This window comes from Podarcis pityusensis (genome assembly GCF_964106645.2).
Source record: "Podarcis pityusensis genome assembly, chromosome: 8".
NCBI lineage: Eukaryota > Metazoa > Chordata > Lepidosauria > Squamata > Lacertidae > Podarcis > Podarcis pityusensis.
Genome location: NC_138033.1, coordinates 14504043 through 14622171, shown reverse-complemented (window position 1 = coordinate 14622171; position 118129 = coordinate 14504043). Strand labels below are relative to the sequence as shown.

At 44.2% G+C, this 118129-nt stretch overlaps 10 protein-coding genes and 1 long non-coding RNA gene across 20 annotated transcripts in view; 2 read left to right on the top strand and 9 right to left on the bottom strand.

Moving 5' to 3' along the window:
* LOC308484444 (phospholipase A2 inhibitor gamma subunit B-like) overlaps positions 1 to 12302 on the bottom strand; it is a 14345-nt gene extending 2043 nt beyond the window's left edge. Inside the window, exons 1-5 of one of the 2 annotated variants that reach the window (XM_081019407.1) lie at positions 12212 to 12302; positions 10985 to 11083; positions 7424 to 7543; positions 6054 to 6209; positions 4718 to 4852 (exon numbers count right to left, since the gene is read on the bottom strand). In XM_081019407.1, coding sequence (XP_080875533.1) covers positions 4718 to 4852; positions 6054 to 6209; positions 7424 to 7543; positions 10985 to 11033 — 460 coding nt within the window. In that variant the 5' untranslated portion in view covers positions 11034 to 11083; positions 12212 to 12302. Of the gene's footprint in view, positions 1 to 4717; positions 4853 to 6053; positions 6210 to 7423; positions 7544 to 8562; positions 8664 to 10984; positions 11084 to 12211 lie in introns of those variants that run through there. The other variant, XM_081019408.1, reaches the window with a different exon arrangement.
* Positions 12303 to 15095: 2793 nt separating this feature from the next.
* Positions 15096 to 30372, top strand: LOC308484400 (phospholipase A2 inhibitor and Ly6/PLAUR domain-containing protein-like). The gene is made up of 6 exons (XM_081019327.1): positions 15096 to 15227; positions 18582 to 18741; positions 24200 to 24316; positions 25438 to 25581; positions 27529 to 27690; positions 29620 to 30372. Exons 2-6 carry the CDS (start codon positions 18681 to 18683, stop codon positions 29835 to 29837), a joined length of 702 nt encoding a protein of 233 aa, XP_080875453.1. The 5' UTR covers positions 15096 to 15227; positions 18582 to 18680; the 3' UTR covers positions 29838 to 30372.
* A 6272-nt stretch (positions 30373 to 36644) lies between these two features.
* On the bottom strand, positions 36645 to 38194 carry LOC308482958 (phospholipase A2 inhibitor gamma subunit B-like). 2 transcript variants are annotated; one of them, XR_013989517.1, is made up of 3 exons: positions 37693 to 37788; positions 37468 to 37599; positions 36645 to 36857 (listed from the first exon to the last, which is right to left on the bottom strand). XR_013989517.1 is itself a non-coding variant. In XM_081016480.1 (3 exons), exons 1-3 carry the CDS (start codon positions 38188 to 38190, stop codon positions 36667 to 36669), a joined length of 453 nt encoding a protein of 150 aa, XP_080872606.1. In that variant the 5' UTR covers positions 38191 to 38194; the 3' UTR covers positions 36645 to 36666. The 2 variants fall into 2 exon arrangements, 1 of the variants encoding a protein (XP_080872606.1); XM_081016480.1 differs by lacking the exon at positions 37693 to 37788 and adding an exon at positions 38061 to 38194.
* Positions 38195 to 39165: 971 nt separating this feature from the next.
* Positions 39166 to 44818, bottom strand: LOC308482874. The gene is made up of 3 exons (XR_013989475.1): positions 44743 to 44818; positions 43099 to 43151; positions 39166 to 39218 (listed from the first exon to the last, which is right to left on the bottom strand). It is a non-coding gene; the product is annotated as an uncharacterized lncRNA (long non-coding RNA).
* Positions 44819 to 48741: 3923 nt separating this feature from the next.
* On the bottom strand, positions 48742 to 55295 carry LOC308483913 (phospholipase A2 inhibitor gamma subunit B-like). 6 transcript variants are annotated; one of them, XM_081018243.1, is made up of 7 exons: positions 54495 to 54781; positions 53403 to 53526; positions 52783 to 52899; positions 51892 to 52044; positions 51224 to 51355; positions 49631 to 49753; positions 48742 to 48777 (listed from the first exon to the last, which is right to left on the bottom strand). In XM_081018243.1, exons 1-7 carry the CDS (start codon positions 54543 to 54545, stop codon positions 48758 to 48760), a joined length of 720 nt encoding a protein of 239 aa, XP_080874369.1. In that variant the 5' UTR covers positions 54546 to 54781; the 3' UTR covers positions 48742 to 48757. The 6 variants fall into 6 exon arrangements, with proteins under 6 accessions (XP_080874369.1, XP_080874366.1, XP_080874365.1 ...); XM_081018240.1 differs by lacking the exons at positions 48742 to 48777; positions 54495 to 54781 and adding exons at positions 48967 to 49393; positions 54935 to 55295; XM_081018239.1 differs by lacking the exons at positions 48742 to 48777; positions 54495 to 54781 and adding exons at positions 48967 to 49393; positions 54848 to 55039.
* A 1934-nt stretch (positions 55296 to 57229) lies between these two features.
* LOC308484423 (phospholipase A2 inhibitor gamma subunit B-like) lies at positions 57230 to 63340 on the bottom strand. Of its 2 annotated transcripts, XR_013989914.1 has the most exons (7): positions 63171 to 63340; positions 62293 to 62422; positions 61908 to 62024; positions 61246 to 61398; positions 60158 to 60292; positions 58050 to 58755; positions 57230 to 58018 (listed from the first exon to the last, which is right to left on the bottom strand). XR_013989914.1 is itself a non-coding variant. In XM_081019372.1 (6 exons), the coding sequence occupies exons 2-6, from the start codon at positions 62339 to 62341 to the stop codon at positions 58556 to 58558; spliced, it is 654 nt and encodes a 217-aa protein (XP_080875498.1). In that variant the 5' UTR covers positions 62342 to 62422; positions 63171 to 63340; the 3' UTR covers positions 57230 to 58555. The 2 variants fall into 2 exon arrangements, 1 of the variants encoding a protein (XP_080875498.1); XM_081019372.1 differs by having other exon boundaries at positions 57230 to 58755.
* A 5806-nt stretch (positions 63341 to 69146) lies between these two features.
* LOC308484455 (phospholipase A2 inhibitor gamma subunit B-like) lies at positions 69147 to 76401 on the bottom strand. The gene is made up of 6 exons (XM_081019427.1): positions 75625 to 76401; positions 74374 to 74426; positions 73336 to 73452; positions 72320 to 72472; positions 72065 to 72196; positions 69147 to 70183 (listed from the first exon to the last, which is right to left on the bottom strand). The coding sequence occupies exons 2-6, from the start codon at positions 74420 to 74422 to the stop codon at positions 70038 to 70040; spliced, it is 597 nt and encodes a 198-aa protein (XP_080875553.1). The 5' UTR covers positions 74423 to 74426; positions 75625 to 76401; the 3' UTR covers positions 69147 to 70037.
* A 2253-nt stretch (positions 76402 to 78654) lies between these two features.
* Positions 78655 to 88843, top strand: LOC308484409 (phospholipase A2 inhibitor and Ly6/PLAUR domain-containing protein-like). Of its 2 annotated transcripts, XM_081019345.1 has the most exons (6): positions 78655 to 78952; positions 80995 to 81108; positions 82466 to 82582; positions 83842 to 83988; positions 86952 to 87095; positions 88345 to 88843. In XM_081019345.1, the coding sequence occupies exons 2-6, from the start codon at positions 81048 to 81050 to the stop codon at positions 88554 to 88556; spliced, it is 681 nt and encodes a 226-aa protein (XP_080875471.1). In that variant the 5' UTR covers positions 78655 to 78952; positions 80995 to 81047; the 3' UTR covers positions 88557 to 88843. The 2 variants fall into 2 exon arrangements, with proteins under 2 accessions (XP_080875471.1, XP_080875472.1); XM_081019346.1 differs by lacking the exon at positions 82466 to 82582.
* Positions 88844 to 90990: 2147 nt separating this feature from the next.
* On the bottom strand, positions 90991 to 99094 carry LOC308482952 (phospholipase A2 inhibitor gamma subunit B-like). Its single transcript, XM_081016477.1, has 7 exons — positions 98703 to 99094; positions 98355 to 98624; positions 96634 to 96732; positions 95900 to 96016; positions 95546 to 95698; positions 93545 to 93685; positions 90991 to 92808 (listed from the first exon to the last, which is right to left on the bottom strand). The coding sequence occupies exons 2-7, from the start codon at positions 98428 to 98430 to the stop codon at positions 92660 to 92662; spliced, it is 735 nt and encodes a 244-aa protein (XP_080872603.1). The 5' UTR covers positions 98431 to 98624; positions 98703 to 99094; the 3' UTR covers positions 90991 to 92659.
* A 5428-nt stretch (positions 99095 to 104522) lies between these two features.
* Positions 104523 to 112143, bottom strand: LOC308484404 (phospholipase A2 inhibitor NAI-like). The gene is made up of 5 exons (XM_081019333.1): positions 111886 to 112143; positions 111056 to 111172; positions 108015 to 108164; positions 106795 to 106938; positions 104523 to 105088 (listed from the first exon to the last, which is right to left on the bottom strand). The coding sequence occupies exons 1-5, from the start codon at positions 111932 to 111934 to the stop codon at positions 104862 to 104864; spliced, it is 687 nt and encodes a 228-aa protein (XP_080875459.1). The 5' UTR covers positions 111935 to 112143; the 3' UTR covers positions 104523 to 104861.
* Positions 112144 to 115148: 3005 nt separating this feature from the next.
* LOC308484413 (phospholipase A2 inhibitor gamma subunit B-like) overlaps positions 115149 to 118129 on the bottom strand; it is a 6668-nt gene continuing 3687 nt past the window's right edge. The window contains exons 4-5 of the mRNA XM_081019352.1: positions 117090 to 117227; positions 115149 to 115632 (exon numbers count right to left, since the gene is read on the bottom strand). Of these exons, the coding sequence (XP_080875478.1) occupies positions 115412 to 115632; positions 117090 to 117227 (359 nt within the window). The 3' untranslated portion in view covers positions 115149 to 115411. The remainder of the gene's footprint in view (positions 115633 to 117089; positions 117228 to 118129) is intronic.

The window sequence follows — 118129 nt, the reverse complement described above, 5'->3', positions numbered from 1 at the left end:
ACGTTTTAAGTGCAATACAGTCATACCTCGTGTTGCGTCCACTTCATGTTGCATTTTTCAGGTTGCATCCTGTGGCAACCCAGAAGCACCGGAATGGGTTACTTCTGGGTTTCGCCACTCATGCATGCGCAGAAGTGCCAAATCGCGCCGTGCGCCTGCGCAGACATCGTACTTCAAGTTGCAGGCTTTTCATGTTACGAATGGGCCTCCAGAATGGATCCCGTCCGTCAACCCCATCGGTTGACAAATTGATCCAGGATGTCTTTGCAGCTTTTTAGTTGGAACATTAATGGCGCAAATTCCCCCGAGAAAAGGAAAAGAATTTTTCATATATTGAGGAAAGAACAATTAGACGTCATTTGCCTTCAAGAAACTCATGTAACTAGGCTCCACAGAAGAGTACTAACCAACAAGAGACTAGGCCAAGAATTTACATCATTAGATAAAGTCAAAAAAAGAGGAGTAGTGATATATGCAAAGGAGAGCCTAGCACCAAAATTTGTGTTTAAAGACGAACAAGGAAGAATTTTGGCGACTGAAATACAATCACAAGGAGAAAAATTTCTGATAGTAGGAATTTATGCACCAAACGAGGGGAAATCGGAATTTTATAAGAAGCTGCATGAGATAATGCTGGACTATATTGACTATACTAACATCATTCTGATGGGAGATATGAATGGGGTTGTCTCCACGCACATGGATAAGTCACAAAATCAAAACTTGACTAAAGATGGCAGACTACCAAAGACTTTTTTTGAACTTACAGACAATATGGACTTGATTGATATTTGGAGGACAAAGAACCCTCTAGGTAAAGAGGGAACATTCTTTTCTGAGGCCCACCTATCCTGGACAAGAATCAACCAAATCTGGATATCTAGAGGACTGGCACCTAAGACTAAAAAAATAGAGATCTGCCCCAAAACTTGCTCCGACCATAACGCTTTGAAAATAGACTTGAGACTTACACCAGCTGGATCCTTCAGATGGAGAATGAATGACTCCTTGTTTAGAGATCAGGAGATTGTGAAGAAGGCCCAAAAAACGATGAAAGATTACTTTGAAATAAATTTGAACACTTTGGTGGAAAAGAAAACAATCTGGGACGCGAGTAAAGCTGTTATGAGAGGGTTCCTGATACAACAGAATACTATTAAGAAAAAACTCTGGAATGGTAAAAAGGACAAGATTTTGGAGAAGATAAGAGACGGAGAGAAAAAGTTGAGACTTAATCCAAAATCAAAAGAGGTTTTGAGAGAAATAAAATTCCATCAAGCACAATATGTGAAACTGACAAATCAAGAAGTTGAATGGAAAATTAAACAGATGAAACAAAGATCATTCGAATCGGCTAATAAATGTGGGAAGCTGCTGGCATGGCAGCTGAAAAAGAGACAAAAATTGAACTTTGTTACCAATCTAGAGGTTGAAGGAGAATGTATTCAGAAACCAGAAGAAATTAGAAAGTGCTTCCAGAGATACTTTAAAAAATTGTTTACTCAAGGACCCCAAGTGGAGACTGAGATAAATAAATTCTTAAAAAGTCATGGCCTGCAAAAACTTACACAAGATAAACAAACAGCCCTGAATTACAAAATATCACAACAGGAAATTGAAAGTGCCATTCAGAACATGCAATTAGGCAAATCCCCAGGCCCAGATGGACTTACCTCCAAATATTATAAGACATTGAAGGAATATTTGGCTCAACCACTAATGGAGGTATGTAACCAAATTATGGAAGGGAAGGGGGCACCAGAATCGTGGAAAGAGGCATTCATCACTTTGATACCAAAATTGGAATCTGAAAAGACTCAACTTAAGAACTACCGTCCCATCTCACTCCTAAACGTGGATTACAAAATTTTTGCTGATATCTTGGCAAATAGACTGAAAAAAGTTTTAAACGAAGTAATTCATAAAGACCAAGCAGGCTTTCTCCCTGGCAGGCATCTGTCTGACAACACCAGGAATATTGTTGATGTCTTGGAGTTACTGCAGACAAATTTGAACACAAAAGCAGCTTTGATTTTTATAGACGCGGAGAAGGCCTTTGATAATATATCTTGGAAATTTATGAAGAAAAATTTGGAAGGGATGGGAGTGGGAAGGGCGTTCTAAAATGGTATTGAAGCAATCTATTCAGAGCAAAAAGCTAAATTGATAGTAAACAATGGGGTGACAGAGGAGTTCAAAATTGAAAAAGGAACACGACAGGGGTGCCCCTTATCACCCTTGCTATTTATTTCTGTCCTGGAGGTGTTGCTTAACTTGATTAGGAAGGACCAGCGGGTGGAAGGAATACAGGTCGGAGGAAAACAATATAAACTGAAGGCTTTCGCAGATGATTTGGTTTTGACATTACAGGAGCCAGAATCCAGCACAAAAAGAGCTTTAGAACTAATTTCTGAGTTTGGTCGGGTGGCGGGATTCAGGTTAAACAAACAAAAAACTAAGGTCTTGGCAAAAAACTTGACACCTTCAGAAATAGATGGGTTCCAAAAGGAAACAGAATTAAATGTGGTTAAAAAAGTGAAATACCTGGGGGTCAACTTGACCGGGAAAAATTTGAATCTATTTAAAGACAATTATGTAAAATGCTGGTCTGAAATCAAAAAGGACTTAGAAATTTGGTCAAGATTGAAACTTTCCTTGTTGGGAAGAATTGTTGCAGTTAAGATGAATGTATTGCCAAGAATGTTGTTTCTGTTTCAGGCCCTGCAGATCGTGGACAGAGTGGAGTGTTTTGGAAAGTGGCAGAGGGACATTATGAAGTTTGTCTGGCAGGGCAAAAAGCCCAGAATAAAATTTAAAATACTAACAGATGCAAAGGAAAGAGGGGGATTTGCCCTGCCGGACTTAAGGTTGTATTATGAAGCTGCATCCTTCTGCTGGATGAAAGATTGGTTTTTGTTAGAAAACACTGATGTCCTAGATCTGGAAGGGTTTAACAATGCTTTTGGGTGGCATGCATATTTGTGGTACGACAAGGTAAAGTCTCATAAGTTGTTTAAAAACCATATTGTCAGGAAATCTTTGTTTACCGTCTGGACTAAATACAAGGACTTACTTGAAAACAAGACTCCGAGGTGGTTATCACCGATGGAGGCTAAGGCCACAAAAATACTTAATATGGGGGGTGGCTGGGCAAAATATTGTGAAATAATAGAAAGAGAGGGTGACACTTGGAGGTTGCAGAGTTTTGAAAAATTGAAAGGAAAGGTGCGAGACTGGTTTCATTATGCCCAAATTTTAGAGATCTTTAAAAAGGACAAAAAAATTGGTTTCCAGGTGGAAAAATCGGAATTAGAGTTGGAATTACTTGAACCTAAGACGAAAGTGCTTTCAAGAATGTATAACTTGTTGCTAAAATGGAATACTCAAGATGAGATGGTTAAATCAGCCATGATAAAATGGGCACAAGATATTGGGTACAACATTATGTTTGAAGACTGGGAAAGGTTATGGACCACCGGTATGAAATTTACGGCATGTAGTGCCTTAAAAGAAAATATTATGAAAATGATGTACAGGTGGTACATGCCCCCAGTCAAACTTGCAAAGATATACCATTTGTCAGACAATAAATGTTGGAAATGTAAGGAGGCTGAAGGAACATTCTTTCACCTCTGGTGGACATGCCCGAGGGTGAAGGCCTTTTGGGAAATGATTTATAACGAGTTGAAAAAGGTATTTAGGTATACCTTTCATAAGAAACCAGAGGCCTTCCTCCTGGGCATTGTAGGCCAGAGAGTGTCAAAGAAAGACAGAACTTTCTTTTTATATGCAACTACAGCAGCAAGAATTCTTATAGCTAAATATTGGAAGGCACAGGAGCTACCCACACTGGAAGAGTGGCACACGCAACTGATGGACTACATGGAATTAGCTGAAATGACGGGCAGAATCCGAGACCTGGGAGAAGAGGCAGTGGAAGAGGATTGGAAAAAATTTAAGGACTATCTACAAAAACATTATAAGTTATATGAAAGTTGAGAATTTGCTAAGTTTTGGGAAAAACATGCTTCAGTATTGAGATTTGAAAATGATTGAAATTAAGTTATGACTGTGAAAAGTTTAAATTTAGAGTATATAATAGATGAAAGTACAAAAACATATGAAACAAGGTATTAATTTGCTGTATAATTTTCTTTTATTGTAAAGAATGCAGGGATGGAAGATGTGGGGAAGTCCAGTTGATTATGAAAAAAGATTTGGAAAAGTGAATTTTCTTTTTTTTAACTTTTTCTTTTTCTTTGTAAAATCGCTTTTGTTGTGTAATTGACGATGTATCCTGACCTTGGAAAAAAAGCAATAAAAAAAATATTATTAAAAAAAAAAAAAAAAAAAAAACAGAATGGATCCCGTCCGTAACACAAGTTACCACTGTATACAATGTGACACCAGATGGCGATGGCGATGGTGAGCCTTATGGCAAATTCAATGCATTTTTTAAAACGATTTTTTTTTTTTAAAAAAAAGCATTTTCAGAGTGGTTTTTTATATGTGTGTAGATTCCACCCTGGAAAGGGTGCTCATGGCAACTTTGCAGCAACCCTAGGGTGCTAGGCAGCGGTCGCTGGGAGAGAGGTGCAAATCTGCTGCCCTTCCCAATCTGGTGAGTGGGGTAATGGTCCCAGGATGGCCACCAGGTGGGTTCACAGTCCCAAAGAGGAGAGAACTCATAAGCAATGTTTCATATTAAATCAATTACCTGCCATGAGTTGTGTGACCACCTCAAAGCAGTAGTCCTCAGAGCCAGTACAATCTACCATTTCCAGGTTGCAGCTTGCCAAAGAAAAGCAGGCAGGGCATTGTTTTCCATTGGTTGTGGTGTTGACTGGTGGCACTGGAAAGCAAAGGGAGACCAACAGTTTAAGTGTAGCATGGATGGCAAGAGACTGCACTTGGATTCAGGAAGTCCTGGGTTCAGCTTTTGATGCTGCCATAAAATTCTTGGCCAGAGGACAAGGTATACTCAGCTTCAAGTCTCCAGGGGATGGGGAATTGGACCTGGCTGGTGGGACAGTGTCAGGCTTTGGGGAATCGGCTTCCTCCCCCGTGGCAGTAAATAAGAAGATCCAATGATAGAAACGTCTTACTAGATAGATGTTTTAATAATCACAGAAAAGAACAAGTCTCTCTAGAAATAACGGTGCTCCCAATTAAGGTTCACTCCCCCTCCATCCCTATTAATCTATGTCACTCCTACATCTTGTAATCTGAGCTTGTACCCCCTACGCTTTCTGTTCTGAGACTTTCTGAGCTCTTTTCGACCTTGGGGAGGGCTTCTTCTTCTAGCTGTTCCCTATCCAGTATTTCCCAGCTTCTGCCTTCTGAACTGTGCCCCTCTGCAAACCACTGTTCCAAATCTACACTGCACTCCTGCTCCTGGGAAGATTCAGGATCAGGGGGAGGGGGTGGCTCCCACCATTCCTCCTCAGCACAGTCCCTGACAGACAGGATGCTTACCTTCCTCCGCACACCCCTTGACCCCCCCTGTTGGCACCCCTGCTTGAGAGCCACTGACAATCAGTCTAATAATACTGAGCTAGATGGCATTCGAGATGGGCCATGCCCACTTTGGTTCTACTCATTCAATCAGGGGTGATTGTTAGACCAAGCATCCCTGGAGCATCTGCTTTGCATGCAGAAGGTCCCAGGTTGAATCTCTGGCATCTCCAGGTAGGGCTGGGAGATACTCCTTGTCTGAAACCATTGAGAGCCACAACCAGTCAGTATAGACAGTGCCAAGCTTGATGGACCAATGGTTTGATGTAAGGCAGTTTCCCATGTCAGATGTTTACAGCATGCCCAATTTCACCCATTGACCCACCTGTCATGCAGATATTTCAGATTCCTAAAGTTGGCAGTGGTTGACCAGCCTTCCTGAGTACTATTTGTTATTTGAGGTTTAGATGTTTAGTCATTGCTATTATAGCTCCCACCCCAGACTGCATCCTTCTATTTTATGTCACAAACACCATGATGTAGCCCTGCTAGCACTGAGTTAGAAGAAGTCAGGAGAAAAACAGCAGTCCTGTACTTACACTGAGGAGAAGCTGTGATACAGGCATCTCCTGTGCAACAGCTGCCATTTGCCTGGATGACCCTATCCTTGCCAAAATGCATATGAACTGGTGCCAAAAGATTGCAGATGTCGGAAGACTGACAGGTTTTCACTGAGCTCAGAATGCTTTGTCCATCTGAGGACGAGGAAGAAACACAAGCACTTTATTAGAGATATTCACCTGCCCAGCTCTTCCTAGCAGCTTGTAAGTCAAGAAGGCTATGCCAACACTGGCCATCTAGTTTTTAAGAGTCCTGATCGAGTCTCTAGCCTGGGATTCTCTGGTTCTTCTTATGGTCCTCTAGTTCATGTTGGGCTCTCTGCAAGCCATCCCCCTCTCTTACCAAAGTCACATTTAAAATTATTATTATTATTATTATTATTATTATTATTATTATTACTACTACTACCCCACCCATCTTACTGGATTGCCCCAGCCACTCTGGGCAGCTTCCAACGTATATAACAACATATTGAAACATTAAACATTAAAAATACTTCCCTATTCAGGACTGCCTTCAGATGTCTTCTAAAGGTTATATAATTACTTATCCCTTTAACTTGGGGCCCTCATAGCTCCATACCCCTAATATTTGTCTGATGAAAATAAGGATGTCCTACCATACCCTCCAACATTTCTCCGATGAAAAGAGGGGTGTCCTAATCTAAGGAAAAGTGGGACATTCTGGGATCAAATCAGAAACTGGGACTTCTGTAAATCCAGGACTATCCCTGGAAAACTGGAACACTTGGAGAATCTCTGGTGCTGCCTAGTAATTTTCTTCTGCTCTTCTTTTTATAAATATAAATATGTATATTGCATATCCATGTATTTGGACTTTTAAAATGCAAATCACCTGAAACTGTGTTCATTGTATATTTATGAACTTTTGCTTTTTTCTTTGAAAGGAATTCTTTATTTCTTCAAGATCTGCGGGCACTAAGTGATCTCTAGATGGACCAAATAAAAATAACAACAGTAACAACAACAAAAGAAAAGCTTTAAAATTAGTGGCAGTGGAGAAAACCATCATTAAGACAGTGTTCCAGCCAATTACCGGAATGTGGACTGAAACAAGAAAGCCCTCAAGGCCTTCCGAAAGACTGAAAAAAAGATGATCACATGTATTTCCTTGGGGAGGATATTCTAGAAATATAGGTCCTCCACAAAGAAAGGCCCTGTCCCTGGCACTCACCAACCTATCAGTTCCCACAGGTGTACCTTGGAGCAGGGGGATAAGGCACCTTCAGCTCACTATAAGGCATCTTCAGCTCTTAAGCCCATGTAGCTTGCATAGGACCTGTGGCCAATTCACTGTCAGAGCTTGGCTTATGATCTCTCTCACCCACCTACTGAGGTTTTGCTCACACCAACAACACAAGTATCTTGCCCAGCATCACAAGTCTTCTTCTGGCACGCAATATTGTCAGTGTTGAAGACCATGCAAGTTTCACAGTCCAGCGAGGCACCTGGATACGGGAAGCAAAAAAAAGCAAGCTAAAGTATATGGGACAGATAGAATTCTAAATTCAATAAAAGGGCAAAACCCACCCATTGGCAGCTAAAGTGATGTCCCTCTAAACCACCTGCGGCTGTTTCTAGACATCAGGAGCCTGTGCCTAGAAAGAAGACTGTAGAAAAATCTGCTACACACAGACAGACAGACAACTCCAATTCTGTGATCAATAGCAGTTATGCAAACTGAGCAAATGTGTACAATTTCTTTTCCATTCTGCAATACAGGCATGTCCAACAGGTAGATAGTGATCTACCGGTAGATCACTGGCCGCCTGTGGTAGATCACTGGCTCCCCCCAAAGAAGCTCAACAACTTTGGCTCCCCTAAGAAAAGCTCAACATTTTTGCCCTGCACCCCCCCCCAAAAAAGGGGCTTTCCTCCCTAAAAAAAGCTCAACAACAACTTCGGCCTGAACCCCCAAAAAGGGGGTAGATCACTGTCAGTTTCTAGCTGTGAGAAGATCACAGTTTCTTGGGAGTTGGCCACCCCTGCTGTAATCATTTCGCACAATTTATTCTGGTTTAGCTGGCCATGCAGAGGATCGATGAACAATGCAATGCACTGAATCCCAGTGGCGCCCACTGGAAATCTGACCGAAACCTTTTGGAAGCTTCTAAGGGATGCGGGTGGCGCTGTGGGTTAAACCACAGAGCCTAGGACTTGCCGATCAGAAGGCCGGCAGTTCGAATCCCCACGATGGGGTGAGCTCCCGTTGCTCGGTCCCTGCTCCTGCCAACCTAGCAGTTCAAAAGCACATCAAAGTGCAAGTAGATAAATAGGTACCGCTCCGGCGGGAAGGTAAACGACATTTCTGTGTGCTGCTCTGGTTTGCCAGAAGTGGCTTAGTTATGCTGGCCACATGACCTGGGAGCTGTACGCCGGCTCCCTCGGCCAATAAAGCGAGATGAGTGCCGCAACCCCAGAGTCGGTCACAATTGGACCTAATGGTCAGGGGTCCCTTTACCTTTACCTTAAGCTTCTGTAGACATTATCTAAACACCTTCAAGGGATTCCAGCTGATCCCTGCCCTCAGGGAACTTTTGCAAACCACAACTATCACCAGATGGTTCATACAGGCGAAAGCACATCACTTGATGCCATTGTGATATCAGGTGATAGGCAAGTGGGGAGCCCTGTCTGACTTGGCCCATGTGGTGGAGGTAAGGATCCAGCTAACCAGTCATATCCAGGGGCCCACCCATCTTGTGAAGCTATTCTGGATATTCACACCAATGAGGTGGCATCAAATGACATCTAGCTTGGAGACTTCCGGGGTGGCGCCATCGGCAATGGCGGACTCCCTCCGAACTGGAGGGACCAGCTCCACATGAAACGGGTCTTTTCCGCTGCGACGAAGCGGGGACCCTTCTGGAAATCACAGGCGGATGAAGCCTGTGACCGTGGGACTCGGCTGGCACCCTTAGCGCCCCCCCAATCCGCAAAGGAACCCACAAATGGGCTCCGAAGCGAAGAGGGGGAAGTGGCGCGGTGCTGTGAGTCAATCGCTTTTCCTGCGGAGCAAAGCCGCATAGCCGTTGCCGGAGAGCGCTGCCTTTTTCCTGGGACAATTTGGCATCTAAAATAACCAACCGTGAGTACTGGAACATTGAATATCTGGACTTTAAATAAGAACTGGTGAAATAGAAAGGAATTTGGACTTAAAAATTTACCTTAATTTGGTACTGAAACGGAAAGGTTTAAATAGGAAGTCAGCCTTCCGTTTCCCTGTAGCCAGAACAAAGCAAAGACAACGCAAACTAGAGCTTTAAAAATCACTCTTAAAGGATTGACTTTCATCATTTAAAATTGCTGAACCCCCCTTCGGTAGCAGGAGAAGAAGGGGGAGCTTTTTTCGAGCTGTTTAAACCTGCAGAAGTGAATCTAAAGCAAAGTAATTTTCCACCGTCCTGATCCTGGAGTGGGGTGTCAGAATTGACGTTTGAAGCTCACTGACCAGAAACAAATGTCTTTGACAGATAGTTAAAAGAAGAGAAACATAGTTACTCCATTGTTCCCTTTCGCATCTTAAAAGAACAAATATGGACAAAATATCTTTAAAAAGAAACTTTGTTGCTATTGTTTTTAAGAGAAAGAACAATCAGAAGTTTTTCCCCCTAGAGGGGAACTGTGAAATTGTAACTAATCCCTGGGAGCTTGCAGCTGTCACTGATTACAACCGTGGGAAAGGATTTGTGACCTTGCAGGACAATGTCTGCAGAAGCACTGTTGGGTGCTTTCTGCAAAATAAATGCCCTATTGGATCAGTTAAGCCAGAAGACGGATTTGATGACGAATGCGGCCAGAACCTTTGAACAGGTAGTGGGAAACTATATGGAGCCCACCCAGGAACTAAAACAGGAGCGTGCCATGACAGAACAGCTGAGAGATGAGGATTCTGCTGAATCTTGGGCGCCAGAGACGGAAGGAGCTGCGGCCCAGCAGGAATATAAATTTTTGGATTTGACAAATGAACTTGGAAAAGACCAGACTTGGAAAGAAAAAATTTGGTTTGGAAATGGGGGGGTGGATAGACCCCCCTATACAGGGAGATTTGGACTTTTCGAGTCTGGAAAGGGGTCGTCAGATGTCTGGAGCAGTGGGGGCTCTTAACTTTGAAGGGAATCTGGAACATGTTTTTAAATACTACATCGAGTCTAGTCTGGACTATGGAAAAGGGACTGTTTTGTTGAAAAGGGTCAAAAACATTACCAAGCTGGAATTCCCACAAATAAAAGGAAAATATGAAGAAGAGTTGTGGAAGGGACATGGAAGAGACTTGAGGGCCTCGGATATAAGATTGCCAGGTTAATGTGCTAGATTAATAGGACAAAAAGGACTGACAAAACCCGGGACCAGGAGGAAGGGACGCTGGATGAAGATTGGATTGCTTAAGTTTCTATTTCTATCATTAGGACTGTTTTGCAAAATTGATGAATGTTAGGAAAATGTTGAAATGAAATTATTTGGCTCTTATAAAAATGTCTAAAGAATTAGGTAAGAATGTTATGGTTAGGAGAAGTTGGTAAAAATTAAGATTTAAGTTCTAAACTTTTTTATATATAAGATAAGATGAAAATAGATTAAGGTAATGTGAGGACAGAATATTATGAATTATGGAAAGGATTTGCTGTGATTATTATAAATCAGGATACAGGAAAAGGGAGGAGGAGGAGGTCAAGGAAAGAAGGTATTGAAAGTGGAGAATTGGAGAATGATGGTTTTTCTTTTTCTTTTTCTTTCTTTTTGTCTTGTTTCTTTTTTTTGTGTAATTAAAAAAAAAATTCTCAATAAATATCATTTAAAAAAAACAAAAACAAATGACATCTAGCTTGGCCTCCATTGATCCTAATGGAACAATTCCCTTTCCTATGGGACATTGAAACATTCCTTACCTATAGTAAGAAGCAGAGTGAAGAAGAAGAGTTCCAGGAGAGCTTTCATGGTGACAGGACGGTGCAAGAGTGGTTGCACAAAATATTTATCAGTGTTGCCTGAGGTAGCCGCAAAACCATTCAGAGCAATAAACAAGAAGAGTAAGCTTGTCAGCAGGAGCACAATCCAAAACATGACCAAACAGTTATATTGCCCATCTGGGAAAGCAGTGACTGTAGTTGCCATATTAGAATCCCATATGGCTATTGTGAATTCATATTTGGGGCAAGATTTTAGCTCCGAGCTCAGTTAGAAAACCATTTCTAGTGACAAAACCAACACTAGATTAACAAAGGTGGCATGCCATAGCATTTCTCTCATCATTGTGAATTCAGAGTTTGGTTTTGTTCAAAAGGGTTCAAAATCACTACATCAACTTTTGCTTTATGTCAGATTACTGCAGCGTGAAAACCTCCAGTGGAGTATTATTTACTTATTTATTTACACTGGTACCTCGGGTTAAGAACTTAATTCGTTCCGGAGTTCCATTCTTAACCTGAAACTGTTCTTAACCTGAAACACTACTTTAGCTAATGGGGCCTCCTGCTGCCGCTGCGTCGCCGCTGCGCAATTTCTGTTCTCATCCTGAAGCAAAGTTCTTAACCTGAGGTAGTATTTCTGGGTTAGCAGAGTCTGTAATCTGAAGCATCTGTAACCTGAGGTACCACTGTATTAATTTTTTTAAAATATAATTTTAAAAAAAATTATATATTGCTGTATCATGAATATATATCACAGCAGTTTACAATGATATAAAAACATAAAATCATAAAAAGTTTATGATAACAACAATATATTAAAAAACCCTTGAACATTAGCCCAATTCCCAGATTAATTCAGGGATAGTTCCAGGGTGGGCCAAGTGTTCCTAAAGATTCCCCAAAGTATTTAATTTCTTTTTCTCCCCTACAGTAAGATTTCAAAAAGGCATCAGAAAGGGCTTTTAAAAGGCCCCAGTGACATCTGGAATCCCATACTAATCAGCCCTAGCATGACATACACTGAATGCTTTTCCATTGCTTTCTTCACCATTTTAAAAATCATTGGTTTTTCTCCATCATACTTCAAACATGTATCCCCATAGTCTAATAATCAAACAACTTTGTAAATATTAAGTAACATATCCCACCATATCACAAAACCTCACTAGACTGGTGGATCAAGCCAGTTAGTAGGCAACTTCTTACCAGAGCCCAAAGCTGTGTGTAGATGGTCTCTGATGGTAGGAGAGCCTGAGGATTAAAAAGATGAGGGAGCGAGAGAGAGAGTTCTTGCACAGACTAACATGGGACCTTTTATAGGACGTTTATCCTAGGATCCCTACCAGTCATGTGTTGACATTTTCCTATACCAGCTTGCACTGTTACAAAACCACCCTTACACTCCTTGACCTTAGCTTTTACTCTATAAACTTGTTGACTATTCTAAATCCTTGAACTATGAAAAACACATTTATTTAATTTTTGGAATACGTTTCATAATATGCCTGACACGCTAAAGTTTTCCTTTTCAATCAAACCTGTGGGCAGCTCTATCAAGAGGCTTTCCTTTACAGCATGTGTGAAGAACCATTGGCTCCCCAGTTGCTGCTGAACTACAACTTGCAGGGGCCGATGGGAGTTGCAGTTCAAGAATATCTGTAGGGTCAAAGGTTCCCCACAATTGATTTACAGAGCTTTTTTTTCCTTACAAAAATGCCAAAAACCACAACTTGCCAAAGATCCAGGACAAAGTACCACATTTCAGAAATTGTCCCCTGAAGTCAATCCTGATAATGTCCGGACGGATGGCAGCTCTCGCATAATTCTAGGGTTTTCTCAGCACTGTGAAACAACTAAGTAAAGAAATAGGGACTCCCAGAGGGTCTAGGGCTAGGGTGGGGAACCTCTGGTCTGTGGGGCCAAATGTGGCCCCATAAGGCCTTCCAGACTGGTCCTCACAAATCTCCCCAGGCCATAACATGGGTGGACTTTGGTAATATTTTGCATACTGCTCTCTCATCCTGATTTAAGTGGGACATCCCAGAATTACAGAAGCCACCTCAGCTTCTGACTGGATCGCAGAATTTCCATTTTTTGGTCTGGCGCTCTGGCGCGAGTCCATTGGCTTGCACCAGAGAACTGGACCAAAAGTCACTCATTTCTTGGTCACGCACTCTTGTGTGAATCAGCTGGCTCCCACGAGAGCTCAGGATCAAAAAAACCCAAGTGTCCTGATTTTGATCAGTGGGACGGTGGAGGGTATGCTTTTGCAATATGACGCTCTGTGTGAAGCCAACATTTGGCGCCCCCAAATGGATCTTCTCAGTTATGGATCTTCTCAATTTTGGGCCCACTCCACTCAGCACAGTGTGTAGGGGAACTGCCTACATCGCCCCAAATCGCATTGGCCATACCCTCATTGGCCCAACTTCACCTCTTCCCAGGCTGGAGGACAGAATGTAGGATAATATGTAGAAACTAGCCTACTGTAGGAAGATAAAATCCACATCCATTGCTTTGACCACTTTTGTCTCTGGCTACACCCACAAACTGGCATTTGCCAGAAGGTTGCCCAGAAGAAAATAAGACTCTAGGACTGGAAAAGGTTTTGCACGCCTGATCTAGGGTCTCATAGGGAGGGATTTTTGAGCGGAATGGTGATTCTGAGAAAGATTAGAACTAACAGTGGCCATTTCCCTATTCTGAGTCTTCTCAACTAATGCTTGTAATTGCCATGCCAATCTGGATACAGCCTGAAAGAGCACACAACGGATCTAGTACAAAACTGGTGTTGGTAGCAGTTTTTATTAGGGCAAGTAAAATCTATTCTCAGCAAGATCTATATCTGGTCTGAGTACCAACCCAGATTAAAGGTGGAAGCTCACATGAGCAACTTCATTTAGAATACTGTTACTTTGTTTTTCTAGTCAGCATTGGGTGCAGGCAGAGAGTTCAAGCTGCAGGGAACAAACACATTAAAATGTTCAAACATTTTTTTATTGGGGTGAAAGATCAAATCCATTTCCTGCCTAGAAAATTAGTGCAAACAGTACGACTGCATTTAAAATCCATTAGAAACAACTTGTTCCAATGGGAATGTATGTGGTGGGTACTTTTTAAGAGGTCCAGGAGTAATAGAATCATAGAACTGTATAGCTGGGAGGGTGCCCGGGGGTCATCTAGTCCAACCCCCTAAAATGCAGGAATCATAGCAAAAGAGTCCCTGACAGATGGTCATCCAGCCTCTGTTTATAAACCTCAACAAAGAAGACAACATAACAAGACTACAGGAAGGGTCTGGATTTCATTTAATAATAATAATAACAATAATAATAATAATAATGTTATGTATTGAAGTTCTCACCGTGGCCACCAGGGGGTATTGTGTATATAGTTTTCACTCAGGCTCACGTAAGTTAATTTAGGCAGGAAACCCGGGGCTGCTGTTGTTACAATGCTGACAGTCAGCTGCCTAGAAAAGCAGGCCTGCTGAGCTGTTTGCTGTTCAGTTCAGTTCCAGCTTACTTATAAAGAACTACTTGGAGAAATCTCTGTGTCGTCTGCTATATCCACCCACTACTTAATAAATAACAACAACAACAACAACAACGATAATACTTCTGCCCCACTCATCTGACTGGGTTGCCCCAGCCACTCTGAGCAGCTTCCAACACATATAAAAACATCATAAAGCACAAAATAGTAACATCTTCCTGATATAGGGTTGCCTGTAACAACAAATTGATTTTATTTCAAATAAATCCCCAAACCCGTGTTTGTATTAATTTTTCTGTCATGCTTGTTTTATTTGTTGAGAGCTGCCTTGAGTCCTGGTTCAGGGAAAAAGATAGGATATCAATAAATTTAGCAACAACATCATCATTTTTTGGCTCTGGTCATTGCTGGAGTGCCGCCCCTGATAGATTATTCCTGAGGGAATATGGCCCTCAATGGGGGCAGGGAAGGTTTCCAACCCTTATTTTGACAGTTGTGGAGGAAGAGGGAATTCCAGCAGTCGTGTGACTGCCTGACCATCTCTCCCACAAAACTGCCAAAGGCCTAAGAAGCCTGCTTAACCTTCACACTGTGTCGTCATAGCGATGATGTTGCTATGGTGCCAACAGGTCTTTTGCAGTCAAGATTCAGGTTCATATATTGATTGCTGCAGCCTTCTAGGGCACAGTAGATATGGACTGACTTACTGATAAGCAAGAAAAGGCAGGTAGGGCTTTCTAAGACTTTCTGATGTCATTTTATGAGAAATATGTTTGTTTGTTTGTTGCTTATGGAAGGGAAATAGAGGTTCTGGAGGTCCCTAAGGTACCTTTGACCTCCGTTGTTCTGGACTTTGTAAATGAATACAGGCAACAACCATTTTAGGCGTGTCTCATATGTGCTTGAATGTGCATGTATGCATCACGCCCACCCTGGAAGTGACCCAAAAACATCACAAAAACAGGCAAGAAGCGGAACGAGGTGCTTTCATGCTTTTTCAATAGGCTTTCCAATTACCGTATTTTTCACTCTATAAGACGCACCAGACCACAAGACGCACCTAGTTTTTGGAGGAGGAAAACAAGAAAAAAAATATTCTGAATCTCAGAAGCCAGAACAGCAAGAGGGATCTCTTGCTGTTCTGGCTTCTGAGATAGCTGTGCAGCCTGCATTCGCTCCATGAGACGCACACACATTTCCCCTTACTTTTTAGGAGGGAAAAAGTGAGTCTTATAGAGCAAAAAATATGGTATTTGCAATTTCACTTAAGTGCATGGTGCCTGTGGAACTGAAGCGTTCAATAATTCCCAAAGAAGAGGAATGACACATCCTCCATGGAGGTTGCTACTTGCCATTTATCATTCCCTCCATTTCTGACATCCACATTGTGAATGGCATTGGTTACATGGTCAGGACAGCAGAGCCTAGAACACCCACCAGTAATGTAAGCTTAACTGTCTACACCACCAAGCTGATCTGTTGGATTCCTCCAAAGAGGGTGTCACAATAGGACTTGCCTCAGAGTAGGAGCCCCATACAGCTGGCACATTTCAAAGCTGGGGCTTTACCTGGAGCTGGCAGCCACTATATAGAGTTGTCATATTTTAAAGAGCAAAAAAGAGGATGCTATGATGACTCTCAGGGACGCGGGTGGTGCTGTGGGTTAAACCACAGAGCCTAGGACTTGCCGATCAGAAGGTTGGCAGTTCAAATCCCCGCAACGGGGTGAGCTCCCCTTGCTCGGTTCCTGCTCCTGCCAACCTAGCAGTTCGAAAGCACGTCAAAGTGCAAGTAGATAAATAGGTACCGCTCCAGCAGGAAGGTAAAAGGCATTTCCATGCTCTGCTCTGGTTTGCCAGAAGCAGCTTAGTCATGCTGGCCACATGACCTGGAAGCTGTACGCCGGCTCCCTCGGCCAATAAAGCAAGATGAGTGCCCCAACCCCAGAGTCGGTCACGACTGGACCTAATGGTCAGGGGTCCCTTTACCTTATGACGACTCTCATTTTAAATACAGTGGTGCCCCGCAAGACGAATGCCTCGCAAGACGGAAAACCCGCTAGACGAAAGGGTTTTCCGTTTTTTAGTTGCTTCGCAGGACGAATTTCCCTATGGGCTTGCTTCGCAAGACAAAAATGTCTTGCGAGTCTTGAGATTTTTTTTTCGCTTCCCCCCCCCCTGTATCTAAGCCGCTAAGCCTTTAATAGCCTTTTAGCAGCTAATCCGCTAAGCCGATAAGCCTTTAATAGCCGCTAAACTGCTAATAGCGCTAATCTGTTAAGCCGCTAATAGGGTTGCTTCACAAGACGAAAAAACTGCTAGACGAAGACACTCGCGGAACGGATTAATTTCGTCTTGCGAGGCACCACTGTACCCCTACTATATGTAGGCTATAGAAGCTGTGATATATTGCTGGAGGGGGCAGGTGAAGAGAAGAGGAAAGCAAGTCTTCAGCCATGTCTCACCCAGAAAGTATAGCCTGAGACATTTTGGAAGATTTTAAAAATCTACCCACACAGAAATTTTACCCCCCCCCCCCAAAAAGGATGTGCCCTGGAAAAAGAGGACACATGGCAACCCTACATAGTAGGCAGGGACTGAAGCAGGCATTGATGAGGGCTTCTGCAACTTCTGTCTCCATTTGCTCTCTGCCCTAGCTCCATGTCATAGCTGTCAACGTTTCCCTTTTTTAAAGGGAAATTCCCTTATTCTGAAGAGGATTTCCCTTAAAAAAAGGGAAAAGTTGACAGCTATGCTCCATGTAGCACTACCTCAGAGCTAGGTGAGGGGGAATTATTTTGTGTAGCCTCAGCCTAATCCCAAACCTAAATACTGCTACCATACCAGGCCCTCCAATCCCCGGCCTTGGAGAAAGATGTTAGACATTCAGTCAACTTGAGCATAGTAAAAAACAAACCAGTTCTTGATCTTGCAGCAAAGATGTATGCAAAGTTAAAACTTTAGTTTGCCTTCTGATTTAGGTCATTGTCAGGAAGGGCTGGTGCCATGAACCTGGATGGTGCAGAAGGCACAGCAGCGGTGAGGTTGGGGTGGCATGGCTACACTGGCACAGCCAATCCAGTGCTCCTTTTGGTATGCCCGCTGCAACCACACCTTGCTGCTGCAATGCCCTGAATGTCCGCTCACCTTTCATAGTGGGCAGTGTTGCGGCCAGGCATCCGGTTCCTGGCAGTGATCCAGCTTGGGGGCGGGAAGTTGACTCCCCCCTTGCACTGACCCCCGGCTACGTCACGCCTAGTGGCCCCATCAGCTAAACGTTGCTGTGGGAGATTTAAACTGCAGTGTGGTGGCTGGGGGGCTCCCCTCTTTCACATCCTTGCCTGATTTTCCAGCCCACCCACCCTCTTTTTATGCGTTGGTATGACAAAACCTTGCTATGGACAAATGTTGGCCGCCATATTGTTGTTGGGACCGGGTAGGAATTTTTCCACTTGGTGAATTGGCTCCAGCCATTTGGTTTTCACCTACCTTGTAGCAATGGTAACAACTTTGTGAGGTTTAGCCTTCATTTAATGGAGGGGAGGTTGTAGCCTCCACCTGCCTCTCTGCAATAAGGTTAGCCTGTTAAAAGGATCTGGGGTGTGTGTGGATTCTGTTTGATGCCTGGATGTGGGCTAGCCCTATGATATAAGTCAAGGGCTCCCTCTATTGTTGGTTTACATTTAGTTGGACTCCCTGATGATGGACAGGAGTTGAGATATAGCCTGGCTTCACTCAATGCCTAAGCCAAACTGCTCACTTCTGTAACCAATAAAGTTGTGGCCTATTTTATCCCATAAACCTAAATACTCGTGTCCGTGCATTTATTAATCACTTGGGAACTGCTGGGCACCAAGCTTGGCACGCAACCACACTGTCTGGGTAAATGTCAGTGATATTGGTGCCAAGAAGTTAAGTCCATGGTGTCAAAACCTCCCCACCAGCAACTCCACATCATCCTGCATCTTACCAAACCCCCCGCTTTCCAATCCTACATCAAATCTAAAGCAGAAATTCAATCAAACTGATTTATCTATTACATGCTTTACCTTTTTCTTCTTGTTGTTGTTTTTTTTTTTTAGGGTGGATGGAGGCATTCCTGCAGCACTGTATAACAAGCTGTATCAGCCCAAATTATCTCTTCTGCAAAATTTCCAACAGCCCAGAAAACCTCTCCATTGATGCATTATCTCACCCTGCGCTGGTTCAATATGGGAATGCTACTATTCCTGGCGTGTAAAGGTAAGCAAAGCAGGACCCTTACATTATTAAGCCAGGGCTCTGAAATGTAATATAAACAGGGCAGCTTGCAAAATTTAACTTTTAAAAAGCTAATTGTGCTAAATGACATTTTTATGAATGTGAATAATTGGAAATGATATTTTGTGGGTCACAAGGTGAACAACTAGGCATGGTTCTCTACATCACCATCACTCCCTCTAATAGGAGCTATGTAATGTTGAGTGCAACTTTGGAAAAAATAAAACCCTGAAAAAGGGACAAGAGTCAATTACCTTGCTTGACACACTCAGAGCTTATAATTATATAAAGTACTAGCAATCTCTTACACAGCATTGCTCAGGAAACCCAGATCCGTGCAGTTTTCAAGTTAGCAGTTAGAATTAGTGAAGTTTTGAAAGGTGTACTCCACCATCTTGTTTCAAAGCTGCATCAGAGTGTACCCAAACACTGACAAAAAACCCCCCCTGCTCATCTCAGGAACCCACCATACAAAATCTGGGTGCTGTCCTACTGCAAATGACACCAAGTTCAGCAGTCCCAAATTCACACACAGGGGCAATCAAAGAAATCAAGTTCTGGTCATGGTCCAAACTCAAAACACAGGAACAACATAAAAGGCAAGGTTCAGAAATATTCTGATGTGGGGAAACCCCACGTAATGTTAATTGCACAGTTGAGTCCTTTACTCACTAGCAATGAGGTGTGATGCCTGAGAATTTTCCAAAAGCAAAGTTTTATTTCTTGCTTGAGCAGGAAAGGTTACAGCAAGCAATAAGGAAAGTGATCAGAGGCTGGAACCCTGATCTCTGTTTACACACCATTTTTATAGTCATATAGACATGCAAGGCACCCAGTGATACAGTCCTACTGCCAGTTGAACTGCGAAGACAGATCTTTCCACACCTCAGCTAGCTAGGCATTTCCCTGTTTAAAGGCCATGCCTAAGCATGCTTCTAAAACTTTCCTTTACGCCTTTTCTTGCAGCCTGCTCTTTTTACATTCCTCTCGTAAGATTGCATTTCAGCATGATTACAATAAGAATAATTGGTTATGATATATCAAAATAGTGTCCGTCTGGGCAACGTTTGGTGCCCCCAAATGAATCTTCTCCGTTATGGATCTTCTCAATTTTGTGCCCCCTCCGTTCAGCACCATGTGTAGGGGAACTGCCTAAAGAAAAAGGGACTCCTGCCTGTTAAGTCCAGGTGTGGACGACTCTGGGGTTGCGGTGCTCATCTTGCTTTACAGACTGAGGGAGCCAGCGTTTGTCCACAGACATTTTTTCCAGGTCATTTGGCCAGCATGACTAAGCCACTTCTGGCACAATGGAACACCGAAACCAGAGCAGCACCCATGGAAACACCATTTACCTTCCCGCTGGAGCAGTACCTATTTATCTACTCAATTTTGTGCCCCCTCCACTCGGCACTGTGTGTAGGGGAACTGCCTAAAGGTAAAGGGACTCCTGACAGTTAAGTCCAGTCGCGAATTACTCTGGGGTTGCGGCACTCATCTCACTTCAGGCCAAGGAAACCGGCGTTTGCCCTCAGACAGCTTTCTGGGTCATGTGGCCAGCATGACTAAACAGCTTCTGGTGCCATGAGACACTGACAAGTGCCAGAGTGTATGGAAACGTCATTTACCTTCCCTCTGCAGCAGTACCTGTTTATCTAGTCGCACTGGTATGCTTTAGAACTGCTAGGTTGGCAGGAGCTAGGATAGAGCAACAGTAGCTCACCCCGTCACGGGGATTTGAACTGCCAACCTTCTGATTGGCAAGCATGCAAAAGGAAGGGAGATAGTAGTAATGGGGGACTTCAATTACCCGGATATTTGTTAGATGTCAAACTCAGCCAAGAGCATAAGGTCAAACAGATTCCTCACTGGCCTTGCAGACAACTTCATTGTCCAGAAAGTGGGAGAAGCAACAAGAGGAACAGCCATTTTAGATCTGGGTAGAAGTGGAAGGATCATTAGGCACGAGTGATCATGCTCTTCTGAAGTTTACTACACAGCGGAAAGGAGCAGCCAAGCATACTAGGACTCAATTTCTTGACTTTAAGAAAGCCGACTTCATAAAACTTAGGGAAGTACTGGGTGAGTAAAAGCACAACTTCAGGCAATACCAATGAGACGGAAACATGGAAGGTACCTAAAGAAGCCGGGTGGCTATCTAAAGAACTTTTAACTGAGTTAAGATTTAAAAAGGATGTGTACAAAAAATGGAAAAGGGGGAAACCACCAAAGAGGAATTCAAACAAATAGCCAGCACGTGTAGACACAAAGTCAGAAAAGCTAAAGCACAGAATGAACTCAGGCTTGCTAGAGAGGTTAAAAGCAACAAAAAAGGCTTTTATGGGTATGTTTGTAGCAAAAGGAAGAACAAAGAAACAGTGGGGTCACTCAGAGGAGAAGATGGTGAAATGCAAACAGGGGACACAGAAAGGGCTGAACTCCTCAATGCCTTCTTTGCCTCAGTCTTCTCCGATAAAGAAAACAATGCCCGACCTGAAGAATTTGGAGCAAATGATTCAGCAGAGGAAACACAGCCCAGAATAACTAAGGAGATAGTACAAGAATACTTGGCTAGTCTAGATGTATTCAAGTCTCCAGGGCCAGATGAACTGCATCCAAGAGTATTAAAAGAACTGGCAGATGTGATCTCAGAACCACTGGCAGTCATCTTTGAGAATTCCTGGAGAACAGGCGAAGTCCCGGCAGACTGGAGGAGGGCAAATGTTGTCCCTATTTTCAAAACGGGAGAAAGAGAGGACCCAAATAATTACCGCCCAGTCAGTCTGACATCAATACCAGGGAAGATTCTGGAGCAGATCATTAAGCAAACAGTCTGTGAGCACCTAGAAAGGAATGCTGTGATCACCAATAGTCAGCATGGATTTCTGAAAAATAACTAACCTGTCAGACTAACCTGATCTCGTTTTTTGACAGAATTACAAGCCTGGTAGATGAAGGGAATGCAGTGGATGTAGCCTACCTTGATTTCAGCAAGGCATTTGACAAGGTGCCCCATGATATTCTTGTAAAGAAGCTGGTAAAATGCGGTCTTGACTATGTTACCACTCAGTGGATTTGTAACTGGCTGACTGACCGAACCCAAAGGGTGCTCATCAATGGTTCCTCTTCATCCTGGAGAAGAGTGACTAGTGGGGTGCCACAGGGTTCTGTCTTGGGCCCGGTCTTATTCAACATCTTTATCAACGACTTGGATGATGGACTCAAGGGCATCCTGATCAAATTTGCAGATGACACCAAACTGGGAGGGGTGGCTAACACCCCAGAGGACAGGATCACACTTCAAAACGACCTTGACACATTAGAGAACTGGGCCAAAACAAACAAGATGAATTTTAACAGGGAGAAATGTATAGTATTGCACTTGGGCAAAAAAAATGAGAGGCATGAGAGGCATACAAGATGGGTGACACCTGGCTTGAGAGCAGTACATGTGAAAAGGATCTAGGAGTCTTGGTTGACCACAAACTTGACATGAGCCAACAGTGTGACGCGGCAGCTAAAAAAGCCAATGCAATTCTGGGCTGCATCAATAGGAGTATAGCATCTAGATCAAGGGAAGTAATAGTGCCACTGTATTCTGCTCTGGTCAGACCTCACCTGGAGTACTGTGTCCAGTTCTGGGCACCACAGTTCAAGAAGGACACTGACAAACTGGAACGTGTCCAGAGGAGGGCAACCAAGATGGTCAAAGGCCTGGAAACGATGCCTTATGAGGAACGGCTAAGGGAGCTGGGCATGTTTAGCCTGGAGAAGAGGAGGTTAAGGGGTGATATGATAGCCATGTTCAAATATATAAAAGGATGTCACATAGAGGAGGGAGAAAGGTTGTTTTCTGCTGCTCCAGAGAAGCGGACATGGAGCAATGGATCCAAACTACAAGAAAGAAGATTCCACCTAAATATTAGGAAGAACTTCCTGACAGTAAGAGCTGTTCGACAGTGGAATTTGCTGCCAAGGAGTGTGGTGGAGTCTCCTTCTTTGGAGGTCTTTAAGCAGAGGCTTGACAACCATATGTCAGGAGTGCTCTGATGGTGTTTCCTGCTTGGCAGGGGGTTGGACTCGATGGCCCTTGTGGTCTCTTCCAACTCTGTGATTCTATGATTCTATGATTCTATGAATGCAAAAGTAACATTGAGCATGTAAACATTCCTCTTTAACCAGGCCTTTGGCTGATTGACATCCAGTGCCCTTTTAAAATGTGTTGGCATGGGGGGGGGGTATTGGGTTGTTTTTGTTTTTATTATATATTTTGTGGTTTTATGTTGTGACCGCGGTATACAAATTTTAATAATAATAATAATAATAATAGACTTGGACCCCCTCCCCGGACTGGCGTAGTTAGTGTCCCTTTAACAGGTAGGCAGAAATTCAGCAGGTCAGAATATATCAAAACTACAGCTGTCTGGCTTAAGATGGCATTCATCAGTTACAATGGAGGCGGAGGTGGTCTTGCTTCAGTTACAACAAGCCCAAGGTCAAAACACAGGAAAGCTCAGTCACATGTCTGGCAACTTGTGCAAAGATATTGTTCCAACACTCTGGCAACTGGAGTTCTTTGGCCATGAGCCATCTGAGCCCCACCCAGAGCAAAGCAACTAAATGGCAGCAGATGGCAGCAGACAATCCGGATGATGATTGTTATTAATTTCTAGCCACTTTCTCTTGCCCGAAGCAACTTACAACAAACCGGCCAATCATAGAAGCATAGAATTCTAGAGTTGGAAGGGACCCCAAGGGTCATTGTTCAACCTCCTGCAATGCAGGAATCTCAGCTAAAGCATCCATGACAGATGGGCATCCAACATCAAGGAAGGAGAGTCCACCACTTCTCGTAGGAGTCTGTTCCACTGCTGAACAGCTCTTACTAACAGAATTTTTTTCTTGATGTTTAGTTGGAATTTCCTTTCTTGTAACTTGAAGCCATTGGTTTCAGACCTACCCTCTGGAGTAGCAGAAAACTAGCCTGTTCCATCCTCCATGTGATAGCCCGTGAGATATTTGGAGATGGTTATCATATCGCCTCTCAGTCCCCTATTTTCCAGGCTAAACGTACTCAGCTCTTTCAACCGTTTCTCCTAAGGCTTGGTTTCTAGAACCTTCATAATCTTGGTGGCCCTCTGCACAATTGACCAAAACAAAGGTCCACATCACCTGTGGAGTTTGATCTACTCATGAGGAGGAGCTTCCCTCAATCCCAGAGAGACCCGGTTCTTTAGGCTGGCACTTCAGTGTTTGGCACCTGACTGTGTCTGCACTTTTAGGAGCTATTGCTCACCTGGACTTGGAAGCAGCTTGCTATTAAAATATAAATAATGTAATGATGCTATGTGGCTAAGTACTGCCAATTCAAATATTAACCTTAGAAAAGGTAACAAACAGTAATAATGGATCTTGATGATTCTTCTTCCTTTCCTGCTTTTAGGGCTGTCTCTGGAGTGCTGGATTTGTAATGACATTGAACTGGATTGCACTGGAACTTTGAAGAAATGTTCATCTATTTTTGACAGTTGTGCCATTGTTCAATCATACAACATTAGAGGTATGTGCAAGAGATCAACAACCACTGACAGGGTTCAGTGACCACTGGTCCTAATTCTGCAGCTGTGATGTTAAAGGGTTCTTAGCTCACAGCTTGGGACTAAGATACCTTAAAGATAGTCTCATCTATAATATACCCAATGCAACACTGCACTCTGCAGAAGAAGGCCTCCTACAGATACTGTCTTATCAGAAGGTCTGTTCTGCAGAATATAAGAATTGGGCATTCAGTGTGGTGGCACTTTGAAACGACACCTGAGCTAGATATGGCTCCTTAATTATTATTTTTTTAGAAGTGTCCAGAACAAAGGCCCCTGAACTTATTTGCCTGTACTTTGGCAGGCTTTTTCCCTTCAGAAAGGGCTATGATGCCAGCAAATTTCATCCGCTTCTGTCAAATGCAGGAAAGTTATAGCCATTTTTACTTCCCAATAGTAAAAGTGGGAGATGATTGAGCAGATCTCAAAGCTATAACAGTGGCCCTTCGGGGGGGGGGGGAACTACTGCAGCTATCCTTCCAAAATTTGCTAGGATTCGTGCCCTTGGAAAGGGCAGGCTTTGCCTGCAAATTCCATCCAGTTCTTCACAGAAAGAAAAAAAAGATATAATCCCTTTTAAAATAGGAAAGGAAAGGAAAGGAAAGGTGTGCAGCACAAATGTCCCCAGACTTATTTGCCTATAATTTGACAGGCACTATCTTCTCTGCAGGAGCGACCATGCCTGCAAATGTAACCAACTTCTGTTGAAAGTGAGATGTTATTGCTATATATATATATATATATATATATATATATATGTATATGTATATATTTGGGAAAGGCAAAATGAAGTGGATTCAGATAGATAAGTCAAAGCAGGCAATCTATGGAGCACCTTTAGCCAAGGCAGCCTATTCACAAAGTGCCTAGATTTGAACCAAAGCTCAGTGCCCCCCTCCCCAATATATATAATATATAAAGATATATTAGAACAACACAGATGCCTGCTTTCAGCATTATGAGCTCCTGCACTTAAACATTTACCACTACACCACTGATCAGAGCCTGTCCACATCATGTCCTCCCTTTCGATTTAAAATTCTTTCTCTCTCTCTCTCTCTCTCTCTCTCTCAAATCCTTGCAGGACAACAATACGTGCTGAAAACCTGCAAGCAATCCACTAGCTGCTATGAAGGCTTCACAGCCATTAAATTTGCTGAAGGAGAAACAGTGTTCACCAAGGTTTCCTGTTGCAAGGGGAATGGCTGCAACAAGGCTGCTCCACCATGTATTTTATGCATTTATATACCCTTATGTTGTCCAAACTGTGTATCATATCACCTTAAACTGCATCATTTGTTACCCTCCAACTCCTCTCTGTAGTTAGGAGGGGTGCCAGCTAATGTTTTGAGGTGGGAATTTATTTTTTATGCTATTTTATTCTCTCTGCATATGCCCCTGGTAGTTCATCCTGAAACCCAGAAAATAAAGATTATCATATCGTATCGTATCTGGGGACAAAGGGCACTTGCTACTGTATATTTGCACATAAACACCTGCATTCTAGTTGTAATAAGCTGCATAGCTCTACCTTGAGATCAAGCAGGCAAACTCACTGTATTCCTGACAGTGCCTGCTGAAAACAGCGGCATCTACCCAGATGCTTAGAAAGTTGAGGTAGTTTTAATCTGCTTTAGTTTGTTTTAAAGTAGGGTTGTATCCCCCCCTTGATTTTATTGCTTTATCTTTTTGTAAAGCACTTTTAGGTCCTGTCCCCCCCTCAACCAAGTGGTGCAATATTTTATGAGATAAAATACATCAGCAGAAATCTGCACTAAAATGAAAGGTGTTTTTTAAAAAAAACCATTTGCACATTTTATTTGAGAATGCGTAACAAGGAATTTTGGTGGATTCTATTGTGGTTCTACTGCATATGTAGTGTCTGCTGATTCCTCCCCCCCTTTTTGTTTTCCTTTCTTTGAGTGATGCCATGGCCTTTGGCTAGCGCAATAAAAGTTTATGCATTGCTAAAATAAATTCAGAACTGATGTGGACATGTGGGGAACTGAAATTAAGATTGGAAAAATAAGAAATAGAGATAATTTGAAATTGACTGCTACACCCATCCTTATTCAGAGCATGCTGCCTTAGACAGTAGGTGCAATGCAAAGTTATCATAAGTAGCAGCCGTTAAAATCTATGAAAGCAGCATTCTGAAAGGCAATGTGATGAGACCATTGTCCTCTTCAGGAATTTAGGTGGATACATATGTGCATGGGGACTGTGGCATGCACAATGACATGGCCCCCGATGTCTTCATGTGTGTGGCCCCATTTACTTTCCCACCACAGTGGTACCTATTTATCTACTCGAGCAGGAATGCTTTCGAACCGCTAGGTTGGCAGGAGCTGGTACAGAGCAACGGAAGCTCACCCTGTTGCATGGATTCGAACCGCCAGCCTTACAACCAGCAACCCAAAGAGGCTCAGTGGTTTAGACCACAGTGCCACCTGCACCCCAAATTCTAACCGCATTAATGAGTGCAATAGCAGTTTCCCGCAAGGCTGACAAGGCTGCAGCCCTATTCCTGCCTCTGACAATGATATGAGGACTCCAAGTGTGTTAGGGTCTGGGAGAGAGCTAGCTCACCAGCACCTCCATCAGGGACCCCCATGTGTACTGTTCCAGTGTGTCCTCTCTCAACCGCCACACAGTCAGTGCAAATGTCTAAAGGGGGCTCACATGGCATTCAACTGAACCTATCTAGAAACTTCCTGGCAAGTAGAAACCCTACATAGGATTCTGGCTGAAGGGAGAATACTCACTATCCTGCTATAGTAATAATCTCCCTCAGACATTTGCGGTCTAGGCCATCATGCCTGCGAATGTTGGGACCACAGTTTGAGTCCTCTCACATTCAGCCAGTTCCCTGAAGAGGTTTAACCTCAGAGACTATAGGTAGGTCATTGCCACTCTTGTGCAGTTATGGACTCTTCTCTGTAAAACACGGTTTGTGGCCTTGTGGCCCTTCAGTTGTTTCTGGGGTGCTGCAACAGTTTGAGGGAGACCAGTTCCCCCATCCCTGCTATGAATGCTGTGATATTCCCAAGTAACAAAGCAAGAATGATCATGGATATAATCTCTTCTAGCATGGAAGGGACTGAGAAAGGAGTCTGGTTGCCACTTTTGCCTGTTCTCCTTCTAACCTGACTCTCTCCGTTTACCCCCTTCACAGTGCCAGATGTAAACATGACAGCCAATGGGAGGAAATGTCAAGGGTGCTTTGCTATCAACAGAAATCGATGCTTTGCTGAAGTGGTTGCCAACTGCGAGGGAGACCAGCACTATTGTTCCGATGTGTCTGGCTTCGCAGAGGTTCCATCCCCTATATTTGCTGGTAATTCATCTCTTCCTCATTCCCACCTCCTTTCACCCAGACCACACTGAAGTCCAGAAATTTCATTGGTACAGAACTTATCTACCAGGGTGTTTGTGAGGATCTGTCTTATGGAGCTATTCTGGTCAAATACATAGGGACATCAGGTGTACATGAGGCTATTAGTGTGGCATGTGCCTTCCCCAAATCCCTCCCAAGCTCTCTTCCAAAATTCTAAAAAAAACAAAAAACCCTCCCCTTGCCACAGATTGTCTGCCTCTTTTTTACAGAATTGAACAATCAAAACTTGGCAATGCTAAGCAAAAACAGAAGCCAAACTCAGTGAATCTTGCGAGAGGAAGAGGCGAGGCTGGCATACATGGGAATGTTGGGGCCACAGATTGAATCCTCACACATTCAACCAGAATCTTGAAAAGGTTTCATCTCAGACCCCTGTAAGGCAGGGCTGGGGAACTGGATTTGGCTTAAGGGCTGGATCCAGAAATGGTCAGCCCCTCAACAGGTCACTTTGATGGGTGGGTGGAGTCACCCATCTGTCATATTGCCTGACATCATGTGACATGAAGTAACTTCAATCTGTGGCTGAAAAGGAAGAATCTTCCATGCTTGAATTCAAGCTGCAGGAAGAATCAGGAGGGCACTGCATGTAAACTTGCAGTTCTTCATTTGCAGGCAAAGTTGAGTCCTTTTTAAATATGGCACCTTTTTCTGTTGCCATGCATAGCAGGGACTCTAAGAGAAACTAGGCACTCTCCAGTTTCCCTAAGCGAGATGACATAATGTCCTTAACGAGCTATTTCAGGGGAATGGATTGGGTCCATTTCCATTTTGGGTCTACATTTTGGGTCCATTTCCAATCTGCGTGTATTTATTCTTAAGGCTGTCTCTTTCCGCATTGGTCTGTTGTTGTTTTTTAAATGCAAATAGTGATAATTGAATGCATATTATGAGGAGATTTCACCCCTCCCATATCCAAGAATCTGCTGATGAGTCTGGTGATTTTCCAGAGAGGAGGGGCGGTGTTCTGCTCTCTACTTATTCCACTCCAGCCTAACATCAAAGAGTCAGTCAGTCAGTGTGTCGGAGAAAGAGAGAGACTGAGTGTTAGAGATTGTGTGTATAGATAAGGTTGCTGCTAAGAGCAGCTGCAGGCACTCCGTGCAGTTCAGCATTCATTTTGCTTAGACCTCATTTAGCTCTGTATATAGTTGTATATTATAGTTGTAGATAGAATAAAGAAGATATTCTACAGAGCTGCTCTCCGAGTCGTTTATGCTCTGCTATACTCTGCTTTACTCTGCTGTGCGACGACTGTCTTCTTGTGGGAGTGAATCCGGTGCTCACAACTCTAAGCTGTGAGTCCACAGCACTTTGACCTGTTCCTGTGCAGAAGGTGGTCTCTGGAAGTGCTACCCAGCTCGCCTAGCCCAGTCGGGGCTGAAGTGGATGAGTCCAGTTGGTGGCACTGGCTCAGGGGCGATGCTGACATATTACGTTTCACTCACAATGCACACACTTTTAAATTTCATTAAACAATGTATTTTTAAAGTGTGCTCCCCCCACCCACATGTTGATGTGTTTTTCTTAGATGAGGCCTGTATCACAGCTTTTTGGGAATTGCAAAATTTCCAATGGGGAGTGGGGAACTGGTGCATGTACAGACAGGACTCCTCAGCAGCCTCCACCACAAAGGGAATTGACCCTGCCCCTCTTGTAGCAGAGACAGGATCCTTCTTGCAGGGAAAGCAGAAGGAACCAACTCCTCAGTTTTCCAACCGGCCACGATTAAGCTTTCAGGGTTCGCTGACTGGGATAGGTGCAAATTGATTTGGCTTGCTGAATAAGGTGGACTGCAACAAATTCTTCCTAATCACGGGATGCTGTGATTCCTCTGGTGCTGACTGCCTTCTCCTTCCTTTGTCTCTGCAGGATCTCCTGCCTTGGTGATTGTAATTGCCTTCAAGGGCTGTGTGAACAAAGCTTTCTGCGATGCTCATTATGAAGGTGTTTTCCATACTTCCATGCTTGTTGTGACTGCAAGAGGTCGTTGCCAGCTTGCTTCTTTCATGGTTCGTGCCGCTCCACAATTCTTTGGACTCTTCCTTCGAGCCTTGGTTGGGCTCCTCCTTGCGATGAACTTTGCTTGATTTCCCTCCAGCAAAAGGGTCCAGGGGAACCACACTTAAATAGTCCTTCCTTCCCATGTGGCTAATGAAAAGCCATAAGCAGACCAAAGGCTTTACAGGGAAGAAGACCTCAGATCTCCCAAAGTGTACAAGTGCCCATGTGTTATTTTCCACTGTGGTGTCTAGCAGTATCAGAACATGGCAACATCAAGCAGGAATCAATGGAAGCTGGAACTGGGAGTGATTTTGTTTTTACTATTTTATAATAATTATTTTTTTGCATTTTCTGTTTTACATAAACAAATGAATTATATTCATTTAAACAAAAAGGATAATATGTTTATGTATTTAACATATAATCCTTTTTGACTCCCCCCCCCCATTGTGGATCTTAATGTAATGATTTCCCCCTCTGCATCTCTTTCATAACTCTATTTTTATAAATCCTTTGTCAATCCATAGTTCAGTTTTTTTACTACAAGTTTTCTGTCAATCCTACCAATGTATGTCATTGTTTACAATAGCTTTTCAAATAAATCATAAACATTCCCCATTCTTTATTATAGACCTACTCTTCCTGGTGACTAATGCTTTCTGTAAGCTTCGTCATCTCGGCATAGTTCATCAATTTTGTCTGCCACTCTTCCTTGTTTGGAGTTGTACCAGTTTTCCCTTTCTGAGCTAACAGAGTCCATGCAGCCATGGTCTTGTACATAAACAGTTTCGTCTGGTACTTCGGGATCTCTGGTCCTATAATACCTAAAAGAAAAGCTTATGGTTTCTTAGGAAAAGTTATTTTCAACATTTTTTTCCAATTCATTATATATAATTTCCCAGAAGTCTTTTATCATCTTACATAGCCACTACATATAATAAAGGTAAAGGTAAAGGTAAAGGGACTCTTGACCATTAGGTCCAGTCATGACCGACTCTGGGGTTGCGGCGCTCATCTCGCTTTATTGGCCGAGGGAGCTGGCATACAGCTTCTGGGTCATGTGGCCAGCATGATTAAGCCACTTCTGGCGAACCAGAGCAGCGCACGGAAACACCATTTACCTTCCCGCCGGCGCGGTACCTATTTATCTACTTGCACTTTTTGGCGTACTTTTGAACTGCTAGATTGGCAGGAGCTGGGACTGAGTAACAGGAGCTCACCCCATCACAGGGATTCGAACCATCGACCTTCTGATTGGCAAGCCCAAGAGACTCAGTGGTTTAGACCACAGGGCCACCCAAGTCCCTTATGCAAACTTACCTAAGTCTATATTTTCAGGGGAGCTGTCCAGCTGTAATTCACTGTATGATTAGGCTGTACCCAACAATTTCCACTCAGAGTAATCCCACTGAGATGAACGGACCCAAGTTAATCATCCCATTAATTTCATTGGGTCTGCTGTGAGTAATGACCCAGTCAGATGGGTGGGGTACAAATTATAAAATTATTATTATTATTATTATTATTATTATTATTATTATTAACATTGGATATAGTGTGTGTGTGTGTGTGTGTGTGTGTGCGTGCGTGTGTTTCTTTAACTTTTATATGCAGTTCCTGACCTCACAATCAGTTTGCCACACCCACTCCAGTTAACCTTATAAAATCATGTAATATGGGTCAGCTTTACTGTCATCTAGCAGCTATGTGGCCAAAAAGCGGATAATTGCCCTGGTTTGTTTGTCTCAGTGCTTTTCTATCATCTCCTTCCTGCAACCTCAGTCACAGGGTGGCTAATGGCAAAGTACAAATAAACCATAGAACAAAAGCCATTTTAAGAACTACAATAACATAATAAAAACTACAGCAAAAACCAGCTGTGATTATGTCAATCAAACCACACCCAAATGTCGGTGGCCCAAACATCTGAGCAAATAAAAAGGTTTAAACCTTGTTTATAAATTTATTGCTGTTATAAAGGAGACACATTTTAAAATGGAAACTTTAAGCATAGAAACGTTTGGTAAATGATGCTCCCCTCCACAGGAACATAGAAAGCTGCCTTATAACAGGTCAGACCATTGTTCCGTCCAGTTTAGTGCTGTCTACACTGATTGACAGTGGCTTTGCAGGGTTTCAGACAGAGTTTTCCCCAGCCCTATTTGGAGATGCCGAGAACTGAATCTGGAACCTTCTGCATGCTGAGCAGAGGCTCTGTTCCTGAGCTGCAGCCCATCCCTAGTTGAGTCCTGAAAACAGCAGTGACCAACACCACCATCTTGCCCATAGACTCACTATGTGCCAGTTTCCCCCAGGACCTTTGTGTAAGTTTGATGGATTCTAAGAGTGGCCAATCCTTCATCTGCTGTTCTGCGGGGTCACTGTTTTGCAGCACAATGCACAAAGCACAAAGCAGAGGGTGGGGAGTCTACACAAAAAACCATGCAACTAGCTTTTGGGGCTTCCAGCACATATCACTCACCTGGAATAAGTATTCAAGGCTCACCCAGGGAGAAAAAGGCATTTGTTGGATAAGTCATGGGTGGGGAGTTAGAATGGGACAACTAGGGCTTGTGCAGTAAGGTTACCAGATTTTTTTCAATGAATCCAGGGACACTTCATTGAAATGAGTCGGAATCATAGGATTTTGTAAGGGGACTGATTTGTAAATTTGTAAACGGGGATGTCTGGTAACCTTATTCTGCAGACACATACTGAGAGCAGCAGGTGGCTGGGAAACAAGAGATGGGAGATTGAGTCCCAACAGGGGAAAGAGGAGAACTCTCCCCCCCTTTTTTGCATGTCTGGGTGCACAGGAGCCAGTTCCTAGTGTAGCCTTATGAGGCTTTGCCCTTGGGTTGGGAAGTGTATTGCGCCCGGGAAAGGGAGATGGGAGTCAACAGACACTCAAGGAATAGTTTCAGAGAAAAAGCTTTATTTCTACCATCCAGCTGGTAGAAGGAGCAAGTGTGATGGATTCACAAACAAGCACGAGTTCACAGTCATTTGCACAGAGCATATATTCCCCTTCTAGTTCCCTCCCCTTTCTCCTCCTCCTCAAGAGTCCTGCCCCATGAGTTCCCCTGAGCATGAACAGAAAGCTCCTGTCTTGGGACTCTTTTGGACTCTTCCAAAAGAGTATTGCACTTGGGCAAAAAGTATTGCACTTGGGCAAAAAGAATGAGAGGCACAAATACAAGATGGGTGACACCTGGCTTGAGAGCAGTACATGTGAAAAGGATCTAGGAGTCTTGGTTGACCACAAACTTGACATGAGCCAACAGTGTGACGCGGCAGCTAAAAAAGCCAATGCAATTCTGGGCTGCATCAATAGGAGTATAGCATCTAGATCAAGGGAAGTAATAGTGCCACTGTATTCTGCTCTGGTCAGACCTCACCTGGAGTACTGTGTCCAGTTCTGGGCACCACAGTTCAAGAAGGACACTGACAAACTGGAACGTGTCCAGAGGAGGGCAACCAAAATGGTCAAAGGCCTGGAAACGATGCCTTATGAGGAACGGCTAAGAGAGCTGGGCATGTTTAGCCTGGAGAAGAGGAGGTTAAGGGGTGATATGATAGCCATGTTCAAATATATAAAAGGATGTCACATAGAGGAGGGAGAAAGGTTGTTTTCTGCTGCTCCAGAGAAGCGGACACGGAGCAATGGATCCAAACTACAAGAAAGAAGATTCCACCTAAACATTAGGAAGAACTTCCTGACAGTAAGAGCTGTTCGACAGTGGAATTTGCTGCCAAGGAGTGTGGTGGAGTCTCCTTCTTTGGAGGTCTTTAAGCAGAGGCTTGACAACCATATGTCAGGAGTGCTCTGATGGTGTTTCCTGCTTGGCAGGGGGTTGGACTCGATGGCCCTTGTGGTCTCTTCCAACTCTATGATTCTATGATTCTATGATTCTTCCCAGGAAAGGGGGATGAGAAGCCTTGCGTTCAGCGTGTCCAAAGATGTGTTACAACCGAATGAGATAAGAGTCAGTTCTCAGGCTTGCTTTGAACAGAGCCTATTCATTAGCTTTTTGAAGCCTTATTGTACTGATAAAAGTAGCATTTTGCCTTTGCCACAGCATCTTGTGAGAAAGCAGAGGAAAACTTTAGCTGTGGATTTTTAGAAGAGAGAAAGGGAATTTTGGACAGTTTTGAGGCTTGGGCTGATTATTGAGGCCTGGGGTGACTTCGGGCCTAGGTGGGGCACCTGTCCTCACCTCCTTCACTAGGAGCCAAGGTCCCTTTGCCTCCCAATAAAATATTGGAAGGGTCTTCCCCATCACCCCAAAGTTGAAGTGCATTGCTACTCAAATGGTGAGTGTGTGTGCCATGTCTTGTGATCAATTATATGGGATGGGGCTTACCTGGCACTCCTGTCTGGATGATAGGGGCAGGGGTGTCACCAAGAAAAGTGAGTGAACTCCCAGGATGCAAATCCATACTGTAAACCCCACAGAGCACTTGTTGCTGTTACAGTGGTACCTTGGTTCTCGAACTTAATCCATTCCGGAGTGCAATCGACTCCAGAAACCGTTCGAAAACCAAGACGCGGCTCCCGATTGGCTGCAGGAGCTTCCTGCACTCAATTGGAAGCTGCCTTGAATGTTTGGCTTCCAAAAAAACATTCACAGACCAGAGCACTTCTGGGTTTTTGGCGTTTGGGAACCGATTTGTTCGACAACTAAGCCGTTCGAGAACCAAAGTACCACTGTACTATTTGAAATTGCCAGTTGCTTGTTAACTGAAGGTCTCCAAGTGACTTACGGCATGTTTAAAACATAAACATAAAGAAATTCTACCATAAAGACAGAACAAAACAACTCTCCCCTAACCGCCACAGGCTTGGAAGCATGCTAGTAGCAAAACGACATCACCTTAGTCTAGCAAAAGATAAATGTTGTCAATGTTGCAACCCTAACAACAATGACAAAATCCTTTAAAGGATTGCCCCACATGTGAAAAAGAAGTACCTTTGAGAATGAAAGGTGGGGAAGATGGTTAGATGTAGAAAGATTCGGGGAAAGAATTATGTGGTGGGGCTTAGGGGTTGTACGAGGATAGATGGTTCAATGTCCAGTGAGATAGGCTAGTTTCTTGGTCGTAAGGAGCAGAGAGAGATGAGTCTGTATTGGCCAAAGGGTGTTGCCCAACCTTATCCAACTTGGAAGCCTCCAGATGTTTTGGATTGCATTTCCCATCACCTGTGCTGCTTGGGGCTGATGGGAACTATAGTTCAAAGCATCTGGAGGGCTTCAGCTTAAGCACTTGTCCACAGCAGCAGATAGATATGGCCATAGATGGTCACATTAGTCCGCCCCATTTTAGACATCTCACTAGCAAATATGCAGTGTGTCCACATGTCTGCCTTCATAGAGGCAAGTGTAACAATGCGTGGTAGTCTATACTCTTTACATGGTTTATTTCTATGGATCATGGCATTAGTGCAGCTGACATAAGTTTAATATGAAAGGCCTCCCCACATGAACTATCTGTGACCTTTGTACAAGCTCCTATCTCATATGGACCTGGAAAGAACAGCTAACTTCCTGATCCTAATAGTTGCAGAGAAGATCAGAACACAAATGTTTCTAATTTTCCAGGAAGGTCTGTTTACTCTTTATTAACCTCCTATAAGCAGGAATCAGACTTCAGACAGTGAAGATCGCTTCTAAGGTAATCTCAAGGACCTACATATTGCTGGACTAGGGACCAAATGAATGGATGAGAGACCTTTGTTTCCTTGCTGGCACAGATTTCTGAAGGGGAGAGCTTAACTCTTGCAGAAGCCACATGTCTTAAATTCTTGATTTTGTGCACTGCTTTGCTCCAATATAATGTACACCCCTTCGTTATTTTGCTTTCCTATGTAATGAAATTGTGTCAAATATCCAATAGCAAAACATCCACACCTCCTCTAGCACAAGGGAGATAAGAACGTATTCTTACACTTTCATAATGTCTCTTACTTGCATCAATGGAGGATGAAGACTGTGTGTCTCTGTACATAGAAACCTCTGACTTTCCTATGGTTGCAGCGGCGTAGCGTGGGTTGTCAGCACCCGGGGCAAGGCAAGTAATTTGCGCCCCCTAACCCGGGGCAAGGCAAGTAATTTGCGCCCCCTAACCCCTAACCTGCCGCCACTGCCAGCTTCTTCTTGCTGCTGCCTGGGCTGGGGTATTTACGGTAAGGTAGCCACGGCGGCGGTGGCGGGTCAGTGTCAGGTGATCTGAGGCGAGTTGCCGCTGGCGCTGCCGCCCAAACGACGCCGCTTGCCCGGAGGAGGAGGGCAGAGAGGCAAGGAAAATGCAACATGGCCCAGCAGCTGCAGCAGCAGCGGCGGCGGCGGGGCTGTGAGGAGGGGCTGCCTGGCGCGCCCTCCGCGGCCCTGAAGCGCGGGGACCACGGCGAGCGCTGAGAGCCGCTGCCAGGTCGTCGGTTCCGTGAGACATGGGGCTCTGCTACAGCCTGCGCCCGAGGCTCTTCAGCGACTCCGGAGGCGGCGAGCGCCCCCCCCCCAGATGTTGCGCCCGGTGCGGCCGGCCCCCCCTGCACCCCCCACGCTACGCCACTGTATGGTTGGAAGATTGCGTACTTCACAAAAGAAAGTATTTGTTCCACAAACATTGGCCTTTGGCTCTGCCCACCACTGGCTGGTGACCCCCCCCCCCCGAAGGCTGTCATGAAGAAATACATCACTCAGGCTGAAAAAAGGTTCTCCATCTCTGCTAAGTCTCATTGACCAACAGATCTTCAATGGACAAGCTCGTCCTCATTTCTTTTTGTTTTATTTTCTTCCATGATTCATTACAATTCAGTAAAATAACTAGGAAAACAAATTATTCTGAAAAACCAAATATAGAGAAGAACATGGAAAGGAAGGTCTCCCATGATGCTGAATAACAGGAGGGGGTTCATTAGAGGACGATCTTCACTGCCAGAAGCCCCAACAGGGCCAGAAGGGGAAATCTCGATGATGGAGCCTTATTGGCTGGTTTGCATTGAGCATTTAGTGTTTCAGAAGTATGGAAGGGCGTTCCAATCATTTCTTGCACAACTGCACAGAAAGACTTGGTAGTGCAACCTTTCACGGTGATTTCATTCACACCTGGAGATGGAAAGCAGAGGCTACAGTTTAAACCCACAAACCAGGAAAAGGGAAAGTTCTCACAATTAGGAATTCATTCAGTTCATTTCTCACAAGGGATCAGGCCAACCTGATGCTCCTGAACATTTTATTATTATTATTAGAACCCATCTCCCAGACAGATTTTATGCATTTCTCTGGACTTTGAATGGCATTTACAACACATACAAAATGTGCTTCTTGCTGGTGAGTTCATTGAAAAGCATGTGTTGTTTCCAAGTGGATTCTACTCAGAGTAGACCCACTGAAATTAACAGAACTAAGTTAGCCATGCCCATTCGTTTCAATGGCTCATCCTGGAGCAAAGTTCGCAACCTGGAGCAACTACTTTGGGGTTAGCGGAGTTTGTAACCCAAAGTGTTTGTAACCCAAGGTACCACTGTATTGGCTACAACCCTGAAGAGTTACATCAAATGTGCACATTTCATGTAAAAAGTAAACATGAAATGGGTTAAAAAATGCAAGCAGATGAACAGAGCAGGATGGAATGAACCCCTGTGACTGATTGCCAGCAAGACCAATCCCTGCTCATAATCAGCAATATCAGCATAGCAGATCTTATCAGAATTACCAGATTTGATGGTTGCATCCAGACAGTAGTCCTCATCTCCTGTACATTCTGCCTCCTCTGTAGAGCACGGGGGATATAGAGAAAAGCAGGCTGGACATTTTTTCCCATTGGCTTTACTGCTGATTGGTGGCACTATTGGGGTTGGGAAAAAATCAGAGACACTGTCAGAAAAGCAAATATACTGGGGGCAGGGACTATTTTCCAGCCCAAGGACCGCGTTCTCACCTGGGGTGCACATGCCAGTCGTAGATGGGGCCTGAAGGAGAAGTGCGTGGAGCAATGAATGCTAAGCCTTACTTTCATACAGTAGGCTAGTTTCTCTATCTTGGCAAGTGAGAGATGTCATCACAATTCACATTCTGACCAGGCAAAAACATTCAGTGAGGTTTGGCCTCTCCTTTGGAGGTTTTCAAGCAGAGGTTGGGTGGCCATCTCTCGTGGATGGTCAGTTCAAATGGGGACAGGTGGTCCTTGAGGTATTGGGAAACATTTTTATGTTCCTATGTTCACACACACACACACACACACCATGGCACAACCTGGCCTCTGGAGCACAGCGCAGGAAAAGAGGATGGGAGCAAAACTATACCTACCTTGAGGAGAAACAGATGCACAGTCATCCCCCTTACAGCAGACAGCCATTCCTCTGGCAGTAATCATCTTGCCCAAATTCAGATAAAATGATTCAAGTCCGCAGATGTGAGACGATACGCAGCCTTTCATTACTTCTTGAGTTGTTAACTGAGCTGCAGAGAAGGAATAATTATTATTATTATTATTATTATTATTATTATTATTTTATTTGTATCCAGAGTGGCTAACATCATGAAAACAACGCAAAACATAACTTTAAAATAAGCAACCTACACCTCAAAAGTAACATTCAACAATCATTAGGATAGTATAAAATAATAATAATATCAACATAAAACAGTTAAACAGAAATCCACTTAACTGTTACAATAAATAATTTCGAAACTATAATCAATAAAACAATGGCAAGCCACAGTACATAAAATAATACAATAATACAATACAAATAATACAATACAAATTGAGAAGCAGAGACTAGCGGGTGAAGCAAGACAGGGGGAAGGAGGCCTTGCCTGACTAAGTCTCTCCCCTCACAGTTCTTCCTCCAGGACCAGCTCGCTTGTGAGGACTCCTAGATAAGCATTTAGGGAAGTGTCCTACAATGCACTGTCCCCCTGGTGTTGCTGGGCTACAGCTCCCATCAGCCCTCGCCAGCACAGTGAAGGGCCAGGGATGATGGGAACTGTAGTCCAGCAACATATGGAGGGACGCCAGCCCTTGACCACAGTGCCAAGGTACCTCAGGCTGCAGAGGGCTGGAAAAGTGAGCTCTCTGCTTGAAAACCTAGAGGCCCGTGTTCTCCAGATGTTTTTGAGACTATAATCTCCACCAGCCACAGTCGGCACTGCCAATGGTGAGGGGTGATGGGAGTTGTAGTCCAAAGCATTCCAAAGCTGCATTTTGAGAGCTGCTAGCAATCTAAGCAGTCACTGCTGCAGGTGAATGAATGAATGGCCTGGTTCCAACTAGGGCATCTTGATATGCCTTTTTGCAAACCTATGGCCTATGGCCTGAATTTGGTGGAGATCCTTCTCACTCACCTACTGTGGCTTCAAGAACAGTAACAGCACAGCTGTCTTCAGCAGCACTGCAGTTCGCCATCGTGCCCGTACAGTTCAAGCCTGGCCCTGTGCAGGTATCGCACTCCAAGGAGTCACCTGAAGGAGAGAAGATGCAAGGTTTCCTAAGCAAGGTCCATGTAAACACATCATTCTATGTTATCGTCTGCAAAAGGGGCGAGGATCCCACAAACGTGTGTCAAGCAGTGGTGGAGCTTCATGCTCCAGCACCGGGGGGCGGAGAGCAGGCAGGGGCAGTGCTGGCATGCGTCCTAGGGGCATGACACGCCATCCGCAGGGATGTGACATCCTGTCAGCAGGGGCGTGGCGTGCGTCCTAGGGGCATGGCTTGGTGCCCAGCGTGGGCAGAGAGACAGCCGTGATGGCACCCCACCAGGATCGCACGGCCGGGGGCGGTGCGTTCCCCCCGCACCCCTCTTCCTCCGCCAGTGGTGTCAAGTGCAAGGCTGTTCCTGCTCTGTGTAACGCGACATTCACCAGCTTGAAGGTGATACAGTGGTACCTCGGGTTAAGTACTTAATTCGTTCCGGAGGTCCGTTCTTAACCTGAAACTGTTCTTAACCTGGAGCACCACTTTAGCTAATGGGGTCTCCCGCTGCCGCAGCACCACCAGAGCCCGATTTCTGTTCTCATCCTGAAGCAAAGTTCTTAACCTGAAGCATTATTTCTGGGTTAGCGGAGTGTGTAACCTGAAGCGTATGTAACCTGAAGTGTATGTAACCCGAGGTACCACTGTATATTGGTTTCCACCCCGGTCAGCCCTTCCAGATTTCCCAGCTTGGATCTCCTTTACTCCCGCTGGGACAACCGATCTCAGTGATCACGGGTAGGAGGAGGAGTTACGCTAAGACCAGACCATGTCATTACAGAGGAGGCAGGTTTAGTCGTTGTCTGAGGACTATCCCTGCCTCCGGGTCTGGTCCTGTCCGGACGGATACTAGAATCAGCAAGGGATACCCACATAGCCTGAAGGTGCTGCTGTGCAATGCCAGGTCAATGATTCATAAGACCACTGCCATCCATGACGTGATCATGGATGGAGGATTTGACCTGGCTTGTGTAACAGAGACTTGGTTGGATGAAGCAGGTGGGCCTGTTCTTGCCGCTGCTTGTCCACCAGGTTTCTCTTACGCACAGCAACCCAGGCCCTGTGGGCGGGGAGGGGGGGTTGCAGTGATTTTTAGGAAGTCATTAGTTTGCACCAGGCATCCTATTGGGAAGACCCAGTTCTCTGAGTGCATGTTCTGGAAGTTGGGCAATAGGGGCAGTACAGGATTCCTTTTGGTGTACCGACCTCCCCGCTGCACCAAGGATTCCCTGCCCGAGCTGCTTCAGGTCGTGGCGGATGTTCTCCTGGAGACACCTAGTTTGGTTGTCCTAGGGGATTTTAACATCCATGCCGACACGACCTTACAAGGGGCCGCTCGGGACTTCGTGGAAAGCATGGCCTCCATGGGGCTGTCCCTGAATAAGTTTGGCCCAACCCATAGCCACGGACATGCCTTGGACCTGGTGTTTACCTCCATGGATGTTGGTGTTCTGACACTAAGTAAAAGCGAAACAAAAGAAGTGCCATGGTCAGACCACTTCCTGGTGCAACTTGACTTCTCCGCGACCCTTCCCCTCTGCAGGGAGGTGGGACCGATTCGGATGGTCCGCCCCCGCCACTTAATGGATCCAAATGGTTTCCAGAGAGCGGTAGGGGATGCTTTATCCCATGTTGATGGCCTTTCAGCTGATTCCCTGGTGGCCCGCTGGAATGTGGAGTTAACCAGGGCTATTGACTGTTTGGCTCCGAAGCGCCCTCTCCGATTGCATGGAGCCCGGATGGCCCCGTGGTTTTCCACGAATCTGAGGGCAATGAAACAATTGTTGAGACGGCTAGAGCGCCGGTGGCGGATGACCCATTCTGAAGCTGACCGGACACAGGTTAGAGCTCAGTGTCGAGCCTACCAAGTGGCGGTAGCGACGGCGAAGAAGGCTTTCTTCGCCGCCTCTATTGCATCTGCAGAAAACAGCAGCAGGAGACTTTTTCAGGTGGTCCGCAATTTAGCGGAACCACCTGCTACATCGGGGCCCAATACGGGCCACATGATCTCCTGCAATGATTTTGCAAAGTTTTTTGCAGATAAAATCGCTCAGATTCGGGAAGAGGTAGACGCCACCGTGGGAGCAGGGCCGGGGCGGGGGAGTGCTAGAGTCCTGTCTAGTCAAATTGTGTGGGATCAATTCCAATCTGTTACCTCCGAGGATGTGGACAGGCTGCTTGGACGAGTGAAACCAACCACCTGTCTCCTTGATCCTTGCCCATCCTGGCTTATAAAAGCTAGCCGGGAAGGGCTGGGCGATGGGCTTCGTGGGGTGGTGAATGCTTCCCTCCGTGAGGGAGCCTTCCCAGACCCGCTGAAAGAGGCGGTTATTAAACCGCTTCTTAAAAAACCATCTTTAGATGCGGCCACGATGGCCAACTATCGCCCAGTCTCAAATCTTCCATTCTTGGGCAAGGTGATTGAGCGAGTGGTTGCTGAACAACTCCAGGCACGCCTGGAAGAAGCGGACCATTTGGATCCCTTCCAATCGGGATTCAGGCCTCATCACGGGACTGAAACTGCCTTGGTCGCACTGGTTGATGATCTCCGGCGGGCTAGGGACAAAGGTGAGAGCTGTTTCCTAGTTCTGCTGGATCTCTCAGCGGCGTTTGATACCATCGACCATAACATCCTTCTGGACCGTCTTGAGGGGCTGGGAGCTGGGGGCACTGTCATACAGTGGTTCCGCTCCTTCCTCCTGGGCCGTGTTCAGAAAGTGGTGGTGGGGGATGAGTGTTCAGACCCTTGGGCTCTCACTTGTGGGGTGCCTCAGGGTTCTGTCCTCTCCCCCATGCTTTTTAATATCTATATGAAGCCGCTGGGAGAGATCATCAGGGGGTTTGGACTGGGTGTTCATCAGTATGCAGATGACACCCAGCTCTACCTCTCCTTTAAATCAGAACCAGTGAAGGCGGTGAAGGTCCTGTGTGAGTGTCTGGAGGCGGTTGGAGGATGGATGGCGGCAAACAGATTGAGGTTGAATCCTGACAAGACAGAAGTACTGTTTCTGGGGGACAGGAGGCGGGCAGGTGTGGGGGATTCCCTGGTCCTGAATGGGGTAACCGTGCCCCTGAAGGACCAGGTGCGCAGCCTGGGAGTCATTTTGGACTCACAGCTGTCCATGGAGGCACAGGTTAAATCCGTGTCCAGGGCAGCTGTGTACCAGCTCCATCTGGTACGTAGGTTGAGACCCTATCTGCCCGCGGACTGCCTCGCCAGAGTGGTGCATGCTCTGGTTATCTCCCGCTTGGACTACTGCAATGCGCTCTACGTGGGGCTACCTTTGAAGGTGACCCGGAAACTACAACTAATCCAGAATGCAGCAGCCAGACTGGTGACTGGGAACAGCCGCCGAGACCATATAACACCGGTCTTGAAAGACCTACATTGGCTCCCAGTACGTTTCCGAGCACAATTCAAAGTGTTGGTGCTGACCTTTAAAGCCCTAAACGGCCTCGGTCCAGTATACCTGAAGGAGCGTCTCCACCTCCATCGTTCTACCCGGACACTGAGGTCCAGCACCGAGGGCCTTCTGGCGGTTCCCTCACTGCGAGAAGCCAAGTTACAGGGAACCAGGCAGAGGGCCTTCTCGGTAGTGGCGCCCTCCCTGTGGAACGCCCTCCCACCAGATGTCAAAGAGAACAACAACTACCAGACTTTTAGAAGACATCTGAAGGCAGCCCTGTTTAGGGAAGCTTTTAATGTTTGATGTATCATAGTATTTTAATATTCATTTGGAAGCCGCCCAGAGTGGCTGGGGAAACCCAGCCAGATGGGCGGGGTATAAATAATAAATTATTATTATTATTATTATATCCCAAGCATCCCACTGCAACACACACTGGCCCTAGAAGATTATGACTGCTTACTTGGGATTAGAAGCACAAAGAAGACAAGAAGTCCCAAGAGAGCCGGCATGGTGCTGGGGAAGAAATGACAGGTGGAAATGAGTGCAACAGTTTTTTTCAGCCTGGTATGAATTTTGAAGGAGAGCTGCATTTTTATTCCTATCGCTTCAGGGAACGTAAATTAGGTAAACTGGTCTCTAAACACGAACTGAGTAGAATTTCACCCCTGTTGTTGCACACTGTAGATACAAATCTCCTGGCCAATTAATCCTTTGAAAAGTTCATGGGATCGAGCACATATTGGGGTGTGGGGTGTGTGGGGGGGGGGTGTGGAAAACTAAATTATCCCCCCCCCCCATTTCAACAAATAGTTTTAAAAAATAAATAAATCCCAAACTTAATAAGCAACCAATTTAAGGAGCCAAATCAATCCAGGGAGGCTGTATGGCTCAACTCATATTTTATCAAAATCCTCCTGTCATGTGGAGGTGCTCAGTGTATGTGCCAGTGGAGCTCATAGCGGTCAGGTGCGCTGCCATTTTCTTCTCAGTTCCATCCGAGAGCGGTGTGTATATGTGTGTTGTGCGCATGCGCACACACACACACACACACACACACACACTCCTAATAACCAGGGGCTGGCATTAGTAAACCAAGTGAGATCAACCTTATCTCCTTTTTAGATAGTGTTACTCATGTGGTAGATCACGGGAACACCTTGATTTCAGCAAAGTATTGGGTAACTGTGGTTTGTTAAAGTTTTCCTAGCAATGCTCAGCTCCCTTAACAAACTATAGTTGCCAGGATTCTATGGGAGAAGTGTGCTTTACATTTGTGGTTGTGAGCTTACTCCCAAGTAAGTATGGCAATGAGAATAGCCCAGCAAAAATTGCCTGATTGGCTTCTCTGTCTTCAACAGACAGACTGAGCGTCCCCTCATTTTGAGGGTAGCAGCAACAGAAGGGGACTTTTCAGTGGTGGCCCCCTTTCACATCCAAAGGGCATGGCACCTACCCTCCTATTCTTCCAGGGCTGTAACATTTAATGTTGTTTTAACACCATTTAATTTTAATCTGTTTATAGCTACATATTAGTTTTAGTTTTGTTTAGTTTTCATATATCACCCTAGGTCCCTCATTCCTCTTTCAGTGGCACAGGAAAGAAACATCTTTTCTTAAATAAAATAAATAGCAACCTAACCATGAGAGCGGTAACCACTCTTCCAGAACATTGCCATTTCTCAGAAATATAAAGTAGTATTATTTCTAGATTTAGGCCACATTCACACCATCCATTCGAAGCCCTCTGATACCACTTTAAACAGTTGCAGCTTCACCCAAAGAATTCTGGGAGCTGTTGTTGTTTGTTAATGGTGCTGAGAGTTTTTAGGAGTGCCTCTGTTGCCCTCCAAGAGCGACACATCTCAGAGTTCTCTATGAAGGCAGATTGATTCTTAACCATTCTGAAAACTGAAGCTCTAGGAGACCTCTAGTTGGGTATCCCAACAACTCTCGGCACCCTTAACAAACCACACCTTCCAGAATTGTTTGGTGGCACCCATGACTATTTAAAGTGGCATTGAGAGTGCTTTGAACAGATGGTGCAAATGTGATCTAAGAGTCTGCCAAGTCTAGAGCTCCAAAACGGATGTAGTATGTGACTTACCACAAGTTGTGAAGGACTGCAGGGCAGGTGCTCCTCAATCAGGATGTCTTCTTCTGGCTACTAAAGGTCACTTATGGCACATCTATTCTGGAATACCTTGCCTTATGTAGGAGCCAAAGGCTTTGGAACGACACACAAGAAATATTTGCATTTCATGCTATATATGATAGCACCAATTTGATGTTCCCCACGATTGCTCCACCCGTTCACCACTCAAGGTTTTTAAATATACATACATCCATAAAAATATGGTAGAACAAAGTTCAGTTGGGTCAAACAGCTTTTTTTTAAAATCCCCATAAAAATGAAGTGCAACATAGCATAAGGATCAAGCATAGAGCAATGAAATAAAATGAGACAATGGCATGGGAGGGAACCAAGGTACAAAAACCAGATGTCTTCAAGGTAGAAAGACACACCTTATTCTGGATATATCACTTCCAGGTTCGTGTGAAGATTGGGATAGATGAATCTGTACATTTCTGCTTCTGATTCACATTTTTGCCCATATCCCCATAACAAAGAACCGAGAGACATTGCATTGGATGGAATACTTATATTCATTATATAGCAAAGGAAAAGAGCTGCAACAAATTGAACTGCTTCATGAGTTTAAGGGCTGGTGGAATTTGGATCAGCTGGTGGGAGGCAAAAGAAAGTACAGTGGATCCTCGGGTTGCGAACATGATCCGTGCGGGATGCACGTTCGCAACCCACAATGTTTGCAACCCACAGTGGTGCGTCTGCGCATGTGCGGGTTGCAATTCAGCATTTCTGCACATGCGCGACTGCCAAAACCCAGAAGTAACCTGTTCCAGTACTTCTGGGTTTTGGTGGGTCCATAACCTGAAAAAACGCAGCCTGAAGTGTCTGTAACCCGAGGTCTGACTGTACTTCTTCATACAGCACAGTGTTAAATGATGGAAATCGCTTCCACAAGACGCAATGATCGCCACCAGCTTGGATGGCTTTAAAAGAGGAATGGGCAAATTAATGGAGGAGAAGGCCACCAATGGCTACAAGTCATGATGGCTATATTCTGCCCTGATGATCGGAGGCAGTAATACTTCTTAAGACCAGTTATTAGAAGACACAGGAGAGGGAGAGAGCTCTGATGCCTGAATCCTTCTTGCAGGTTTCTGAGCTAGATGGGCCACTGAGCTAATCCAGCAGGACGCGTTTCATGTCCTGAGGTTCTCAAGCTGTGTGAATGTGTTCATGTGCCCACATGTTCGCAACATGATGTCTAAAACAACGCCCCTATAAACTCTGCCTTTCATTTCCAGGCAGTCTTGAGGGCCAAATGCTGGCTTCCAGGCCTCATTCCTGGGTCCTCAGGACTCTCCTTAGGTTAGGCAATAAACCCAGCCAAGACCATGGTCCTCTCCACAGGCCACTCCTCTCGCTGGTTCTCCTTCTCATCCTCTTCAGGTGGTTGTGCCTGCCAATAGTGCATCCTTTAAGTGTAATAATGTCTCGTTTCCATCACTGGAGAATGAAGAGGGCATGTCTCTTGAAGTGCTATTTTTCTAGAAATAGAGGTGAAGGAACACCATAAATATTTCCCTCGTTCTCTTGCAATGGCAATGACACCTACCTAAGAGGTGCCGGAATTGAGATCTGGTGAGTTCCGGCTGAAAAAAAGCCCTGCCAGCAACCCTGTGTAGTAGGTTCATCTGAGAGTGAGTGAGTGAGTGAGTGAGTGGGTGAGTGAGTGAGTGGCCCAAGGTCTCCTGTGGCTGAGTGGGGATCTGGTTTGTTGTCTCCCTGCTTGCGGCAGAACTACAGCATTCCTTGCATTTCAGGGGTCTGGACTAGATAAACCTTAGGGTCCCTTCCAACTCCACAATTCTATGATGCTAAGTTTTGTGGGTCTTTAAAAGGCTGGCTGTTGCACAAACTCCATTGGGCTGCTGTTGTGAATAAGGCGTTAAGCTTTTTAACTAACTCCTTTTGAGGTTCTAAATAAATGTTTGTGTTAGGCTTTGAAGCACTGCAAGGGTGTGAGTGTTGGGGTCGCCATATTTCAAAAAGTAAAATTCCTGACACCCACAAAGTTGTTTTAGAAACCCACCCAAATTGTTAAGCTTTTCGAGTGATTTTAAGCTTTTCGAGTCGTTTCCATTGCTTTTTCCATCACGTTGCCATCCATCTGGGTTTTACCTGACATTTTGCTGATATTTTTAAAAGTGAAAATCCGTACACCAAAATTCCCCCGTTTTCAACACCCGAATACTGGATGCCATTTTCGACATCCAAATCCTAGATATGTCTGGGGAAACCTGTACGTTTTTCAGCCCTAGTGTGCTGTCCAACTGAATTCAATTGCTAGGAGGCAGGCATTGTACCTGAGCTGTAGGTGTGTTGCCTATGTTAATCCCCTGTGTGTGTGTGTGTGTGTGTACGCGCGCGCTCTCCATCATCATGTATATAAATTGGACTAGTGGGGTGCCACAGGGTTCTGTCTTGGGCCCGGTCTTATTCAACATCTTTATCAACGACTTGGATGATGGACTCAAGGGCATCCTGATCAAATTTGCAGATGACACCAAACTGGGAGGGGTGGCTAACACCCCAGAGGACAGGATCACATTTCAAAATGACCTTGACAGATTAGAGAACTGGGCAAAAACAAACAAGATGAATTTTAACAGGGAGAAATGTAAAGTATTGCACTTGGGCAAAAAAAATGAGAGGCACAAATACAAGATGGGTGACACCTGGCTTGAGAGCAGTACATGTGAAAAGGATCTAGGAGTCTTGGTTGACCACAAACTTGACATGAGCCAACAGTGTGACGCGGCAGCTAAAAAAGCCAATGCAATTCTGGGCTGCATCAATAGGAGTATAGCATCTAGATCAAGGGAAGTAATAGTGCCACTGTATTCTGCTCTGGTCAGACCTCACCTGGAGTACTGTGTCCAGTTCTGGGCACCACAGTTCCAGAAGGACACTGACAAACTGGAACGTGTCCAGAGGAGGGCAACCAAAATGGTCAAAGGCCTGGAAACGATGCCTTATGAGGAACGGCTAAGGGAGCTGGGCATGTTTAGCCTGGAGAAGAGGAGGTTAAGGGGTGATATGATAGCCATGTTCAAATATATAAAAGGATGTCACATAGAGGAGGGAGAAAGGTTGTTTTCTGCTGCTCCAGAGAAGCGGACACGGAGCAATGGATCCAAACTACAAGAAAGAAGATTCCACCTAAACATTAGGAAGAACTTCCTGACAGTAAGAGCTGTTTGACAGTAGAATTTGCTGCCAAGGAGTGTGGTGGAGTCTCCTTCTTTGGAGGTCTTTAAGCAGAGGCTTGACAACCATATGTCAGGAGTGCTCTGATGGTGTTTCCTGCTTGGCAGGGGGTTGGACTCGATGGCCCTTGTGGTCTCTTCCAACTCTATGATTCTATGAATGCAAAAGTAACATTGAGCATGTAAACATTCCTCTTTAACCAGGCCTTTGGCTGATTGACATCCAGTGCCCTTTTAAAATGTGTTGGCATGGGGGGGTATTGGGTTGTTTTTGTTTTTATTATATATTTTGTGGTTTTATGTTGTGACCGCGGTATACAAATTTTAATAATAATAATAATAATAATAATAATAATAATAATAATAATAGACTTGGACCCCCCCCCGGACTGGCGTAGTTAGTGTCCCTTTAACAGGTAGGCAGAAATTCAGCAGGTCAGAATAAGCATTTTGAGTGTTATTCATTGGAAGTCCATGGGATTTAAATTCCCACTTTTAACAGTTTAATAGGGTTGCAGATTCCTGTGTGTGCTCTCACCAACTGGACTGGGACAGCATATGTGTAAGATTTCAGACCTGAGCACACTTGTATTTGAACTTGGATGAGCTTACAGATTGAACCATGCACAGTTTGAACCATGCGTGTTTGCTTAAAAATCTGTCCCACTGAGTGTTAGGAAAACATTCTTTAAGAAACAGATAAAAGCTCCTGGAAGCTTTAAAGAGGGTTCCAGAATTTTTCTTTAGTGTCTAGGAGTGGCACTCTAGGCTTGATTGGTGTCAGCTGGAGGTGCAAAGAAAGGGAGGAAGTTGCAATTTCTGCACAAGTAAAGCACACAAATAGACTGTACGCATACACTGTGACAACAAGGTTGGAAGTAAGACAATGTGTGCTGCTGATACTGTGAGTTTTGCTGTGTCAGGATTGTTAATTACAGGACTGAGATTATACCGTGCTGGAGAGGTAAAGAAGGAATGTAAATAGCTTGTATATAAAGGTAACAAAAATGCTCGTGCAACCAGTCAAGCAATAAAGAAGCTCTTGACTCTGAATTTGAGTATTACTCCTGTTCTTGTCTTCTGCCTCCGAGGAAAACTCTGCTACAAACAGGAAGAAGTGGTTTTACCGAGGTGCCACCACACAAGCAGAAAAGCGCAGCAGAAGTGTGTGGGCGGTAACCTGTAATGCTGAGGCAGCTCAGGCAGCCCTTCCCTTTTCCCGTATTCCACCAGCAGTGTGTATATATGGGGCATGGAGGGGAGGATGATCCTGATGTCCCTATTATCATCTGAGAAATCTTGGCAGCCATGAAATGCATTCCACAGGTTGAAAAAGGTCCCCCGTTTCTGCTCAGGATGCTTGGCCAACAGATCTACACAAAAGCATTTCATTGTCATTTCTGCAAAAGAACAAACCGGCTCTTTGTAAGTCAGTAAGATATCTACGTAGGAATACAAATCCCTCTGGAGAAAAACCAAACCGAAAGTAGAGACGGACATGGAAAGGAAAGTTGTCCTCAGTGCCGAGTCACAGGAAGGAGTTCATTACAAGAGGATCTTCACCAGCAGAAACCATGACAAGGCCAGAAGAGGAAATCTCAGTGATGGGGGTGCCTTACTGGCTGGCTCACATTTACCATCTAGAATTGCAGAAGTAACTGCCCTCAAGGTACTCTTAAAATTTCGTGGCAAAGCATTTAGTTGTATAATATCGCAGTAAGTCTTGGTAGTGCAACCTTTCATGGTGATTCCAAACCCTCCTGCAGATGAAAAGGAAAGATGGGAGGTCAGGGGGGGCACTATTCCCAGTATTCCCCAATGCAAGTTTGATTTGTCTCCCACCATGGTCAAACGGGCTAACAAAATAAATAAAAAACAAAATAAAGATAAAAGCAAAATAAATAAATAAATAAATAAATAAAAACTTTCAAAAATGTCCCACATTGTGATATATGAGGTGCATGTGGAGCCATGTCTGTTGATTTCAATGAATATACTATGATTAAGAGTAGTCTTGGATATAACCCATTGATGGGGATGTTCCTATGGATTGAAACAGTATAGGACAAAGAATGTTCTTCTTCCAGGCGCCACTCATGTCGACCTCAAGTGTAGCCATTTTTCTGGCATAGATTGAGGGTGAAAATGTATTTGACCTGGCAAAGGACAGTCCTCTATTTGAAGGTCTATCAGAAGCTCTAAGAGACAAGCTCTATTAATGGGCCTGTCTGGTCTCCAAAGCTCCTGATGAAGTATTGCTCCAGATATTGTGGGATAATATTATTATTATTATATTATATAATCAGCATCATCTTTAAAAGAAAAAAAAAAACACGTTTGGAGGGTGGCAACAAGAAAACAGGTCTTTTCTGTGGTGGTTCCTTGACTGTGGAATGCTTTCCCCAGTTAGGCTCACCTGCCACCATCACTACATGTATTAGGGTGGCAGGCAAAAACATTATTCTTTTCTAGGCCTTTGGTCATTAAATAATCTATGGCCTGCTAAAGCTTGGGGGCCTGTTGTTGTTGTTACAGTCATACCTTGGAAGTCAAATGGAGTCTGTTCGACTTCCAAAACGTTCGGAAACCAAAGCGCAGCTTCTGATTGGCTGCAGGAGCCAATTGGAAGCTGCGCCGGACGTTCGGCTTCTGAAAATCATTTGAAAACAGGAACACTCACTTCCGCTTTTCAATCGTCTGGGAGCCGATTTGTTCGGGAGCCAAGGAGTTCGGGATTCAAGGTATGACTGTCTTATTATTATGCTGCCTCTTACTATGTCTTTTGTTATATCTGAAGTTCCCGAACTTGCTTTTCAATTCAAATGCATCTCCAGACTGATGGTGCACTTTTCTGGTTTGGTAAAGTGTTTTAAATGGGGTAAAAAAACATGCAGAAAAGGTGCTTACAAAATATGCTTCTGACAGATGAATTCATTGGAAAGCATGTGTGTCTCCAACTAAAATTGGCTCAGAGCACACCCACTGAAATTAACAGACCCAAGTTAGCCCTGCCCATTAATTTCAACTGGTCAACGCTATGATTGACATCAGCTAAAACCCAGCATACGTTACCTAAAAAGTGCACATTTCAAATAAAAAATTAACCCAAAATGCATTAAAAAACACAAACAACTAGATAGAACAGGGTGGAATTAGACCCTTATGACGGAGGGCCAGCAAGACCATAATGCAACAGAATTTGCCAGAAGAGCATAACAAATCAGAATTACCAGTTTTGATGCTAGCATCCAGACAGTGGTCCTCTATTCCTGTACATTTTGTCACCTTTGTAGGGCACGTAGGAGTCAGTGAATAGCAGGCTGGGCATGTTTTCCCATTGACCTTTTTCATCATTGGAGGCACTGAAATAAAGCAAAGAGGCAGTGTATACTCACGCATTCCTCTCTATCCTCCATCCAGGCAAGCCAAGAGACATTATCACAATTTAAGGACCACAGATCTCGCCAACCAAAAACATTCAAGGGGATTGTGGAGTAGGACTGCTGTTGGGTGTGGCCTGGAGAGATGGGGCATGGCCAAGGAGGGAGTGTGATCTAGGCTAGTGTACTTCAACCTTAGGTTCCCAGATGTTGTGGGACCAGAACTCCCATCTTCCCTGACCTTTGGTTGCTCTGATGAGGGATGATGGGAACTGTAGTTCAACAACACCTGAGGACCAAAGTCAGAAAACCTTGGTCTAGAGAGAACGCACGGACCAGATAGAGAGGCCCGGAGGGGGCACAATTGGCTCCCAGATATGATGTTGCCCTCCACTGTGCTGCACAGTGGCAAATGATAAATCTGTGATTCAGGAGCGCCCTGATGAAATCAATGGCACAGCCTGACCTCTGGGGCATAGAATGAGGTGGGGGAATGGAAGAAAAAAAACTATACCCACACTGAGCTGAATCAGATGGGCACTCAGCACCCTCGCAGCAGATAATCATTCCTCTGGAGGTAAACATCTTGCCCAGATTTACATAAAATGGTCCCAAACTGCAGACTAGAGCTGGTGCACAGCCTTTCAGGATCCTCTGATATGATTTTCCAGCTGTAGAGAATGAAAGAATAGCATATGGATTTAGGGCAGCCTTCCACATCATGAGGCCCCCCTGGTTTTGCTGGGCTACAGCTCCCCTCAGCCCCAGAGAGCCCAGTGAAGGCTCAGAAATGACAGGAATATCTAGAGGAAGGGACACTGGTCCTTCACCACAGAGTTATGGTATCTCAGACTTCAGGAGATTGGGAAAGAGAGATTTTTTGCTTGGGAAGCTAGAGGCTGTGTGCCCCAGATGTTTTTGACTATGACATACCCTCCAACATTTCTCTGATGAAAACAGGGACGTCCTATTCCATAACAACAACAACTTTATTATTTATATCCTGCCCATCTGACTGGGTTGCCCCAGCCACTCTGGAGGGATTCCAACATCCATAAAAACATAATAAAGCATAAAATAAAACATAAAAATATACCCTCCAACATTTATCCAATGAAAATAGGGACGTCCTAAGAAAAAGCAGGACATACAGAGATCAAATCAGAAACTGGGACTGTCTCTGGAAAATAGGGACACCTGGAGGGTCTTCAATGAGTTTATGATCCATATCAGCCTGTTAGCATCGCCAATAATAATAATTTATTCTATATATGCCACCCATCTGACTGCCACTTAAGGCAGCTTCCAACCAATTAAAACACAGTTAAGACATCAATATATATATATTGATATGCCTTTTGCAATCCTCTATGCCTGGACTGCATTTGGTGGGGATCCTTCTCACTCACCTATTGTGCTTTCACTAAAAGCGACAAAACAGGTGTCGTCATCAGCGCCGCACTTTGTCATGCTGCCCTTGCAGCTGGCGCCTGCCGCTGTGCACGTTTCACACTCCAGTGAGTCACCTGTAGAAGAGAAAATGAAAGGTTTCATAAGCGGTGTCCAGGTGCAGACACCGGTCTGCAAAAAGGGGGCAGGAGCTCACAAACGTGGGTCAAGCGCAACATGGTTCCTGCCCTATGCAATGCCACACTCACCATCTTGAAGTCAGTATATTGGTTTCCAGCTCAGTCCAGGGGCGCCAAATTGCCCTCCAACTAGAAGGGGCCCAGCAATGTGTGACATCATACGCACATCATGTGCCACTCCACACATCCTGGTGCACGCATGACGGAGACAGGGGATGGAGTGGGCAGAGGGCAATCTTCAACCTCCATGTGTTCTGCCCCCACCCGGCATGTGAGTGTTGGTATCAAAAAAAGGGAGGCCCCTCAGTACTGGGGGGACTCAGCCCCCTACTCACAAATATTCGCTTCTACTCGCTTCCAAAATCAACAGCTTAGATCTGGTTTACTCCCAGGTATCGCACTGCAACACACACCAGCCCTAGAAGATTACTACTGCTCACCTGGAGTTAGAAGCACAGAGAAGAGAAAAAGTCCCAAGACAGCAGGCATGGTTCGTGAGAAGAAATGCGCAGTGGAAGCATGTGCAAAAAGCTTGGTTCCTCGTGAAGCCATTTTTTCAGCCCGCTGTGTGCAAAATTAATAAATCAAAAGCCAGATTGGAAGCATGTATGATTTTTTTTAAAAAATGTCCTGATTTCTCAGTACAGTGAGATGCTAGAATCTGGACACCATAGATACAAACCCTCCTCTCCCGTGAATCTTCTGAGAAATTCATGGGATAACAGAGGGATCTCATCTGGTGATGAGGCAAACACGTATTAGCAAGGTTGGGAAGCTAATTCATCCTCGGCCCAGTATACCTGAAGGAGTATCTTCACCCCCATCATTCATTCCGGACGCTGAGGTCCAGCTCCAAGGGCCTTCTGACGGTTCACTCACTGCAAGAAGTGAGGTTGCAGGGAACCAGGCAGAGGGCCTTCTTGGTAGTGGTGCCCCGCCCTGTGGAATATTCTCCCATCAGATGTCAAGGAAATAAATAACTATCTGGTGTTTAGAAGACATCTGAAGGCAGCCCTGTTTAAGGAAGTTTTTAATGACTGATGTTTTAATGTATTTTTAATCTCTTGTTTGAAGCTGTCCAGAGTGGCTGGGGAAACCCAGCCAGATGGGCGGGATATAAGCAATAAATTATTATTATTATTATTATTATTATTATTATCATCATCATCATCATCATCATCTGCCCTCACAGTTCAACAAAAAGCTTTCTTTGCTCCAAACTCGATTATAAACCAGGAGTCGGAAACCTTTTTCAGCCGTGGGCCGGTCCACTGTCTGGTGGGCCGGACTATATTTTGAAACAAATAATGAATGAATTCCTGTGCCCCACAAATAACCCAGAGATGCATTTTAAATAAAAGGGAACATTCTACTCATGTAAAAACACGCTGATTCCCGGACAGTCTGTGGGCCGGATTGAGATGGCGATTGGGCCAAATCTGGTCCCCAGGCCTTAGGTTGCCTACCCCTGTTATGAACCAAAGCAAGGAGGGAGGGGTTAAAATTCAAGGCAGAGAGGCTGTAAGGCCCACCTCATGTTTAACCAGGATCCTCCCACCCCCATGTAGAGCTGTGCCGTTCATGTTCCTCAACTTGTACACAAGGTCACTTTGCACATGTGTTGGGTGTGTGGCCAGTGGGGGCCATAACTGTCAGATGCGTTGATCGTGTTGTGACCTGTGCACCCTGACAATTCCTTCACACATGCTTTCAATGCAGACATTGGGAATGCATATGTTTCCACATGTTGAATTCCAACCCCCATAGCCCCTGACCCAGATCAGAAACGTGACCCATTGATGCATCCACTCACCAACCCCCCTGTCACCCCCCTGTGTTAGCCCCCTAGAGCTCCCCCCTTTTCAAATATCCCAGTGTACAGGACCTCTGCTATGGTTTAAAGCTGCAATTCCTCGCCGTTGCCCTCCATCCCTGCTGGACTCAAACTTCTGCTATCATTTAAAACCATCACTTTCCCACTGTCCGTATGCTTCGCTTCTCACTCGCATGCTATGGCTACTGCTGCTGTCCAACGCGTCTTCTCTTCTGCTCCCCTGGCCCACCCTGACTTCATCCAAATCCACGATTGTGATGCAGCACTGCAAATCCTCCAATGGGGGCTGCGTGATAACAGCCTTCATTTTTTATGTACATAGGAAGTTTCACTGAACTTGGAGGAGTGGAGTGAGTTTCTTGCTTCTTGCTGGGTATCAGAGCGCAAGTTGCCTGGGCTAATGGTGTGGTTCACACAGCTGGCTTTGTAGTTTGACTAGTTTTTCCTACGTGAACCTACCTAGTTATTAAGATTGGGCTAAGTTACACCGTAAAATGTGTAGAAGACACTCTTCACAAAGGTCTGCCTGGCACCAGCCAGTTTTCCCTTTTGGCACCGTGTGTGAGTGAGTGTGTGTGTGTGTGTGTGTGTGTATACACCCATCCACACCCCTATATATTTGTTATCTGCTGCAGCCTTTTTTGTGCCTTTGTATTATGGCTAGACTAACTGCTTGCCAAATGTTTTATCTCTTAAATCCAGTGCTTTTTTCGGGAGGGACGCAGCGGTAGGTATACCCCTAAACATTTTGTGAATCTACATGTGTACCTTTGTCTATTTACTGTATTTATTTTTCTAAATTTGAACAATAAAATGGTGATTTTAGTCAAAATGAGAATACCCCTAAACTTTTTTATTATTTTTATTTTTAGAAAAAGGTACTGGTTAAATTATATTATATATGTATCTTGCAAGCTTCTAGGGCAGTGGTTCCCAATTAGCTAATTACTGAAGCCCCTCTATTTTTCAAAAGCCAAGCCATGGAACTTCAACTTTTGGAAATTTTGCTAACTCGATGGTGGTAGTTACCTATGCAAAGTAATTTTTTCGGCAAAATATGGAGTAGCCCCTTATAAGCAAAAGATTTTAGGTGTACTAATTTTTTTTTTTTAATTGTGAGATTACAATGCAAAAATGACAAAAAATTAGTTGGGAGAGGAAGGCGAGGAATGGGCCCCCCGGAACCCTAATTGGAAACCACTGCTCTAGGGGATGTGGCTGAAGAAAGGAAAATAAAAGTTTGAACAAATAAAAACATAACATAATGATATTTTAAAAAAATTATTAGGCACCGCATATGCACTAGGACTCTATATCTATCTCCTGCCCACAATTCTCTCCATAATGTAAAGAAGGGAGTTTCAGGGGGTTGGACTAAATGACCCTTGGGGTCCCTTCCAACTCTACCGTTCTATGATTCTACGTGAAGAGTTGCACCGGTGATCAATGCTAGTGCTGCATAAAGTCACTCTCTTCAAAGGAGGAGGAAAAGGTGAATCCAGAAACCTACAGGCCAGTTCACTAGATGTCAGTCTGGGCAAACCTATCCTACAGATTATTAAGCCATCAGTGAACATCTAGAAAATATATAAATTCACAGCTAAGTAAGTAGTAGAACTATGCCCTGGATGCTGCTAGAACTTGAGCCAAATCTGGAAGACTTGAGATCCCCTCTCACACAGCTTCTCCTTACCCAGTCCCCTCCTGATCACATAAGTAATTGGAGGCTGGGACAAGCAACAGTGGTATTGTAGTGACTTAGATGGATGGTGTGAATGTGACTTTGTGGGTCTAGAGCTCCATAATGGATGGGATAAGTGACTTACCACAAGCTGCTATGGTCTGCTGGCTGGGTGCTCCTTAGTGAGATTGTCTTCTCCTGGCTGCTAAAGGTCGCTTGCGGCACACCTATCCTAGAATACTCTGACTTATGAAGGACCTGAAGGCTTTGGAATGATGTGCAAGAAATATTTGTGTTTCAAATTACATATGCTAATACCAGGAACTTTGATTTTCTCCTGCTTGCTCCACTCATGCAGTGCTTAAGGTTTGTACAGATACAAATAAATAAATAAATAAATGTGGGTATACAAAGTTTGATTGTGTAAAACGGCTCAAAATGAATAAATAAATCTGTGAACTGCCCTGAGACCTTCAGGTATAGGGTGGTATATAAATTCAATAAATAAAAAACACACGAAAGGGCACAGAAGATAAGGACCAAACATAGAACAATAAAATGAAACCAAATAATGGTGTGGGAGGAACAGAATGGTGTGATTAGAACCAATGTACAGAAACCACACATTATCTATGTAGGCTACTTCCTGGTTCATGTGGAGATTGGGATAGATGAATCTATACATTTCAGTTTCTCTGTTTCTCGTTTTTTTTTGCCCCCACACCCATAATGAAGACTCGAGAGACATTGCATTGCATAGAATAGCCATATTTATTAAATAGCAAACAAAAAGCTCTGCAAGAAAATTCAGTTACATTGTGAGGTGGAATTCAAATCAGCTGTTGGAGGAAAGAAAAAATTTGCTACGCGCATATTTGTATCATGCTGTCTAAAAGTGCACCATGGGTGTAGCCAGGATTTTTGTTGGAAGGGGCAGGACTTGGGGGGGGGGCAGAACTGACGTGATTGGTCAGTTAGTTAAGTATTTCTATTGTTTTACTTGATCTAGAGGGCCAGCTTCCCGCCTGCCCCCCCGGCTACGCCCATGAAGAGCACGCTTAAAAACTCTGACTTTCATTTCCAATCAGGCTTGAGGGCCAAATACGAGCCTCCTGGCCTCCTTCTCAGGTCCTCAGGACTCTCCCTAGACCATACACTCAGCTGATACGATGGTCCACTCCACAGGCCACACCTCTCATTGGTTCTGCTATTTCTTTTTCTCAGTCAGCTGTAGTGTATCCTTTAACTGTAATAATGCCTCTTGTTGTTGGATATTCTCTCTGTGTGTGAGAGAATCATTTGTTCCAGAAACAGAGAAGAATACAGAAGTTTCAAGAAGCAGCAGAATGCTGAGATTGCTTCGTCTATGCCAGGACATTTTCTGTGGGATCTTTTTCTTTGGACACGTGCAGTATGACAGGAAGCACTGATAACAATGGTTTTGTGTAACTTTTTGTAACTTGTTGTGAGTCTCTTGCTTGCGCCTTGCGGTGAGAGAAGCAGAGAGTGAGTCTTGGACTCTTGTTGGACTCTAAGCCTGCCTTGACCACGGTATCTTTGCTACCGATATGCTTTTGTGCCTGTCAAGTAAACATCTACCCTTGACTGAATCTTTAAGGTGTCCATGAGTGTTTATTGCCTACTTTGTGTACCTTCAACCCCAAAGATGCTTCCAAGGAAGCAGCTGCATCGAGATGCAACTCTGCTGGGTATGGATACTGACACACACACACGCAGCAAAAGTGATGCCAGACCAAATTCTTCTAAATCATCCGTCAGAGGTTGATGGATCGATCCAACACTTGTTTCCATCATTGGAGAGTGAAGAGGGTGTGTCTCTATGTGTAGAAACGCCTGACATTTGCATGGTTGGAAGGTGGCCTTTGTTCCAGAACCATTTGCCCTTGGTCTTGACCAGCACTATTTCATTCTCATTTCTTTAAAAAACGAACTGACCCTTTGTGAGTCTGTAAGATATCTATGGATACAAACCCCTCTGAAAAAACAAACAAATTGAAACTAGAGTAGGACATGGAAAGGAAAGTCGTCCTCCGTGCCAAGTCATGGAAAAGGGTTTATTACAAGAGGATCTTCACCAGCAGAAGCCATGACAAGGCCAGAAGGGGAAATCTCGATGATGGAGGTGCCTTATTGGCTTCTGTACATTTGGCATCTATCATTCCAGATGCAGCTTCCTTGAATGTATTCTTAACATTTTGTGATAAACCATCGCAGTAACTCTTGGTAGTGCAACCTTTCATAGTGATTTTAATCGTTCCTGGAGATGAAAAGGAAAGATGGGGAGTCAGGGGGCCCACTATTTCCAAAAATTACCCGACACAAACAAGTTTGAATTGGCTCTCAACCTTACATTGGCCTGGCCAAACTAACAAAATAAAAATGGCAAAGTGAAAAGGTGCATGTGTAGCCATGTCCATTAATTTCAATGATTCTACTCTAAGACTAGTTTTGTATATAACACATTGATGGGGATGTTCCTATGAGTTGAAGTCATATATTACAAAGAATAAATGTTTTCCTCCCAAGTGCCACTCACATCTTCCCCAGTTGTAGCCATTCTACAGTGGTACCTCAGGTTACAGACGCTTCAGGTTACAGACTTCACTAACCTGGAAGTTGTACCTTTGGTTAAGAACTTTACCTCAAGATGAGAACAGAAATCACGTGGCGGCGGCGGGAGGCCCTATTAGCTAAAGTGGTACCTCATGTTAAGAACAGTTTCAAGTTAAGAACGGACCTCCAGAACGAATTAAGTTCTTAACCCGAGGTACCACTCTACTGGGATATGTGCAGGGTGAGCCTGTATTTGACCTCGTAAAGGACAGCCCTCTATTTGAAAGCCTATCTGAGAAATCCTTTGTTTGATGGCTTGTCTGGTCTCTAATGCTCCTGATGAAGCATTGCTCCAGATATTGTGGGATAATAATACTATTATATCATATAATCAGCACCACCAGCCTGAACTCACCAGAGTCCCTGCACCTCTCAAGTGGGCACCATTGCCATTATAGGAGAACAAGGGTGCACCATGAGTTCTAGCACCTCTTTTACTTGAATAATAGCACTGATATGATGATGCAAAGTTGCTTAAACCTTCAGTTTTCCAAGCAACTTATAAAAAAGGTCTCTTAAAAAAAAGAAAAAAGGTCTCTTAAAAAGTGGGGGGGGGGGGAGAGAAAAACATCACGTTTGGAGGGTGGCAACAACATTTCTGTGGTGGCTCTCTAACTGTGGAATGCTCTCCCCAGAGAAGCTCACCTGGCACCATCACTACATGTATTTGGGCAGTAGGCAAAAACATTCCTCTTTACCAGGCCTTTGGCTATTAAGTAATCTATGGCCTACTAAAGTTTGGGCGGGGGACGGGGGACGGGGACGACTGCCATTGCTCCAGATATTTTTGGATGATGATAATGCTGTTGTTGTTGATGATGATGATTATCCCCAAGCCAGCTTCATTTTGCATGGTTGGATCACTCCAGTCTCACAAAGTGCCTCGGAGCTGCTGCCACTTCTGGGCGCCTCTGTTCGCCTTTGGCACCCCGCTCCCAATGGAAAAGCACGCTCCGCCGCTGGACTGAGTGCCAGCAAGACCAAAATGGAACAGAATTTCCATTGCTCAGCCAATCCCTCCCCAAAAGAACATAAATCAGAAATACCACTTTTGATGCTAAGATCCAGACATCGGTCCTCAGCTCCTGTACATTCTGCCACATCTGAAGAAGAGCATGGGCTTAACATAGAATAGCAGGCTTGGCATTTTTTCCCATTGACTGTGTTGTTTATTGGAGGCACTGGAAAAAAAGGCAAAGAGACAGTGTACACTCACGCATTCCCCTCTATCCAGGCAGGCTGGAGATGCTATCACAATTTAAGGACCACAGATCTTGCCAGCCAAAAACATTCAAGGGGATTGTGGAATATGACTGCTGTTGGGAGAGATGGGGCATGCTGGTATACCTCAACCTTGGGTTCCCAGATGTTGTGGGAGCAGAACTCCTATCTTCCCTGACTCTTGGTTGCTCTGACAAGGGAAGATGGGAGCTGCAGTTCAACAACATCTGGGGACCATACGTCAGAGAGTGTTGGTAGATTGACAGGGCTGGAGGGCCACAATAGGCTCCCAGAAATAATAATAATAATAATAATAATAATAATAATAATAATAATAATAATTTTTATTTATATCCCGCCCTCCCCAGCCGAAGCCGGGCTCAGGGCGGCTAACAACAATAAAATAAGACAACATTTTAAAATCATTTCATTAAAAAATTACTTCAAATCAAATTGATGCCAAGCATTGGGTAGAGTTCTGTGAAGATTGCCAAAGGAGGGGGTCAGGCTGTGCCCTGGCCAAAGGCTTGGCGGAACAGCTCTGTCTTGCAGGCCCTGCGGAAAGATGTCAAGTCCTGCAGGGCCCTAATCTCTTCTGGCAGAGCGTTCCACCAGATCAGAGCCCTGGCTCTGGTTGAGGCCAGCCTAACCTCTCTGTGGCCTGGGACCTCCAAGATGTTTTTGTTTGCAGATCGTAAGTTCCTCTGTGGGGCATACCAGGAGAGGCGGTCCCGTAGGTATGAGGGTCCTAGGTCGTATAGGGCTTTAAAGGTTAAAACCATAATGGTTCCCTCCACTGTGCTGCACAGTGGCAAATGACTGATCTGTGATTCAGAACTCCACCATTGAAATCTACGGTACAACCTGACCTCTGGGGCATAGAATGAGGGGGTGGAAGAAAAAATACACTCACATGGAACAGAAATGGATGAGCAGTTAGCACCCTTGCAGCAGACAGCCACTCCTCTGGAAGTAAACATTTTGCCCAAATTTATGGAATATGGTCCCTGTCCGCAGGCCTTAGTGGATGAACAGTCTTTCACTATACTTTGAACTGATATCTGATCTGCAGAGAATGAAAGAAAAAGATAAAAGAAAGAAGGGCAGCCTTCACAACACTGTTCCCTCCTGGTGTTGCTGAGCTACAACTCCCACCAGCCCCAGAGAGCCCAGTGAAGACTCAGAAATGACAGGGACTGGAGTCCAGCAACATCTGGAAGGACATTGGGGCTTGATCCCAGATTTAAGATAGCTCAGCTCCAGGGAGCAGAGCTTTCAGCTTGGAAAGCTAGATGCAGTGTGTTCTAAATGATTTTGACTATGATTCTCTGATCCCTATCAGCCCCAGTTAACTGTCAGGAAGCTGTCAGGCATGCCAACTCCCCAGGGACACAAGTGCTCTAGACCCCACAACATTTTAAGGGGGGGGGCAGGGCACCCACAAAGTGCAGTGGCCGTGCGCACATGCCCCCACCAGTCAGTTGATGAATCGAATGACTCCCAATAAGGCATCTTGATATGCCTTTTACAAACCTCTGGCCTAGACTGCATTTGGTGGGCATCCTTCTCACTCACCTACTTTGCTTTCAGTAAGAGAGACAGCACAGGTGTCTTCATTGGCACTGCAAGTCATCATCTTGCCACTGCAGTTGCTGCTTGTCGCTATGCAGGTTTCACACTCCAGTGAGTCACCTGTAGAAGAGAAGGTAAAAGTTTTCAAAAGCAGAGCCCATGTGCAGACGCCATTCTAAGTCATCTGCCTGTGAAAGGGGATGGATCCCACAAATGTGGGTCAAGCGCAACACTGATCCTGCTCTATGTAGTGTGACACTCACCAGTTTATAGGCGATATTTTGGTTTCCACCCCAGTCAGCCCTTCCAAAATCAGTGCCTTGGATCTGGTTTACTCCCAGGTATCCCACTGCAGCACACATCACCCCAGAACATTATGGCTGCTTACCTGGAGTTAGAAGCATAGAGAAGAGAAGAAGTCCCAAGAGAACCGGCATGGTGTGTGAAAAGAAATGTGCAGCGGGAGCACATGCAAAAAGTTTGCTTCCTTGTGAAGCCAATTTTTTCCAGCCTGGTGTCTGCAAAATAAATAAATAAAAATCCAGATTGGAAACATGCACAATTTTTTAAAAAACCAACCAAACAAACAAACACACACCCAAATTTCTCAGTACAGTGAGATGCTGGAATCTGGACATCACTGATACGAGCCTTCCTTTCGCATGAATCTTCTGAGAAATTCATGGGATAACAGAGGGATCTCATCTTAACACATATTATTAGCAGGGTTGGGAAGCTAATCTACCCCTTCCCCCACAGTTCGGCAAAAAACTTTATTCCAAACTTGATTATAAAGCAAAACAAGGAGGGATTAAGGGTGCAGAGGTTGTAAAGCTCACCTCATATTTAACCAGGATTGCACACGCTCATGTAGAGCTGAGACATAGCTGTCAGGTGAGTGAATCATGGTGAGGTAGGATTACACTGCACACCCGGACAGCTCACACATGCTTCTCAAGAGCCTTCCCCAGCAGGGGAACCCAACTGCTCTCTTCCAGGTGGGAGATACTGGACAGATGCTTCATCTTTTTGTTTCCTCCTCCTGCCCACAAAGCTACAATCTCTGAATTCCCTGTGAAGAGGGATTGATTGTTCAACCAAGTTGGAAACGACAGCCCTGGCAGGGCTCAGTACCCTTAACAAACTACAGCTTCCATAATTATTCGGGGGAACCCCTAACTGTTCAAAATGCTGTCCTAGTGCTTTAAGTGGATGGTAAGAGCTTGCAGGTCTCGAGCTCCATAATCGTTGGGAAATGTGACTTACCCTGAGTTGCGAAGAACTGAAGGGCGGGCGCTCCTCAATGAGAATGTTTTCTTCTGGCTGCTAAAACTCACTTCTGGCACCTTTGCTCCTGTATATGTGGGCTTACGAAGAAGGCGGCAGCAGCAGTAGCATGACGCAAGATATAGATTAGATTATCATATCACTTCTGCAAATTTGATTTCTACCATAACTGCACCATCTGCTTGCAACTGAAGTTAGATCCATTTAGACATGGGACCTTTGTTCACCATACTTGTGCTTCCTGAGTTTTCATTTGGGGTGTGTCATCAAAGTTCTGTGGGTCAAAGCAGCTCAGACACAGCCCCATAATGGCACAGAAGATAAGGGCCAAGTATAAAACACTAAAATAGAAACAGAAAACAGTGTAGCGGGGGGGGGGGGGAGGATAGAATGGAGTTCTTGGAACCAAAGGACAGAAATCAATTTTTTTTAAATATTGTTATAAGGTGTTTTTTGGTGGTGACAGATTCCCCAAAGTTCTTAAATGTATCAAATGCATGGAGATGTTGAAACTGGCAAAGTGCTAAAATACAGGTGAGACCAGTTTTCTGGGACCAGGAAGCCATTTGGCAAAGGGGCCTAGTAAGAGACAGGGAGAGAAGTGATCCATATAACTAGGGCTGTGTGCTGGAGAGCAACTTATTGATATTAATGGATATGGATCTATTAGTTATTATTGTATTTTAATATTTTGTTGGAAGCTGCCCCGAGTGGCTGGGGAAACCCAGCCAGATGGGTGGGGTATAAATAATAAATTATTATTATTATTATTATTATTATTATTATTATTATTACAACCCAAAACGTTGCATTCCCTTAGTATTCTGCAGGTGCATTCTCAGAGTTCAATTCAGAAGGCAAATATGTATGGAGGGGTGCAATCTGCACTGCTGCTCTCTTTCCCTGTAATAAATGCAACAAAATCCAATGGGGTGGGGCTGCTGGAGATGATCACTAGATGTTGGAAGGTCTGAAGCAGAGACCCTATTCTGCACAAAGATTGGTGTTTAGAACTTTGCACCACAAGTGTTCCAAATCATGGGGTGTGGAGGCCATGTCTATGGAACAATTCCTCCACTTAGAGACCTTCTTTTTTTTAAAAAAAAATATTTATTGGGGTTTACAATAAAAATAAATATAATAAACAGTATAACATATATCTTAACATAATTTCACATTTTCTTTGGACTTCCTCACATCTCCCGCTCCCACTTTCATCGTTGTAACTTTTTGCCAGCAATTTATTATCTTATTTGCATTCTTATATCCCATCTGTATATTTATAATCTTATAATTCTCAAAAAGGTTTATATTTTCTCAATCTCACTTATTATCTTAAATCATCTAATTTAGTGGTGCTCAATTATTTATGATCTAGCATCCTGCTTAACATTCACTCAAATTACAATGTTTTTGTAAATAAATCTTGAATTTCTTCCAGTCCTCCTCCATCTTCTCCTCTCCCAGGTCACGGATTCTGCCGGTCATCTCGGCCAGTTCCATATAGTCTATCAGTTGCATCTGCCATTCTTCCAGTGTGGGTAGATCTTGAGCTTTCCAGTGCTTTGCAAGAAGTATCCTTGCTGCTGTTGTTGCGTACATAAAAAATGTCCAGTCCTTCTTTACCACCCCTTGGCCGACAATACCCAAGAGAAAGGCCCCTGGTTTCTTTGTGAAGGTATACTTAAATACCTTTTTCAGTTCATTATAAATCATTTCCCAGAACGCCTTCACTTTAGGGCAGGTCCACCAGAGGTGGAAGAATGTTCCTTCACTCTCTTTACATTTCCAACACTTATTATCAGACAGGTGGTATATTTTTGCAAGTTTGACTGGGGTCATATACCATCTATATATCATTTTCATTACATTTTCTTTCAAAGCATTGCATGCAGTAAAGTTTAACCCAGTACTCCACAACCTTTCCCAGTCCTCAAACATGATATTGTACCCAATGTCATGCGCCCACCTTATCATAGCCGATTTAACCACTTCATCTTGTGTATTCCATTTTAACAGCAAGTTATACATCCTTGAAAGTACCTTAGACTTTGGTTCTAACAGTTCTGTTTCTAGTTTCGATTTCTCCACCTGGAACCCTAGTTTCTTGTCATTTTTAAAGACTTCTTTAATCTGAGCGTAATGTAACCAGTCTCGCACTTTATCCTTCATTTTCTCCAAACTCTGCAATTTCCAGTTGTCTCCATCTTTTTCTAGTATTTCCCAATATTTTGGCCATTTAGCCTCCATATTGGGTCTTTTTCGGGCCTTAGCTTCCAAAGGTGAAAGCCACCTTGGAGTTTTATTTTCCAACAAGTCTTTATATTTTGTCCAGACATTAAACAGTGATTTTCTGACAATATGGTTCTTAAAGGCCTTATTTGCTTTAACCTTGTCATACCATAAGTATGCATGCCATCCAAAAGTATTGTTAAACCCTTCCAAATCCAACACGTCAGTGTCCTCAAGAAGTAGCCAGTCTTTTAGCCAGCAGAACGCTGCGGCCTCATAGTACAACTTTAGATCTGGCAGGGCAAAGCCCCCTCTTTCTTTCGCATCAGTTAATATCTTAAACTTAATTCTGGGCTTTTTGCCCTGCCAGACAAATTTAGAAATATCTCTCTGCCACTTCTGAAAGCACTCCGTCCTGTCCAAAACCTGAAGTGTTTGAAACAAAAACAACATCTTTGGCAATACATTCATCTTGATAGCAGCAATTCGGCCTAACAAAGAAAGTTTCAATTTTGTCCAACTATCTAAGTCTCTCTTGATTTCTGCCCAGCACTTTTCATAGTTATCCTTAAATAGACTTAGATTTTTTGCTGTTATGTTTACCCCTAGGTATTTTACTTTTTTAACCACATTAAATTCTGTCTCTTTCTGAAACCGTTCTGACTCTGTGTCTGTCAAGTTTTTCCCCAAAACCTTAGTTTTCTGTTTATTTAATTTGAATCCCGCCACCCGACCAAAGTCATGAATCAGTTGTAATACTCTTTTCGTACTAGACTCTGGCTCCTGCAGGGTCAAAACCAGGTCATCTGCAAAAGCTTTTAGTTTATATTGTTTCTGTCCGACCTGAATTCCTTCCACCAACCGGTCCCCTCTGATCATATTCAATAGCACTTCCAGAACCGAAATAAATAACAAAGGGGAAATAGGGCAACCTTGTCGTGTTCCTTTTTCAATTTTAAACTCTTCTGTAACCACATTGTTAACTATCAGTTTAGCTTTCTGCTCTGAATATATCGCCTCAATCCCATTCTCAAAACCCCGTCCCACTCCCATTTCTTTTAGGTTTCCCATCATAAATTTCCAGGAAATGTTGTCAAAGGCCTTCTCCGCGTCTATAAAAATTAAAACTGCTTTTGTGTTTATATCTGTTTGCAAAAGTTCCAAAATGTCAATAATGTTCCTTGTATTAGCAAACAAGTGTCTGCCTGGGAGAAAGCCTGCCTGGTCCTTGTGAATTACTTCATTTAAAACTTTTTTAAGTCTACTTGCCAAAATGTCTGCAAATATTTTGTAATCCACATTTAAAAGAGAGATGGGACGATAGTTCTTAAGTTGTGTCTTTTCAGCTTCCGTCTTTGGTATCAATGTGATAAACGCTTCCTTCCACAACTCCGGTGCCCTCTTCCCCTCCATAATTTCATTGCTGACCTCCATCAAAGGTTGTATCAAGTAATCTTTTAATGTCTTATAGTACTTGGAGGTCAGACCTCCACTTAGAGACCTTCAACCCCCCCCCCCCCACCTGCTCATAAGTAGGGACACTGGAATTTGATTGCCTTTTTGTTAATTTACTGTTTCAATTTTCCTACAGCTTCATGGTGGATGTCAGCTGCCCTGGTGATCTCACTCAAGGAGGAAGAGTACATTTACCATTTATTAAATGTAGTTATCACTTAAAAAAAAAGTTTTAGCGTGATTTCAAAGATTTAAAATACGAAATTTTCGTAAGATCTTCTTTCTTCTTCGGCAATCACTCGTTGCCAAGTAAGATTGTCTTCTATGAATATGGTCTTAACGGTGTGTCCGTAAGTGGCCATGGAGGCCAAATCTGGATCCACACATCCTTCCACATAAGATCAGAGGGCAATGGAAACATGTGTAATACTAACAGTGTTCAATGATAATATAGCAAGAACAATATCTAGATCTGGATTTGGATCCAGATCTAGACAGACAGACAGACACATATAAAACCTTCCCATGCTGCAAAAAGATGAAAACCAAAATCACATTAGAATCACATCATGTATGTCATCAGTGACTGTGCTGGACGCGAGCAGACTGCTCCTCTGTCAAGCTGAACAATGGTGGAGGAATATCACTCCAGCCCGCTCTTCTACCATTGGGCCAAGAAAAGAGGGGGGCAGGGAGGATGCAATCCCTGTATGCCTTCTCCTATTAATAATAATAATAATAATAATAATATCTTTATTGTCATTGCCCCCTTCGGGGACAACGAAATTACTTGACTGCTCCATAAAAACACTAATTAATCAATACAGTATAATACAGCAAGGGAGATTAGATGACTTTCAAAGTCCGGGCTTCCCATTCAGGGCCGAGATCGCTCAGGAGAAGAAGCTGTTCTTAAGACGGCTCGTTCTTGTCTTCATCGTCCTGTATCTCCGTCCTGACGGCAAGAGCTCGAAGAGACAGTGACCAGGATGCGATGGATCTTTTACTATGTCCAGTGCCTTCCTATGGCACCTTGTGGCATAAATCTGCTCTAAGGTGGAGAGTGGGCAGCCAACAATTCTCTCTGCTGCCTTAACAACCCTGCACAACCCCATCCTGTCCTCTTATCTCTTCTTCTGTGTTGGAGCACAATTCAAAGTGTTTGTGATGCTTACCTTTAAAGCCCTAGTGAACTGGAGGCCTGGGTACAGTTCCTATACCAACCAGCCCAGGAACTGATGGAAAGAGGGAAATTTGTAGAAAGTGGAGTTCCCCAAAGATAGGTATTGGGACCTGTGCTTTTTAACCTGCTCATAAACAACATGGAGTTAAGAGAGAGCAGTGAGGTGGCCAAGATTGCGAAGTGCTCCAAAAGGACTTCTCCAAACAGTAAAATGGCAAAAGATTCCTGCATTGCAGGGGGTTGGACTAGATGACCCTTGCAGCCCCTTCCAACTCTACAATTCTATGATTCTTTAATGGCAAATGAAATTCAGCGTAAACAAATGTAATGTGATGCACGATGGGGCAAGATATCTTAATTTCACAAATACTTTTAAGGGGTCTTGAACTGCCATCATTCAAATTTCAGATACAGTGGTACCTTGGGTTGCAGATGCTTCATGTTACAGATGCTTCAGGTTATAGACTGCACTAACCCAGAAATAGTACCTCGGGTTAAGAACTTTGCTTCAGGATGAGAACAGAAATCGCGCGGCGGCAGTGTGGCGACAGAGGGAGGCCCCATTAGCTAAAGTGGTACCTCAGGTTAAGAACAGTTTCAGGTTAAGAATGGACCTCCGGAAGAATTAAGTTCTTAACCTGAGGTATCACTGTACTGTATGCAGTTGTGGTTGCCTTGCCTAAAGAGAGAGAGGATTTTGTAGACTTGGAAAAGATTCAGAAAATGGCAATCAAACTGGACAAGGGGATAGACTGAGGGGGTGGAAATGCTGTAGTATTTAGGACTTCGTTAAGACTTAGTTTAGATATATATAATGTGAGTAAGAGGCCACATGATAGAAGTTTGTAAAATTATGCATGACATCAAGAAATCAGATAGGGAAATGTTTCTCTCTCTCTCGTAACTCTACAATTCATGGTCATCCAATGGCAACGAATGTTGGAAGATTCAGGACAGAGAAAATAAAGTACGTCTTCCAGCATCACATTAAGCTGTGGAACTTCTTGCCACAGTGATGGCCACCAACCTAGATGGCCTTAAAAGAGGATTAGACAAATTCAATGTAATAAAGGAATTTTTGTCCATTTTCTGCTGTGTGAAGTTCTTTATTAGGCATAAAGGTCAAATGTATAAAGGCATTTTTAATGAATGCACTTCCTGAATCTATGCAGAAGGTACAGCTCATCTCAATAGTGGAAGACGTCAGGTCTCTACATGTAGTAGACACGTAAATGGGTTCACATGTGCACCTTGTAAAAATAGTCCTCTATTTGAGTGGGCTGTCAGGTGGGCCCACCCATGAAGCAAGATGAGGTAACCGCCTTGCACAGCGGCAGCCCACAGCCGTCATCACCCATGGAGAAGTGACACTGGCAGCAGTACCAGTTTCTGGAGAGATCTCGCAGGACGTCACCCACTGAGATTTTGGTGAGATCTCATGAGCTCTCTCTGGAAGCCGGTGCTGCTGGCAGTGGTTCACAAGTGCTGCCATGGAACACAGGGAAGGGACACCTCAGTGGGAGAGTGGGGCAGCAGCAGGGAAGGGTGGTACATTTCCGTTTCACCTCAAGTGGCAAAACAGAACACGCCATTCCTGGCTAGAGGACAGCCCTCTGTTTGCAGAAGTCCTCTGTTTCATTGGCTATACAGGAAGAAGTCGTTGTTCCACAAACTTTTGCTGTTGGCCCTCAGAAGGTCAACATGAGGGAATGCATCCCTCAGGCTGAAAAGGTTTCCCGCTCCTCGGCCAATCGACCTTCACTACAGAACTTCATGATTTCTTTTAAAAAGATGATTTCTAATTCAGTAGAATTTCTTTCTAATTCAGTAGAACAACTAGGAATACAAATCCCTCTGGAAAATGACAAATTGAAAGTAAAGAAGGACATTAAAAGGAAGGTCTTCCTCGGGACTGAGTCATAGGAAGGTCTTCATCACCAGAAGATCTTCACCAGCAGAAGCCATGACAGGGGAACTCATAATGATGGAGGTGCCTTATCTGCTGGTTCACATTTACCAACTACAGATCCAAAAATGTTGGCTGGGCCAATTTTTTTTTCTAAAATAGCACAGTAAGACTTGGTAGTACAACCTCTTACGATGAAGTCAGACCATCCTGGAGCTGAAAAGCAAATATGGGAGATCAGGGATCCACTCTTCCCAGTAATCACCACCGCAAATAAGTTTATTTGTCTCCCACCATTGCCATGAGTCAAGGTGACTATTAAAATAAAGAAAAAGCAAAGCAAAAAAGAACAAAAGGACAACACACATTGTGAAATTATTATTATTGATTAGATTTTCCCCAACACTGGCAAAAAAAGACCTCCTCTGAGAAGGACTAGCTTTGGATATAACCCATTGATGGGGATGTTGCTGCAATGACCCCAATGTTGGCATTTATGTAGGTTGGCCATGTAGGAATGTCCTCTATTAGAAGGGCTATCAGAAGCAGCCCACTTTTTAAGGTGTCCTCTTTGAAAGCCTGTCAAGTCTACAATGTTCCTGATATGACATTTGTCCATTATTATCCCCATCTGTGGAGATGATGATCATAGAATCATAGAGTTGGAAGAGACCACAAGGGCCATCGAGTCCAACCCCCTGCCAAGCAGGAAACACCATCAGAGCACTCCTGACATACGGTTGTCAAGCCTCTGCTTAAAGACCTCCAAAGAAGGAGACTCCACCACACTCCTTGGCAGCAAACTCCACTGTCGAACAGCTCTTACTGTCAGGAAGTTCTTCCTAATGTTTAGGTGGAATCTTCTTTCTTGTAATGAATGATGAGGCATTTTAGCTGCTTGCACCTGCAGCTCCTCAAGCTACTTACAAGATGTTCTAAAGCTTGAAAAACTGTTATGTTGTACCATAAAATGGAAAACAGCACCCATAAGAGCCTCAAACATTTTGCAACATACTAGGAATAAAACTACGTTACATCAGCTCAGTCCATCAAAAGTTTGGGGAAATGTAAGTTTTTACCTGGCACCAAAAAGGTGCCAACAAAGGGACAGGGTAGACCTTGCGACAGAGAGCATTTCTCATTTCCCCTATTGCCACCCTCCAAGCTTCTCTCAGAGGTGTGACCTGGAGAAGGGCCTCAGAAGATCCGAGCATTCAGCTAAGTTCCTGGCAGGAGAGGTGCTCAAGAAGTCATTGGGGTCCTAATTGTAATGGTGACACCCCGGTATCGGGTCCGTGAGCCACCATTTTCATTTCCCACAATGCTGAAGCTAGCAATGACTGCAGGTAAAATCAATTCTCATGCTGGGAGAGGAGAAAGAACCACAAAAATCAGTGGTAGGAGAGAAATTCATTTAGTCCACTTTTCATAATAGAGCCACCCAAACTGTTGCACCCAGACTCAGATTTCAGTTAGAATGCATCTCCCAGACGGATTGGGCCCTTCTCTGGATTTTGTAAGGTGCTTTCAATGTGAGGAAAGCATGCACAAAATGTGCATACAAAATGTGCTTCTTACTGGTGAATTCATTGAAAAGCATGTGTTGTTTCCAAGTGAATTCTACTCAGAGTACACTTTAGCCATACCCATTAATTTCAATTAGTCTATGCTATGCTCAGGGCTGGCCCACACATGGGGCAAGGCGAGGCGACCACCTCAGGGGGGCAAGAATTCACAGGGGCATCAGATCCCCATGCAGATCTTTATTGCCCACTTATTCCTGATGTAGATCATCACTCACATCTTATTCCTTGACCAGGAGGCAAATACCATTCTGTGGTTCGTCTCAGGTGCCAAAATGTCTTGGGCCAGCCCTGGCTACCATTAACATCAGCTACAACTCTGCAAACCTTACACAAAGGGTGCACATTTCATGTAAAAAGTGAACCTGAAATGGATTTAAAATGCAGACAACTGGACAGAGCAGGATGGAACAGATCCCTCTGATGGAATGCCAGCAAGACTTAAAATGGGACAGAATTGGCTGCTACACCAATTACTTTTCAGAATCAGAAGAGCATATCAAATCAGAATTACCACTTTTGAGGATTCCATCCAGGCAGTAGTCCTCTGCCCCTGTACATTCTGCCAGCTCTGAAGAGCAGGGGCCCATTAGAGACAAGCAGGCTGGGCATTTTTTTCCATTGGCCGTGTTGTTTATTGGGGGCACTGAAAAAAGCAAAGAGGCAGTATAAGAAAAGGGGAAGAATTGTATTCGTACGCATACTGTCGCACAACCTGGCCCCTGGGGCACAGAGCAGGAAAAGAGGATGGGAGCAAAACTATACTTACCTTGAGGAGAAACAGATGCACAGTCATTCCCCTCACAGCAGACAGCCTTTCCTCTGGCAATAAACATCTTGCCCAAATTCAGATAAAATGGTGCGAGTCCACAGGCGTGAGTGGATAGACATCCTTTTCTTATTTCCTGACTTGTTACTTCAGCTGCAGAGAAGGCATAAGGTAAGTACTTAAGCCAGCCTTCCACAACATGGGGTTGGCTGGGCTGCCAACTCCCATCAGCCCTAGCGAGCACAGTGAAGGGTAAGAAACATCTGGAAGTTACGATGGGGTGGAAAGTTCACAAGCTATGAAGGACTTGCTCACACATTTATTGACAGCTGCACAAATTATTATAGCTAGGAAGTGGAAGGGGCAAGCAGAATATAAAACAAAAGAATGGTATAAAGAGGTGTGGTATAGCTATTAATGATAAATTAACATGTACCATTGAGGTAAGATGGGGAATATGCAGGAGAAATGACTTTGAGGAGATACGGAAAGGGGTCAAACCATCGCAAGAGGTGTTGAAATTTTGGGAGCTGGATAGGTATAATGGAATGGTCTGGGTGGTGGGGTGCTCATTTTTATTTTTATTTATTTATGATCATTACTCTGTCAAAATAAAATAAAAAAATCTGTTACATAAAAAAGAAACATCTGGAAGGTCACCAATCCCTCACCTCAGAGTTAAGGTACCTCAGGTAGCAAGAGGCTGGGAAATATAGCTTTCTGTGTGGAAACCTTAGAGGCAGTGTGCTTCTGAAGTTTTAAACCAAGCATGTCCAACAGGTCGATTGTGATCTGTGAGTAGATCGCAGTCTCTTGGGAGTTAGACATGCCTGCTTTAGACTATAATCTCCATCATCACAAGTCAGCGTTGCCAATGGTGGAGGATAATGGGAGTTGTAGTCCAGTGCATGTGGAGTCTAAACAGTCACTACTGCAGGTAAATGGATGGATGGCCTGACTCCCAATAAGACGTCTTGATTGACCTTTTGCAAGAGGTGGAGGTCCTTCTCACTCACCTACTGTAGCTTCCACAAAAGTGACAGAGCAGGTGTCTTCACGAGCACTACAACGCTCCATAGTGCCATTACAGTTGCTGTCTAACCCTAGGCAGGTTTCACACTCTAATGAGTCACCTGTGGATGGGAAGACAAAAGATTTCTTTAGAAGGGTCCATGCACAGACATCTCCCTATGTTACCTGTCCACTGGATCCCAGAAAAGTTGGTCAAGTGCAACACCATTCTTTGCCTTCCCCAATGTAATGCAACGTTCAACAAGCTTGAAGGAGATACAGTGGTTTCCACTCCCAGTCAACTCTTCCAAAATTTCCAACTTGGATCATCCATAGAAGATTACTGCTGCTTACCTGGGGTTAGATAGTACAACTCGTGCAGCACGATGGCGAGAAATATTCACACAGTTGTTCAAGAATAATTTTACATCATTTATCAAATATGTGAGAAAGAGACAATTACTTGCAAAGTGCCGTGAAAACTTCCAAACTACATAAAATAAAGTGAACTTGCAATATCTGATTTTACTAGATTCTTACAAATTCTTGACTCAGTTTTTCATTTTTTCTTGTTTTTAAATAAGTTCAAGAAAATTCAAGAAAAAGATGAGTCCAATGTTGTTCCCAGTAGCTGTGAGGTGCTGATGAACCAGTGTATGAAGTTATAAAAAACACAGGGTGCCACCCAGAGTAGCTGGGGAAACTCAGCCAGATGGGCGGGGTATAAATAAATTATTATTATTATTATTATTATTATTATTATTATTATTATTATTATATCCCCGTTTCGCCCTAGCAGTCCATACAGTTGAGAGGCTGCTGTTCCGCCCCTGGTGGGGCCAATTTGTTGGGATTGGCGGATAGCACACTCCCTGAGCACAATTTTCTGGCCTTCTTCGGTTGTCTCGTGCCATTGATGCATCTACTAGCGCTGAATATCATCAAAGAGACAATTTCTTGGCTTAAGCATAAGAGACTGAATAGCTTATTCCCAAGCATTCCACTGCAACGCACACTGGCCCTAGAAGATTACGACCGCTTACCTGGGGTTAGAAGCACAGAGAAGAGAAGAAGTCCCAAGGGAACCGGCATGGCTCTGGGGAAGAAGTGCACAGTGGGAATGAGCTCAAAAAGTTTCAGTTTTTTTGTGAAGCAATTATTTTAGCCTGCTGTTTGCAATAAATAAATAAATCATGAGAGGAAGTGTCAGGGGACTGCCCTCAGTGCCGGAGGGAGAGAGCAAAATCCAGAGGGATTCCGGAGAGCGTCCCGGGATTGGGAGAGGCAGCCCATCTTCTGGGGAAGAGAATCAGCGTAGCACCAGTGGAGAAGGGGGGCAGATGGGGGAAGCAGCGAGGCGGTCCCATGACTCCTTGCCGGGGACCAGCGGGGAGAGTAGAGCTCCTCCGCTGCCTACGCCCTCCTTGCGCAGAAGGCTTTCGTGCAGAGAAAGTAGGAGGAGACTAGGCATCAAAGAGCTTCTTTGCTGGAAGAAGTTTAAGAAACGCCCACTGACGGATTCTGCCAGCGACTGAGACAGCCACGGGTGAGTGGCTGTCCGGACAGAAAAGGTTCACTCAGGCAATCCAGCCAGGTGTTTGCACCGGCTTACGCACGAGCAACCCCTAGAACCATTACAGGAAGTATGTATGATTTTTTTAAAAAAACCAAATCTCTCAGTACAATGAGATATCTGCCACTTCCTGCTGGGGTCTGGGCTCCATCAACACAAATGCCCCTCCCCTCTGAATTCTGTTAGAAATTCACGGGGCGGCACAGGGATCTTGTGTGGGAATGAGCCAAACACATATTGCGGGTGTTGGAAAGCTCCCTGCCCATCTCAGGAAAAAGCTTGTTTTATCCCAGACTTGTTTATAAGCCAAAACAAGGAGGGAAGGGTTAAAAATCAAGACAGAGAGACTATAGGACTCGCCTCCTGTTTATGCGGGATCCTCCACCCCCATGTAGAACTGTGTTGTGTATGTTCCTTGGGTACTTTCCTAGAACTCCACCAACCCATCGACACCAACCCAACCCATCTCTTTGATCTGCCCATAAAACTACACTTCTCAGAAACCCATGTGAAGAGGGCTGGATTGCTCAACCAATTTGGCAATTAGAGCTCTGGTATAGGAATAGGGTTTTCCCAACAACTCTCAGCATGCTTAATAAGGAGTCTTTGGGGGACCCAAGACTGCTTAAAGGGGCATCACAATGCTTTAGATGGATGATGTGGATGCAACCTGAATGTGCTCAGGTTTGGTGCTCCAAAATGGATGGCATATGTGACTTACCACAAGGACTGCAAACTGGGTAGTTATGTCTTCTTCTGGTTACCCAATTTCACTTGTGAAGCATTGGCTCAAGCATGCCCAGGCTTAAATAGAAGACGACAACATTAGCATGACGCAAAAGAAAGATTAGCTTATCATTTATATCAATACCAATTTGATTTCCCCCATTCTCTCACCACCAACATACCACCCAAGTCTGAACAAAGAACAAGTCAGCTATTTCACAATTCTGTCTCCTGACTCTGATTTTGGGTGCGCTAGCAAAGCCTCATTGTGCACAGCGGCTGAAACACTGTAGCAATTCAATGGCACAGAAGATAAGGACCAAACATAAAACAGTTAAATAAATATTTAAATTTTTACTTTGGTTAAAAAAAAAAATCTTGCACATGAAGGAAGACCTGAGTTAGAGAAGGCCTTGGAGCCAATTTTTGCTCTCTCAGCCCTACAGTCACTGGCTCAGATAACACACACCAAAGATATACTACAGCGTTTGGTTGCAGGACCCTGCTTGCTACGCTTTTCTTTCTTATATACTAGCAAGCACACCAGCACAGACATACCACACCATTGTTCTGGATAGTAAGGTCACTTGGATTTGCCATCACTTATCAAAATCCATGTCCTCCCGCTCTGTAATTGAATGAATAAAGGGACACGGGTGGCGCTGTGGTCTAAACCACTGAGCCTCTTGGGCTTGCTGATCAGAAGGTCAGCAGTTCAAATCCCCACAGCGGGGTGAGCTCCTGTTTCTCTGTCCCAGCTCCTACCAACCTAGCAGTTTGAAAGCAAGGCAAGCAGTTTGAAAGCATGCAGTGGGAAAGTATACTGTGTTTCTGTGCACTCTGGTTTTCATCACGGTGTCCCATTGGGCCAGAAGCAGTTTAGTCATGCTGGCCACATGATCCGGAAAGCTGTCTGTGGGCAAATGCTGGCTCCCTTGGTCTGAAAGTGAGATGAGCGCCGCAACCCTATAGTCTCCTTTGAGTGGACTTAACTGTCCAGGGGTCCTTTACCTTTTTTACCCAGTGCTTTTTTTTCTAAAAAAAAATTGAGGGGTACTCTCATTTTGACTCAAGAAAACCACCATTTTATAGTGGTTCCCCACCATTGGGGAAAATAAATACAGCAAATGGACAAAAGTACAAAGATTCACAAAATGTTTAGGGGTATGCGCACCCCTGCATCCCCCCAGAAAAAGCACTGTTTTTACCTAATTGAATAATCCCACAAACATCTAAATTCTCATTTTCTTCTGTACCTTTGTTCAAGGCACATTTTTCAGAGAAAGATTACTATTTTCTTCACCATTACACACACACACACACACAGAGAGAGAGAGAGAGAGAGAGAGAGAGAGAGAGAATGAATATGTCTGGAACTTTCTGGACTGGAGTTGCCTCAAAAAGTCACCAGCAAAGAGAAAGAATTCAAGATGGTATATAAAGATGTTTTTGGTGTCTGCTTCTGCAAGAGAAGATCTCATTTACTACTTAAGTTTACTATAGTGGAACGCAATAGGTTGCATCTAACATTAGACCTATTCAAACTAAACCCACTGAAATTAATGGTAATATTAATTTCAACGGTTCTACTCTGAGTAGAGCGTGGTGGACTGTAACCCAAAATGTTGGAATCTCTTATTATTCTGTAGGTGCCTGTTCAGAATCTAAGTCAGAAGGCAAATATATGCAAAAGAGGGGAATTCCTACTATAATAATCTTTCCTTCCCTGTCAACAACCAAACAAAAGCTAATAAAAAAAATGGAGACATTCACTGGACTTTGGAAGGTCTGAAGGGCAGATCCTGCTGTTCTCCACAAGGGCATTCCTGATACCATTTAGAACTTTGCACGGTAAGCGTTCCAAATCATGTGTGGTGGGGCCTATGTCTATAGAACACGCCTTCTGCTTAGAGACCTTCACCCTGGTGCTGATAAGGTGGAGTTGAACCAATTATGATGCAGCAAAGGAGGCACAGCCAGCGAGCACCAATCATACTTCCTGCCTCACAAAGGAGAGGCAAACGCCTGAACACCTGTGATGCTGCTGCAGTTGGATAGCTTTATTGTGCATTGCCTAATTTGTTTGTACTATTAATTCCTGATAGGTGTCAGCGGCCTCGATAACCTCACTCAAGGAGGAAGGGTACATTCCTCATGGGTTTATGTAGTCAGCACATTTTTTACAAGAGTCTCAGAATAATATGATTCAGCATAGTCCATGCAATGATCAGATAGTTTTTTAATAGGCATTTGATAAGTTCCATAATGAATGAATAACGCATCAGGGCTGCATGATGGACACACTGGCAGAAGCACTAGGGTGGCACTGCAGGTGTTTCTGCACAGCCCCGATCTCACCATCACCCAACCTGGCCATAGCCCCATCTAGGTGAACCCACTGGTGGAGGAATGGGGGCGGGGCAGGTGGGGTGCACTGCCCCTGGCACCATTGGGAAAGGGGGTACCATTGCAGCTGCCCCCCCGGACACATGCTGTGCAACCCCCACCGTGCCGGGCGTCATGCCCCCGGACTCATGCCATGCCCCTGCGGGTGACGTGCCATGCCCCTGGAACCATGCTCCTGCGTGTGGCATGCCACGCCCCGAGGACACATGCCACACCCCCGGCGATGTTCCACTTGCCCGGGATGCGTGCCATGCCCCCACCTACTCTCTGCCCCCGGTGCGGGAGCATGCAGCTTTGCCACTGGCTGAACCTGAGAGGGTATCAAGGCAGCTCTGTCCCATCACAACAGCCTCTACTGCTCTGCTATACCTCCCCCCCACATGACTAGCTCTGTAATTTCAGCTGTCAGGAGGAGGGGAACAGCAGCAGGAACAACAGCAAGCAGGGAAGTCAGTCTAAGAAAGGGGTTCTACTGCAGGCATCATGCCCAAGGCCCCGAAACCAAAGCCAGCTTGTGCCTAATGCATCTCCAAACACCCAGCCGACTGGCTCACCAGAGAGAGGCATCACAATAGAGGGCATCACATCAGAATAGGAGTTCATGCTCATCAGCTGACATCTTTTTTCAACAGAAGCTCAGGAGTGACAGCCACTACTGGCATGCGGATGCTAAAGCACACCTGCTGAGGACTTCCGCTGCCTCTGGCCCCATGTGCTATTTGGCCAAGCTCAGCCCCCTCGGCTGCCACCACTTTTCAGGGCTGTGTGTGCCTGCTTATCTCGCTTGAGATTTGTAGAGGGGCTCATCCTTCCGTCAGCTTCCTTAGTGCTCATCTGAATGACACTCGCATACATAGTCCTTCCCATGCCCAGCAATGGAGAAAGGAAGAGCTAAATATCTGGGCACTTTGGACCTGGTAAAAATAAACCTTCTTTATTCATTTATACCCCACCTTTTCCCCTAACAGGACTCAAGGCTGAACACAGCACCAGAACCGGATTTAGGTTTGATGAGGCCCCTAAGCTACTGAAGGCAATGGGGCCCTTTATATGTCCAGCTGTCCTTTGTCAACAACAAATATGTCCAGCTGTCCTTTGTCGCTGTTTTTTTGTGTTGAATATATGCTATATAGTAATTTATGGACCTAATAGGTATCTAAAGTCATTTGCACATAACAAAATATGTGTTTTATCAAAGTAATTGTTGAACTGAAATACTATTAAGAAGAAGTATATTAATAGTGAAATACAATAGTGAATAATACATCTAAGGGTTTTTTTCCCTTTAATTTTTTTTTTGGGGGGGGGGCTCCAAGAGAGTGGGGTCGTAAGCTATAGCTTGTTTAGCTTATACATAAATCCAGCACTGCACAGCACACTTCTTGAAGGAAAAGATGGGGAGGCAAAGAGGTTGGAGCGGATGAAACAAGGGGGCAACGCCAATAAATGTGTATTGTGTGTGTTATTTGCATCAAAAACAACAAAGGAATGTAGTGGACGCTTACTGCTCAGTTCCGTGTTAAATGCTTTCAGAAAAAATATCCTTTTGCAATCCAATGGGGTAACTGTGCCCCTGAAGGACCAGGGGCGCAGCCTGGGAGTCATTCTGGACTCGCAGCTGTCCATGGAGGCTCAGGTTAATTCTGTGTCCAGGTTGGCTGTCTACCAGCTCCCTCTGGTACACAAGCTGAGACCCTACCTGCCCGCGGACTGTCTCGCCAGAGTGGTGCATGCTCTGGTTATCTCTCACTTGGACTACTGCAATGCGCTCTATGTGGGGCTACCTTTGAAGGTGACCCGGAAACTACAACTAATCCAGAATGCGGCAGCTAGACTGGTGACTGGGAGCAGCAGCTGAGACCATATAACACCAGTCTTGAAAGACCTACATTGGCTCCCAGTACGTTTCAGAGCACAATTCAAAGTGTTGGTGCCGACCTTTAAAGCCCTAAACGGCCTCGGTCCAGTATACCTGAAGGAGCATCTCCACCTCCATTGTTCTGCCCGGACACTGAGGTCCAGCGTGAGGGCCTTCTGGCAGTTCCCTCACTGCGAGAAGCCAAGTTACAGGGAAACAGGCAGAGGGCCTTCTCAGTAGTGGCACCCACCCTGTGGAACGCCCTCCTACCAGATGTCAAAGAGAAAAATAACTACCAAACTTTTAGAAGACATCTAAAGGCAGCCCTGTTTAGGGAAGCTTTTAATGTTTAATAGCTTATTGTATTTTAGTATTTTGTTGGAAGCCGCCCAGAGTGGCTGGGGAAACCCAACCAGATGGGCGGGGTATAAATAAATAAATTATTATTATTATTATTATTATTATTATTATTATTATCATCATCATCATCATCATCATCATCATCAACCCAGAAATGGTGGGAGTAAATTTACGAAATTTGAGGCGGTATACAGCTATATGATTCTTCCCAACTGTTTTAATGGGTAAACAGAAGCATGCATGTGTGGGAAAAGCGGAGGGGAGAGGTAGGGTCATTCTTCAATGAGGGTTATCATTGTGTCACATGACAACGACTGGCAGGAATGGAATTTAGCATGACATGGCTGTTCATTGGTTAAAAAGGCTAGCCAATTCATTATGGCATAATTTAAAGGGCCAGTGGAGGGGTGGTCCACTGTGGTGGGCTGTAGTGATCAGGTGCTGGTAATTTCAAGCACGTGTGCCTCCTTTAATCACTGACAGAAGTGGAGTGTTTGTTGAGAGGGTGGCAGCAGCCACACAATCTGAGAACCTGGCTGCAAAGCTGACATTTTAATATCAGCCCAGCTCTAGGTCAAAGTAAGTCAGACTGAATTTTGAGTCCATGGTTTCCGTTTCTTCATATCTACTCCCTCCCCACTAAATTGCAGAGGGAACCAAAGCGATTTATCGCTGGCATGCATCTCTGTGTACCTTGCCTTTACTCTTTGAAAGGTGAGTCATGCCTGACCTCTCTTGCAGCACTGTGATCCCACTAGCTCCCAGAGACTCACCTAGGGAACTGGGCTTCTCTGATGCATGTTTTTGCCCTCTGCTGGTTTCATGCAGGAATGCTACTATTCCTGACAAGGAAAGGTAAGAGCAGGTGGAACCTGGTGTTATTAGAATCATAGAATTGCAGCGTTGGAAGGGACCACGGGGATCATCTAGTCCAGGTCCCTGAAATGCAGGGATCTTTTGCCCAAGGTGGGGCTCAAAACCACGACCCTGAGATCATGAGTTTCATGCTGTAACAACAGAGCTATCTCTAAATCATGCAAGGCTACTGACGGCTACTTAGCCATGGTGGCTATATTTGACTTTTTCTTTGATTTTTTTAAAAAGCAATTTTCTGCTTCAAATGAGAATATCCTAAAACCTCAAGGACAAGGTCCTTCCTCATTTTTATAAATAAATAAATAAAAATTATCCTACCCCCCACCCAACAACAATAATTATTGTTACTTATCATAGGAATTGTGAACGAAATTACCTCAACTGGCCTTTTTAAAATTATCTGTGTGTCTGATTTTCATTCAGTTGCATTAGCTGCATAGTTTTCTTTTTTATTTCTTTAGATTACTATGTAACTGAATTATATGTTCTTGATTAAATAAGTCAAAAGAAATATATACAACTTCTAAACCAATGGTGGGTAACCAGCAGCACATGGACTTTCTAATTAGGTTTAGCAGGACTCTCCATTGGCCTATGAGGTCATCTTCACCTGCCCCATATAGCTCATCAGCTGTAGGGTAGGTAAAGATGCAGCAAAGAGGGCTGCTGAAGAGCAATTTCCTTTGATGGTGTTGCCCAACAATATAATGATGGCAGATGACTGTAGGTAGGCAGCCTCACCGCCTGTCAAAATTGTTTCATGGGCAGTGGGGAAGGTAAGGATCTGGCCCACTGGCAAGATCCAGTTCTCCATCCCTGTCCAACATGACACAAAAGGTGCTGCCTGGGGCTGATGGGAATTGTAGCCTGAAACTACAATTGGTAGGTTGGTGACTTGTGCTTGTATCAGGTAGACAATTGTGAGAATGGAATGCCTTTCTTCCAGCTCTTACTTGGGTTTTCACTTACAGCAGCCTTTCTCAAACTTGGTTGCCCAGATCTTGTTGGATTACAACTCCCATCATTCCTGACCACTGGTCCTGGGAGCTAGGGATGATGGGAGTTGTTGTCCAACAACATATGGGGACCCAAGTTTGAGAAAGGCTTACTTACAGCAAGGATGGGGAGCCCAGGACTCTCCTGGTGTTTTTTAGACTCCAACTCCCATCAGTCTCAGTAAGCACAAGGAATAGTCAGGAATGTTGGGAGTTGGAGTCCTCTACCACCCACCCATCCAATGAGTATTGTGTTGGCTCTTAGGGTTAAAAGATGCCCTCCAGGGGTCCTGGCCACAGTGAATATGCCGTTTGTCTGCTTTTACTTGCTCCTGCTTTAGGGGGATGTCTGCCATGTGTGTCATGTTCAGCTGCTGGGGACAGTTGTAGTGGCAGTAAGCTCATTTGCCCTGGTGGGCTCATCAAATGTGGCACAGCACAAACCGTGAACACAACAGGTGAGTTTCATAAGATGTCACACACCCACAGGTTACAGCAAATAGGGTGGATGGCAGGAATGAGGCAAGGCTATAGTTTTCTTTTCCATGGACTGGGTGGTCTTACTGACCAGGCCCAAGCAGATTTACTCAGAAGTCAACCATATTGAGTTTACCGAGGCCACATGAACACCATACATGCTATGAGAACCACTTTAAACTGTCAGTTTCCTCCAAGAATTCTGGGAGCTTTGAGTTTGTCAAAGGGGCTGAGAGTGTTGTTAGGAGTCTCCTATTCCCTTCACAAAGCTACAATTTCCAGAGTCGTTTAACAGTCAAACCTTCTTCATAGGTAACTTTGGGAATTGTAGCTCTGTGAAGGGAAAGGGTGTGTGTGTCTCTCAACAGCTCTCAGCCTTAACATACTACAGCTCCCAGAATTCTTTGACTGTTCAGAGTTTTTTCATAGTTCTTTACATGTATGGGGTGAATGGGACTTGGGTCAACATCCACACCATACATTAAAAGCACCATGATGCCACTTTCAATCATCCTGGTTTCTCTTAAAGAATCCTGGGAACTATTGCTGATTGAGGGTGCTGAGGGGGTGCTTATGCTGGCGTTTGGTAAATATATTACAGCAGTATGCAGAAAGAAATAGGCTGGTAAGACTGCTGGTTGAACGGATAAAGAAAACATAAGGCTTATTACTCGTGGCAACCAAAAACATTGAGTTAAGATTTTACCTGTTGCCAAGATGGAGCCAAGAAGTTAACACCAGCGCATGGAAACTCGCAATGGATGAACTTGGAGAAGGGTAGGAAGGAAGTAAAGACTGGAAGGAAGGGATCTCTTTTACCAGAAAGCAGTTACTAAAAGAGAATGAATCAGGGAGGAGGAAGACCAGACTGCCTTTCTGTCTGCCACCCCCAACTGGATCAAGTTACTTGTTGCAGCCATTGTTGCCTTACTCTCAACAGTTTGTGGACTTACATTCCTCTCACAGAGCTGCAATTCTCAGAGTGGTTTAACAATCAATCTGTCTTCCCAGGACATGCTGGGACATGTAGTTCTGTGGTGGGGATAGGGGTCTCTTAACAATTCCCAGCTCCCTTAAACAAACTACAGAATTCTATGGTGGAAGCCATGGCTTTGAAGGTATATTCCAAAATGTAGCATACATCTTCTCTCCAGGTCAGTATAATTTGGATTACAGGGCTAATCATTTATGCCAGGGACCTCTCTTCTGATTAAAACTTTCTCTTCCTTGATCCCAACAGGACCAAGGACTATTCACAAGTTTTGCTTCCTCCCCAGCGACTGCATCTACAAAGGCCCTTCCACATTTAATGTGGGCAAGTCAGGAATTGTATCAAGCAGGCTTTTCTGCTGCAACGAGGATGAGTGCAATCATTACTTTCCTGATGGTAAGTCACTGATGTATCCCTTTGTCTTTGCCCATTCTATCATTCCACATTCTACGGTGTCATTTTTTAAAAAAAACACCAGCTTCCTTTTTTATTATTATTATAAATATTTATTAAGGTTATCACAATATTACAAAATGAAAAAAGAAAAAGAAGAAAAAATACAAAATAAAAATAGTTAAAAACAATTCAATCTTTCTATCACTTATCTTTCATTTGCTTGTTTCCCGGAGCTCCTCATACCTCCCTTTTTTGTATTCCAGTTCAATTTATTAGTTCAGCAATTCCTTTCCCTCCTTAATTTATCCTGATCTTTAATCTTAATATATTATAACATTAAATTTTTACCTGTTAAAAATACATTTTTTCATATTCTTTTATACCATTACAGCTAGAAACCACTTAACTTCAATCCAACATCATTCTAGCATTCATTAATTTTGCAGTATTTCTGTAAATAGTCTTTAAATTTCTTCCAATCTTCTTCCACCGACTCTTCTCCCTGGTCTCGGATTCTGCCAGTCATTTCTGCCAATTCCATGTAGTCCATCACCTTCATCTGCCATTCTTCCAGAGTGGGTAGGTCTTGTGTCTTCCAATACTTTGCAATAAGTATTCTTGCTGCTGTTGTGGCATACATAAAGAAAGTTCTATCCTTCTTTGGCACCAATTGGCCGACTATGCCCAGGAGAAAGGCCTCTGGTTTCTTCAAGAAGGTATATTTAAATACTTTTTTCAATTCATTATAGATCATCTCCCAGAAAGCCTTAATCCTTGGGCACGTCCACCAGAGGTGAAAGAATGTACCTTCAGTTTCTTTACATTTCCAACATTTATTATCGGGCAAGTGATAGATTTTTGCAAGCTTGACTGGGGTCATGTACCACCTGTATATCATTTTCATAATATTCTCTCTTAAGGCATTGCATGCCGTAAACTTCATACCTGTGGTCCATAACTGTTCCCAGTCAGCCATCATTATGTTATGTCCAATATCTTGTGCCCATTTAATCATAGCAGATTTCACCGTTTCATCCTGAGTATTCCATTTCAACAGCAAGTTATACATCTTTGACAAAATCTTAGTTTTGGGTTCTAACAGTTCTGTTTCTAATTTTGATTTTTCCACCTGGAAGCCGATTTTCTTGTCCAAATTATATGCCTCCATTATCTGATAATAATGAAGCCAGTCTCGCACTTTGTTTTTTAATTTCTCAAAACTCTGCAGTTTCAGTCTATCTCCATCTTGTTCCAAAATTTCCCAATATTTTGGCCATTTGACCTCCATATTGAGCTTTTTCAGAGCTTTCGCTTCCATCGGTGACAGCCACCTTGGGGTTTTGTTTTCCAATAGGTCCTTATATCTTATCCAAACATTGAACAATGCTTTCCTGACAATATGGTTTTTAAATGCTTTATGTGCTTTAACCTTATCATACCACAGATATGCATGCCATCCAAATACATTGTTAAAACCTTCTAAATCCAAAATGTCTGTGTTTTCAAGAAGCAGCCATTCTTTCAACCAGCTGAAAGCTGCTGATTCATAATAAAGTTTAAGGTCTGGCAGGGCAAATCCACCTCTTTCCTTTGCATCTGTTAGTATTTTAAATTTTATTCTAGGCTTCTTGCCCTGCCAGACAAATCTAGAAATATCTCTCTGCCACTTCTTGAAACAGTCCATTTTGTCCACAATTTGCAATGTTTGAAACAAAAACAACATTGTAGGCAATACATTCATTTTTATCGCAGCAATACGGCCCAGCAGTGAAAGCTTCAAATTTGACCAAATTTCTAAATCTTTTTTCACTTCAGCCCAGCATTTTTCATAATTGTCTTTAAATAAATTCCCATTTTTTGCTGTCATGGTAATCCCCAGGTATTTCACTTTCTTAACCACTGTTAAACCTGTCTCATTCTGAAACCTCTCTCTCTCCATTGGTGTTAAGTTTTTCTCTAAAACCTTGGTTTTTGACTTATTCAGTTTAAACCCTGCAACCTGACCAAATTCTTGAATCAGTTCTAAAACCCTTTTGGTACTAGATTCTGGCTCCTGTAACGTCAATACTAAGTCATCTGCAAATGCTCTCAATTTGTACTGTTTGGCTCCGACTTGTATACCTTTAACCAACTGGTCTCTTCTTATCATATTCAGCAAAACCTCCAGGACCGATATAAAAAGTAATGGGGAGATTGGGCAACCTTGTCGTGTCCCTTTTTCAAAACCACCAGCTTCCTACTTGGGTTGGGGAAGAGTGATTTGCAAAATGGATGTCGGTTCTATCACCGAGCCACTTCCTTACTTGTGTGTGTTTGTTTTAACAAGGCCCAGAGAGCACTGTTGAAGAGCTGGTCACTGAATCATAGGACCATAGGAAGGTGTCTTCTACTGAGTCTGACCATACTCAACTGTCTAAAATATTGCCCACCCAACTCAATATTGTCTAAAATGACTGGCATTGCAGGGGGTTGGACTAGATGATCCTCAGGGTACCTTCCAGCTCTATAGTTCTATGATTCTATGAATCAGGTGTCTGGATAGACTTTCCAAATGCAGGAAAATTTTGAGCAGGCATCAAGAGCAAAATATCGAGGGCCTCTTCCTGAATGCCCAAAGGCAGGGATTTCCAAAGTGCAGGTGTTGCCGCACGGAAGATACCATTCTTCCCAAATGCAAATAGATATTATATGGCAATTGTAAAAGTGCAAGTTTTGCATATCAAAGTGCTCCGATAGGTACATCAGCATTTTCCCGACTGAATTCTCCAGTACTACGAGAATATCAAGGCAAAGCAACCAAAGGCTGTTGTATTGTAACAACTTAGTGGACTTAGAGAAAACCTGACTTGCACTTACTAGCCACTCAGCTCTATGGGAGAAGGTGGATTTGTGATTTCCACCCTTGTGTTTAGAGCTCTCTTCTTCCTTCCTCCCAAATCTGGACTGTCTTTTCTTTCTCCCAGTCCCACCCATAAGCACTACATTCAATGGAATAACGTGCCCAGCCTGCTTTGGTCTGGAGAACTATACATGCAATGAAGAAGTGATTGCCAATTGTACTGGAGACCAGGACTATTGCCTTGACATGTCTGGGACTGCAAGGACAGGTAAGTAGCCACATAAATGGCTCTGCTGGATTGGACCGGAGACCCAGCCATTCCAGAATTCACAGAGGTGAAACAGATGCCTACAGGAAGCCTACAAGGGGTGCATGAGTACAATAGCTCTGTCCCACTTGTGCTCCGCAGTAGCTGATATTCAGTTACAGATGTTAATAGAGATATCATGACTAGCAGCCATTGACAGCCACATCCTCCTGTCCAAACCCACTTTTAAAGCTCTCCAAGTTAGCAACCATCAGCACATCTTGTTCAGCTTCATAGTTCAGTTTAGGGACTGTATGACGAAGTACTCCCTTATGCTGCTCTGAACTTCTCATCATCCAACTTCATTGGAACACATACACAAACATGCATACTGGTTTTCAGTGGATTTACTCTGAGTATGGCTTACTCTAATCTAACTATGTAAAGTATACACACACACACACTTTCTCGAAGATATATATTTGTATAAGACTGTTGTCAAGGTGTAATTCACATGACCGCAGACAGATGGCACTAACCCTGTGAATGACACCATGATGACAGTTAGGAGGAGGCAATGGCAAGGATTGGAGGAGGAAAGGAGGCTCAAAGCTGAGGCAGAGGAGGAAGGATGGATAGCAAGATGGTGATGAGGTTGAGGAGGGGAGACAACAACAAAAGGATTTTTTTTCATTCTGGGAAAACCTGACTTCCTATGACAGCATGGGGAAAATCTGTTAATATATGTCTCCCACTGGGATTCATTTTTCTAGAATATGAATTAGGGTAGACTTACTGTATAGAATTTTGCTTTTCATGAGATAATTGACCCAAGAGAATCTTGTTCCATTTCCCCCAGTCTTTTTAATTTTTAAAAAAGTCTAATTTGCAAAATGGTGCGATGATGAAGTACAGTCATCACACCATGTCATCCTTTTATGCGTGCACTATGATTTCATAACTTCCAAAGAACGAAGGGGGGAAATTAGAAGCTTCCATATAAAAATTAGCAGTTAAGTTTCCCTCTCAGAAAAATTCTGAAACTCCCGAATCCAACCTGATTCCTCCCTTTTTCTCCAAGTTGCCTTGGAAACAACAACAACAACAACAACAACAACAACAACAACAACTATTTATACCTTGCCCACCTGGCTGGGTTTCCCTAGCCACCATTTCAGAAATATGGAACTGCAAAATCTGGAAACCAGTTAAGATGGATTCGATTTCCAGCCTAAATGCTGACTGTCCTTTCCTTCTATTCCCTCTGCAGGACCACCAGTGGCCATCAAGGGCTGTGTAAACAAGGTTGTCTGTGATGATTTTAAAAAAGGGATGGTATTTTTTGCTGGGGTTCATGTACATGGAGTAGGCACTTGCCTTCCCATGAAGGCCATCTCTGGAAAGGCTGGCTACACTCCAGAGTTGTTTGCACTTTCCCTCCCAGTTCTTGCTTGCCTTCTGCATGTGAAGATCCTCCCTTGATTTTCTTCTGGCACGAAGACCAAGAGATCCTGCCTGAGCCCTTCCTCCTTGCTTACTTGCTTTGTGGCCCTTAGTGGCCCTTTATAGGCCTTGGGCTTTACAGTGAATGAAGAGCTCAAATTGCCCAAGATACACTGGTGTCTATTTTTTTATGTTCCGCCATGACCTCCAGTAGTAGCAGAGCATGGTGACACTCAAGTGATGTCATCAAGCAGCGACCAGCTGATAATACTGGTAGGTGACATATAAAATACATCAGCTGTAGCTGAAGAGTATTGGTACTGAAATCCTGCTTCTGGATGATGATGATGATGAGTGCTGTCTATTATGGGCTAACAGACTGGGTGGGTACGCTGGGTGCAGCCAGCATTGCTTATCCTGTTTTAGATCAGATTTTAGGCCAAGCACTGCTTCACGCAGCAGATCATTAATCTATGGAACTCACTTCCACAGGGGAAAAAACAATGGCTTTAAAAGAGGATTAAACAAATTAATGGAGGAGAGGGCTATTGATGGCTACTAGCCATGATGGCTTTGCTCTTCCTTCATGGTAAGAGGCATCAATGCTTCTGAATACCAGTTGCTGGAAAAACCACAGGAGGGGAGAGTTGTCTTGTGTTCGAATCCTGTTTTGGGTTTCACATAGGCATCTGGTTGGCCACTGTGAGAACAGGATGCTGGATTAGGTGAGGCATTGGCACGATCCAGCAGGCTCTTTTTATGTCCTTATGTTCCAGAGGAAAGCTCTGACAAATGGTGTAGGAGCTAAGACAAAAAATCAGGACCATAGACAGCTCCAAGTGGAGCTAAGGAAATTACAAACTGGATTCCATAGCCGTGCATTGGCCCTGTGTGAAATATGACACACAAGTGAACTGTGGTGTGTGTGTTTTACTTGATCAAATAAGATCACAATGTCAGCAAAGTCCTTTGGGTTGCAGTGATTAACCACCCCCTGCAAAGCTTCGTGCCACACTATTCAAAAGAAGTCACAGAATTTTTTGTTGCGGTGGCTATTAAAATCGAAAGCAAGCTGACTATAAGAGAAATGCCCTGATGCAACTTGAGTGAAGAGAGAGCGAGGAGGAGATAAATCATTTTGATAGACAGGTCTAGCTTCCAATGAGAAAGAATTATTTTATCAAGGTTCTCCAATCACTGTGCTTTGGGGGAATAGCGCAGTCGGTAGATCCTGAGACTCTTAATCTCAGTGTCATAGGTTTGTGCCCCATGTTGGGCAAAAGATTCCTGCATTGCAGGGGGTTGGACTAGATGACCCACGTGGTCCTTCCAGCTCTTCAATTCTATGATTCTGTGTTCATGGAAATAGTTGGTTTGGTGGGTTCATTCATTGCTCTTTTTCAAAATCTGTCTCTTGGGAGCAGGATATTTAGAAGAACGCTGGACTAGTTCGAAACCCCCCACCCCACCCTTTCTGATCCATTTCTGATGATCAAAAAGCAATACAGTGGGACCTCAGGTTAAGAACTTAATTCATTCTGGAGGTCCATTCTTAACCTGAAACTGTTCTTAACCTAAGGTACCACTTTAGCTAATGGAGACTCCCGCTGCTGCTGCACGATTTCTGTTCCTATCCTGAAGCAAAGTTTTTAACCCAAGGTATTATTTCTGGGTTAGCGGAGTCTGTAACCTGAAGCATCTGTAACCCGAGGTACCACTGTAGCCGGCATTCATTATTGTATTTTCATCACACCACCCACATCTTTCTTGTTTTTTCCCCAGTTAGCATTTGTTTGTGCCAGGTTTTAGAGTTAGCGTGTTAAGTAGATTGTAAGACGAGCCCGCTTGGATCAGGCAAAAGGCTCATTTTGTCTAGAATCCTGCTCTCACAGTGGCCAACCAGATTCCTGTGGAAAGCTTGAAAGGACAGCCTGAGTGCAACAACACTCTTCGCTCCTGCAGTTTTCAGCAACTGGTATTCAGAGGCATACCATTCTGGCAGTGTGCGCAGCCATTGTGACTTGAAGCCACTGAGAGCCTTATTGCCCATGAATTCTGTTAAGTTGTGGGCGAACATATCAGACGACACAGCGATTCTTCAACAGTTCTTGTTTATTCAGAGGCCAGAATAGAACTGAACTGAAGAGCTCAGTCAGCCTACTTATATAGAGCTCCAGAACAATGTAACTGGTGCAACTTTCTAAAACTATCCAATCACTGAACGTCACTTTTGATCCTTCATTTGCATAACTATCTACAGTATCCCCCTGATGGCCCAGGGTGAGAACTTCAGTACATAACAAATTCATCTGATCCTTCCAAAGTCCTCTAAGTTGGTGCTACATCTTGTGGGAGCAAACTCCATAAATTAAATACGTGCCATGGGAAGAAGGACTTTATTTTGTCTGCCTTGCATCTGCCGACATTCAGCTTTATTTGATGGCCTATTCTTAGTAAGTGGGGTCTACTCTGAGTAAAGCATCTGAGTTTAAAGCCATCTTCTTCTAGCCACATTCTCCACATCCCTGAATAATTGTACACACCTCTGTCGCTCAAAGTAATCCCCACAGGGGTGTAGGGCTAGTGGTGTAAATTCCTTTGGTCTCCACTTTTTTATAAACCTTTTGCTTCCTCTTTGTAATCAGTTTTGAAGAGTCCCAGCACAAAAGGCTTTCGATGCCTGTCTGCAGTTTGGCGGTTTTCTTTCATGGCAGCAATGTTCACCTGCTGGGAACTTTGTTGTCCAGCAGAGCAAACTTCTTCAAAATATCTTCCTGCCATTAGCACCAGGCAGTTGGTTCTGGGAGCTTCCATTTAAATTTCCCACAATGCCTCTGTGGCATCATATCTTAGCCCAGGGACTTGTGGGGAACAGCCTCCCCGAGCCTGTTGACACTGATTGGAGTGCTGCTGTTATCTCACATGCCCACCACTGCCAGTTAGACCACCTTGGAGACCCTTTGATATATGATGGAAGCCTCTATCTCAAAGGTGCTTAACCACCAGCTCTCTGGATGTTGCTTATCATTGGCCGGATCATACCTGATCAAAGACACTCTGCACATGGTTAAGGATACTTGGCACACACATACATTTTGTTACTCTTGAGAAAGTGCATCCTGCGTATGCTCTGATGCACATTTTGTAATAAAATGTGGCTCTCCCCATTCCATCAGAATTTTGTTGCAGAGAATTTGCACTGAAAATATTTCCCTCTTAAGTTGGGACATTTACTTCCATAAATTATTATTAAGTCTCACGGCTACCTTTGATTTGTTGGATCAATCCATCTACCTCTGATGGATGATTTAGAAGGATTGGGTCCGGCATCACTTTTGCTGTGTGTGCGCGTGCCAGTATCCATACCCAGCAGAGTTACATCTCAACGCATCTCCTTCCTTGGAAGCATCTTTGGGGTTGGAGGTACACAAAGGAGGCAATAAACACTCATGGATGCCTTAAAGATTCAGTCAAGTGTAGAGGTTTACTTGACAGGCATAAAAGCATATCGGTAGCAAAGATATACAGACATTCACCACTGTCAAGACAGGCTTAGAGTCCAACAAGAGGCCAAGACTCACTCTCTGCTTCTCTCACCGCAAGGCGTAAGCAAAAGACTCACAACAAGTTACACCAAGTTACACATAACATTTGTTATCAGTGCTTCCTGTCACACTGCACATGTCCAAAGAAAAAGCTCCCACAGAAAATGTCCTGGCATAGGCAAAACAATCTCAGCCTTCTGCTGCTTCTTGAAACTTCTGTATCCTTCTCTGTTTCTGGAACAAATGAATCTCGCACACAGATAGAGAATATCCACTGTGATTCCCTGTTGATCTGGTCATTTACCCACTTGATTTTTAAACTCAAGGAAGAGTTTAAACTGCCATACACAAAATATCTCCCTCTCTATTGGTGGTTTCATTCTAAAGGAGCATATGCTGCCTCAAGTGGTGGACACAGGTATTGCACTGCAAGGATTTATTTATAATCAAGTTCTTCAGTTATTTATTTTTTGATTTGATTTTGGGAGAAGCTAATAAACTAATCAATAAGAAAGTCAGCATGTGAAGAAGGGCAAGCCATTTAGATAAGAAAGATGTGGTGCAGCAATGACATTCTGCGATGTAAGAGTCAGCTGGTTACCGAGCTTTGGTGGAAACAGCTGCACTGCACTCAGCCGTAGCCAGATCCATACTGATTCCTGCAAACGTTCTTGGCCCCAGTTTGAGCATGGTACAGGAAGCCTCATTAGCGCATCCCTTTACGGAAACATCCATGGTCGGAACCTCTGCAAGAAATGGCCAACATGTTGGTCAGTATCAAGCCTGCAATGAACAGCTCTCTCTGCCCACTATAGTTGCCACCACCCTTTTAAAATGAAATTTTGGAGAAAATGTGGATTAGCAATGGATGGGTCACAGTCAATTTCTGGTTCATGTTATCATCTCATGTATTCATAAGCTTTTTTTCCTGTTTCTGTGTCATTCTGCAGATCTTTTTCAATGCATTAAAATTCAAAAAAATCTGTATGAATTTTACAGATACTTTACAGGTACTCTTTTTTTAAAAAAGCTGAGGATTCTATGCAAAATTTGGAGAAGCATGAAAACTGGAGAATAGCTGCTTTAACCCACCTGTTAGTCTAAAAAAGGTAAAGGTAAAGGACCCTTGACAGTTAAGTCTAGTCTCAAACGACTCTGGGGTTGCGGCGCTCATCTCGCTTTGCTGGCCGAGGGAGCCGACGTTTGTCCACAGACAGTTTTTCTGGGTCATGTGGCCAGCATGACTAAACCGCTTCTGGTGAAACCAGAGCAGTGCATGGAAATGCTGTTTACCTTCCTGCCAGAGCGGTACCTATTTATCTACTTGCACTTTGACGTGCTTTCGAACTGCTGGGTTAGCAGCCTACCTAAACCAGGTGGTTATGGAGTTGCCATGGGGATCACTCTGGTTACCCCACTCTTCAGCACATTTGAAGATCAGGATGATGGAAAGACAATTTTGAAAACACTGAATCTCTCTACCTGTGACGTTGCCAGCAATGTTGATGCACTTGGTCTCTTCTCCATTGCAGGCAACAGGCTTTGCATTGCACTTGGTGGAAAACATCCCAACACAGCCAGGACACTGGAGACCATTGGGTTTGGTGTCTGGTGGTGGCAGCACTATGGAGAGAAATGGAAGGTCAGCCATCAGGTGTCTTTTACCAATGCCTGACCTCAACTCTGAAACAATAGGGGGCTGAGGAAGAAGCAAGTTTTTTCACTATCCTCAGCTCTTTTGATGAAAAATAAGGTCGGAAGGAATTAAATACTAAATATTAATGTTCTGAATTTGTATGCTGAAAGATTCAGGACATATAAAATGAAGCATTAAAAAGGTAAAAGAGGTAAAGCACCCCTGGATGGTTAAGTCCAGTCAAAGGTGACTATGGGGTTGCGGCGCTCATCTCACTTTCAGGCCTAGGGGAGCTGGCGTTTGTCCACAGATAGCTTTCTGGGTCATGTGGCCAGCATGACTAAACTGCTTGTGGCACAACGGAACACTATGATGGAAACCAAAGTGCATGGAAACACTGTTTACCTTCCCACCACAGTGATACCTATTTATCTACTTGCACTGGCGTGTTCTCAAACTGGTAGGTTGGCAGAAGCTGGGACAGAGCAACGGGAGCTCACCCTGTTGCAGGGAATCAAACCGCTGACCTTCTGAGCGGCAAGCCCAAGAGGCTCAGTGGTTTAGACCACAGTGCCACCCGCTGCCACAGGAGACAGTCATGGCCATCAACCTGGATGGTTTTAAAAGAGGATTGGACAAATTCATAGACCACAAGGTTCTCATGGCCACTAGCTATGATGACTATGTTCTATCTCCATCCTCAGAGCTTCTGAATACTATTTGCTGGAAACCACAGGAGGGGAGAGTGCTCTCATGTTCAGGTCCTTGGGGGTTCTCACAAGCACCTAGCTGGTGATTGTAAGGATGCTGGACTAGATGGGCCATTGTCTTGATCCAGCGGACTCTTTTTATGTTCTTAAGATTTTATGGACTAAAGCTCCCTCCCCACTGAGAAGTGATAACAAACAAGCACAGAGTTACAGCCAGGGTGGAGAACTTGGGATCCTTCTGGTACTGCTGGACTACAACTTTTAACATCTCTGACCATTGACCATGCCCACTGAGGCTGATGAGAGTTGAAGTCCAACTTCAACTGCAGAGGCAGTTTCTCCATCCCTGGGTTAGGGGGCAGAGCATTCAGATCGGAGGGTATTGGCAAATTAGAAATCTGTCTCAGTGTGATGCCCCAGTCTATTAAATTTAACTCCACTGGGCAATTTTATTTTAATTCCACTAGGAAGTTGAGTTCCTGTTTTGCCAGTCAGTTCTTGGTTCAGTGAAAGGAGGCTTACCGTGGCTGCTGAGTTCTTAAAGATGGCTCCAAGGCTGTAAGGCTTATAAGCAGAAGTGGCTGCAGTGGGAGGGTGTTGATGTGGAGCCATCATCCCTATACTGTTGTTGCTGATGCTTACTAGTACTGTGCAGGGCTGGTGGGTCAGGGCTGTGGTGAGGTTGGGTCTGTGAAGGTATACCAGGAGAACAAGCCCATGCTCCCCCATCAGGGCACCTGCACCATCCCAACCTTGTTGCCACCATCTTGGTAAGTAGCAACAATGTTGGTGTCAGTAGGGTTCTACATTGGCTGCTCCTACATAATGGACTGAGCCCATTATTCTTCCTGGGAATCTAGGGTCCCATCTGCACTATACATTTAAAGCAGTATCATAACACTTGAAACAGTCATGGCTTCCTTCAAAGAGTCCTGGGAACTGTAGTTTCTAAGGGTGCTGAGAGTTGCTAGGCAACTTCTGTACTCCCCTCACAGAGCTACAGTTCTCAGATTTCCCTAAGAAGAGGAACAGACTGTTAAACCACTCTGGGAATTGTAGCTATGTTGGAGAACTAGGGGTCACAATTAGAGGGCAGCCATGCAAGTTTCTAGATCTTATAGACAAGACAGTACATACCAGGAAGTGAGACTGTTCGACTTTGATTCTCCTTGTAGCAGACGATATTTGATCTCACTTGCATTCCACTCCCAAGATTTATCTCTTCAGCACCAATTTTGCAGAAGCTGGATGAACCACAGTCCTTAGCGACAGATGTGATTATCACGGGAGCTGCACAGGTGATTGAGAAGGGAAAGGTTGAGTCAAGAATAGGGCAGCCCCCTCCTGATAATGTTGAAGAAATTTCTACACAGACATAGTTTTTGTGAGGGGTTTGCTTCATCCACATCCACCCAATGAATAGTCAACATATGAAATTTTCAGCATAGCACCTATGTGATATCTCAGCCCAAGACTCTCAAGAATACCTACGTTGTGAATACTCCGTCAGACTGATAATGCAGGTATCTTGACCAGCACCACAAGTCTTCATTTCACCAGTACAGTTGTTGCATCCGCCATAGCACACCTCACACTGAAGACAAGTACCTGGAGAAACAAACACTTAGCTGTTTTTACCATTCATAGAATTGTGCCCACCACAATTTAGATGATTATTTTTACCATTATTATGCAATGCACACTTTACAGAGTGTCACAGATAAATGACAAAGGAGGAAGAATCTGGCAAAAGCAAGGGCTATAAGAGAGGAACACAAGCAAAGCCGTGTGTTTTTTTGGCTTTGTTTTAGCCAAATATTTCATTACACAGGTGGATCTGGAATAGGGCACCTCCAGATGATTTGGACTACAACTCCCTTCATTCTTGATCAATTACTAAGCTGACTAGGGTTGATGAAAGCCGGGGTTCAGGAATATCTGGAGAGCACTTCATTGCTGCTGTTGGTTGATAACTTGTAGGTTTGCTAGCCATCTCTCTGGTCCCATTCCATGCTCCATCCCACCTGGGAATAACATTCAAAATATTCAGAATGGTGGCTAGTTTCTTGCACAGATTTCTCAGAATGGGTTGAGATGTTAGTTTTATGCCATCAGCATATCTATTGACTTCGGAAAAAGAAGCATTGGCTTTGTTGTTATCTCAGCAGCTACCAACTCTTGCAGAACCCAGAACAGTCCCATAAACTGGTAAGACATCTCCTCACCTGTAGCTAGGAAAGTACCCAGGAGGAAGCAGCCAAGGAGAGACCACATGGTGATTTTTCTGTTACAAAGAGGCAAAACACTCAGTTCACCAGAGTTGTCTAGAAGGGAGATCAGAAATAAACAGACCATGCAACCAATTATTTATATATAAACTCTATGTACCATCTTTTTTTCTTTTTCTTTTTTAAAAAAAGTTTAATTAAAGCATAATGAATTGAAGCTAAAAACTACAGCAGGGGAGCATTACATTGTGCCATAGAAGGAGAAGGAGAAGTGGTAACATACCATTATAAATCAAGACACTAACATTTCCTGAGCTGGCATGGATGGTGAATGCTGTCCAAAGCTTAAGAAATAAAATTCCACCAGGTTTTTTGTGCAATCTTTCCATCGTGTGCAAAGTGCTGCACAGCAGTAACACCTCAGTAGTGACACCCAGGTCCTTTTTAAAAAAAACAACAACAACCAACTTATTAAATCCATGGGAGCATGGGTCAATGGTGGCCCCCTCCTGGTGGTTGGAGCTGCATTTGCCATGATGTGACAGAGCAGCCACAATTCAGGAGAAGCTCCAAATTTGCAGCCCGTGGAGCTGCTGCCATCAACCCAGACATCCCCCTGCACTCTCAGCACTGCCTTGCCTCCTCCCCATGAATTTATTTGCTTCTTTAACTGTTTATAACTGCACTTTCATAGAGCAAGGCGGAATGCAGCCTAAAAATGTAATGCTGCAATGAAAAAAAGAAAGAAAGAACACCAAACACATCTGTAAAAGGTGCTTGCAAAGAATCTCACGTTCAGAAGGAGTGTCTAAACAGTACGGTTTTCAGCAGACATTTGAAAGTAGACAGAGCTGCTGGCAGGGAACTCTACAGTGAAGAGACTTTCCACACACAGAGCCTAGGACTTGTTGATCATAAGGTCGGTGGTTCGAATCCCTGCGACGGGGTGAGCTCCCGTTGCTCAGTCCCTGCTCCTGCCAACCTAGTAGTTCGAAAGCACGTCAAAGTGCAAGTAGATAAATAGGTACCGATCCAGTGGGAAGGTAAACGGCGTTTCCGTGCGCTGCTCTGGTTCGCCAGAAGCGGCTTAGTCATGCTGGCCACATGACCCAAAAGCTGTACGCTGGCTCCCTCGGCCAATAAAGCGAGATGAGCACTGCAACCCCAGAGTCGGCCACGACTGGACCTAATGGTCAGGGTCCCTTTACCTTTACCTTAAAGGCCAGCTGGCATGTGGGACCACCCAAAGTGGGCCAACATTAGACCTTAAAGATCAAGGTTTGAACTTAAGGAATCACATAGTCCTTAAGGTACTTTGGGACCAAAGTGGGCCAAAGTTTTCTAGGGCTTTGTGATTTAACACAGTAATCTTGAACCTGGCCTGGTAGCAAACTGGTAACCCATGCAACCTAACCTACCTCCGAAGGGTTGTTGCGAGGATAAAATTGGGGGGGGGGGCGGGGGTGAACTACGAGTTCCTTGGAGAAAAGGAAGGATATGAAAGAAAGAGAGAGAGAAAGCTCAGTGGCAGACAGCATGAAAAACACAAAGAAAGCCTCAAGATCAGTCCTCAACATTTCCAGGGAGGTCTGGGAAGACATCTGCTTGAAAGCCTGGAGAGCTGAAACCAATCAGTGTAGGCAACACTGAGAGAGATGGGCCAATGGTCTGGCTCAGTATAAGGCAGGTCCCGTTGTTCTTTGGAAGGATGAGCTTACCTGGGGCTCCAAGCAGCTGCAGCAGAAACGATCGTTGCCAAAGGTCAACTGCATAGGCTGAGTGAATGTGCACCATTCCTCGGGCTATTTATAGTAGAGATGCAATGTCATTTTTTCCTCCTCAGCTGCTCCTCCCAGCTATCCATCACCCAGCTGGGACACTCTCTTCCATCTCAACGAAGAAGGAAATAAGAAATAAATTTCTGGGCGGGAACCCTCTGTTTTTTTCAGGGAGAGCACGAGGCAATGCGTCAGGAGATAGAAAAACTCCTTGGGAGTTTTTTTTGCTTCACCTGGACAGCTGGGAGTTCATTTTGCTTCACCTGGACAGCTGTGACTTGACTTGACTTCACCTGGAGTTCATTTTGCTTCACCTGGACAGCTGTGACTTGACTGCAAGGCTTACATTTGTGCAAAACCCACCTGAAAAATTGTCTGTGTGGTTTGGGGGCTGCCCTGAAATACCACTAGTGAAGCAGCATCCCAACTCGTCTTCCATTCTTGGCCAATTGTGGGTGACACATATGGACTTTGTGGGGGTCTTTAGAGCAGCTATCACCAGCCTGGTGCCCTCCAGATGTTTTGGACTACAACCCCCATCACCTCCTTGCTAGCATGACTTTTTCTGTCATAGCACTGAGGCTGTAGAATGCCTTAATGACATCAGAAGAGCCCTGACGGATCAGACCAATGGCCCGTGCAGTCCAACATTCTGTATCCCACAGTGGCCAATCAGATGCTTGGGGGACATGCACAAGCAAAGCATGAGCACAGTAGCCCTCTCCTACTGTTGTTCCCCAACAAAGGGCATTCAGAGAGGCACACTCTCACTGATTCTGAAAGCATATAGCCAGGACTAGCCGCCACTCATTGCCTTGTCCTCCATGTTTTTGTATAATCGCTTTCTAAATCCATCCAACTTGGCAGCCACCTCTTTGTGGAATCCCATAGTTTTAATGCTGCATTGTGAGAAAAAAACAACTACATCTTTTTCCTCTGTTTTGAATATTGCAGCATTCAGCTTCACTGGACTATCCCCTTTCCTAGTACTATGATAGATGGAGAGAGAGAGAGAGAGAGAGAGAGAGAGAGAGAGAGAGAGAGAGAGACTCTTATCCTCTTTCTCTGCATAATGCACAATGCCTGCATTGTATCAAGAATCAGTGTCCATACCCGCCACCATTACTCTGATGAAAATCAAGACACGCTGCACCAAAATATGTGGGTCTTTTGGCTTGCGTGAGTGCACCACACCAAAATGCATGCGTCTTTTGGTGCAGCGCTCAGCACACGGGAACCAGCTGATTCATGGCACCAAAATATGCGCTTGTCCTCCCCCCCCCGAGCTTAGTGGTGGTGCTGGAGGGGGGAAATGGGACATCAAATCAGGATCAAATTTTGGGAAGTCCCAAGAAAATCGAGACACTTGAGGGGTATGTCTATCACACACCCATCTTATTTACCTTTTTCCACCTCTCTCAATGAAAAAGTCATGAAATGTCTATCTTAGCGGAGTTGCTCCAGCCTTTGAATAATTTTGATTTGCCTTTTCTGCATTTTCCCCAGCTCTAGCATACACTTTCTGAGACGTGGCCACAATATCCCAAGTGTGGCAATGGCATAGATTTGAATGAAAGCATTGCACTGTTGGCAGTTTCGGTCCTTTTCCTGACGATCTACAGAGTGGCATTCTTCTTTTTCACAGCTGCCAATTAGTGGATCAAAGTACCTGTCCACCATGCACCAAAAGATAGAATCATAGAATCATAGAATCATAGAATCATAGAGTTGGAAGAGACCACAAGGGCCATCAAGTCCAACCCCCTGCCAAGCAGGAAACACTATCAGAGCACTCCTGACATATGGTTGTCAAGCCTCTGCTTAAAGACCTCCAAAGAAGGAGACTCCACCACACTCCTTGGCAGCAAATTCCACTGTCGAACAGCTCTTACTGTCAGGAAGTTCTTCCTAATGTTTAGGTGGAATCTTCTTTCTTGTGGTTTGGATCCATTGCTCCGTGTCCGCTTCTCTGGAGCAGCAGAAAGCAACCTTTCTCCCTCCTCTATGTGACATCCTTTTATATATTTGAACATGGCTATCATATCACCCCTTAACCTCCTCTTCTCCAGGCTAAACATGCCCAGCTCCCTTAGCCGTTCCTCATAAGGCATCGTTTCCAGGCCTTTGACCATTTTGGTTGCCCTCCTCTGGACACGTTCCAGTTTGTCAGTGTCCTTCTTGAACTGTGGTGCCCAGAACTGGACACAGTACTCCAGGTGAGGTCTGACCAGAGCAGAATACAGTGGCACTATTACTTCCCTTGATCTAGATACTCCTAGATCCTTTTCACATGTACTGCTCTCAAGCCAGGTGTCACCCATCTTGTATTTGTGCCTCTCATTTTTTTTGCTCAAGTGCAATACTTTACATTTCTCCCTGTTAAAGTTCATCTTGGTTTTTTTGGCCCAGTTCTCTAATCTGTCAAGGTCGTTTTGACGTGTGATCCTGTCCTCTGGGGTGTTAGCCACCCCTCCCAGTTTGGTGTCATCTGCAAATTTGATCAGGATGCCCTTGAGTCCATCATCCAAGTCGTTGATAAAGATGTTGAATAAGACCGGGCCCAAGACAGAACCCTGTGGCACCCCACTAGTCACTCTTCTCCAGGATGAAGAGGAACCATTGATGAGCACCCTTTGGGTTTGGTCAGTCAGCCAGTTACAAATCCACTGAGTGGTAGCATAGTCAAGACTGCATTTTACCAGCTTCTTAATGATCTGTTTGCTTAATGATCTGCTCCAGAATCTTCCCTGGTATTGATGTCAGACTGACTGGGCGGTAATTATTTGGGTCCTTTCTTTTCCCCTTTTTGAAAATAGGGACAACATTTGCCCTCCTCCAGTCTGCCGGGACTTCGCCTGTTCTCCAGGAATTCTCAAAGATGACTGTCAGTGGTTCTTAGATCACATCTGCCAGTTCTTTTAATACTCTTGGATGCAGTTCGTCTGGCCCTGGAGACTTGAATACATCTAAACTAGCCAAGTATTCTTGTACTATCTCCTTAGTTATTCTGGGCTGTGTTTCCTCTGCTGAATCATTTGCTCCAAATTCTTCAGGTCGGGCATTGTTTTCTTCATCGGAGAAGACTGAGGCAAAGAAGGCCTTGAGGAGTTCAGCCCTTTCTGTGTCCCCTGTTTGCATTTCACCATCTTCTCCTCTGAGTGACCCCACTGTTTCTTTGTTCTTCCTTTTGCTACGGACATACCCATAAAAACCTTTTTTGTTGCTTTTAACCTCTCTCGCAAGCCTGAGTTCATTTTGTGCTTTAGCTTTTCTGACTTTGTGTCTACATGTGCTGGCTATTTGTTTGAATTCCTCTTTGGTGGTTTCCCCCCTTTTCCATTTTTTGTACACACCCTTTTTTAATCTTAACTCAGTTAAAAGTGCTTTAGATAGCCACCCTGGCTTCTTTAGGCACCTTCCATGTTTCCGTCTCATTGGTATTGCCTGAAGTTGTGCTTTTACTATCTCCCTCTTAACAAACTCCCAGCCATCATGAACTCCCTTTCCTTTTAGTATTACTGTCGATGGGATCTCACCCAGCACTTCCCTAAGTTTTATGAAGTCGGCTTTCTTAAAGTCAAGATATTGAGTCCTAGTCAAAGATCTCTTTCCTGGTCAATTGCCACCAACTCAAACCTGCTCACCATGCATTTAAAGCACATCCAATGAATATTTAAAGCACATGACTCCCCCCAAGGAATCCTGGGAACTGTAGTTGCTCCTTACAGAGCAACAGCTCCCAGTATCCCTCACAAACTACAGTTCCCAGGATTCCTTGGGAAGTTGTGCTTTAAATGTGTGGTGGATGCACAAAAGCAGGGGCTCCAACGTGAATGAAATATTGGGGGGCAGGTAAGCCCCATTGCCATTCAAATGGTGGCTCATGCACACCATTTGAATGGCAATGCCGATCAAGTTTGCCCTCACCCCTTGTCCCCTCAAATATTTTATGGTGGATGAAGGGACCTTGGCCCCTAGGAGTTGGCTCATATGTGCATAGGGATGTTCCCATAGTCTGCAAAAATAGGATCACCCTGAGAAGGGCCCGTGACGATGGCTTTAATTGTCCTTTCTGCCCTTCAGTCACATTGTGCCATTAATCTCCCTAAAATGGCTAAAAATATTCACATTGGTATCATAGACCCATAATTAAATTGTACGGCAACAGAGCACTGCAAAGTCAAATACTGAGTTGTGCAACCCGAAACTTGCATAATGCATATTTGCATATGACAAAGTCATCAACCAGGGGAATTTACCAGCAATGAATCATTAAGCAGCCGTTTACCTATTTATTTGTTGTTAAGGCTCTGTTCTTTAATTTATGGTTGGCACCCATTGCAGTGCCGTGCAACGCAGTGACCCCCAGCTGTATACAGTACCCCTAGTATGAATTGTATAAAGGCATTACGGTATTGGCAGTTCATATGACAATATTCACATCTGAGGGTTTTAAAAAAAAACAAACCTCTCAAGTGGATACTGTTATAAGAAATTTAAGGTCTCAAGTGTAGAATAAATATTCATAAATGCACACATGTCTAAATATATGAACCATGTGCCTGAAATAGTATGGGAGAGCTATCCTGAAGCCATTTTGACTCTCCCAGTGACCTCAAATATTCCTCTACAGTAAGGGAGGCAAATGGGGAAAGCTTTCCCAATGTCTTTTTGCTTGCAAATCCTGTCTTAAGGGCATATTTGTGCAGGAATAGAGTGAGCCTGTGACCTGGATTCAGGAGCTAAAGTATTAAGCATCACAAAAGAATGGCCAGGCTGCCCTGGTAATGCAGTGAGTGACCATTATCAGGTATTCTGGCAAACAGGGTTTCTGCTGTAGACCGCCTCCTTCTGTGATGTATGTATGATGTTTTAGGGGGTGGTCTTGGGCTACAGGGTGGGCAATTTCAAAAATCTATATAAGGGCTTGTGCACCATTGTTCAGGGTTCTCCTCCCTCCTGCATGTGGTGAGTGGGGACCCTGCTGCAACAGTTCCATGAAGAAAGATCAGGCTTACTAGCCGCTTTGCTTTTCAATATAATCTGGTTGGCCTCTGCTATTTTCTCCTACGTATAGGGAACCCACTTAAGGACTCTGCATGGGCTCTGGAATACCCCACAAGGCAAAGGGAGCAGTTTTTCTTATAACAATACCATTCAGGCCCAGCAATTTGTTGGTATGCCCAGTAACTTCATCTCCTACCATGCTTATTTCCTGATAAAGTTATCTGCAAATTGCAGGCACAGCAATTGCCCTGCAATTCCCAGAGTTCCTTGGGAAGTGGGATTGTTGGACAAAGCCCTCTGAAAACTAGCTCCACACTACCCCCAGCACTCTTAACAAAGCTAAATTCCCAGGATTCTTTGGAGGCAGACAAGGCTGTTTAAAGTGATATCTGAATCAGGCAAGGGAAGGCTTGTGTTGTATCAAAGCTGAACTGCTCTGGAAGCTGTGCTTAAGCCCTCTTGGCAATTAATTAATTGGAAGTTGCTATAGCTATAATCTCATAGATGTTCCTATATGCCTGCTTTAATACACTAATGGGCTTAGTTTTGATGGTATCCTTGTCTGTAGGAATCAGGATGTTAGGCTCAGAGCCCAGAGGAGGAACTTAGTAATGTTTTGGGTATCTTGATGTGCACTTTGGGCTGGGTGTGGACTGAAACAGACACAGGGACAAATAAGAAAAGGATGTCTTCACCCCGGTGAGACTCCCCTTTGCTACACACAGCCCAACAAGACGACAACATAAACCCACTGACAGCATGCAAACTGATATGGCTAACTTGACCCAACAACCCTACCCTCTCACAAATAAACCCACTGCAATCAACTGAAGGTCACCCAGCCAGGCCCTGCCCACCCCCAACCTCTCTCACTGCCGATGGAAATTATTAAATGGATAGAAAAAGAACCTACCCAACATGACATGGACACAAAAACATTGCACTTACATTATGTAAAAGAATAAAAACTGACTACCCCTCTCTCTCCCTACCTATCTTGTTCCCCAACCTTATACCACACACAACATCAAAGTCTCACATCAAATATAAATGAACTGTAAAAAAGACTTTATGATCTGAAACTAGAGATGATGCATGTACTTCTGTAACCCAAGAAAATCTTTAATAAAAAGAGAAGAGAAGAGAAGAGAAGAGAAGAGAAGAGAAGAGAAGAGAAGATTGCAAAGCACAGTTGGTGAGGGAAGTGACGTGGGGGGGAGTCCCGAGGCTGAAATAGAGAGAGGAGACAATTGGTCCTCGTAAGTGTGGCTCCCTAACCCTAGTGTAGGCTGAAGGTTTGTCTTCTCTGAAAAGCCTACAGTCCTCATAGGTTCCAAGAGCCCCAAGCAAGGGTCACGACAGCCCAGCCTCTGCCCCAGGGGGCAAAATCTGTGGAGCCCAGAAGTGGCCGAGAAGAGCCCTGAGAAGGCAGTGGGCTTTCTAGCCCCATCTTGGAAGGTGCATCACAGACAAGAGCCCAGCAAGGGTTGCAAAAAATAGTCCAAATGATTCTGGAATGATCCCGTGGCCTCCAGAGCTGTTAGCTGGCTTGCAATTGCTTAAGGCGACAACACTGATCCCAGAGAAAGAGCCGGAATGCTCGTTCAGTTCCTGACAGGTTGCGGAGTTCGTACAGCCCTTCATGATCGTTGTAACAACTAAGGCTCCTAAAAGAGAGAATTGCAGAAGATCACCAGTCAACAATCAATACCAGGGAAATATATGATGAATTGTGATAACCACATACCCATCTTCTACGGTATTGACTGAGAGAAGATGGGAGGAGGTAGGGATCTAGATCCATCTTTTCCTGATCTTGTGTGTGACAGAGAGGGATGAGGCTATCACACTCTGTTTCCACAGTGCTTTATTGCGGGCTGTGCACTGATCATACATGCAAATTTGTTGCCCACTCTGCATGATGTCATCAAAGCGCCATCCAAAATCTTTTGCCCTCCACATTAATTCAAGGATTAGAATTCAAGGATTGTTGTGGCCTTGTAAAACAAGCGTACAAATTTGGAGAAGAGGTGAGGCAGGAAATTTCTGAAATAATAGGTGTACTGGTAGTTTTAGCTTTAGACATCAAATTGTGTTGTTTATCAATTTTTGATGGGTCAAATACAGACTGAATATGTAAACCACTTATAATTTTTCTATTAGTAGCTGCTTGTTTGGCCATATCATGGGGCTGGAAGGAGCCCTTCAGTTTTAGTTTTAGTTTTAATGGTTTTTAAAAGTAATGTTTATCATTCTTTCTGAAAAATTGACTCATAAATGAAGAATATCTTTGGGTGTAGCTAAATCTATGGTTTTTGCTTCCATTTCATGACCATTTGTTACATATATGACAGGATGGCAATTCCTGATTAAATATGGGTTTGTTTGGTATTCATAACAAAACAAAATTATTTTACATTTTTTGGTAACAGGTTGTTTTTGATGTAGCATCTTATGGTGTAGTCTCTTGAGAATGTACTTTATTTTATGTGGTAACAGCTCTGAAACCAGCTTTCATTTATTTATTTATTAAAAAGAAGTATCTAGCCCTCATAGAAAGAAAGTTATGGAGCAAAAGTGCAGGTGCTCCTCTAAATAATTTCTGTGAAATTAGAATGGTGTGTCTATCTTGTATAGACTCAGGTTCTGCTATCCCCTCACACTATGTGAAAATTCACTTATTGGAATGTAAATAATTATGACTGTCCCTTGCTATACACTTTGCAGATTCAGATATCCAAACATCAAGAGTTTGCCCACTTCTTTACATCCTTGCTTGTTTGTGCTTTGTTGGTCAGAAGCAGCCATTTTGGGCAGCAGATATGCAGGGAGAAAGGAAGATTGAACCAGTGAGAGAGCAGGAGAGATCGGACAAATCAGTTTTTCCTTTGTCTCTCTCTTGCTGGTTGGCTGCAGCCATTTCAGGAAAAAACCATGGAGAGAGGGGCATGGGGAGATATTGGACAAATCCCCAATTAGAAATGTTCCTATGGCAAGACCTGCATGTAGTCCCTGGTACTGCGGAATGCTTGCTGTTTTTATGAGACAGCAACAACATGTGTGTGTGTGATCACCATAACAAAGACCAGCAGGACATAGCTGACTTCCCATGGTAAATATAAGGTCGTTGGGGATGGTTGTCTCTCTAATTTTGTCTTATGCCATGCCTACTCCATGGCAGCCATTTTGTGACTGGCACTCCAGCACTCTCTCAAAATGTATGCACTGGTCCAAAAGGGCTGGTGACCTCTGAGGTATGGGGTACCTTTCAGAATGTAGCAGTACTGACTGAAGTAGTGAAATAATAAAGACCAGTCTGAGTTGTTGTGTGGAGTGTAGATTTGCTTCTGCATATGCTTATGCATTCAGCTACCTGCAGTTGTAGTCCCAGACAAGGCAAGGCAATAGTTCTCATCCCCAGAACATTTGACCTCTTCCTCCTCCTCACACTCAAGACTGTGCAGAGCATAGCAGGCTGGGCAAACTTTGCCATTCGGCTTTGGCTTTGCGGGCGTCACTGCATACATTTGGGATGAAAGAAAAACACAGTTTGAGCCCCTGTTTGAGCAGCCAGTTTCTAAGTTCCTCATGTGGGGTGGAGGCGTTCACCAATTATGAGTTCAATTCAGAATATTTGAGGGGGAAAGAGGCCATCTCCAAGACTTTCTTCAAGTATTAAATTAATGGGGCCTACTGGCACATGTTGCGGTCTTGTAAAACAAGCGTACAAATTTTGGAAAGAGGTGAGGACTTTAATAAAAGGTGTACCAGTTGTTTTTGCTTTAGACCTCAAATTGTGTCATTTATCAATTCAAATACAGCAGGGGTGGTCAGCCTGGTACTCACAAGGGCTGAAGTGTTTGCCAGCATCTCCTATGGTGCCCCAAAAGGACTCTGTAAATATCTCCTCAGAAACCCACAGACAGGAGAGACTGTTTGGATTTTCTGCTTGGTTCCTGCTTGCACTGGCTCAGCCTTCCCTACATTGAACATGCTTCCTTAAACATCTCCACATGTAATTGGATCCAAGGATCAGATAGCCTCCCTCCCTTCCATCCTTTTCCCTGTCAATGGAGCGGTGGGGGCATGTCTGTCCCATTTTGTGGTATGCTCCCTTTGTGGCTGCCATTTTGTGTCATACCATGCCTCTTCCAAGGAGGCCATTTTGTGCCAGTCCACATCCCTATGGCAGCCATTTATGGCTGTCACCCATGTCCCTTTCCCAAGTCCTGAGTATGCTCACTGCCCCCCAAAAAGATTGACAATTCTTACAATAGATATAGAGGGAGCTCGTTCTTCTCTAATAAAAAATACAATTCCCAGGGGGCAAAGAAGAAAGATTTTTAAAAACTAATTGTATAGAATTGTGAGGGCTCCTTGTGCATTAGGGATTCCCCTGCTGTTTTTGAATGGGCTGCAAATAAATAAATGAAGTACACCAATGTGAGCTCATTAAACTGGAGTGTGGTGTGAGTCAAGGAGCAGAGGAATAGGACAGATTTAGGGTTCGGTTGTTTGCTGTTTTTAAAGAAAACTAATTAAAGGTTGTAAGATAAAGAGAGGAAAGGAAAGAGGAGAACAGCAGCAACATACAGGTGGGGGTCATCGTCCTGCACTCGTCCCCCACACAGCAGAAAACTTGGGTCACTACTCTTCCTGTCTGGCCCATATTGAGGACGGTGACGCCATTGTCGCAGGCACTGGATGGCACACAACTCTTCACAATGGCCTTCAACTTTGTTCCTGTAAGCATCAAAAGGGAAACAGGATGTCTGAAAAAGGACCACGATGGTATTGACCCTACTTCTCAGCATCCTTGGTAAGTGTCATGTCACTTCATGTGAATTGGATCATTGGTCCATAGAGCCCAGTTCTCACTATTGTGGCCTTCTGCAACCTGGGGTTTCTGAACTGCAGCTACCATCCTCCCTGGTCATTGGCCATGCTGCCTGGGGATGATGGAAGTTGGTCCAGGAAATCTGAAGGACACCAGGTTGGGAAAGGCCCTCTGCCCCAGCTGATGGAAGACGATATCAAGGATCTCAGAATGAAGTCATTCCCCTATGTCCCATGTGACATCATGGAGCATTCCTTATAAGGCACTGTGGTGGCCCACCAGGTCATTAGGAGGAAAGCAATTACTTAAAAAAAATTATTTGGTTTTCAGATTAAATTTTTTCAATCACATATCCAACATACAACAAAAAAACCAAGATTCCAAAGAATCTCCTGGACTTCCCTCCTTCCCTTTGTGGGTCCTATTGTTAATCATTTCCTCCTGCATCTCTTATAATAATCCAAATCTTTTGCATCTCCATTATGTCCAACATTCACCATTAAACTACAAGTGTTATTCCAATCCTACTAATGGTTTTAACTGTTTACAATAGTTTTTAAGATAAATTATAAATTTCCCCCATTCCTTATTAAAATTTAGTCTTCCTGATTCTTCCGGACATTTTTGCCATTTCGGCATAATCCATCCTCTTAGATTAAGAGGAATGCCATTATTGTTCCTTGCAGGGAAGGTCAAATTACATTTGTGATAAGGTGGGAGGGAGACAATGCAATAATTCCACCTGGGATGGCAGATGTTAGTGGCATGGAACTGAGGTTCCAGATAATTTAAATCTACCCCTTCTATTATTTCCATCCATCCTCTTCAGATATAGTTGAGAAGTACTGTGGAGAAGAGCTGTTGCCCACTAACTTCAGTGGATTTTAATCCAGTGTTACTCCTACTGAGAGTAGACTTATTGAAATGAATGGACATGACTAATTTAGGTCCATTAATTTTAGCAGGATACACAATCTAATGGGTCCACTTCAAATAAACATCACTGGATAAAGCCCACTTTACACGTTTGGATCAACCTTACTTGATACAATATTGTTCCATAGCTCTTTTTTTTAAAGTCCGAAACCAAAACTAACTACAAAACTAGATTTGTCCCTCTACTTATACCACAGAGAATGTCTTGGTCCCCAGGCTGTCTAGGCTACAATTACTGCTAATGTCTCTCAAGTTGGGGAAACGGCTTTTCTTTTCGTGTTTCATGCTGAGCAGAAGCCTTTGTATTCTGAAATTCAGGGAGCTATAAGGAAATCCTGTGCTAATGGGGGCATCAAGGACACATAACCCCACTCATAATTAAACCAAAGCAATTGCCCCAATTGGCTTAGACTCCTACTCTGTGGAGTTAGTGTGAAGAATGAAGCCAGTCCAGCCTATGCAAGACGAAACTGGGAAGATTCTGGATTCATTCCCCTTTGGGGGGCAGTTAGTGCCATGGAATCATATTACTGTAGAGTTGGAAGGGACTCCCTGGGGCCATCTAGTTCAACCACTTGCATTGCAGGAATCTCAGCTAAAGAGTCCCTGACAGATGACCATCCAACCTCTGTTTAAAAACTTCCGGTGGATGAGAGACCAGCACCTTCTGGGGTAACCCATTCCACTGTCAAACAGCTGTTACCATGAGAAGGTTGTTCCTAATGTTTAGTCAGAGTCTCCTTTCTAGCTATTATTATTATTATTATTATTATTATTATTATTATTATTATTATACTGCCCTATACCAGGAAGTCTCAGGGCGGTTCACAGAACAGATTAAAAAAACAACAACCCACAATGTAGTGGTACCTTGGTTCTCCAACATAATCCGTTCCAGAAGTCCATTTGACTTCTGAAATGTTCAAACACCAAGGCTTCCAGTTGGCTGCAGAAGGTTCCTACACTCAAGTAGAAGCTGCGTTGGACGTTTGGCTTCCGAAAAACATTTGAAAAGAGGAACATTTATTTCCGGGTTTTTGGTGTTTGGGAGCCGATTTGCTCGCCAACTAAGCCATTCGAGAACCAAGGTTCCACTGTATATATAATCAAAATAAAAACAACAACCCAATAACACCCCCCCCCCAAAAAAAGAGCCACATTTTAAAAGGGCATAGGATCAACCAAAGGCCTGGTTAAAAAGGAATGCTTTTGCCTGGAGCCTAAAGGTGTGTAATGAAGGCGCCAGGCAAACTTCCCTGGGGAGAGCATTCCACAGATGGGGAGCCACTGCAGAAAAGGCCCATTCTTGCACTGACACCTGTGATGGTTTGTGTATGCTCTTTGCAATAAGCACCCTCTGCTCACTCAGAAAGATAGTTACAGTTCTTTATTTTACATATGTACTAGCAGCACAGTACAATCATGCATCCAAATCGTCCGGTTCAGATTCGGGGAGTGGTCTTCTCCTGCTTCTCCTCCAACAGAAAAGGCAGGGGATGTCTCTGATCCCTGCGCTTTAACCCTCTCCTTTACTGTGCCAAAGGCACAGGCATAGGCTCTCTGTCTGTTCCTGAACTCCCTGTGCGGTGCTGGGGCTCTGCTTCAGCATCGGAGAGCCTTCCTACCTCCTGGCTCTCTTCTTCTCCCCCTTCCGTCACTTCCTCTCTGTCTCCTTCTGACTATACCCGCGCTGACTCTTCTCTTCCCCCCAACTCAAAGGCGTTCCTTGGCAGTCCCATGACAACATCCTCCAGACCTCTCAAGGAGGAGGCACATGAAGGAGGACCTCAGAAGATGATCTCAGGGACTGAGTAGGTTTGTATGGAAAGAGGCGGTCCTTGAGCTTTTGCCATGGACTTACCCACTGTAGTCTCTGACAGCATAACGGCACATCTGTCGAAACCAGGGGGGCATCTGTTCGTAGGCCCACTGCAAGAGTGCCCAAGGCCCTCACAAATCTCACACTCCAGAGAGGCCCCTAAAAACAGGGTAAAGAAGAAGAAGAAGAAGAGTTTGGATTTGATATCCCGCCTTTCACTCCCCTTCAGGAGTCTCAAAGCGGCTAACAATCTCCTTTCCCTTCCTCCTTCACAACAAACACTCTGTGAGGTGAGTGGGGCTGAGAGACTTCAAAGAAGTGTGACTAGCCGAAGGTCACCCAACAGCTGCATGTGGAGAGCGGAGACGCGAACCCGGTTCCCCAGATTACGTTACTACTGCTCTTAACCACTACACCACACTGGCTCTCAAGAAAAAGTATCACCTGGATGTGTTAGAAATGGCATGTGGATTGCTATACAGTGTACAGCTCAACTATTTGTGTGTGCAGAGAGAGATTGTGCACTCGATGAATATAATGTACGAGCAACTCCTCATGTGACACAGTGCCAATACTATCCCTATGGCTATACACTGGCACAGATACTAATCATTCAGATCTCAAATATCTCAGACTGCAAAAAAACGGCAGGCATGTAAGCACATTTCAAGTGTGCACTTTCCCCAAATAATTCTCAGAACTGTAGTTTCCCCATCACAGAACTACATTTCCCAGCACCCTCTAAATGTATGACGTGTACACAGCCTATTTCTATTTCTATGGACCTTTCTTAAGAGATGTAGCAATTAATTTATTCTTGGAAGGCTTGTAAACCCATTAGCCTCAATGGTTTCTTAGCATTATCTACTCACCTGTAGTGATGAAAACAGAAAGGAGGAAGATAGGCAGTGGGGTCTCCATGATTCTAGAGGTCTCCTGGCCTGGGACCGGCAATTTCTAGAGGAGTAGCCACGGGGGTTTCCTATAACAAAAATGAGGCTTATGACACCTAAAAAAAAAGTTTATTAGGGCAGAAGCTTTTGTGGGCTACAAACCATGTCTTTATAAGCACAAAGTGCTCTTCTGTATCTAGCAAAGCCACTGGCTCTGTGTGACTCAGCTGAGGGTGTTCTACAAAGTTGAGCAAACAGTTCCCAGAAAGGGCAAGGGCACTTTAAAAAAATAATAATCCTATTCTCTGTCCTGCTGCCAAAGTTGAAAGTCAACTGAGAAATCTATACCAATGTTTCTCTATTTTCGTGCAATGCAATCAACATTTTGAGCATTGCCAAACACCCGAGGGTCATATCCAAGTGAATGTGAGAAATATGCAGCAACAATCAGGGGTGCCAATTTGAATAAAATTGGGGGGCAGGTAAGCCCCACCCCACATAATTGATCACATGAGATCACTCACTCATACACACACACACACCATTTCAATGGCAATATCCATTAACTTGGGGTGTGTGGGCCCCTCAAATATTTTATTGGGAGGCAAAGACGCCCCCAGCCCCAAGGAGTTGGCTCCTATGACTACTACCACTGCAGCCAGCTTTTGGACAAACCCAGTTTTGTGAATTTTTGCTATACTTCAGTCCAGACTTTTTAAGAACCATTCCCTGCCCTCCCTGCTTTTCATGAGAACACCTGAGACCCGACGCCTTACTGCTGGATGTGAATAGCTCCCACGAGCTCCCAGAAGTCCTTGCTTTTCAACCATGTCGCAGTGATGGTGGGCCATGTCACATCAGCCAACGTTGATTAAAATTATTATTATTAAAGAGAGAGAGAGAGAGAAGTGATCAACAATACACTTTTAACTACAGCTTGTCAACTGTTGCTTTTCACATTATATTTGAGCTTTCATGGGCCACAAAAGCCCAGAAAACTAGTGAAATGTAGTTTGCTAGGTTGATTCCAGAAAAAAATGAATTCGTTTAATTCAGAAAATTGTGGGAGTATTTTATTTTTTTTAATGAAGGCGCCGTATCAGCATAGCATTCCTTTCTGATATTTTCATGGGGGGACAGAAACATGCATGTGTGGAAAGAGTGAAAGAAGCAATGTCGTCCAATGATGTTCGTTGTTGCACCATAGGATGCCCATTGGTGGGAATGAAATTCAGGACAAAATGCCACAGTTCCATAATGCAACAAGTTTTCCAGTGCTGAGAAGAGCATTATTGAATGAGACAGGAACACTAGCACTATAATCAGGAAACATAATGCAATATTTGTCACATGTGAATGCACTGAATGCTATCTTGCAGAAGAACTGGGGGGGGGGGTTGGGGGGCAGGGCGGGGGAGGGGAGGGGATGGCCAAGTTATCCAAAAACCAGAAATGCAGTTCCATCCGCCCTGGTCCTCATAGAATAGATTCTTCCATGTCCTTTGCACTTTGCCCAGGTTTGTATACAGGGAAAAGAAATATTAACTGATGAGCAGGAGTGTAGGCCAAATATGCAGGGCTAGGGAAACATTTCCACATTTAAACTGCACTGCTTAAATTGCACAATTATCATAGAATCATGGAGTTCTAAATCACAGAGTCGGAAGGGACCCAGGAATCATCTAGTCCAAACCCCTGCAATGCAGGAATCTCACAAAGAATCCTAGGAACTTTAATTTGTTTAAGGGTGCTAGGGGTTGTAGCTCTGGGATGACTAAGCTATAGTTCCCAGGATTTTGTGTGTGTGTTTGTGTGTGTGCCCTTTAACTATATGGTGTGTACTTAACCGCTGGTTAAAAATAAAAAGGTCAAAGACCCCAGGATGTTTAAGTCCAGTCAAAGGTGACTATGGGGTTGCGGCGCTCATCTCACTTCCAGACCAAGGGAGCCGGTGTTTGTCCGCAGACAGCTTTCTGGGTCATGTGGCCAGCATGACTAACCACTTCTGGCACAACGGAACACCGTGATGGAAACCAAAAGTGTCGCATTTTTTCCTTCTCAATATTCCTGCCCAAAGACTCCAAGCTCCAAAGTTCTAAATCATGAGGGAAATTTCCACAAAAGCAGGTGGCAGACCAATCTGTTTCTCATTTTCCCAATCTTTAATTCTGTTCTCCACATTGCCATAGCAGTTTGCATTTACAGCAGCAGCAACAACAAAACACATGCAAATTTATTTGCATGCTTATGAAAGCTTTTCCTAATATAGCCATTTTTGTATGCAGTTTTGACCATTATACACATTTTTGTATGCTGTTTTCCCAATATACACCTTTTTTTACAAGCAATTTTCCCTAATACAAGGCATTTTTTCATGAATACATGTAATATATGTAATATATGTACACGCCCACCTAATGTATGCATTGCTGTGCTGTGCACATCAGGCCCTAAGTTCATTCCATTTCATTTAAAGTCTGTGACATATGGTTTTACTTTGCGTTGTGATGCCAAATTTGATACACTGTACCTTTAAATTTCCTTTAACTGCGTGTTATTTGATACAGCCTTAAAAGTTCAATACATCTGTATTACCAGCATCAGTTGGCTATACCAGTTAGCACTGGTCTATAAGTATCACATTTACCTGAATTGATAATTTATTACAAATTATTTGGTATGTATTCCACATTTGTTCATTTTTTATTTATTATCTAATATTCAGGTTGGTCGCTACTATTTTTGTTTTCATACATTGTATGTAACGTATTTAATTTTATTATTAGCTGATGAAGATTCATTCTCGAAACAGTTGATTTAATCCAGAAACACTGTTCTGCTTGTTTGCTATTCATTATTGAATTCTACACACGGGAGCAACCACCAGTGCAATACTGTTGGACATTATCTATTGAAAGGGATTCTGCCTGCGTCGTGGTGTTCCCTGACAGCAATTCATTACGTTGATTATTTCTTGTTTATGGACTTATACATACATTATATAACGATGTTTATGAATTGTAAATTTTGGATTATATTCTAACTACAACTAATAACAGTTACAGATAGGTAGCCGTGTTGGTCTGCCATAGTCAAAATAAAAAAAATCCTTCCAGTAGCACCTTTAAGACCAACTAAGTTAGTTCTTGGTATGAGCTTTCGTGTGCAAGCTTGCACACGAAAGCTCATACCAAGAACTAACTTAGTTGGTCTTAAAGGTGCTACTGGAAGGATTTTTTTTATTACAACTAATAATACATTTACCATACTTATTAGCCATGTGTTGCGGCTGTATTTGAGCTAAGTTCATTCCAGACTGACAAAAACACTCAAGAAGGTTAGGGAGCAAAGGGCCACATAGAGAGGTCTAGAAGGCCCATATTTGGTGCCCTATCCCTGGTGTTTGCTGAGGTCAGTGAGAGCTCTGGAAAGCCTATAGTCTGCATATGCAAGCAAGCAAGCGGCAGCAAGGAATTCCTCAAGCCAGACACCCTAGGGGGCGAAATCATGGGAGGTGCATCACAAACTGGAGGCCAGCAAGGGCTGCAAGGAAGAGTCCAAATGATCCTGGAACGATCCTGTGGCCTCCAGAGGTTCTGCCAGCTGGCCTGCAACTGCTTAAGGAAGTAACAGTGATCCCAGATATAGAGCCGGAATGTTCTTTCAGTTCCTCACAGGTTGGAGAGTTCGTACAGCCCTTCATGGTGGTCTTAACAGCTAATGTTCCTAAAGAGAGGGTTGCAGAAGATTGCCAGTCAACAATATGTGATGCACTGTGATAGCCATCTACCCCTTTCCTATGGTGATGGGATACAAATTGAACTGAGAGAAGTCCAATCTCTCCTGATTTTGTGCATGGCAGAGAGGACCAAAGCTATCACACCCAACTTCCACGTGACATTTTCTTGTGGACTCAGTACGGTTCACGCTTGCAAGGCTTGTCGCCACGTCCGCCTGATGCCAACCTCGTCAAAATGCCACCGGGCATCTCCCCATACCAAAATCCAGTTCATAACAGTTAAGAAATGGCTGGCTCATCTTAAAAGTAGGACTGTTGACATTTTTAAAAACGGCTTCTGAATGTTAGAATGCCTGCTGATTCTGTACTGGACTAGGCAATACCAGGGGAGGAGGAAGGGGGGGCGAGCTGACCCAGGTGTCACCACTGGGGGGGGTGTGACAAACTGCCAGGAGGCATTCACCACGGGACCCACGCCCAAGCCATGTGTCTCTCCTGGGAGTGACTCGGTGGCTTGGGCTTGGGTGCCCGCAGGCTCTAACAGTCCACCAGCCGCCTCCCCCTAAGTTGTAGGGTGGCTGAGTGGGAGGAGGCAGGCAGACTCCTCAGAGGCCCCACGGGTGGCTGGCCCCACCCCCGCAGGCGGCTGGCCCCGCTCCAATATGCTTGCTCCACCGCTGGGCAATACTAAATGCCCATCTTTTAGTTGAAGCCAGGGCAGATCTACACTTATAACGTTAAAAAAATGCATCATTAAAATGTGACACCAGAGGGCGCTGTACAGCTGCGAGCCACTGGCAATGGAAAACTGCCCATTAAGCATTATAGAATGTTTTATTCAATGACATTTAGAAGACCAACGTAGATCCAGCCTCAATCAGGTTTCTGAATCATGGGGCACAACTAGCAACTCTCCTCCACAGGATCTCAGTGGTGAGCTGGGATAGAAGAGGCTTTTGAGGTGTCCTAGACCAAATATAAGATCCTTCGACCTGAAGTGTATGGGCAGACAGTGGAAATGTTTCATCAGAGGTATCACTTGCTGCCAGCCGTCTGTCCCCATCAGCAGCCCAGCTGCTGCATTATGCTCCCTCTGGAGCTTCTAAATCACACCCCAGGACAGCCCAACACAGAGTGCATTGCAGTACTCTAGTCTCGAAGCCACCAGTACATGGACTGCGATCCCAGCCCAGATACATCAGGCCTTGCCAGCCTGGCCCTCGTGAGTGCCATGGCACCTGTGAAGGTCTCCAGTAGTGTCCCTGGATAGGTTTCCCAGACTCTGAGTTTTCATTCTTTTCCCCCCTTTTTTTAAAGCAAGTCCAAAAATGTTGGCGATGCCTGAGATACTGGGTGCTACACTGTTTGGGATGGGAAAACAAGAATGGTCCGTATGAGTTTCTGTGATAGATTTGCTTCTGTATATACATATGTGTTTAGGTACCTAGGTCTGTAGTTCCAGAAACATGAAGGCAGTAGTTCTCCTCTCCATTACATGGAACCAATTCCTCCTCACATTCACTGTTCATAGCGTAGCAGGCTGGGCAAAACTTCCCATTTGGTTTGCTTCTTGTGGGTGTCACTGCATACATTTGGGATGACAGAAAAACAGCACCAAGATAATCAGGAAGACAATGTCACACACTTGTTTGACCAGACATTTTATAATTCTGTTTCAGTGGGTCAGAACATTTGAGGGGGTAACAGGGTTGTTTCCAAACCATTCCTCACTTTGCTCATGACTGGCAAGCTAAATTTAAATGCAGCAGGGGCTGTCAACCTGAGGCTCACACATTCCAATGTGCCTGCCAGTATCTCATTTGGAGCCCATAAAAAAATCTCTTTAAATGTCTTCTCCAGAACCCAAAGAAGACGGTTTGCGATTTTTGCATGGTTCCTGTTTGTACTCGCTCAGCCTCTCCTACATTAAACATGCCTCCGTAAACATGGCAATATGTCATAGGATCCGAGGATCAGGCAACCACCTTGCCTTCACTTCTTTGTGATGAGTTTCTCTCTATGAATATACCTAATGATAGCTGCTATGGGTGGTGTTGTTTTCCCCCCATGGATGGTGGGTGGTACACATCTGCACTATCCTGTGGTCTGTCGCTTTATCTGCTCTTTGCGATGCAGCTGCCATTTTGTGCAATGGCAGCCATTTTGTGACATTCCATTCCTGTCATCCATGGCACTTCCTAAAATTTCCAGATATGCCCACTGGTGCCCAAAGGTTGACAACCCTTAAAATTGGACTTGAGGGGGCTCTTGCTTCTTGAATAAGGGATACAATTCTCAAGGGGCAGAAGAATGATCCCAAAACTCACCCTACGGAATTGGGAGGGCTCCTTGTACATGGGGTTTTTCCTGCCATTATTAAATTGAACAGAAATAAATAAATGAAATGCACCAATACTGAGTTCATTGGATTAAACAGGAGCATTGTGAGAGTGAAGGAATAGAGGAATTAGGTTTTGATTGTTG

Bases quoted from the DNA above. Each gene is read 5' to 3' on its own strand.
- LOC308484455 (XM_081019427.1), bottom strand. From the start codon at position 74,422: ATGCCGGTTCCCTTGGGACTTCTTCTCTTCTCTGTGCTTCTAACCCCA. The intron at 72,197-72,319 runs GTAAGTATAGTT...TGCTTTTTTCAG, and splicing joins TGCATCTGTTTCTCCTCAAG to TGCCCCCAATAAACAACACG. The intron at 70,184-72,064 runs GTAATTCTGATT...TTTGCTTTTCAG, and splicing joins GGATGGAATCCTCAAAAGTG to CTCCAGGATGGTCTGACTTC.
- LOC308484409 (XM_081019345.1), top strand. From the start codon at position 81,048: ATGCATGTTTTTGCCCTCTGCTGGTTTCATGCAGGAATGCTACTATTC. The intron at 83,989-86,951 runs GTAAGTCACTGA...TCTTTCTCCCAG, and splicing joins CAATCATTACTTTCCTGATG to TCCCACCCATAAGCACTACA. The intron at 87,096-88,344 runs GTAAGTAGCCAC...TTCCCTCTGCAG, and splicing joins GTCTGGGACTGCAAGGACAG to GACCACCAGTGGCCATCAAG.
- LOC308484423 (XM_081019372.1), bottom strand. From the start codon at position 62,341: ATGCCGGTTCTCTTGGGACTTCTTCTCTTCTCTATGCTTCTAACTCCA. The intron at 62,025-62,292 runs GTAAGCAGCCAT...TCTCTTCTACAG, and splicing joins CTCTATGCTTCTAACTCCAG to GTGACTCACTGGAGTGTGAA. The intron at 61,399-61,907 runs GTGAGTGAGAAG...CATTCTCTGCAG, and splicing joins TCTTACTGAAAGCAAAGTAG to ATCAGATATCAGTTCAAAGT.
- LOC308482958 (XM_081016480.1), bottom strand. From the start codon at position 38,190: ATGAAAGGCTGCGTATCGTCTCACATCTGCGGACTTGAATCATTTTAT. The intron at 37,600-38,060 runs GTAGGTATAGTT...CAACCCCAATAG, and splicing joins TGCATCTGTTTCTCCTCAAG to TGCCACCAATCAGCAGTAAA. The intron at 36,858-37,467 runs GTAATTCTGATA...TTCCATCTCCAG, and splicing joins GGATGCAACCATCAAATCTG to GTGTGAATGAAATCACCGTG.
- LOC308484404 (XM_081019333.1), bottom strand. From the start codon at position 111,934: ATGGAGACCCCACTGCCTATCTTCCTCCTTTCTGTTTTCATCACTACA. The intron at 111,173-111,885 runs GTGAGTAGATAA...CCCTGTTTTTAG, and splicing joins TTCTGTTTTCATCACTACAG to GGGCCTCTCTGGAGTGTGAG. The intron at 106,939-108,014 runs GTATGTTGCTGC...AAATGTATGCAG, and splicing joins CAGGACGATGACCCCCACCT to TGACGCCCGCAAAGCCAAAG.
- LOC308483913 (XM_081018238.1), bottom strand. From the start codon at position 54,545: ATGAACGGCACAGCTCTACATGGGGGTGGGAGGATCCTGGTTAAACAT. The intron at 51,356-51,891 runs GTGGGTATAGTT...GCTTTATTTCAG, and splicing joins CCCATCTGATTCAGCTCAGT to TGCCTCCAATGATGAAAAAG. The intron at 49,754-51,223 runs GTAATTCTGATT...TTTCATCTGCAG, and splicing joins GGATGCTAGCATCAAAACTG to GAGGGTTTGGAATCACCATG.
- LOC308484400 (XM_081019327.1), top strand. From the start codon at position 18,681: ATGCATTATCTCACCCTGCGCTGGTTCAATATGGGAATGCTACTATTC. The intron at 18,742-24,199 runs GTAAGCAAAGCA...TCCTGCTTTTAG, and splicing joins ACTATTCCTGGCGTGTAAAG to GGCTGTCTCTGGAGTGCTGG. The intron at 25,582-27,528 runs GTATTTTATGCA...CCCCCTTCACAG, and splicing joins CAACAAGGCTGCTCCACCAT to TGCCAGATGTAAACATGACA.
- LOC308482952 (XM_081016477.1), bottom strand. From the start codon at position 98,430: ATGGTGCACATTCACTCAGCCTATGCAGTTGACCTTTGGCAACGATCG. The intron at 95,699-95,899 runs GTAGGTATTCTT...TCACCTGTGCAG, and splicing joins TCTGACGGAGTATTCACAAC to CTCCCGTGATAATCACATCT. The intron at 92,809-93,544 runs GTAGAGAGATTC...CATTTCTTGCAG, and splicing joins CATTGCTGGCAACGTCACAG to AGGTTCCGACCATGGATGTT.